The 143537-nt window shown below is 32.2% G+C and overlaps 18 protein-coding genes and 1 non-coding gene across 23 annotated transcripts in view; 5 read left to right on the forward strand and 14 right to left on the reverse strand.

The window, feature by feature from the left end:
* Positions 1 to 34451: 34451 nt before the first annotated feature.
* LOC109804164 (dolichyl-diphosphooligosaccharide--protein glycosyltransferase subunit 4A-like) lies at positions 34452 to 34700 on the reverse strand. Its single transcript, XM_083067525.1, has one exon. The coding sequence runs from the start codon at positions 34698 to 34700 to the stop codon at positions 34587 to 34589; it is 114 nt and encodes a 37-aa protein (XP_082923651.1). The 3' UTR covers positions 34452 to 34586.
* Positions 34452 to 37790, reverse strand: LOC109799123 (uncharacterized). The gene is made up of 2 exons (XM_020359642.3): positions 34858 to 37790; positions 34452 to 34710 (listed from the first exon to the last, which is right to left on the reverse strand). Exon 1 carries the CDS (start codon positions 37289 to 37291, stop codon positions 36128 to 36130), a length of 1164 nt encoding a protein of 387 aa, XP_020215231.2. The 5' UTR covers positions 37292 to 37790; the 3' UTR covers positions 34452 to 34710; positions 34858 to 36127.
* Positions 35030 to 35101, reverse strand: TRNAH-GUG (transfer RNA histidin (anticodon GUG)). The gene has a single exon. It is a non-coding gene; the product is annotated as a tRNA-His (tRNA).
* Positions 37791 to 39169: 1379 nt separating the features above from the next.
* FKBP12 (FK506-binding protein 12) lies at positions 39170 to 40611 on the forward strand. The gene is made up of 5 exons (XM_020365217.3): positions 39170 to 39348; positions 39486 to 39519; positions 39595 to 39656; positions 39732 to 39784; positions 40321 to 40611. The coding sequence occupies exons 1-5, from the start codon at positions 39261 to 39263 to the stop codon at positions 40420 to 40422; spliced, it is 339 nt and encodes a 112-aa protein (XP_020220806.1). The 5' UTR covers positions 39170 to 39260; the 3' UTR covers positions 40423 to 40611.
* A 5069-nt stretch (positions 40612 to 45680) lies between these two features.
* On the forward strand, positions 45681 to 49355 carry LOC109803616 (transcription factor SAC51). The gene is made up of 5 exons (XM_020365266.3): positions 45681 to 45840; positions 46444 to 46748; positions 46823 to 47031; positions 47253 to 47407; positions 47493 to 49355. The coding sequence occupies exon 5, from the start codon at positions 47510 to 47512 to the stop codon at positions 48530 to 48532; it is 1023 nt and encodes a 340-aa protein (XP_020220855.1). The 5' UTR covers positions 45681 to 45840; positions 46444 to 46748; positions 46823 to 47031; positions 47253 to 47407; positions 47493 to 47509; the 3' UTR covers positions 48533 to 49355.
* Positions 49356 to 53381: 4026 nt separating this feature from the next.
* On the reverse strand, positions 53382 to 57330 carry LOC109804414 (root phototropism protein 3). Its single transcript, XM_020366236.3, has 4 exons — positions 56696 to 57330; positions 56438 to 56507; positions 55035 to 56306; positions 53382 to 54080 (listed from the first exon to the last, which is right to left on the reverse strand). Exons 1-4 carry the CDS (start codon positions 56806 to 56808, stop codon positions 53532 to 53534), a joined length of 2004 nt encoding a protein of 667 aa, XP_020221825.1. The 5' UTR covers positions 56809 to 57330; the 3' UTR covers positions 53382 to 53531.
* A 4412-nt stretch (positions 57331 to 61742) lies between these two features.
* Positions 61743 to 64148, reverse strand: LOC109803120 (Tetratricopeptide repeat (TPR)-like superfamily protein). The gene is made up of 3 exons (XM_020364570.3): positions 63994 to 64148; positions 63558 to 63810; positions 61743 to 62788 (listed from the first exon to the last, which is right to left on the reverse strand). Exons 1-3 carry the CDS (start codon positions 64026 to 64028, stop codon positions 61895 to 61897), a joined length of 1182 nt encoding a protein of 393 aa, XP_020220159.1. The 5' UTR covers positions 64029 to 64148; the 3' UTR covers positions 61743 to 61894.
* A 1204-nt stretch (positions 64149 to 65352) lies between these two features.
* Positions 65353 to 70166, reverse strand: LOC109803291 (ubiquinol-cytochrome C chaperone family protein). Of its 2 annotated transcripts, none has more exons than XM_020364800.3 (9): positions 69846 to 70166; positions 69389 to 69481; positions 69101 to 69296; positions 68768 to 68981; positions 67648 to 67814; positions 67291 to 67415; positions 67052 to 67112; positions 66358 to 66406; positions 65353 to 65807 (listed from the first exon to the last, which is right to left on the reverse strand). In XM_020364800.3, the coding sequence occupies exons 3-9, from the start codon at positions 69245 to 69247 to the stop codon at positions 65728 to 65730; spliced, it is 843 nt and encodes a 280-aa protein (XP_020220389.1). In that variant the 5' UTR covers positions 69248 to 69296; positions 69389 to 69481; positions 69846 to 70166; the 3' UTR covers positions 65353 to 65727. The 2 variants fall into 2 exon arrangements, with proteins under 2 accessions (XP_020220389.1, XP_020220390.1); XM_020364801.3 differs by having other exon boundaries at positions 69739 to 70166.
* Positions 70167 to 71866: 1700 nt separating this feature from the next.
* Positions 71867 to 73882, forward strand: NAP57 (NAP57 homolog). The gene has a single exon (XM_020364799.3). The coding sequence runs from the start codon at positions 71926 to 71928 to the stop codon at positions 73660 to 73662; it is 1737 nt and encodes a 578-aa protein (XP_020220388.1). The 5' UTR covers positions 71867 to 71925; the 3' UTR covers positions 73663 to 73882.
* A 1665-nt stretch (positions 73883 to 75547) lies between these two features.
* LOC109803907 (RING-H2 finger protein ATL52) lies at positions 75548 to 77209 on the reverse strand. Its single transcript, XM_020365583.3, has one exon. The coding sequence runs from the start codon at positions 77080 to 77082 to the stop codon at positions 75916 to 75918; it is 1167 nt and encodes a 388-aa protein (XP_020221172.1). The 5' UTR covers positions 77083 to 77209; the 3' UTR covers positions 75548 to 75915.
* A 12209-nt stretch (positions 77210 to 89418) lies between these two features.
* On the reverse strand, positions 89419 to 90063 carry LOC109804389 (uncharacterized). Its single transcript, XM_020366206.3, has one exon. The coding sequence runs from the start codon at positions 89962 to 89964 to the stop codon at positions 89632 to 89634; it is 333 nt and encodes a 110-aa protein (XP_020221795.1). The 5' UTR covers positions 89965 to 90063; the 3' UTR covers positions 89419 to 89631.
* A 5880-nt stretch (positions 90064 to 95943) lies between these two features.
* On the reverse strand, positions 95944 to 96816 carry LOC109804154 (uncharacterized). The gene has a single exon (XM_020365939.3). The coding sequence runs from the start codon at positions 96799 to 96801 to the stop codon at positions 96112 to 96114; it is 690 nt and encodes a 229-aa protein (XP_020221528.2). The 5' UTR covers positions 96802 to 96816; the 3' UTR covers positions 95944 to 96111.
* A 2422-nt stretch (positions 96817 to 99238) lies between these two features.
* LOC109804199 (bifunctional riboflavin biosynthesis protein RIBA 1, chloroplastic) lies at positions 99239 to 103549 on the reverse strand. Its single transcript, XM_020365991.3, has 7 exons — positions 103402 to 103549; positions 102448 to 102787; positions 102088 to 102309; positions 101306 to 101628; positions 100518 to 100647; positions 100043 to 100339; positions 99239 to 99760 (listed from the first exon to the last, which is right to left on the reverse strand). The coding sequence occupies exons 1-7, from the start codon at positions 103452 to 103454 to the stop codon at positions 99530 to 99532; spliced, it is 1596 nt and encodes a 531-aa protein (XP_020221580.1). The 5' UTR covers positions 103455 to 103549; the 3' UTR covers positions 99239 to 99529.
* A 5690-nt stretch (positions 103550 to 109239) lies between these two features.
* On the forward strand, positions 109240 to 112184 carry DIT2.1 (dicarboxylate transport 2.1). The gene is made up of 4 exons (XM_020365192.3): positions 109240 to 110208; positions 110309 to 110622; positions 111203 to 111651; positions 111965 to 112184. Exons 1-4 carry the CDS (start codon positions 109444 to 109446, stop codon positions 112078 to 112080), a joined length of 1644 nt encoding a protein of 547 aa, XP_020220781.2. The 5' UTR covers positions 109240 to 109443; the 3' UTR covers positions 112081 to 112184.
* Positions 112185 to 118103: 5919 nt separating this feature from the next.
* On the reverse strand, positions 118104 to 123807 carry LOC109804221 (dihydropyrimidinase). The gene is made up of 13 exons (XM_020366012.3): positions 123600 to 123807; positions 123383 to 123514; positions 123253 to 123304; positions 122793 to 123062; positions 122461 to 122672; positions 121961 to 122081; positions 120345 to 120432; positions 120172 to 120250; positions 119887 to 119974; positions 119743 to 119783; positions 119585 to 119637; positions 119259 to 119415; positions 118104 to 118547 (listed from the first exon to the last, which is right to left on the reverse strand). The coding sequence occupies exons 1-13, from the start codon at positions 123702 to 123704 to the stop codon at positions 118356 to 118358; spliced, it is 1590 nt and encodes a 529-aa protein (XP_020221601.1). The 5' UTR covers positions 123705 to 123807; the 3' UTR covers positions 118104 to 118355.
* A 1504-nt stretch (positions 123808 to 125311) lies between these two features.
* LOC109803150 (uncharacterized) lies at positions 125312 to 126750 on the forward strand. The gene is made up of 3 exons (XM_020364600.3): positions 125312 to 125448; positions 125757 to 126011; positions 126304 to 126750. Exons 1-3 carry the CDS (start codon positions 125437 to 125439, stop codon positions 126349 to 126351), a joined length of 315 nt encoding a protein of 104 aa, XP_020220189.1. The 5' UTR covers positions 125312 to 125436; the 3' UTR covers positions 126352 to 126750.
* Positions 126751 to 128386: 1636 nt separating this feature from the next.
* LOC109803929 (putative calcium-binding protein CML13) lies at positions 128387 to 136048 on the reverse strand. Of its 2 annotated transcripts, none has more exons than XM_083067572.1 (7): positions 135748 to 136048; positions 135438 to 135561; positions 135303 to 135339; positions 135189 to 135216; positions 134506 to 134658; positions 134335 to 134437; positions 128387 to 128851 (listed from the first exon to the last, which is right to left on the reverse strand). In XM_083067572.1, exons 1-7 carry the CDS (start codon positions 135748 to 135750, stop codon positions 128625 to 128627), a joined length of 675 nt encoding a protein of 224 aa, XP_082923698.1. In that variant the 5' UTR covers positions 135751 to 136048; the 3' UTR covers positions 128387 to 128624. The 2 variants fall into 2 exon arrangements, with proteins under 2 accessions (XP_082923698.1, XP_020221198.1); XM_020365609.3 differs by lacking the exon at positions 128387 to 128851 and adding an exon at positions 133540 to 133786 and having other exon boundaries at positions 135748 to 136032.
* On the reverse strand, positions 129793 to 131301 carry LOC109803118 (putative F-box protein At1g32420). The gene has a single exon (XM_020364568.3). The coding sequence runs from the start codon at positions 131253 to 131255 to the stop codon at positions 130107 to 130109; it is 1149 nt and encodes a 382-aa protein (XP_020220157.1). The 5' UTR covers positions 131256 to 131301; the 3' UTR covers positions 129793 to 130106.
* Positions 136049 to 137340: 1292 nt separating the features above from the next.
* The window catches only part of MCM9 (minichromosome maintenance 9), a 15994-nt gene continuing 9797 nt past the window's right edge, over positions 137341 to 143537 (reverse strand). For 2 of the 3 annotated variants that reach the window (XM_020365449.3, XM_020365450.3), the window contains exons 12-20: positions 141752 to 141824; positions 141087 to 141153; positions 140684 to 140765; positions 140387 to 140508; positions 140242 to 140309; positions 138619 to 138728; positions 138486 to 138533; positions 138251 to 138403; positions 137341 to 137759 (exon numbers count right to left, since the gene is read on the reverse strand). In XM_020365449.3, coding sequence (XP_020221038.2) covers positions 137689 to 137759; positions 138251 to 138403; positions 138486 to 138533; positions 138619 to 138728; positions 140242 to 140309; positions 140387 to 140508; positions 140684 to 140765; positions 141087 to 141153; positions 141752 to 141824 — 794 coding nt within the window. In that variant the 3' untranslated portion in view covers positions 137341 to 137688. The other variant, XM_083067551.1, reaches the window with a different exon arrangement.

Genomic DNA, 143537 nt, shown 5'->3' on the forward strand with positions numbered 1-143537 from the left:
CACAACATGCGCTTAAACCCCGAAAAGTGCGTCTTCGGAGTTCAGGGAGGCAAGTTCCTCGGCTTCATGATCACTCATAAAGGTATTGAAGCCAACCTAGAAAAGTGCAAGGCCATCATACATATGCATAGCCCCACATTGTCAAGGACGTCCAACGCTTGGCAGGAAGATTAGTCTCTCTTTCTCGGTTCATTCCCAGGTTGGCAGGGAAAGCAGGACCTATCTTTACCCTACTTCGCAAGCCAAAAAATTGAGTGGACTGACCAATGTGAAGAAGCTTTCAAAAGCTTCAAAATTTTCCTCGCCACCCCACCAGTCCTACAGAGGCCGGATCATCATTTTGACCTCCTCCTATACTTGGCAGTTGGCGAAAGTGCAATCAGCGCGGTGATGGTGCAAGAGCGCAACAAGAACCAAATTCCTATATACTACATCAGCCGAGTTCTCCAAGACACAAAGAAGAGGTACCAAACGATTGAGAAGATGGCCTTGTCATTGGTCACCTCGGCCCGATGTCTTCGGCCTTATTTCCAAAGCCACCAAATCGTCGTCAAAACGGACTACCCAATCAAGCAAATGCTGAGAAAGCCAGAACTCGCAAGACGCATGATTGCGTGGTCCGTAGAGCTATCCGAGTTCGGCATCCAATATGAAAATCGAGGCCCTTTGAAAGCCCAATACCTGGCAGATTTTGTGGTCGAACTCACCCCAACCTTAGTAAAAGAAAAGTAGGTATGAACTCTATATGTTGATGGATCTTGCAACACTAAAGGTGGTGGTGCATGTATCATTTTAGAAGGACCCAACAATGTCACCATAAAACAATATCTTAAATTCGGGTTTAGAATCACCAACAACCAAGCAGAATACAAAGCACTACTAGCAGGACTGAGGTTGGCTCACGACATCGGAGCACAAATGGTGAGTTGCAACAGTGACTCAAAACTCATGGTAGAACAGTTCAGTGGGACATACCAAACCAAGGACGCTCTACTACAAAGGTACTTTCATGCAGTATCCCAACGGATCTCATCCTTTGAGGAGTTTACCATACATCATGTACCCCGAGAGTATAATGTCAAGGCCGACCTCCTGTCCAAGCTTGCTAACACAAAGCGCCCCGGGCAACATCGGACCATTATCCAAGAGACCCTCAACTCTCCCAGCCTAGACGATAAAGTCGTCAATACTAGCGATACCAAAGACAAGGGATGGATGACAGATATATGGAACTACTTAAAGGAGGGGACACTACCCGAGGACAAAGATGAAGCTCGGAAGGTGAGGGTAAGGTCATCTAAATTTTTCGTCATTAGGGACGAACTCTTCAAATGAGAAATCTCGGCTCCCCTGCTAAAATGCCTAACCAAGTCCCAAGCCACCTACATCATCGAAGAGATCCATCGAGGAAGATGCGGTATGCACTCCGGGGCACGCTTGATGGCAACTTGGGTGCTCCGAGCTGGATACTACTGGCCCAAGCTGAAGTCAGATTGCAAAGATTACGTACAAAGGTGCAACACACATCGGCAATCACCCGAAGTCCTACACAAAATAGCGTTCCCATGGCCCTTTTCCCAGTGAAAAATGGACATCCTCAGACTGTTTTCTCCCGTGAAAGGTCAACTCAAATTCCTCCTTGTGGCAGTCGACTACTTCACCAAGTGAATCAAGGCCTGCCCACTTGCGAAAATCACCCCCGAAAACGTGCAAAAATTCACCTGGAAGAACATCATTTGCAGGTGCGGTATCCCATACTCCCTCATCACCGATAACGACAGGCAGTTCACCGCACAGAGCTTCGAGAGTTTCCTCCAAGAGCTCGGCATCAAACACCTCCCCACCTCGGTGGAACATTCCCAAACCAACGACCAAGCCGAAGCCACAAACAAGGTTATACTCCGAGAACTCAAAAAGCGGCTAGGAAATGTCAAAGGACAGTGGGCTAACGAGCTCTCCAACATTCTCTGGGCATATCATTGCACCTCCCAATCCACGACTCAAGAAACTCCTTACAAGCTGACCTACGGAGCCGACGTCATGATCCCAGTAGAGGTCGGCGAGCGTCCCATCGGCGTCACACCTTTGACACTGAGCAAAACACTCAAGAAACAACAGCCAACCTCGACCTAATAGACGAGCTCAGAGAGGAAGCTCGGATTCAAAAGGAAGCTTGCAAACTCTGAGCCTCCAAAAGATACAACACGCGAGTCTGACCTCGCTCTTTCTGGGTTGGAGACCTAGTGTGGAAACTACAAGGCGAAGCAAGAAGTGACCCATCAGAAGGAAAACTCACCTAATTGGGATGGTCCGTTCCGAGTGACCACGACCTGGGAAGTGGAGCATACCGACTAGAGGAACTCAGCGGCAAAACCATCCCAAGAACTTGGAATGCCACTCACCTCAAGTTTTATTTTAGTTGAAGTATACAAATGGGTTATTGGACTCTTTTCCCTACCCAGTCTTTTTTCCCAAAAAATAGAAAAATGAGTTTTGGTTGAGAGGGTTTTTAACGAGGCACACCACAACATCAATAAAAATGACTCACTTTACTCATATTTCCTCAATATCTCGCTGTCTAGCACGATTTATATTAAGCCAAGGTTGAATTCGGACCTTGGCACGAGTTACATTAAGTCAAGGTCGAATTTGAACCTTCGTACGATTCATATTAAGCCAAGGTCGAATTTGAACCTTGGCACGATTCATATTAAGCCAAGGTCGAATTCGAACCTTGGCACGATTCATATTAAGCCAAGGTCGAATTCGAACCTTCGCATGATTCATATTAAGCCAAGGTCAAACCTTGGCACGATTCATATTAAGTCAAGGTCGAACTCGAACCTTGACACGATTCATGTTAAGCCAAGGTCGAATTCGAACCTTGGCACGAATCATATTAAGCCAAGGTCGAATTCGAACCTTGGCACGAGTCATATTAAATCAAGGTCGAATTCGACCTTTTGCGCAAATTATGTTAATGGACAAGTTTGAACCTTAAGGCCAAACACGGGCCACGACGAAAAAAGGTCAAGTTTGAACCTCAAATACTTAAACTCGTTTTCAAACAACAGTGAGAAAAGCAATATATATAGCAAATTCATTCATTCACAAAGTAATGAGTTCAACACGCTGCTCAACGCAAGCAAAATAAACTGAGTCTATTACAAAAAACGACAAGAAAAATAAAGGCTCAGGCAGCAGTATCCTCGTTGGCGCTCTCGGACAGGTCATCCTAGTTAACCAATTGCCCACCTCGCACATCTTTATCAATGTGCATGGCAGAAAGGTCAACCTCCCCCGCTAGAAGCCTAGCTTGGCGAAACCTCGGCGATACTCCACCACAACGCCCGCTCGGTCTCGACGAGCCTCTTCTCCAAACTCTTCTTCTCTGCGGCCATCACATCGAGATCCGCCTTCAGGGCCTACCAACCAGAAGCACCTCGTCGCAAAGACGCTTCTCGGCAGTCTCCCTCAGATCGGCCCTCAACGTCGCGTTCTCCTCCTCCAAGGCCAGAACCCGGCCCCGCGAAGCTTCCGTCTCGGCCTTGCAAGACTTAGCAACCTCTTGCAAACCACCAACCTCGGTGGCATATGCCTCGTTGGCCTTCAAGGCAATCTCCAAAGACTTATGAGTCTTTGAAAGATCTCTCCTCAGGGCTTGAAGCTCGGCTTCATTTTTCTTCGCCTTCTCTAGCTCGTCCTGAAGCCTCGGCCACTTGCGCCTCCAGTGGTCCACTATGGCAATGGACCTTTGCATGAATACATCCGCAGAATCAAGGCCTTCAATCGGGCCAACCTTTTCTATCATCGCCTTGTCAGTGACAAAGGCCGGATCCTCTTTAAAAATGCCTCAGCAGTTACGCTTGAACTCCACAACGATGTCACGTCTGGTGATACACTTACGTGATACAGCCTTGACATCCGACGACTGACATCGAAGCGCTGCATGATGCACCTCGCTCTCGGAGCACCTGGAGGAGGAGGCGCAGTGGCGAAAGGGGCCGATCTCGGCATCTCAGAACTTAGCCCTTCCCCGCGAGCCTTGACAGAGGAAGGCATCGGACCTCCTTACAAGAAAATCAAAATAAGTTTCTAAGTTACAAGCATAAGAGTAACACACCAAAGCAAGAAGGATAATACTAAGGAGAAGTGAAGCAAGAACCTGTCCCTCCGGGGTAGCCTCCACCACAGGCTCCCTCGATGATGTCTCAGACCGAGGACTCTCGGTCAAGTCTATGGGGGTGGCGTCGGTGGCTTTGGACGTCACCTCCTCAAGGATGGGGGTGCCCGAAGCTTCGCCGACCTCCTTCTGTGCCTTTTCCTCTTATGCCGAGTTTCCAACGGGGCAACCTCCTCACCAGGCTCGGGCACCTCGAGCTCCTCGATGTTGAACTTCACCTTCAACTCGCGCTAATTGCTTTTCCCCATCAAACCTGCAAACGCAAATACCATAACACTTCAGAATGCGAACAAGGGCACACAAAATTTAATAAGCAAAGCAATGCAGTACTCACTCTCCAAACCCCTTTCCTTATTCGCCAGATTAGCTAAGGAGAGGACGAGCTTGCTGTCCAAGGGGCGCGGAAGCTCGGCCAAATTTGCGATGTCGTCTTTGTCGAAATCCGACAATTGGAGGCTACACGACCCGTTAAACATGACCGGGCTTCGCTGCCAAAATAGAGGAAACCTCGGCTCCCCCTCAAGGTGGAAAACTTCATCAATCCTCGGGTCGGCCTCGACAGGTCAGACCCGAAAAAATTCATTTTTAAAATTTTTGTAGGATTGGGAGTAAAGCTGGAACAACCCCCTAGCCTTACTCCCACTGAGGGATACCCAATCCAAGGGAGGCTCGCCCAACTTGAGTTGGTAGAAATGTAAAAAAAGGGGCAAGGACGCCCCAGGGCCGAGCACAAAACTTGGAATGCCCTTAAGAATCCCCAACTGTTGGGGTGCAATTGGTAAGGAGCCACGTTGACAAACTTCAGAAAAGCACATTCGAACTCGGTGAACGGCAAACATACACCAAGATCCCTAAAGAAGCACAGATACATGTAGAAGAAGGGGGTACTCGGAGTACCCGCCATGTACACACGCTCACCGGGTTGGCAGGGCTCAACCCGGATAAGCTTAGAAATAGTCGGCTTGCAGTTTCTCAGCGATTTCCACATCGCATTCACATTAAGAAAAGACCTAAACCCACTTTCAAACTCCCCAACGTCCCCCTAACCCACTCATACCCGGGGACGGAGATGGCGGGGTGCGAGTCTTTGGGGTTATTACCCCCCCTCTTTTTCTGAGGGTCGCCGTCAGTGGTGACCGCTTTCGCCTTGCCTTTCCCCTTGGTCCGCCCAACAGCGGCCTTGGGAGGAACAAAACCCTCACCAGCCATTACTCACAGCCACACTAACAGAAAGGGAAGAGGAAGACAAAGGAGGAGAAGTACCTGGTACTCCTTCAACAACGACAAGACAACGACGAAGAACGGTGACTGTGATTACCGAAAACGGCGACGGTGAGGGAAAACGAAGAAGAGAAATGTGCAGAGGAGGGACTAAGCGTAAAGGGGAAGCTGAATGTGTAAAGGCGCGAATGCGCGAAGGAGAGAGAGACCAACTGTTTTAGAAAAAAAGTGGAAAACGACAAAAGGGACAGGGCATTAATGGGGCTCATAATGACAGGGTGCATCCCATCATTATAAGTCGCCACCCCTTATTACAAGCCGCCCTGACGTTTCGAGAAACGAGGCAACGCCTCATGACACGCGACATTTCACCCAAAAAATAGAAATGAAAGGTCACGACCCCCCACATACTCGGCAATTAACTCTTCGATTCGAGATCTTCAGAGCTCGGGAGACTAGTGTACTATCCACGTCGGACACCGAGCTCAAGCTCGGTGTCCCAGCGCCGCACCATCTCGGATAAGCGCCACATGACATCGATCAAAACAAGGGCCCAATGCCTATTGGGCCACGACCAATCTCAGACCTAAATCTATCTTACCCTCGTCCAAGAGGAAACCCTAATCACATATCAAGGTACGTGCATTATATATAAGAGACTCATACGATCATAAACTAACTTAAGCATTAGAGTCTCTTTTACAGGTACCAACCCCATCTCGGAGTAGCAGACGTACCAAGCAAAGGAGGCTCATCGATCTTACCCAGAGATCGTCTCACTCACCGATCTCAGGCAAGAACAGATACAAATATACAATCTTTTTGACTTGAACCTATAACTAACTTATTATTATTTATTTTATTATATTAATCAATTATCTTGCTGTAACATGTTAGATCCTAAAAAAAATTGTGGGTTTTTAATCTAATCACTCGTAAACGAGGAAAAGACTCCCCATTCTATTGGAATTTTCTCCAAGATTAGAATGCTTGATTATTCTTTGCTTCATACCCAAACAGGAAAATATAAAAGTTCCATAGAGATGGTATTTTCTGCTTCTTACTTTTTCAACAATGGCTGATCACGCAAGGTTTGCAGAGGTACTATCCTAATGCAATCAATTTTGGCCATTTCCAATTGTACAAGCTTTCCCAACTTACCAAGGTTGATCTGTCACTGCCTAAGTTACCTGCTATTCCATTCCCAGAAGTGTAGGTTGAGCTTCCATCACTGAAGAAGTCAGAATTCCCTGCAATACCAAATCTGCTTTAGTACCTAAGATTCCTGCCCCAGAGTTACATGCTATCTGTGACAAAGCCGTAAGTGCCTAAGTTCCTGAAAATCCTAATCACCACCTATTCCTTAAACAATTCTTTTGCTCTAGTAACTTGTATTGTTTAACCTGTTTATTATTTATAACTTGTTGCCATTATAGGGTGACTGTGACTTTATCGAGGTTTCATTTGTACATTATGTATAATATTAATTAAATAATACTATCAATTTTTTAGGTTGTTCGAGTCAGATTTTCTGCAGCATATTCATTGTATTCAATATTATATCATACTTAATACTTTCATATTTCCAGTTCAGTAAAATCTTGAATTTCTGAATACTGTAATTATGAATGCAGAAATTCCTTCCAATATAGCTAAATTAAGCTATGGAAATGGCGTACGATAGTTTCTTCATCTATAGTATTTTCTCAAGAGTTGTAGGATTTGTTCATTATTTATACACCATAGAGGAATTATATGCATACATTGCTATCATAGCTTGAAATTGAATTCCATTTGTGTGCATTATTTAAAACTAAAGAATGGTTGAAGTTCTAGATGCAGGATACTGTATGCATGTATTCCAATTAAAAAAAACTACTAGAATTTCATTCTCCCAAGTACAGGTCACTCGCATGTACAGCAAGATGATGAACACTTCTTGTTCCGGCATTTAAGAACCCGCACTTTGAACAAGTTACCTCTGCTTTTATTAAAATGCACAAGTGTTACTAATACAAGCTAATGTTGCATCTTAGCTACAAAATACAAAAATTGAGTATTGAAATTTATTACTTCTAATAATGACTGGTACATTGAAATATTTGTTTTGGACATAGTCAACATTAGTGATGGAAATCAAATCAATAATATTTATCTCAAAAAGTAAAATTATTTTTGTAATGACAGTCGATAAACTGCAATGGTATAATTAATAGGAATAACATTACATGAACTAATTTTACATGTCTCATAGTTTCATAAAATGTACTAAACTACCAATTATTTTCATGGAAAACATGAAATTCCTTGAAATAATTAAGACTTTTCATCACATATGTCATATATAAGATTATAAGTAATTCAAAAGAAACATATCCGGTTAACGAATCTAGCTGTTTACAGCTAGAGAAGAACCAGACAGGCTGATGTGCATGTGGTTCTGTCCGAGTTTTAAATATTATCATGATAACTTCTTCAAAGCCACAAGTTATCCATAAAGGGACAACCTACTCTAATACTCTACCACGTTCTTTTGGTTTATTACATGTGCCAGCCTCATTACGTGGATTTGACCCTCCAATATGACAAAATGTTGCATTTTATCTTCTGGTAAAACAAACGCTAGAACCATCGAGTTCTTATCTCAATAGCTACTGGTCCAAGTTTGTTGTTGTTCGGTACAGGTTCATCCTCCACAAGTCACTTCTCCTCCTCCACTCAAGTCAAGTGCCCACACTTCCAGTGTAAACATTTTTTTTATATACGTAAAAAATTTAACTAGTTAAGTCTCACTCCACATTATTAGAACAAGAAAAGAAATAAGAATTTATAAAATATGCACATGTAAAAGTTTTTTAGGTAATGATAAAAAACAAAACCACAACAATATATTACCAATACCCATCAACAATACAATATCATACTCTTGAGAAAAATATATGTATCTCCTGAGTGAAAATTAAGAAAAAAGAGTTCTTTTATTTTATAGGAATTGAACTTAGTATTGAAGAGTTACAACAACTCATAAACACAGCTCAAGTAAACCAAACTTATCATTATATGTAAAGTAAGCAAATTAAAAAAAAAAAATGTAGAAAAGAAGAAGAAAGTTTAACAGCATGCTGGGTTCAGGTTTGCACCCTCTAACCTAAGTCTTTACGTGAATTTTGGAAGCTACAATTTGTGTCGGATGTGAATTGACTCTGTTATACGGTAGTTGCTAAATCATCGTAACCAAACACACTGAGTGTGTTTAGTGAAGTTTATTACAAAAAGTAATGTTTTGTTTTTGCTATGTTCTCTTAAAAGAAAAGCTACTATTTCTTTAAATTTTAAAATTATCAAACATGCATCAAGTTTTAAATATTGTAATGTCTGGTATCATTGACATTCGACATGCTACTTTTCATTTTAGTTATTGTGTTGAAATGTTTGTGGATTCACATTGGATCATCTAAACTCGTGCTGAATTACTAGTTAATAGGAATATAAGCAAATGCTCACATGAAACAAGGTTTGAACCTAGAACCTGAGGCATATTTCTCCAATTTCTACCACTATTATTATACTATTAACTTATTTTTAGAGAAAAAACTTACAAACATAAATTACTTGGTGCCAAAATCAATTTCATTCCAAAATAATTTTGCAAACATTCATACACACAAGCCATAACTTGTCCTCAATACCTATCCATCTGTCACAGGATTCCCCATCTAGTCTATAAAAGGCAACGTACAACATCTCAAGGCCACTACCTCAAGCCATTCTGCATATACTATTGATTAAGGAATCTCTTGTCATTTGTTAGCTCCAACAATGGGTTCTAGCAGTTTCACATTCATTTTACCACTTCTGCTTCTAACATTTTCATCCATGATCAGTGACACAAGTGTTGCAGAGGCACGTATCCTGCCAAAATCCGCAAAAGTACACCAAGTTTCCAAAGTTGACTTACCTCCACTACCTACTCTTCCACTGCCACTGCCACTGCCACCATTGCCAAGTTTGCCTGTTCCACTCCCTGCAGTTCCTCTCCCTGACTTACCACTTCCTAGTGTACCACTTCCTAATGTACCACTTCCTAACTTACCAATTCCTAACGTACCAATTCCCAAGCTTAAAGTTAATAACGTGGCAAGAATCCCATAAGTACCTGGAGTTCATGAATTCTATTCAGTCACTGCTACTTATTTTGCTCTAGTAACTTGTACTGCTACTTCCTAAAAATGTATTGTTTATGATTTGTTGTTACCATCCGAGGATGGTTCTGTTGGGGCTTAGTTTGTACTTTATGTGTCATTCAATTACATGTTATGTTCAGTTTGTATGTTATTTCAGTATGTTTCACTACATCATATCATTTATTATGATCTGTAATGTATCAGACTTCTTATCTTCTAGTTTAATGTACAACCTTGAATTTCTTTATGTGATACAAATCTTGAATTTCTGAATACCTTGATAATGGAGGCAGAAGTTTCTTCCAATATGACCCAAATTAAGCAATGGCATATTGTTTTTAGCTTCATCGGTTTTCTCTTTAGACATGTTAGTGTTTTAGGATTCATTCATCATCTACAGATCATGCAGGAATTATTTAATATTGATTGTCATTATGGCTTGTAATTGTTAACATTCTTTCCAAATTCCAACTAAAATATGAATTAAAAAAATTAATAAAAAAATTCCAACTAAAATTCAATGTCTATATCGATCCTCAAAACTAATTAATGCTATCAGTTTTGTCTTTCAAGGAACAATTTGATGCTAATTTTGTGTATTAATAGTAAATGGAAGACTCAGAATCAGATGATGTTACCTGTTTCTTTAGAGGATCAAAAGTAGCATTTACACTTTGAAGTTCAAACTAAAGAGCAGTTCAGGTTCCATACGATGAAAACACATGCATTTTAATTAAAACGTTCAGGCAATTTCAGCATCCTCAGCATAGGCCACTTCTCTGTAAAGCAAGATGATGAATAATTTTAATCCCAGGATTTTATGAATCCGCCATACATGGGACAAGTTATTTCTGATTCATTGTTTTCCGTAGAAAAAACACAGTTTTTACAAATTAACATAACCTTTTTATTTTTATTTTTTAAATCAAGAATTAACCTTCAAAGGTTACATCTCATGCCATGAGTCTTCAGGTTAGATGTTTATTTATTTATTTATTTTTTCTAATGAATTGTATATTGAGAAGATTGCTTTCGATCTTAAGATATTTAAGCCACCAGTAATGAAACTTAAATAATGCTTATCACAAATAAGATTATATAGAAGCTGGTAAACTCCACTGTATAATTCATAATAATGTTATCCTTATAAATATAAAGATTTAAATATATTTTTGTTTCTTAAAAATAGAGTGTTTTTTATATTTTAATTCTTATTTCATTTTTTATTTTTAATCCTTATATTTAACAAAAATAATAATGCAGTTTTTAATTCCTCAAATTCAACTATCTATCCCGAGAGGAAGATTTTTATAATTTATAAGGATTAAATATGAGATCAAATTAAATAAAGATTAAAATTTCAAAAACAAAAAAAAAATATTTAAATCTTATATGAATTAATATTACATGTGAGTTATCAGTTTCATAAAATATGCTAAATCACAGACTATTTTACTTAAAAAAATATTTCTTAGAACTAATTTAACATATATTTTATTCGGATAAACTTTGTGAATACTTATAAGAAAAAAAATGTTTACCCCATGTGTTAAAATTAATTTATACATGTTAAAATATATATATATATATATATATATATATATTAAAAAAATGAATATAGAAATTTGTTTATTGATCGAATATGAGTTGATATATTAATGTCTAAACACATGTTATTTAGTCACATTTATAGGAGTAGATGTTTTTGAACAAAACTTACATGTGTTCTACACTAACAGTATCATCTGATATTCAGTTCATAAACAAATTCTAACATTCTTTTTTTCTAAACGATCAGAATGTTGGACTACCAAACCCACAAGTTGGATGTCCTACTTTTGAATCCCAATGTTTTACAAGCCAACCACCACCACCAACATATTGGGCTGTCTAAGGAAGGTTGGCAAACACAAAGGGTTGCAATCATTTTGTATAAAAAGCCTGACACTACCATATATGGAATATGCACACAAGCTCAAAGCAAAAGTCTCTAATCTATCACTTGTTTATCACAAAGCAAATTAAGTCCTTTGCCATGGCCTCCAACACTTGCTTCATGTTGGCTTTTTTCATTGCTGTTTCCATCTCAAGTATGGATATTGGCCTAGCAGCTCGCCATCTTCTGCAGACAACTCCATCTGCACCAACTCTGCCAAAACCAACATTACCACAAATACCACAAATTCCAACACTTCCTCAGGGAAATGTTCCTCCATTGCCTACAATACCAACACTGCCACAAGGCAATGTTCCACCTTTGCCCTTACCATCTCTTCCTACCATTCCAACTGCCCCACAAGTCACGCTTCCACCACTTCCAGCTGCAACTTCACTTCCAAACTTCCCTTCCATTCCAACCACTATCCCATCTTTTCCTTTCCTATCCCCACCACCTTCAGCCACCACTCCCTAAATATGAAACAACTATGCTCATATGTGTTGGATAATTAAGCACTCATCTTTGGAGTTTGGTTCTGCCTTTCAGTGATCATTTGCTACATTTCCTTTCCTGTTATTTGACATGTTATTACGATGATACTATATACATATATACATTTGCTGGGGTGTTTATTTTAATATTTCATGTGCCTTTGTTACTTGGAGATCTTTTGTTATAGGATATACGTTATAATAAATAAATTTCATGTAACCTTGTATAAATTCTAGTGCGGCGATCCATGCAATGCACGTGTTTGATAGTATTTAAAAGTGAAGTTTAACGTTTTTCTTTCTATATAAGAAATATGCAAAGTGCTATTATTTTTCTTGTTCTTCTCGTCGTAGTAAACAATACAAAAAATATTCAAAAATATTTTTAAAAATCTTAATCAAATATTTTGAACGTTAACAAAAACATTAAAAGAAATAAAAAACAATGTCAAATTTTTAGATTTATAAAAAAAAGTCATTTGTTTTGTACGATTACTATTAAACAAACGTTGATTATATTTTAAAATTACAACACATAAGTTATACACGTGGGCCTTTTCTTCACTCTAACGTTGTTTCTTCAATGTTCTTTCTTGCATATTTTTATTTTATTTTATTGGTGGAAATTGAACTTAATAGTAAAAAATTATAATAATTCGCTCATTTATTTAATCAACTTAAATAGAACCTCCTATTTTCCTTGCACAAACCTATGAATACAGCCTAATTCAATATAATGTATTAAATTATCTAACAAAAACATGCATAATAGAAGTTATTTATAAAACACATTCTAAACCAAAATGTAAATATTAATATAATATTTAATATTATTAGAAGGCGCTTTCTAGCATGCAGCCACCGATCAAATGGTTGACAGCATTGAGGAGTTGCACCGCCGATGGCCACCTGAAATTTTTTGTTATCTGTTGGTTTGGACTTTGGAGGATACAAAAGGAGAGAATAGATAAATGGAAAACGTGTTGTTGTTTTTGCTGAATCTATTTGACACTGTTTATTTTATTTTTAAAGTAATCTTTGGCTATAGTCCCAGGAACAGTTACAGGAGGATGCAGGGAGTCAAAACAGGGCAGGGGATATGTGATAATCCTCTCTAATTTTTTTAATGGAATTTAGGATTTAATAGTAATTTTCAATATTTTTAAAATCAGAAAATTTAACTTAAAAGTTTTAGACTTTAATTATCATTTAATAATAATAATAATTATTATTATTATTATTAAAAAAAAATATTTAAGTTTAAATTTTATAGGTCTTGACATTTAATGTATACTAAAATTTTAAATTATATATAATATTTAAGTTTAAATTTTAATAAAATATAACAATGTTCATTAATAATAATAAATTTACATCTAGAATAAAAAATATCAAGATAATATGATATAAATTATAAAATAAAGATATTAAAAATTATCAATTAACATAAATAATTAAATTATATTTATGAGACAAATATTAAAAAATTTATTTTAATTTATTTTTTTATTAAATATTATTTTTATTAAAATATTTTAAATTAAATTTTAAAAGTAAAAAAGTATTCTTTAATTAGACTTATTCAAATCAATTTGGCTAATTTATTGGTTTTGATCAATTTTATCAATTTTTTTTTATCAATTTGATATAAAACGATTTTTTAGGCTAATCAAATTAATTGATTGTTGATTAAAAAATTAATTTTTAAAGAATATAAAAATTTAATTCCCTCTTATATGTTAACACTCACTTTAAAAAAGATAGAACAAAATATATTTCAAAAGAAAAAATCTTTTCTACTCATGATTTTTAAAATAAAGGTGACAAATGTTCAACTGATTTTTTCATGTGACAACTTAATAAATCTATCTATAAAGTTAATGTAATAAATTTTTTTGAGCAATTGATACACAAGATTAAATCTTGTTATCTAAAAAATGATTGTATGCATGATGAGAAGAAATAAATATTAAAGAAATTTCTTCACAAGATTTTTATCCCACATAATTTTTTCTTACTAAGATTTTAATGAGACACACCATAGAATAATGGACATCAAAGTGAGAATGTTACTAGCAATAATTGATGGATCAATTAGTAGATGTTCAGAATCAATAAACATTATTATCATTTGTAATTTCGTTATATATTATTTCTCTTTTGTAATCGTTTAGTTATTATATATACATATAAATAAGTTAATCATTTCCTAAAATTAATACATCTGTGATCAATTTTATGTTGTCTCTCATATTTTCTTCTTTATTATAACCTTTATTTTCATAACAAAAGGTAATTAATTATAAATATGTAGTTAAATTTAAAATAATTTATAATATTTTATTTTAATTAATAATTATGGATAAATATTAGAAAACATATAGTCGTTGATTCCCAAACTTGAACTTTACAGTAGTCATTGGTTGTATTTAATCAAATTTAATGTATTTAATTATGTTTAATACAAAATTAAACTTTTTACATTAATGTTATTTACTATATAATTTTGAAAATTACATATAGAAATATTAAGTAGAAACATAAAATGTTACTTTTTATTTATTTATTATTTTAAAAATTCAAGACAATATTAATTATTTTTTCAATTATACTTTACTTTTTTGTTGAAACTTTTAATTACTCTACACATATTATAACTACAACTAGCTAGTATGCGAAACTACTTTATGGAAAGCAGAAAATTTTAATACATATAATGATTTCTGTATAAAAAAAGCGCATTTTTTTAAATTATTACTTTAAAAAATAATAATAGTTATAAGTAATTATTTTATAATATAAGTTAAATTGAAAGTAATTCATAACATTTTGTTTTAATTATAAGTTAATAAATAAATTATTTCTTATATATATAAGTAAAGTTTATTTTTTTTAATATAGTTATTAGAATATATGTCACGAACAATAAGACTTAAGAATAATTATTTTATAAATATATAGTTAAATTTAAAATAATTAATAATATTTTATTTTAATTGATAAATAATGATAAAAAAGAATGATACATAAACTATTATATTTATTAGTGTACTTTTTTAAATTTAGTTATTAAAATATATCTTACTAACAATAATAATTAAAAGAAGTTCAATACATATATATATATATATATATATATATATATATATATATATATATATATATATATATATATATTTTGCTAAAACTTAGCGGACCTAATCATATTTAATAAAATAAATTAAATCCTTTACTTCACTACTTATGCTTAATCGTACAATTTTAATAATTGAATATTAATTTATAGAATTTTGATATATTTAAGTAGTGACATTAAATATTAAATATTATTTTTAACTTATGATTTTACCAAAAAAAAAATTGTTACTTGTGCTCATTTAAAATGAATTAGTTCTTTTAAAATATATTTCACAATTAATAATAATTTACTATACATTTTTATTTTTAAATATTAATTTTAATACTAAGCAGTAATATTAAATATTATATTACTATTTAAGCTTAATTCTTTTTAAATTATTTACTATAAAATATATTTTTTGAATAATATTTTATTTTATCCAAAGTATATTTCATGAATCACCTGTATTTTAAAAAAAAAAAAACTATGAAACTTTCTATAGATTTATGTGTTAAAATTTTTGCATATCATTATCATGTAAAGAAAAATGGTGATCAAACATTATAGTGTGAATTTCCTACACTAAGAATATCTTACAAGGGTTGAGAGGGCTAACGAGCTAGATCCTATTCCTTAGCATTTAAAATGCTAAAAGTTTTGGTCGAAGAAGTACCAAAAAGTTTAAATATTATTAGGCATTTAATTAGTATTTAATGATATTAAAAAGTACAAAAACGTAACTTTTAAATAATTTACTTTAAATTTAAATTTAAAGTAAATTATTTTTGCTGAATGGGCTGGGGAAAAATACCTTTCTCAAATGCAAGATCACCCTTTTTATGCTTATATTGCGCTCAGAATATCATCCTTCCTGATATAGATATGAGCCTATGTGATATGGACATTTTTAATGGATATCTGGTTCTTTTCTTCACTAAGAAAGGTCTTCCTCTACTATGCTCATTGAACTTTCCAATGCAAATTGATTTCAAGGTATATTATTAACATTTGTTGTTTACCACTGAATTGAAAAAGGCTTATGAGTTATGTCATCATATTTTCTTCTAGTTTGCATCAGCGGCCTCTAAACCATTGGATCCTAATGAATATGACCCGTGATTTGTGAACTACTGAAAAGACAAATGACACTCCAATATGATAACAAAAGTTTCTAAATCTTTTCTCTACAACTACTCTATATTTTATTTCCCCTCTGGACACTTACACTAGGACTGTATCATCTACAAAAATTCATGCATTGTGACATTGGCTCTTGGATATGCTCTACAAGCACATCTAAAACCAAGATAAAAAGAGGCTCAAAGTTGACACTTGTATAGTATAAAGAAGGGATCAATATGCAAGCCTCAATAGACATTTTCTCTCAACACTATTTCAATGTTGTTGTTTTCTTTGATGATGCTGCTTTTATGTTTTATTTGGACTAGAGAAGTTGGTGGTATATGCTGTGTATAGCAAAACTGGATATCATTATATGGGTGGGTTGGATAGAAATTTTTTTTTTATGTTAAAAGTGAGGAAGGAGATGACGATGATACTCAGGGGGATCAGAAACAGTGACATTTCATTTGTCTCATTTAGTTGTCTTAAGTGTATTTCATTCCACATCGATTTGTACTTTAATTGCTTCCATCTGCCACTGTGCCACAGATCGTTTCTCTTTCAAATTTCAGTTTCCAAGAAGCAAATATCTCCTCTGTGATTTAAACAGTGTAACATTTTATACAAAACCAGAAAGTAGGGATTCCTTGCCATAGAGTTTATGATGGTACCTCAGTTTATTCGTACTGTGTTCTGAAGTGTCAGAAACACTACAATTCTGAACTGAATATGTACAAGTGTGTTAGAAAGTTCATTAGGAAGTTAGTGATTAGTTGGTCAGTTAGAAAATGCATCTCTGTCTGCTTGTAACGACTCCTGTATGTACAAGAACCACAAAAGTTCTTTATCAATCAAAACAACTATTCTCAAATATCATTCTCTCTCTTAATTCTCTGTTTTCTCTTTCTTTTTACTATTTTTCTGCAACCATAGACTCTAATTGGTATCATGTGCTTCTTTTGTCCCTTAGCCATATCTTCATCAAATCTGTCTCAAACCTCAGCTGACTTATGTTCACATTCTTCCTCAATTCCTGTGTCTGAACCAGAAACATTGTTGACACTTATTTTGTAAAGAATGAGCACCAGAAACATGCTGGTATGTTGTATGGATTAGAGGTTTTCTGTTAATTATAAAATCATTATAAAGCTTAAAAATAATGAAAATTCATTTCATTCGTTGGTTAATCTTGTTTGTTCTATTCTCAATTTCTCATCACAAAATTTGGTAGGATATTGCGCTGATCAACTTTGGGTACCTAGAGTTTTCACGTTGGATCATGGATGCCTTATTGTTGTTGGACCTCTAAATTGTGGCTTAAGCTTAAATTAAAACTTGACAATTAAGTAAATTACGGTGTTAAGCAAGGTACTGGAATTGGCAGATATGACTCGTAATCAATCTATGCAAGGAAAACTCAAATTGGTGAATATTATTCTTTGGTAGCTTGATTCTCGTGGATCAGTCAAAGCAGATGCTTGCGTAACAATCATGCACTTAAGGCAGGTGCACAAAAGCATTGTGATTGAAGGTGAGTTTGTACCTAATTTCACCTTTTATTTGTATCTTTACCATGTTTTCTCTTGTCGAATACAAAAAAAAGTTATTAGTTTTTAGTTTCATTGATTAGTTTATTGAAAGATCTTTTGTTGAGGAATTTATATATATATGCACACTCATGGTGTTTGAGGAATTGTTTTGTTGTTGCATACAACCATACCATTCACCAATTGCCTTTTCTTTTTTGTTGCAACACTGTTAACTGTTAAGGCTTTCACTTCGTCACGTTTATTCGTCCCACTAGTTCAGTCTTCTTGATTTTTCATGGCATGGTCTGATTCTTCTAAAGGACTATCACAGTCACACAGCCTAAGGGTCTAACCTTGTATGTTGAAACCCATCCTCTCTCCTCTGGGTTCTGTTCAAATTTAGAAGCTCAAGCTCCTTTCTTCTTCGGGTCCAGATTAAGTTGTGATTTATCAAATGTCTTCTTCTGTCATTGAATACTAATGTTTTTTTGTAAAGTATACATGTCATGCAAAAAGGTGTGACATGTTCAATTATAAGTCAATAAACTATAAGTGCAAAAATTAGTTATGCTAAAAAAGATCATTCGATTTTAAACATCAATTATTATATAGCAGAGAGTAGCTCTGCTGGCTAATTCGTAAGTTTCCCAGATATCAAAATAATGTGAAATTACACTGAAATTAGTTTAAAACACTAGACCATTGAATTTTAAATCATTGGTCAATGCTCTATCTAATTATGAAAGGTCTTTTATTTCAGTTTAGGTTTTCAGAGTCCAGCCATAAAATATAGCAACATATCATGTGCATGAGCAGCAAGACTCCTACGTAACAATCTATATAACAATCTATACAACATTGACTAAGAATATAGCCAAGCTATAGAGGTACTCCCAGAGACTTGGGCAATCCTCCCCCTTGTGCTAGCTTTTGGGGTTGAATTAGGCTTTAGTCCATTTCTAACAAAATCAACTTCATATTCAATAGTTTGATTTAGGCTTCTGTCTGTTTGTGTTTGTGATTGTATAGGTACAAGATCGTAGCCAAAGGGAACTGGACAAAGCATATTTATTAATAATGCTCAATAGTACTCTTTCATGCAAACATCCACAGCCTTTGTTTTGGTGCAACACCTTTGATCCACTGCTCACTGGCATAATAAAGGGCATTGATCTCTATTCTCTGTTCTTTTATCATCTCTACCAGTAATTAATGCACTATAATGATTGATACAGCTGGCCTAAATAAACAATATAATATAGTCATTATTAATTTTTAATGATTAATATGGTTAGTGATAATTTTAAATAATAATTTGATAAATGTCTAAAATATACAGAATATTATTTGTCAATTTATAATAAAAATGCGCTTTTAAAATAATTCCAAATATATAAAAAAAATTACCGTAAAATAAAGTGTATTTTTGACGGTTTAAAATTGTTAGAAAATGCGAGAAATGGCAATCTAAAACCACAAGAAAATGTAAACAACCAAAAATAATAATAATTTTGTGGAGGTTTAAAATCACACATTTTTTTGTAGTGAATGATCGATGGCAAAGTTGTTTTTCTTTGTCTAAATAATTACTATTATTAAAAAAAATTAGTAATCTGTTTGAGATTGAGCACATTACCAAAGATTAGTAAAATACTATTATATCATTATCATACTATAAGTCTACAAGATTAGTTTACGCCTGTGCAGACTATGTTAACATGAAAATTATAATTAATATGACTTATTAATAAATTAAAATAGTATATAATGATATTAAAATTAAATAATATATATTAAAAATAACAACTATATCTATTTTCATTAAATCACGCTACTTAAAATATATTTATACAATTGTATCCCTTTTTCTATCTTTGTTACATACAAAGTATGAGTTAGTCATATAAATTTTATAATTTTCTAATACTATCAATTATAGAAAATTAGAAGGATCTTTGAAATGCATGATACCTATATAATAATGAGGAATGATATATATCTTTCTCCATAATGAAAATCTCTTTTGATCTTTAGAAATCTTTAGTCTTCTTAAGAAGAGAAGAGATTCAAGATTTCACTTCATTTGACTCTTTTTTCTACTCTTTCTATCTTTTGTGATGATTAGAATTTGAGAGAATACTTTCTATTAGGAATTTGGATCTTGTATAGATATTTATAATCCTTTAATGATTGTTATTTCTATCAAATAACAATTATCTTCAAAATTATTCTATTAAACTCATTCATAATTTAGTCTTTAATTATTTAATTATTTACTTATTTACCCTTTTATACTTCACATGTCTTTTACATAAGACATAATTATAAGACATAATTATATCATCTTAGTGTCTTTGTCTCACCTACCACTCTAGCTGAATTATATAAGACCAATCACTGTGCTTCAGTTTCTCACACAATCTCAAAGCAAACACATAGCATTTTCATATACTTTGGGATTTGTCTGCATTCTATTGCAATCAATACATTTAGCGTTATGGCCTCAAGCAAATCATTCATCACAACTTTCCTTCTTGCTCTTACCTTGTCAAGCATGAGCATGAGCCTTGCAACTCGCCCTCTTATGAAAACAATAACCACACCGAGTTTTGGAAGCATTCCCAGTTTGTCTAAACCAACATCGCCACCTTTGCCATCAGTCACAATATTTCCTGAAGTAACATCGCCACCTTTGCCATCAGTCACAATATTTCCTAAAGTAACATTCCCACCTTCGCCATCAGTCACAATATTTCCTAAAGTAACATCGCCACCTTTGCCATCAGTCCCAATAGTTCCTAAAGTAACATTGCCACCTTTGCCTAACCCTTCTCTTCATACCATTCCACCACTTCCATCTGCCACTTCACTCCCCAAAACCCCATCCCTCCCTTTCTTCTCTCCACCACCTCCAACCATGCACTACTCTTTGAATGAATTTCAACTCTTCCCGAATGAATAATATATATGTGTTGAATAAGCAGTTATCTTTGGAGTTCGACTCTGACTTTCAGTGATCGATAATATAGCTGCATGATATATTATAGCAATTTGCTGGGAGTATTTATTTTAATCTTTTATTTTCCTTTGTTCTTCCATCTGAATTATTTATTTTTTCCTCCTCTCATTACTTCATGTACCTTTTTTACAGGAAGACGTTATAATAAATCATTTATTTTACCTTGAATAAATATATGCATATTACTTTCCTAAGTTGTTAAACTATGTCAATTGAGTTATATGTAATCGAACGAAATATAAATTTTATTTGGATATAAGTTAATTTAAAAGTATTTTTAAACCTTTTTTACTAAAAAATTACTCTCTATTTTTGTAGAAAAACTCACAAAAATACTTTTAACTTACATTCAAAAACAAATTCATAATTTTACAAAATATAAGTTGAATGATAGGGATAGTTAGGAAAGTTTTTGGATAAATTCCTTAACTAAAGTATTTATGTGATAAATTAATTGCATTAAGTGGTCGTATAATTTGTTGGTATAATGGTACGTATTCAAGTTATCGTCTATTTAAAGTTTTAATTGCTTGCTTCAAGCAGACTTTTAGGTAAATCTATTAAATAGATCTTAATGTTTAGGGATATTTTGATTTATATATTAAAAAAAGTTTTTTTTTAGGTATTTAATTTATCCTCCGCTTATTTAGGGTAAATTATTTGATGTGATATGTGATATGTGATATTTGTGGATTGAGTTAATGAGTACTAAAATTTGAATTTAATTTTATGAAATTATGTATCACTCTACATTAATATTTTAAAGATTAATTTTAGGACAATAATTACATGATATTGAAATAGTTATTTTACTTCATTACACTTGGATGACATATAAGTATTAAAAATTTTGTCTGCCTTATAATTTATGTAAAATTTGATTTTTGATCATTTTTATATAAATTTAATCCGTCAAAAATAGAGCTAAAGTCTTATATATATATATATATATATATATATATATATATATATATATATATATATATATATATATATATATAGTATAACTTGCTAAAATTAATCTATATTATACTTAAGATACTGTAACTTAGATATTTTAACTATGACTTTTATATATTAAGTTACTGCAGTTTAAAAATAAGACTCTTTTAGAGGTATTAAACTATAAATTATCTTATTTTTATTAATATTATTCTTATTATTATATAATTTAAGATAATATTTTATATGGTTAAGTTATGATTATAAGTATAAAAAACTTTCTCCCAAATTTTGAATATAAGCAAATAAAATTTCATCTTTGTTGGTCTCAAATTAATATAAATTTAAATTAATTTTATTATATTTAATGTTATTATATATCTCTAAAATAATTTTTATTTAATTGCGATTGTAGTTTTAATATTCTTTTTTATTTTTTATATTAAATTTCAAGGAAGGGTAATTTAGAAAAGATTCATATTTTTAATGGGGTTAATAAAAATTAAATGATGTAAACTAACTTTCTTAGTTACCGTGAAACAATTTTTTTTTTTTGCTTATATTTAGAACCAAAGAGTATATTTTATGTGAAAGAAAATTAGACTTAATTGTATTTTTTAATTTTCCAATATTACAATTATGCAATTTTGATCTTTAAGATTTTAATTGAATAATTTTAGTCTTATGTGAGTAGTCCTTTTTAAGATGTTCATCCATTTTTTAGGATCAACAACTGACCCACAAACTAACATAATATTTTTTAGTGTGTTTTGTCCTCACTTATATGCTTTCTAGGAAACTTCCCGAAATGTTACTCATTCATAAATTATTTCAATCCAAGCACGCTTAACTATGTAGTTCTTTTGTAATAAGTTATCGAAAAGTTGATACATCTTGTCGGTATAGGTAATACAAATTAATTCTTTTAAATCATCCTCAATCATGCAATCTCACACAAGTATAGTCTTTAGATTCTTCTCATTTTGGTGTGTCTAGGATGTTACAAGCCCACCAACTTTTGCTTGGTTCATTCTCGAACCACATCATATTAGGAGAAAGAACCTGCTCTCATCATTTGTAACAACCATCAAATTTAACATCTTAGTGACTTCACTCCACGACATTTCACACAACTCCTTATTGGTCAAAACCTTTCACTAGTTAGAACCCTTCGCGGATATGTAGCCTTTTTTGAGATGTTTGTCTGCTTTTTAGAATCAACAACTGACCCCACAAATTAACACAAGATTTTTTAGCGCGTTTTGTCCTCACTCATACACTCTCTAGGAAACTTCTCAAAAGTTAACACATCCCTAAATTGCTCCAAACCAAGTACACTTAACTATGAAATTCTTTTGTGATAAGCTACGTACTGAAAGGTAGATGCATCTTGTTATTATAAGTGGTACAAATTAATTCTTTTAAGTTATAACTCAATCATACAATCTCACACAAGTACAGTCTTTAGATCCCTTTCATTCTAATGTGACTAGGATGTTACACCTCTAACTTTGTTTCTCACTTTGTTCTCTTGTTTAACTGATGGTGATTTTCTCTCTTCTCATCCCTTAAATAGGCCTAGAAAATAAATAGAGTAATTAAGCATGAAAGAGACCAACTTGCTCAGTCCTTTCCAAATGGCGCCTAAGCGAATTTTTGAATTCTTTAGGATGAAGAAAGTTCCATCAACTAAGCCAATTCCAATTCGCTAAGCCTTTGAGGATCAAAATTTTCACCCCTCTCTAAACCAAATTCACTCAACCATTTTCAAACGACTGAGCATATTCTGCTCTGCAACCAACCTTGCTCTCTACCTTTAATTCGCTAAGCCCTTGTAAATCGACTGAGCAAATTTGAGGGGTTTTGAGGTCTTGGAATTTCATTAAATCTACATGAAAAATAAGAGTTCATAAGTCAAAAATTCCATCGACTCTTCATAAACTATCCCATTTATGCATCCTTTTAATTCCTTGAATATTTAAGGGGTTAAAACACATATTTCTTTTAAACCTAACTAGATAAGTGTCAAAATAGTCATGATTTCTAAGTAAAATGGACACTAATCAACTATGAACATAAATAACCAAATAACTAATGTTAGGGTTTGAGTCATTGTGATTGGGCACCATACATAGAGATTACCAAATTACATTGTCTTTCCCGCCACTCAACCAAAGAGTGTCAAACTCTTATTCACATGATTAAGAAATTCAACTATATATCATCTGTACTGGACTTTGTTGTTAGATATTGCATATCACTATTATCACTCGGAAAAAGAAGCATCATATTAAATTTTAATAGGCTAATCTACTTAATAATTTCCAATATTTTAGTATATATATTTATTGTAATACTAATGTGGAGAAGAGAAAGACACTAGAGGGGAAGTTGATAAGTATCCACCAAAAATTTAATACCTTTTCAAAATAGTAAATTAATAATAAAAGCCTTAAAGAGTGCAAACAAAGAACACAATGTTTTTATACTAGTTCATCTCAACCACCGAGACTACATCAGTTCTTGATCAACTTGATCAAGTTTCACTATCTTTTACAAAGATACAAGTATTCTTTCATAAGTCTCTTCTAGCTCAACCTAAGTATTAATTATTTGATTTACCTCTTCAAGCAAACTACCTAAGTATTCTTTAAATAAAAAAGTCTCTACAAGCTTCAATACTAAGTATTCTTTTCAATAATAAAGTCTCTCCAAATTTCAAGCTAAAACATAGTTAAAGTTGGGTAAAAATAACAATTGATTCATCTTACTCTCAAGACATGATACAATTTTTAAGTACAAGAATTTATCTAGAAAGAAAAAACAAATAATAGATGAAGTTGTTCTATCTTATTTTTGAGTTCTTCAAGCTTCTTTATAAAGGTGTTTAATGAAGATGAGTGTTGCAAATTCTAGAGTTTCACTCGTTAACTTGCTTTGTCTTTCTTAGTTTTCCTTCCTTGTAGAGTAAGATGTTTGTTAGTGTATTAAATGTGTTTCACCAAATAATCACTTCTTATCTTATCAAAGAGGTTACTTATTATCACTTTTTTAGTACAAAAAAGGAGAAACTATTTCATGTGTTAGTCATAAATGATTTTTTAGGTGACTTCACACGCTTCAAGATATATCCTTGTTCTTTCTCTAATGAAAAACAAGTCATCATTCCTTTATCAAATCCAAATACTAGAGAAGCTTTTACTAATCTGATATGTTAAGGAATCTCATAGAAATAGATGGCATGGTCATCAGACATAATAAATGAAATATTTAATGTATTCATCTTAAATAAACGAAATATCCCATCTGAAATAACATATCATCATAAAATGTTGTCTTATGCAATTGTCTTAATTGTGTGGTCTTAAAAACAGATCTTTATAAAAAAATATTAGAATTTGTTAGCATTAAAACATATATTCCTAACGGATATATGATTGTTCTTTGATCTAACATCTAAATATTTAAAAAGTTTTAAACATAATTTTCATCCTTATAATTTACTTTTTTTCACTTTTGGTCCTTGTAAAATTTTTTGTAGTTGTTTCATCTCTAACCTTTTATAACGTTTCAAAAGTAGTTTTTACCGTCAATTATCGTTAAAAAAATCCTACGTGAGAACAAAATATATATTATATTCAACATATTTAATTTCATCATTATCACATAAATAAATTGATTTTAATTTTTTAGACAAAATTTCAAAATGCACTTCTCAAACCCTCACCTTCACCCTCGACCTCATGATCGCACTTCCCCACTTTGAACCAAATTTGAAACCGCAAACGCTAAACCTCCCAATCCAAACCTCAACCCCCTCGATGAGGAGCAATTTCTCATAGTCCACAATCTCGATAATGACGCCAAGTTTGTCCTCAACAACAACGACCATATCTACAAGGTTGCCACCTCTTAGCTCGGCTATTGTGTAAGAGCTCATGCAACACAAGAGCATCCACCTTTTTTTCAGTGCCATGCCAAAATCGCCTTTTTCAAGGGCAAGAAAAATTGTGTCGATTGGCTCCAAGCCATTAAGATTTCACCACTTATCGTGATAGTCGCAACAACGACAAGTGAGACACCTCATTAGAGAAGGGAGGTTGGTGATCCAACTCCACTATCAATGACAATCAAGACACAACATTCCACAGTTCGAAGAGAATGCATGCATGAAGAACAATGAAGTGACAAAACTGAAATGTGTTTTAAAATTTTGTCTAAGAAAAATTAAAATCAATTTACTTATATATCAATAGTGAAGTGGAATTATAATGAATATAATATCTATTATATTTGCTACATAATTTTTTTTAACAGAAATTGATGATAGAGCCTATTTTTAAACATTATAAAAAGTTAGGAATAGAACAACAACAAAAATTTACAAGAATTAAAAGTGTAAAGATGATAAATTATAGGGATAAAAATTATATTTAAGTTATCTAAAAATAATATATTTATTTATATACGTACATTAAAAGCTAAATAAAAATATATAATTTAAGTAAACCCGGCCGGTTAATTTGAAATTCTTTAGTGTAATGGACTTCTTTGGTGATCGGTGTGGTCAAAACCTCGAATGGTAGTAAATAGTAATACAATACTGATTTGCCTATAGTGTGAATGTGAAACGCCATTGGCTGTAAAGGGTGACATCTGGCAGGTAGCTGAGGTGAACTCGGTTAGATGAACCAACCCCAATTATCTAAGAATAGATACAAAAGCTAGTAAAAAAAAATTATTATAAACAAAAAAAATGCACTTTATCGTTTTACAATTGTATCCCTTTCTCTCTCTCTCTCTTTGTTACAAAGGTTGGTCACCCTACATTTGAAATATTGGGGGCTATAACTTAATAGTAGCCCACCACCTTATATTATTCCAACATAATAAAATGGTCTGTTCAAATAAAAGAAGGTGAACTAACAACTGCTAATTAAGACTGTATTTGGTTCTCTAAAAAGTTGAACTGTTGCCACCTCTCTAGCCTTATATAAGACGAAGTACTATCCTTAAGTCTCTCACACAATCTCAAAGCAAACACTTACCATTTTCATACTTTGTATTCAGCTATGGCCTCAAGCAAATCATTCATCACAGCTTTTCTTTTTGCTATGATCTTCTCAAGCATAAGCATGAGCCTAGGAGCACGCCATCTTATGCAAACAACCACACCAAATTTGCCTAAACCAACACTGCCACCTTTGCCTTCAGTTCCAACACTGCCTACCACTTTGCCTCCACTTCCCAGCACCATGCCATCAGTTCCACAACTCAGCCTTCCTCCATTGCCAAACATTCCCTCAACAATCCCTCAAATTCCAACCACTATTCCCTCCTTCCCATTCCTCTCCCCACCACCTTCCAATTAATACCATTCATTTCCTTTATCCTCTGACTTGGTATCTCTATGCCAAGTTGCATGCATGCACTAGATATGGCTTTATTCCTTAATGTGAGAGCGTTCTATGGTGTTTTCCTTGTATTTTTGTTGTTTGGTGTGATATACAGTGTATTTTCCTTTTCAATTTATGCTACCGTTTGTACTTTTTCTTACGTTATAGATTGTGACTGATATACACGGTATACAGTTATTATATGTCTTCTCCTTTTAAGCTCTTCCAACACTCTAATTATCTCTAACTAATCATACAGTATGTACATCACTGAGATCACTACTTGAGCCCTTGGGTTCTCAAACATGTAGTCCATAGCAGGTAATGAAAGAAGTCAATATATAGAAAAACGAGGCATTATGAACTGCTGCTAATAACGAAATCTTATGTTTCATCTCTTCAAAAACAGTTGTAACAACAATAATGATACTTCCATACTACTTGAACTTCACTATAGATAGTAAAAGAAGGTTATCAACCAAAAATAACATATTCTTAGCAACTTAAGCATAAGTTACTTCCTGTTGTAGTTAATTAGATATGAACATGAGGTTCAGGTCAAGCAACATACCACGATTAAGTTATAAAGTTCACAATAATTTGGTGCTATTTTTTTTCTTTTTAAAATAATATTTGATCAGTAAAAAATTTATTTCATGAATATAAATTAATTTTTGATTATATATCTTAAGATACTATATGAATTATATTTATTAAAAAATAAAATTATTGATTTTCTGTAATAACGGATTCAAATATTTAGTATAATCTGAAAGTCTTGAACATACAAACGAGCAATAACTTTGTTATAACAAAATTTCATGAGGCACAAGAATGGTGAAGGAAAAAAAATACGTGGTGGCCACAGGAAGCTAAATTCATTCGTGTTGTCATGAGCTGATAACAGAGTTAATTTTTCTCTCTCACATAAACGGTAGACAATTCGGATAATCAGTAGCTAAATCTAAATATGTTTTCCCACTATTGAATTCAATTTCGGTGACCTAGTAACGTACAATGCACTTACTATGAATGTTACGTATAGTAACTATATAGTTCGGTGTCAATTTTGCTGTAAGGGAGTGTTTCCATATGTTTAAAAAATTCTACATCATTTAAGAATTGAAACTAAAAATAATTTATAAACATTATTTTCTCTTAACTTACGAAGATCTCTTTTTAAAGATAAAATTATGATAATCTAATGAAAACTAAAGCCAACAATCTCTCAACTTTAATGTCCTTAACGTCCGCATCTTGTTCTCGTTAGAACAACCTAATTAGCCATCCAATTTTGTGCACATTAATCCCACAATAAGAGCAGTCGATATAAATATGCTTACCCAATCCTTTATTATTAAATGGCAGCCTAATCATGAAACTACCATCATTATAGATGTTTAGATACATGCAATTCTTACTTCCACGAGTAGAGAAGCTAGAAAGAAACTATGGCTAGGTAGTTTAGATTATATATATATATATATATTAGGCTAAAAACTTAATTTGGTCTCTTATAATATTTGTTTGTTTCAATTTGGTCCCTAATAATTTAAATTATTGCAATGTCGGACTTCCGTCCAAATTATTTAGACGGAGTTAACTGTTGGCCATGTAGATGCATAGGTGGATGCAAAAAAAATTTTAATGCATCTGGAACCAGAACGGGCCGTTCTGTGCACTCTTGGTGTATTAATTTTGCATTTGGAATGGACCGTTCTGGTTGCAAAATTAACACACCAAGAGTGCAACCAGAACGGGTCGTTCTGGTTTCAGAACAGATCGTTCTAGTTCCAGAATGCCAAACACAAACGGTCGATGATTATAGTTAGTGACAGATCCAGAAAATTTAGATCGTGGGGGCAATACTTATTCATATATTTGTAATATTAAAAATTTTACATATAATTTTTAAAAGTACAAATATATATTATAGTTATTTTTTACAAGTTTTTATATCTACAATTACGATTAAAGATGAAAATAAACTAGGTCAGATTATGTTATATTATAATTTAACAGATTTAAACCTAATTTTCATTAAAAAATACATGTTATAAATATGATATATTTATCTGTCATAGATATTTTTTAAAATGTTTGGTTAGAACTACAATTTTAAAAACCTACTTAATAATAATTTAATACTAATAAAAACATAAAAATAAATATGTTAAATCTTATAAAAATCAAGTTTAATTTATTTATCATATAAAGATGTTTTTAATATGTGATATAAATTTTTATAATTTTGATTTTTTTTATCAACATATACAATAAGTAGAAAGCCCAAAAGTTTGACAAATATTAGGTAAATGAATAACTCCTCGAAATTTTATTTTATATATACAATAATTTAAATATATATATATATATATATTTATTAGAATATAATTTTTATTCTTTAAAATATATTATTTTTTAGATAAAAAAAAATTGTGTATGTGTAAATGGTTTGTTTTCAATCTTTGAACTACATTATTGCATTGTGTTGAGTGGTTGGTGTTCTGGAACGCCACGTTCTGAATCCAGAACAGCCCGTTCTGGTGCACTCGTCAGTGTTAAATAATGCATCTGGAACGGGCCGTTCCAGATGCAAAATTTACACACCAGGAGTGCAACCAGAACGGGCCGTTCCGATTTCAGAATGGGTCGTTTCGGTTTTAGAACGGATCGTTCTGGTTCCAGATGCATGAAAAAAATTTGTCATCCACCGATGCATCTACGTGACATCCACGTGGCCAACAATTAACTCCATTTAAATAATTTGGACAGAAGTCCGACATTGTAATAATTTAAATTATTAAGGACCAAATTGAAACCAAAAATTAAAGTGGGACTAAATTGAAACAAACAATATTATAAGGGACCAAATTAGATTTTTAGCCTATATTTTAATAGAAGATAAAATAAATCATTTTCTTTATAAATTAAAATAACGTAATTTTTGTTTTAACCACGTGTATACTTAATGAAAAGTAATTATGTTCTCCAGTTAGGTATTGAAAAACAAAAAACATTGCATTAGTGAAGACTTTGAAAATCAAATAAATAAAAAAATGCGTTAAAAATTATAAAAATATATTAATAAATATTTTTAATAAGAAAATTAAAAGAATTTTTTACTATTTCTTTTTTATTTATAGACATAATCTATACAATATTATAAAATTGACAAATTAAATATTAATATGTGTTCATCATATACGACTTTTACATATTAATGTAAATATTATTTTAACATAAATGAGAATTAAATATGAAAATACTAAGTTGATCATGTGTAGAGTTGATCTTATAACTACTAGATGAAAGTATTAAAAAAAAACTGCTGGAAAATGTTTAATTACATTTATTAGTATTTGCCAAAAGAGAAAGTTAATGCATTAATTACTTGAAATGCATTTTTCTGCGCTAATAAAGGATACGCATTAGTTATTGAGGCCGCATATTTAGCTAGTCTACTGTAATAAACCCAATGCTTTCAACCCAACAGATGGGGACCAAGTGAGTGATGAAGTTACTAGTTAGTACAGTTGGTAAATTCTCTGTTTGTTTTAATTCTCGATTTTATTTCAAATGGTTTTATAATTATTTATTTATTTATCGTTTTCTAAGTTCAAAATAATATCAATTTTTTAATTATATTGTAACTTTTTATCAAACTTTTATTTAATTTATATATTTATAACTGGTATGCACTTATTATCAGGACTAAGTCAGACCTGTAATATAGGAAGAGCCAATTATAAAATTACTCTTCATTTAATAAATGTATTAATATCAAATTTTATATAAAAATACTCATAATTACTTGTTTCTAAAAGATGGTTCAACATTTAATTTAGTCCTTACGGATGTGAATTCTATTTAGTCTCTAAGTAAAAAATAAATAAATAAATTGGCCTCTGTATATAAATATTATTTATTTGGTCTCTTCTTGAAATTGTTAGTTAACTCCCATAAATATTCTTTTGGTCCTTATGTATGTAGTGCATTCTTAATTTTGATCCTTATACAAATATATTCTTAATTTGATCTTTTATATGTAGCAACTAAACTAACAATGCATTTCATGTATAATTAAAAGTGTGTTTAATGTATAAAGATTAAATTAATGTGTGATGGAGTTAACGGTGTAAGGAACCGAGTCAATAATTTTTAACAAGTGTAGGAACTAAATTGAAAATTTGACATATGTAAGGACTAAATTATATGTTTAACCTAAAAAGATTTAAAGAATATTTTTAGAAAGCATATTTATATAGACAATAAAAAAAAAATATATATATATATATATAGTTAATCATCCATACATTGCTAGTGTAAAGTTTTTTACACTAACAACCAATCATATTATTTTAATTTTTTTTATTTCATTAAATGAGCAACTGACATGACACTATTAAAATACATGATTGGTTGTCATGTGTAAAAAAACTTTACATTAGCAGTGTATAGGTGATTAACTCATATGTGTATATATATATATATATATATATATATATATATATATATATATATATATATATATATATATATATATATATATATATATATATATATATATATATATAGAGAGAGAGAGAGAGAGAGAGAGAAATTCACTTACTCTAAGAGTAAGTTTATCTAAACTTATTTCACTTAATAAATTATATTCTACATTAAATTTCAATGATTTAACTATTAAATTAAAAGTTTTTAATGCATAACTCAAGTTTACAAAGTTTTAAAGAATTTGAAAATTATTTGATACTTTATTTTATTAATTCAAATCAATGTACAAAACATTTTTATGATTATCCATTAATTTGAATTAATGAAATGATATATCAAATAATTTTTAAATTTTTTAATTTGATGTAAAACATGAATTATTGAGTGAAGTAAATCTATGTAAATTTACTCTCTAAATAAGTATATATATATATATATATATATATATATATATATATATATATATATATATATATATATATATATATATATATATATATATATATATATACACATTTGTCAATCACTAACCAGTTTCATGAACTACTAAAATTAATGAATTTATAATGAAATTTGACATATACATTAATCATTAGTGATAATTTTTTAAACAAATCGTATTTATTGTGTTATAAAAATCTACTTGAATGATCTTATTCACCAAATTATTTTTTATAACAATAATAATCACGAGGAATAATATGTTGTGTTATTTAGTTAAGACAAGACGAAAAACGAATATAAACCATATACAGTGTACAAAAGTTTATCCCGATGACAAAATGAACAAAAAATTATTGATAGTTCTTAAAGTTCAGTATGTCAATATCTTATATAGTGTACAAAAGCTTATCCTGATGACAAATTAATATTAATAATTACCTTTTAATTTTCAAATCAATTTATAATCAAATAATGAAACTAATAAATTTGATTACAAATATAGTTTAGTTTTTAAATTTCAATTAATAATTATAAAAAAAATTAAAGGAAAATCACTTATAGTTAAGTATTTAGTTTAAAAATAAAAATAAAAACAATTATTTCTACAATGAAAACCATAAAAAAGAAAATATAATATTTGCCTAACACGAAAAAAATATTTATAATAAAACTATAAAAAAGAAATAAAATATTTTGTCAAATAAAAAGATAAATAATAGTTAAATGTTATCATTTTGATAAGTAGTGATTATGGTATTGACGATGTTATTATTCACATTATTATTATTATTATTACTACTGTTGTTACCACTATCATTATTATCATGTGATGACAATCCTAAAAAAAATGACAGTTATAATGATAGTAATAATAATGATATAAATACATTTTTCTATCGTAGGAAAGCTAAGAAATAAAGATTAAGAAAGAATAATTTCTTAAAAAGATGTTCAAAAAGTTACCATGAACAAGTAATGACAAAGTAATGAGAAACACGAACCAAATTAATAAGTTATCAACTAAAGATACTTCTTCCTTTACCAACTAGTTAACATATTATTGTCTTATAAGTGTAAGTGAAAATCAAGGTCTAATTATAGTAAGTAAAATTTATAATCTTGTGAATCATAAACATAAAAATGAGGAATCCCAAGCTTAATAAGGGAGAGGACAATATTGGAGTCGGACTCACACTTACTAAATGATAGCCGCGTTCCCAACGTATATTAATTCCATGATGAACCGCAATTACATCGACGTGAAAGACCGTAACGAACCCACAAAAACCTGTTAGCCACCAACCCGCACCATCACTTTTGCATCTATATCTACATACCGTAGTCCCAACATTGATGCCATTTAAAACCGACATCGATGAGGTGTAACTCCACACAATAAACACCGTTCTTTAGGTGAATTCCTCTTCTGAGGTGCACTATAAAAAACTCAAGGATAGGTCCTTGTTCCTTGTCTCATCACCACCAATTCTCTTACTCTTTTAACAGTTCTCAAGGCTTCAGCTTCTAATATCCGCCATTTCAACATATACTCAAATGGCCTCCCTCCGTGAGCTTCTCTTGTCTTTCTTCATTGCTTTGTCACTTTTGTCCATTGGCAATGTCCAAGCCAGTAGAAAACTTCCGGCACCCACATTGCCAAATTCTCCTCGCCAGATTTTTCCTCCATTCCCCCCAATAATGGATTGGCCAGAGTATAGATTGCCTTCTCCTTTTATTCGCACACTTCCACCCTCCTCACCACCTCCCACAACTACCAATCCTTGAGTAGGACTATTTTCAGCAACATATTCATACTTCGCTGTCTGAAAAATTATTAAGTGGTCTTGAACCACATGATTTCCAACAAGTGATTGATTACGGTTACAAACACTTGATCTTCTTGAATTATCTAATAATTTCTAGCCATACATGGAGATGTTGCATTGCATACATGTGCAGCAAAATAAAGGTTCACACACAAGATTTCCCATTATGTCTATTTACCTTGTTTGTTATCCATTGATTGAGTGAAACATGCCATGTTACACCATGTAATGGAGCATCATATGTTCCGCTTTTGCTTTTGAGCAAAAATTGTATGTTGCATTGAAGTATAATTTATTTTTCATCCAAATTACTAGCAATCGTGAGTGTTTCAGCCTTCCAAAAAAACAGCAAGAGGCTATTATAAAATTTTGGCCAATGCAACCAAGGGAAATGAATACGGGTCAATCAACAATTCATATTGTTAGTTTATCTGACCAATTCCATGGACATTGTGAAATTACTTGTTAGTACTTTGCAATTTGCATCCTTAGTTAATCTAAATATACCAAAACACCAACATGGCTAACACACGTCTCTAAAATGTTGAAGATTTAGCATGCATATCAATATTAAGTCATCATACAAAGAAACTGACCTGTGACAGATCAATGAACAAAACTGAATCTATCAAATTTGTGTCTTGAATACATCAGAAAATTCATATATAAATCTTAGGAGGCTTCATATTTGGGGTCCGATGTGACCAAGTGATAAGCTATAACCAAACCAAAAATGAAGATGCCAAGAAAATTGGCAATGGTTCCCAAGGCTTGATCATCAATCATCTCTAACTTTCTGGACGAGACAAGAAAAAATAAAACCAAATAATTAAGGAACGCATCAAATGAATTGCTTTATATTAATCGCTGTAAATGAATTCCTCGTCATATTATACGAAAAGATGCAAAGAAAGAAATTAAAAGTTATGAATCAGAAATTGACCTTTTTTGGAGTCGCTGAATGAAATGGTTTGTTGGATCGGGATTGGGAACACGCAGCGTTAAGCGTAGCCCCAATTCTTTAAAAAGGAAGGGTGCGTTGACCTGGAATTAAGACGACATTTTAAACGCCGTCGTTTCGCTTCCAAGTTTTAAAGCGCAAAAATTATACGTTGTGTGGCTGCTGGGATTCGAGCCCAGGTCTCCACGGCCACAACGTGGAATTCTTACCACTAAACTACAGCCACTAGATATATTGTTTTATAATTTTTTAAGATTATCTTATAGAATAAGTATAATTATAAAATCACGGTTCAACTGTAGTTGGGGAACTTTATCCAAGTTTTTATATTAACAATGTATTTAGATTTCGGTTTAAAATAATTGAACGTTCAACTCAATCCTTTTTCTTGCATACTTTTCCATTTAACTGACATAAAATGTGTACTAACAATGAAACAAACACATCCAAAATCCATTTGAAATGGGTGATTTATGAAGGATAGCTTTTGTATAGAAGAATTAAAGTTCTGTTTTTTCTTCGAAAAACCGCTCAATCATTAACCACCCCTAAAAGAGAAAAGTTTCAAAATTTGGTAGATGTCACTTTGGATGAGGATTCTCTTCAATAAAAGAGAAAAAGGAAACTTAGTCTGAACCCTTAATTTTATTTATCAATCTTCACAAAATTATGAGAATTAAAATTTTGTTCATCATAGCAAAGATATCTTACTGGATCAGTATTGATTCGTTTTCTATCCAGCAAAGTTTTGCCAACGAAGGAACCCAAAGATGTCCTAAAAAGAGGAACATGATTGACTTGATTCTCTTATTAAATAATGAAACATCAGAAGCTAGGACACATAAGTTACAATATATCGCATCCTGAGATTCTCTCTATCTTGTTATTCATCATTGTAGCAGAAGAATATTATAAAAATGTTGCCCCATCATCTATCCGTGGCCACCTTGAGCTATAGCTAGTAGCGATCTATGTCTTCCCATGACCACATTATTCACATCCTACTACACAACACAATTGACCACATAAGGCAAGAACTAGAGATAGCAAGCCTTTTATTTATATGCTAGCTATTAGTCTATGACATCATAACTAATAGCAGCATGGAAAAGGAACACAAGCATGCACGTTCCCTAAGGCGCAAATTCACACGCACACAATGACAGAAACAAACCAACCACTGAAAATCAAACACACCACAATGTGCACATAACAACATGACCAAGCTAATTAAAAGCTTGGATGAATCAAATTAACCCCACCATTGGTGCACTGCAATTCCCTCATCTCTCACTCTTCCATACAAAGCCAAGCACTCCCAATAAGCCCTTTCATTCTTCTTTCTCTTCCCCGTCTGCCACCACTCATTCTTGCACTCTAGGAAGAGTTCATCCACCAACCCTATTGTCCTCTTCTTCATCATATCCTCCACCACCTCTGCTTCTGCCTTCACCACAACGTACTCTTCCTCCTTCACATTCTTCGACAGCCAATCAGAAACGTCGAAATGATCTTCTGGCGCAACCGCGAAGCTGTGAGTCTCGAACTGTGTATTCTTCTTCGGATAGTCCTTCTCGAACCATTGCATCACACCCTTGTTCTCCTCGGGTAACCCTATACCAATGAACACCCTCTTATCATAACCCTCGAGAGAATCACCTAACAAGTCAGGTAGGTACTTGATGTTGTTCAAGTACTTCCTTGACTTAACCAAAGCCTTTCTCGGAGGCTCCAAAAGCACATCCTCAAGACCCTCCAAAGCCACTGTCTTGGCCTCGGCCTCTGTCTCCAAGAGCTTCCTCTTAGGGGAAGAGAAATCAGAATCCACCGACAACCTAATGGCTGGCCCGGTTTTCTTCAATGCAACAATAACAAACCCGTATCGCTTAAGGAAAACAACCCTATAATTAGTTTGTTCTTTAAAAGCAGAATTCAACGGTTTAGCCCCCAACGGGAGAGCCACAATGCCATCAATCTTCAGAATGCGATCAATAAACTCGGCATCAATAGAACCAGAGGTGAACACAAAATCATAAGACTCGTCACTGAACAAGCTCTTTCTCTTAGAATCAGAGTCCATGACAACATCAATCTCCTCCCCAAAGCCATTGGGAATGGGAGAGTTCACAATAAGCGCCTTATCGTTCTCTCCGAGAAGCCCCTCATCGGCGAAATCATGAAAAATCGAATTCAATAGCCCCACATCGAGAGAGCCGGAAGGAAGCAACGAATTGCTGTTATGATAAGCAGAGGAGAATCCTCTGAGAGCGGTTCTCAAGAAAGGCAAGGTGGCGAGAACCATGGCCAAAAACAAAGACCGAGATAGAATGCGCAGAACAAGCGCATCCGGGATCCTGATAACGAGAAAAGTTTCGGGGTTGAGCGAAAAGGCTCCATCGTGAAAATGCTTCTTCATCTTGATACCCTTGCTGAAATCCACCGATGAGGGAGCGAGATCGAGAGAGGTTGTGTGTGAATTTTTCGTAAATTGAAGAGAAAACAAAGCCAGGCGAAGAAAGGAGAAGACCTCAGCGACTGCAAAATCTGGCGGCGGTATGATTTCCACCCACAAGAGCGACACGGTTGCTTCGTATTCTGCACCACATGAGCATCAACTGCCTCATCCTCTCGAACTCCATTGTAGGGTTTTGGTAGGCGGTGGCGTTCGCGTTCTTACCCGGTTGTTGTTGTCATCTGAAAATGAAGGGCGCCACCAGAACTAGCAAGAGGAAATGAGACAGTGATTGATCAAGAGGAGGAACAAAGTGTGTGACTCTGAGAATGGAACGCTGAAGAAAGGTCGAACAGGAACTTTATACATAAGCGGGTAAGGGAGGAGGCTGTGTGAGGCGCAGGTAAATTTTCGGTTTTTCCTAGATACTATGTTTGGCACTTTCATTCATGTCAATGTGCTTTGCTTTGGGTTAAATTTAGGATCTTTGTTAGGCTGGTTGTTTTCTTAAATACTATATTTTTAACCTCTTGTTTTTTGTTTGGTTGAAAGGTTTTCTTTCTTTTCTTATTTTAAGAATTCATTATTACAGACTCTAGAAGTTATTTAGAGTTTGGATACTTTTAGTTTTAGTTATGTTTGATGATGTTGGTATGATTTTTAGTTTTTGGAGATTAATCTCTACAAGTTTCGTGAAAGGGAGGTAGATTTGATGGAGGACACGTCTAGAAAGCATGAGACAGGTGTTTGGCTATGCAGTTTTGATGTGGGCCGTGTCATTCATTTTGAAGATAAAATGTGTCTCTACTTGTACTGTGTCTATATGATAATATGGAAATGATTATATCCTTGTAATTAAATTAAATTTAAAACTAAAAGCAAAAGTAAATTATATCGGTTCAATTTTTAAAAGTAATTATAAATCAATAAATTTACATATATATAAAAAAAATTATATGAAAAAAGAAAATTCTACCAATCTCATCGCTGAATTACACTTTAATACTATTTTGTATATTTATGTTAAATTTATCAAATTTAAAAAATAATATAAAATTAATTAAGTTATTCATATCTTAATATATTTTAAAATATATTATATCAATTTTGATATATAATTAAAATATTAAATAATTTTAGATTAAATTTATTTTTTTATATATAACTTAAGTGAAAAAAAAAACTTTAAAAAAATAGGACAAATATATTATAAAACAAGAGTGAAATTTTGGTAATTTTGATTAATGTCCCTTAAGTACATTAGTCTATTAGTAACTTCTAAAACCGACCTAATATTTTAAAAATTATAACCTAGTTATATTATCTTCTAAAAAATAAATTGAAAACTACTAAAAAAAAGTTTTTAGTTAGTATCAGTGAAAATAAAAACACTTCATACCTTTATTTAAAAAATATGATATTTTTTCGTTGTTATTATTATTATTATTATGATTTTCTTATGAGATAGCGTTAGGGTTTTATATTTAGTAAATTTTTTGTAAAGATTAAAAGATTTATGATATTTGTTAATTGTTATATTATTTTTATTTTTATTTTAAGGGTTAAACTCATAAAAGAAATATTATGCGACCTTTATATAAGTGTAGATGTGATAGAGGATTTTTTTACTATTATTTTGATGTTATAATTTTTTAATATTTACGATATTATTCAATGTTTTTGTAGTTTTATTTTTTATATGTTTTTCTTGGATTTTTATCGATTAGAGTTTAATGTTAATTAGTATTATTGGTCCTCCAAATCAAATAATGAAATAATAATAATAACAATAACTAAAAAATAAATGTAGAGATTCCATGAAGAGGAAGTATAAAAAGAGAGAGCATGGCATTGATCGCTCGCAGCCATTGAAGGAAGTACTCACAGAAGAGGAGAGAAAGAGAATCCGAAGAAGAAGAAGAAGAAGAAGAAGATGGGAGTGGAGAAGCAGTTGGTAAGGCCTGGAACTGGTCCCAAGCCAGTTCCCGGTCAGAACGTCACCGTTCACTGCACCGGTTTCGGTTCGTCACTCTCTCTCTCTCTCTCTTTTCCCTTTCTAAACCCTAAAATTAACCAAATTTTTCTTTCCATTTTCTTTTTTACAGATCTACCTGTTGTTTGATGTGCTAACTATTCTCGATTTTTTTATTGTGAGCAGGGAAGAACGGTGACCTTTCTCAGAAATTTTGGAGGTTAACTATCTTACCCTCACTCCCACCATCTTTTTCGATTATCAATTAACTCACTCGTTTCTCCTTATCTTACAGCACAAAGGATCCTGGCCAGAGCCCTTTTACATTCAAAATCGGCCAAGGTTCTGTTATCAAAGGTAATACCATTTTTACTTTGTTCCTGTTCCTGTTGCTTTTGCATGCCTGCAATCTAAATTCACATTTCTCTCTAGGATGGGATGAAGGTGTGATTGGCATGCAAGTCGGTGAAGTTGCTCGTCTCCGGGTAATTCTTCTTCTTCCTACTTGAAAATTGTTGTATATGTTGTCTCAGTTGTCACACTTGTAGCTATTAAGTGAGTGCTAACTATTCTTTGATTTCGTATTGCTTGTTTCCACCATGATTATTGTGAAGTGAACATTATACGATCAATCTATTTTTTCTCTTGTTGCAAAATCTTGTCGCTGTATGTAAAATAGATGGTCAAAATATCCTAGTACCTTGGAATCTTTGCTATGACTCAGATTGTCACTTGTTGGATATCCTTGGTGACTATTTACTCCGCAATATATACATGCTTTCATGGACACGATTCTTTCTTTTTCTGATATTGCATCCAATCATGTATTGTTGTTGGTGACATTAAAAATTAGCCTTGCCATTTAAGAACCTTCCTGGGAAAGGGATTCAATTTAAGGTTGTTGGTGCTGAATCCGTTTTATTTCCTTAATTCTTAGCTGTTTCTTTGTTACTTTTTGTTTGGGTGGAGGGTTTACTAAATTGAATAAACCCTGTTATTCACATTGTTGATAATCTTGCAGTGCTCCCCTGATTATGCTTATGGTACTGGTGGCTTTCCTGCTTGGGGAATACAGCCCAACTCTGTTTTGGAATTTGAAATCGAAGTCTTGAATGCGCAATGAAAACCTTCTTAGTCTGTCCCTGTCCAGAGAATAAAATCATCCATTTTCATGGATATATGTGTAATGGTATCCCCACATTGTGACTCTGTGAGTGATATCAACAGTGGTTGAGTTGTTTAACTGAAATACTAAATAACTTATTGGATGTTCTCAGACTATCTAATATTATGTTTGGTAGCCTTTACTGTCTCCCTCATTTCTTTGGCAAATTAATATTATCAGGCAATCCACCACCGTAGTGTCTGCATCAAATCCTAAAATAACTTATTGGATATTTTGACTGCCATTGTGATAGTAAGATAAACTTAACAATTAAAAAACCGAGACCTTATCATAAATTGTGCTAAGAAGTGTTATAAAATTTGTTTTTCGCTCTAATAGGAGTTGTTGCTCAGGTGCAAACCTTTTAGAAGACATTATTGTGTAATGGAGCAACAAACAAGTTTCATAAAAAATATTTTGATTAAGATAGGAGTGAGGGTCTCTTGAAGCAAAATTATAGGGAGGATTGAACATTTTTTTCATCCTATAAATATGAAAAGTTTATTTTTAGTCCTCATTTTATAAACATTGACTTTTGATCAATTCTTTTTAAAATGTGTCAAATTTAATCACATTATCACTAACTTCTGTAATTCAATTTATCAGTAATGTTGAGTCAACATTACTAAGTTTAGGCCTTTAAATTAGCATACATGTATGTTGTATCTGGTGACTACTCACCAATTAATTAGATTAACAAAAATTATGACGGGATAAATTTGACAATTTTAAAATAGAGAGGATAGAGAGTTGCTGTATTAAAATTGAAGGACAAAAAATAATTTATTTATATATTTATGAAAATGAAAAAGGATGTTAAACAGTAGTTGTAACAGTAGTTGTAGAATGTGTGGAAGAGTCTATTTTGATATAAGTTAGGGGTTTTTTTTGAAATTATTTTATTAAAAATGAAGAATATTTTTCGATAGAAAAGTTATGAATAATGCCTCTAAATTTTGGATTAAATTTTTTTTAAGCCTAACTATAAAAAAAAAGCATGGAATAAAACAAATTGCAAAAGTCCAATTCTGAAATACATTGCGAGGTGAGTAAGAAAACATAGTTCATACCAAAGCATATAACTTGAAAATAAAATAGCTTTATTATATCCTTTGGTTCAACCGAGATGAAAAAAAAAAAAAAAAAAGGCATTTTAATGGAAGAAAGATGAGAGATTTTAAAAATTAATTTATGTTTGTATCTTAACAATTCTGAATTTTGAAACATAGGTAAAGATATTTAAGACATTATGATGAAATCTTTTTAAAATCCCTTCTTTTCAAATCCTTTCAAAATTAGAGTTAAAATTAGGTAAGTAGAAATTTTGTTTTCTTTCATTCTCTTCCTCTCTCCTTAAAAATTAAACTAAATGATAAAAATTCATAAAAATCAATTTTCTCAGATAATAAAAGTTTACAAAAATCTCTCTTTAAAAATTAAACTAAATAATAATAGTTTATAAAAATCTATTTACTCAAATAATAAAAGTTTACAAAGATCTCTTTCCTTCATTCCTCTTGAACCATACGCAATGTTAAGCAGAACCCTAAACTAATTCAAAGATATTAGTGTATCATTTTTACATCAATTTCTTAGAAAATAACTATTTCTTATTATATCCTTGAATCGGCCTAAATCAATATTACAATATTTCCGAGCAGTCCTGCATTTGAAGACTATTCATCAATCTCTGATATTAAGTTCAGATTGGATTCAACGATCTTCTGCCCATTACGTGCCATCTTGCAGTAACAGCGATGGCAGAATAATCCTACGACCCATGTACGCGATTGTTTCTGAATACGTATACTTCCTCTCCTTTAGGGAGGCTCAATGAGAAAAAGACGAATGCAACCCAGGTAGAAAAAAACTCTTGAATCAATATTTTCAACTTTAACTCTTGTGCTTAGACTCAGCATTGTACACATTCAGGTTGAACAATAATAAAACGAGGAAAAAAACTGTTTTTCTTTTTCTTTTTCAAAATAAGTAATGTTAAAAAATTGATGAAAACTTTGTGTAAATATCTTACCCAAACTAATTTAAGAAATTCCTTACTAATATGATTCTATAAAGGATTTTCAAAATTAGTAAAATAGCACATACTATTATTACCTCTGGTCCTAATTATAAATAATAAATTAAATTTTATCTTAATTATAAGTAATAATTATTAGTTTTTTTAGTTATTTAGGATTAGATTTCTTTTATACCATTATTTTATTGTTAACTCTAATTCTTGTGCATTCGCTCATAATAAATATTTATTCTTTATTATAAGTAAAAATAACTAATTTTACAGATATTAAGAAAGTTATTTATTTGCATTAAGTTTTGTTATTTTCATAAAATTCTTTCTAAATTGTCCTTATTATAAATCTCAAAAGAAATAATGCAACTGAAAAGTCATTCATTAAAGGATGGATATTTTAGAGAAAATATTAAAAATGATGCAAAAGTAGTTAAATTTACTTATATTTAACAAGAAATGTATTTCTTTTTTGTTTATAATAGATAACAGATAGAGTATTAAATATGACTTAAAGTAAAGGATATATTTAGAATAAAATTTGAATTTATAGTAAAATTAATTAAAAATAACTGTATTAATTATTTTTCTTAATGTTAATGATTTGTCATGTTTTTAATTAGGATCAAAGGTAGTATTTTGTAGCATGTTTCTACCGGTATTTGAGAGACAGTTAGTTAGGAGTTTGTAGGAAAAGAAGTTTAAACAATTAGTCTTTTGTATCTCTTTAAGTGTATTTATGACACTAGTTTTAACAGTGATGTTGGGTAAAGTCTTCAAAGTGGTGACTCCAATATTGAAACCTTGACATCACAGATAAAGTTTACTAGAAATCTCAACTTACTTTCAACATGCTTAGCCACTATTTAGTAAAACTTGGATACATATACATTAATGGAAACAGAAGAAAATTTTAAAATACAACAGTTAAAAAAATACAATAAAATGAAACTTTACTTGCTTTGAATGAAGTGAGTTATTTCTAGGTTCGAAATTATGGATCAGACTGTTAACTAAAATAACATTCAAATGAGGAAAAATAGTTCAAATTATCAATGCTGCATTACCTTCACTAGAGCTTCCAGATTTTAATGGTGCAAGGTGTTAGATCTCTATCAATGCAATGATGATTCAACAATCATGAATGTTTTAAACAGTCCAATTTTGCATTGTAAATCATATCCCATCTTCCAATCACCACTACTGCTAAAGTAGTGTTCAAACAGTGCATTTTGCTCCCAAAATCTATTTAGTTCGCTAACTACTATTAGTGCTTATGATAAAGCTCACTGAAAAAACATTTGCAGAGAAAAATGTAGCTGAGCCAAAAGGTATGCATTTTTTTGCCTTTGCCTTTAAAAAGAGATATAATCGGAATGCAATCAATTCCATGTAAGTTCTTTAATGATAAAGGTTTAAATGAATCCCTGAATTCTAGCATCCAGTCTCTGAAATCCAACCGCACTTTGGTGTAGCTGTAACCGAAAGGGAAGACCTCATTATAGATTTTGGTATTTGGTGCTTGTGCCCTCCACTCCAAGCAAAATGGTATAGCACCATGCATATTATTTACAATATTATACATGAATTATTGGCCTTTTATAAATTTCGGGTCTTTTATTCTCCTTCTTTTGGCCCTTCATCAAATGCACGGGTGTAATATATTAGATTGGATGATTGTAGTTAGTGGGCTAAAAATGGGGGTTGCACTTGATGGATCTACCATTTGCATAATTCTCTTATTTTTATGGTCATGCTATTATATCATTCATTCCATGTACCTCGTGCCACTTTGGTGGGGGCGATTGGGCCCTCGAGATTGGTTGCATTTCAATGACTAGCTAACAACAAATTACGATGCTAATGAGTGTATTAGATTATTCATGAGTGAATGGCACATGTTTGTGTCTCTGCCATAGTGAAATGGGACTTTTGTTTTGGCAATGTTATTGTAATCATAATTGTTTTAATTATAAGCATTCAAACAAGTATGCTAATGCTTTTGATAATCGCCAGTTAATTAGGGCCACCACCATCAATTCATTTCTTAAGCAAATTTCACATATGCGTATTCGATTGGGAAGGAATGTGGACTTTGGTCGAAGTTACATCTCACCAAAAGAAAATTATGGTTAAATCTTCGATCATTATACTAACAACCAATTATATCTTTTAAATTATTTTATTTTATTTTTATTTGATTAAATAAGCAAATGACATAGTACTATTAAAAGATATAATTGATTTTAATGTAAAAAAATTTTATATTAATAGTGTAAGGGTGATTAACTCTGTCTCTCCCTATATATATATATATATATTGATGACATGAATTGATAATGTGATACTAACTTAATAACGTGTAATTTGAGGACAAAATGCACATAAATTTAAAAAAATGAAAGTAAAATATGTAATATTTTAAAACTATAGAGACAAAATGTATGATATTTTAAGAGTATAGAGAAATTATAAAAAAAATTGATAAAAATATAATATATATATATCAAATTATGTCATTTGCAACTGTAAACCACCCTTTTATTCCTTCTAACGCAATCTACCATTCAAACCCAAAATCACAACACAAGAAATTACATAAGTTCTTTGGTCGTCAACATTTATTGAATTCCTTCTTAAATCCACTTGCAAAAAATTTCTTCCTAAACCTATTCATTGTCACAAAGTCCGGATACTATGCACATCTTCACAAAGCACATACCTATTTATCATAATGTCTTGAGCGTATACTTCTCATTTTTTATGGATAAAACATAATATCTAACATTTACTCACAGATTCAACCTACCACATGGAGATTGGAGCCTTCAAAATGCACTTTTTCCCTAAGGAAGACATGTTGTGAGAGATGAATATGTGCTACGTGATTGTGTCCATAGTCTTGTGACTATAAATAAATTTAAGAAAGAACTTGGAGAATGTCAAGAATTGAAAAATGTATGCTATTTGTTGTATAATGATGCTTGCGTTCTTAACTTTTGAGTGAAAAATTAGGTTAGATGGAGTGAATGATAATGACATGATTTGGTTTTTGAGAGGATGGTATTTGTAGGTTAAAAGCCAACAAATATTATTATTTATTATTTTTCTTATGTACACGTTGCACATTTTTTCTTGATACTTACAAAAGAAAGAAAGAAAAAAAATAGCATGAGCGTGGAAAAGGTAAAAATGAAAGGGGAAATAAAAGGAAGGGGCAAAAGTGAGATTTGGTTGTCTATATAACGGTGGGCATTCCCATCTCCCTCCACTACCTCTTTCACGCATTTTCTTCTTCACTGTTCACTCTCTTTCCCTTTTCCTCTTCCACTCTCCTCAATTTATCTGTAAGTCCTTTCAACAACTCATTCGCTTTTTTTTTTTTTTTTTTTAGTCGGTAAGATGAAAACATGTTTAAGGTGAAGTCTTGAATCTACTATCTCCGCCATGTAACCTGGGTTTCGAATTTGATCTTTTTTTTTTTTTTTAATTGGAGTCATTTTGCTGTTAAATTAACCTACTTTGATTGCTGACAAATTTGAGGATACACAGTAGTTAATTTTTATTCTTTCTTTTTTAAAAAAAATTCTCAACGCTGAGTAGGCCAAGTGGGCTTCATGGTCTTCTTGCTAGTTGCCAACAAGTCACCAACATGGTGATTGCTTTCTCTGTTATCTTATTATGTCCCTTGATCTCTCCCTCGATTGGATAAGAAAATTAAGACAAGGGTGATGCTCCTACAGCCTTTTTTAAAAATAAATAAATAAAATAAACGAACAGACTGAGTTGTATGTTGCAATGAGTTTTCCCATTGTCACAGTAATTATTGTTGTTTTTTAATTTGAAACATTAGTCTATTGGAGGATTTATTATTATTATTATTATTATAAGCACTATTGTTGTTGTTACTATGTTTGCCAACATGAAATTGTTTTAATATATTGTTTCAGAGTAATTGGTCTCAAGGGCATAATATCTTCCGGAAGCTCTAAGCAATTGTGGAATCTTAAGTCACATAGGAAGAAATCAGCATGTGGTTGGGTCTTTTGGTTGACGTGTGCCGCCAAGTTGTAAGCTTGAACTTGTATTGTAAAGTTATTCTGTAGGTTCTCAGTCCCATAAATCCTTTTACTTTGTTACTTTGGGAGTTTGGTCCCTTATTTTTAACCCATGCCATGGAAGACAACCACTGTTTGATCATTTCTTCAGACGAGTATAGAATTGGCTGAAAGATAGGAAGTGAAGATAGAGCCTGGTATATTTTATCTTTGGTGTTGTCCTCCTCCCATATAGTTCTATAGTTCTAGCTGATTTTGATTTTATAATTAGCTTGGTGCCTTTATTATCACGTTCTATTGGGGCATTTTCTTTGGAGTGTGCATTACATTCTCTTGTGGTAAGGATCAAAAGAAGTTATGGTGTGCCAAGCCGCAAGCCAAACAAGATTCAGGGCTTTGAAACATGAGAGTGGCATTGAAGGTGAACCAACAATTATTGTTAGAGTGATAGCATGCTTTCAACCTTTGCACGATTGTCAGGTTAGTAACCTGTCACTGATTCTTAGTCTTTTGCAATTGCAGTTCTTTTCTATGACTGTAGGCATGATTTTCAAACCAGCTGTTTGAAGAAAATTTTTATATATGTCTATTTTGTTCATACAGTATGTACATCGTGTTCAATGATCACTAAACCTTATGGTGTAAGTCAGCTATCGAGTAATTTTATGTGCTTATGGGTGCCATCTTTTAACTCTTTGCAGGCTGAGTACTTCCGTCATTTGCTTAAGCCTGTCACGTAGATTAGTTTACGTTTATTTCTCTTTAAGTCGGAGTTTGTAGTTTTGTTTTCTGTCATTTGTTCCTAAGAGAAGCAGCAAGTCATTGAAGATCTATCAAGGCACCATAACATCTGCTGGTATGTAATTTCAATTGCTCTTTTTCATCTGAAAATGTCTTGTTTTCATCATCAGCGTTGATTAATCAGTTCTATTGTTATTTAGGTCATTTCTTTTGTTGAATGGTTAAGACTCATAGGTCTTGGCCTTACCCACAGCACGTGGCTTGGCCATCACCTTACTTAAATGGCTCCCACACCTTGGCAGAGCCCAGTTCACAGGTTCATTCAGCATATATGAACCCTAGCACATGCATCTTTCCTGCTGTCAGCATATTTCCAAGGTTCACGTCCCCTGCTATCCCAAACTTGAAGACTGAGCAGACCAATGAAGTGCAAAGATTCCTTCAGTATCCCAATTCAGAACCATGTTTGAAAGAAATACATACTGGGGGGGCTATTCAAAATGCAAATCATGCATCTTTGCAGAAGAAGTTACTTATTTTCGACCATTCTTGTGGTAAGACAAGGTTGCTTTATAGTCCTGTCTACCCTCTTGTCCAGAGTCCAATTGTTACTGCTACACATTTTGCTCAAGTTTATGATGTTAAAGAGGAAGCACAGGCAATTAATATGGGCCAAATGCATTTTCCCGTATACAATTCACCAGAAGAGACTGGTAAGGATCATATAGACAATGAAGAAAGTGAAATGCATGAAGACACAGAAGAAATCAATGCATTGCTTTACTCTGATGATTCTGATGATGATGATGAGGTAACAAGTACAGGCCATTCTCCATTGGTTAGTAAAAGAACTTATGATATGCGAGAACAGTTTGAAGATATGAAGGAGGAGGTTGCTAGCTCTGATTGGCCAAACAAAAGGCAGAAGTTAATTGGTGGTGGATACAATAAATTACCACCACTTGTGGACAGTGCTAGTTCTGAATGGCTAAATGAAACATGTGAGTATGTCAGCGATGCTGAATCGAAGTATTCTAGTAGTGGGGTGTATTCTTCAAGGCATATTAAAGAAGATAATTCAACAGTTGCTGATATTCAATTGAAAAAGGAGAAAATCCGTGAATTTTTTAGAGTTCTTGAGAACTTCATTCCTGGAGCAAAAGGAAAGCATCCCCTGCTAGTCATCGATGGTACTATTGAGTACTTGAAATCTTTGATGTACCAAACTGGTACACTGTGAAAGTATCACTGAGTGCTCCTTGTGGTTATAATATGGTTGGAGGGCACATGGTTGGTGAAAGGGGTTGTAACTATTGAAGCATTACTGCTTCTTTTAACCTCTTTCTCGAGGTGAATTTATAGTTTAGCAATAAAGGAGCGAAAGCAGCAATAGATAGTACTGCAGTTTGCCATTGCAATTGAAGAAACATGGGGTTTGGGATTTCAATTTGATGACCAAGATATTTTAGCTTTTAGGTTTTGAAGGATTAAAGGTGACGGATGGAGATGGTAGTGGATGGCTGTGCTGTAAATGAGGACACTTTTTTCTCCTGGAGTGTTGAATTCTCTTGTTGATTGAATGCATGCGCGTTAGGTGACTGGGGTCCCACTCTCCACCCTCCTTTTCATTCCTGATTTTATGCTTTGTCCTCTCTCTTCCAAGCTTGTACGCATATCATGCTAGCGTAGACTCTAAAGTACCAAGAAAGTTCGATGTTGGGGAGTGCTTGAATGAGGAGCGTGGTGTTTCATCATTACCTTGATGGGGCCCTTTGTTGGATACATAGCATGTTGTGGTAAAGGTTACTTTGTTTTACGTGTTGAGGGTGGAATTATAGGCGATTCTATTTTCTACATTGTAATTGAGAGGTGGGTTGAGTATTCTAGGTCTCCTTTTCACGATGTCATTATGTATTTATCTGTCGGTCGTGTGATTGTATGAATAATTGGAGTGTGAATGTTGTAAGGGAAGTCGTGTATTCTGGCGTTCATATTTTCTATGTTGATTGTCTGATGTGTTTCATGTTTACACATGATCAATAATTAAATATCATTTTTTACTACCATGATTCCTCACTTCCTCTGTTGTCTTGTATATTTTACTACCTGCATTCAAAAAGTAATTAAAAAAAATATGATACTTTAATCTTTTTACCTATGAGACGGAAAGAGTGGAAATTTTCACATGACTGATGGATGACATGTATCAGTTTGGTAAAAGTTAATTTAACCAACAATTATTTTTTGGTCTAAATAATTTAAAATGAAAATGGAAATAAAGTGTTGTTCATGTAATGTAACGTGGTCATGGGCACTTTAAGTTATAGTGGCTGTCAATTTTTTTTAAAGCTGTGTTGTGCGACACATGTAGCTTATATTGGTCTACAATCTACATCATTTAGCAACTGAAATGTATTTTGTATGAACATTATACTTTAATTAAATATGTTTTCTCTAATTTTTTAGTCCCATCACAATTAATTGGCGTAAACAACTCTGGTCTAGGCAGTTCTGGCATTCTTCCTTATCTTTTATGTCCACACTTTGTTGAAACAAAGCAATGGAATGAACACTAATCTTTCAATCATGCCGTCACTTCCAAATTTAAGATATTTAACAATGAAGCGTGTCTAATTAACCACTACTTTTTAATCCGCAATCAGAGTTTGCCTAATCAAGTATCATTGAAAGAGTATCTCAAGATTTTCTAGGATAATTTTATAAATCACGTTAACAAACTATTGAAGTAAGCTCTTGTGAATGTTCAAATGCATAAAAAAAATTAATAAAAAAAAAAGGAACTTTAAGGTACACTTAAATTTCCCTACTTTTCAGTACTGTAGACTTGGCGATTTAACAAAAATTTAAGAGATAGGGAAAATTAAGAACATTTTTTTGATTAATTATTATTATTATTATAAACTGTAGAATTTTCATACTCTTTAGCATAAAGAATAATCCCCACTAATTCTATGAACTACAGTAAGTAGTCTTTTTTTCTTTTTAAAAGAAAATACATGTAATTATTTGGATTTGACGGAAATCAAGGTGATTAAATAAATAATACTGATCTATCAAAATCATTCATATGTTTTCGTATCAGTCTTCTTTGTGTTTCATACAACTTTTGGTGGAACTTGGGAGTTAGAAGAATTTTAAATTACATTTCATATGAAATTAAAATTGGCACAATAAGAATTTCAATTTGACAAAATGGATTTCCAATTTGATGAAAATTAATTATAGTTTTTTAATGATATTTTGGATGCAGGATTTTATTGATTTTCACACTTTTATAGGTGAAGATTAATCCCTATTGAGGCACAATGATCATTGAAGTATTTTCCATATTTAATTATAACTCTTAAAAACTAAACCAAGTTAATTTAAGTATGCAATATACATTTCTATTAATCAATGTTCATGGTTATAGATAAGAAATTTAAAATGAACTTTTTAAAATGAATTTTCAAATACTAGCGAATTTTTTTATTAAAAAAATAGTACAAAATGAGTTTTTCAAAGACAAATTTAATAATGGTGACTTGGTCCAAATTTAATAATGATGACACAAAGACAAATTTAATAATTCTTTTGTATCCTAAAAATTTATTTTGATTATAAAAATATTTGAAATATTACTTAAATAACTAAGTTAATATTTGAGCTCCCAATATAAAACTCGTTCTCAAACTTAAAACAATATACACCAAGTCACTTACTAAAAAGTCGTTGTCAAATTATTTAACATTTATATTTTTTTCATTAAAAATTGTGATTTGATCTCCATCTTAGATATAAAATCGTAACTAGAAGTATTATGTGAAAATATACTTTCCTATAAATAAAATAAAATAACATACACTACACTAAAATATTAAGGAAATTTTAGTTGAGTAAAATATGTGAATCGTAGATCTTATTACCCTAACATGTCATCGAAGATATTGGTCTGAAATTGGTTTTAAGAAATTAAAATATCATATTTATAATTTAAAATTACACTAGTTTGTTATCTGCCATATATTTCATGCCGTGTTGTCCTGTTCAACTTTAATTTAGGCATGATTGATGATTTGATGGCATTGCTCGAGCCAAGAACATTGTTTCATTATTAGAATATTCAACTCTAATGATCAAAACCTTGGCCTTATAAGAGCCTTCGAATCGACAAATGAAAATCTCAAGCAACTTGAAATTTGGATTGTACCGAAACAGAATGGCTTCTTGTTTAAACAGAAATCGCATAAATTGTTATATTCTTCTGATATTCGAATTCAATTTTCATGAATATAAAAGAAGCATGTCAAATTAAAATGATAAATGCCTTGGTATTTTCATTTGCCTCTTTTTTTAAAAAAATATATATATATGATGGTTATGTGCATAAATAAGTGGCACACAGAATAGTCCTACATATAATGGATTGAATGAGTTTTGAGTTATTAGTTATACCCCAGGTTTCACAAATTTTCAACCATTGTCTTGGTTTTTTGAGGAAAAACTGGTTTAGATTCATTAACCCATCCTTTGCCACACAAAGTCCTTGTCTTGTTATTAGCTAGCAAAACATGCAATCATGAAGAATTTGACACTGAGATTGGCTATAATGCGTTGCAATGACATCTTCTGGAATCTGACGACTAATATCTAAAAATCATGTAGCAGAAATGGTTGAGCCTTGAGGGCACCGACTGTTTAAACTGGAGGCTACAATTATGACTTGGTTGGAAAATCAGTGATTACATATTAGTCTTGTCTTTCTCATGCCAAATAGGTTAAACAAGAAGACTAGCACTGAAATATAATAATTAACAATCAATAATCATGATAGTCCTTTGTGTTGTGATGGGTGGTAAACTGTAGCAGATGATGAAATTGAAAGCATCAAATAAATCCATCACTGTAATCTAATCTCATTGAAAGATTTACTTGTTGCCGAATTGGACTCGTGGAAGCCTTTTTGTCTTGTCACATGACAACTATAGTCACTGTTTTGATGCAGGGTGACATGATTTATGTTGGAATATCTAATCATGTTTCTTATTTCGTTGTAGTTCACCGCTTCTGGACAATTTTTATTTTTTAAAAAATGGGTTTGGTGTGCCTTTTTGTCTAAATTATTTAATTTGGTCCTAATGGTTGTAGGATAATCCTATACTGTACATGTCCATTTTCACATGTTACCGTCCGTCATCTTGCTTAACATCATTGGTGTCGATTTATATTGAAAAATAATATTAGGTATTTTTAAAATAAAAGATGAAATTGAATAATTTAAATAAAAAAAAGCAAGTTGAGAGACTTACTTATCTAAACTTAGATAGATTAATCATGTGTGATATCATATTTTATTAAGAAATTAACATATTAATTAACTTTTCAGAAGATATGTTTAATGCTAATAACTTAGTTTAAAGAAAGAAAGTGTTAAATACTCTTTATTAGTATTATGGATAAAAAAATGTTGTCATTTTCTCATTGAAAGTCATAAGAAAATTTGATTCAAAAATAAGGTTACTATCATACCAAATTTTTTGAAATTCATAAAAATGTCTTTTAAACATTTTGATATTATTCTTTCTTTTAACTAGTTGAATTTGTTTATTAAAATTTGGTTAAATTATTAAGTAGGTCAATAAACTATTTTAAAATTTTTAAATAGATTTCCAAACACTTTTTTTAATTAGGTTGTTAATCATGTAATTTTAATTAAATCCCTAAGATTTTTAAAATTGCCACCATAGTCATTTTCTAGTAGTTTTAAATCGCTAAAAACTAATACCAGGACCTGTCAAATTAGTTTAGGCTTTTTTTTTTTAAGTTTAAGAATTTATTTGAAAATTCACATATAGTTCAAGAAATTAGATAGTAATTTATCCTTAAAATTTAGAAAAATAAAATAAAGTAGAGATAATAAAAATAAAATAATCTTCTTTCTGTTAGTCTTCGCTCTGTATAATAATTTAGTGCAGCAGAAACAAAAGGAAACATTGTGAAGCAAGTGTCTGTTTTATCCGAAGTAATTTAACTATAGATTTTTAAATATGCACACAATGCATTTCTAGTCTTGATTGAAGCAGTGCCAGTAGAATTCACACTTGAAAAATATGATTAGCTTTGGTGACAAATTATGACAAATTACAATTTAGCCAGAATCATGTAGAAATTGCTATAAGATATCAAGAGGGAAATAGAATCACTTCCAAAGAAATTAAGAATTCTCATCTTTCAAGGAATCAGGATATTGAGTTTCTCCACCTTCTAGTAGTCTTTTTGTTCAGTTCTGATGAATCTGGAATCTTAGGCGAATTATCTTGATTTTCTACAACATTTGTGGTTCTTCCAAGTTTGCTGAGTTTTTTCCACCCAGTGCTCCATGCAGAAGCGTGCTTCTGTTTCAGCATCTTATCAAATTGTTTCTGCAAACTAGCCATATCATTTTGAAGCTCCATGTACTTGGCTTTCACACTCTGAAGCTCAAACTTGAGTGTGTTGATGTCTTTTTTAGCAGTTGTCCATCCTTCTTGGAATGATAGTGGTGTCCCTTCAAGAAGTGTTTTCCGGTTAGGAACCGTTGCATGGCTCTCAGGCTCAACATCTTTCACAGAACTGCTGGCTAGTGCATTGCTTATCTTAACTTGTTCAGCGAATAGAACTTGCACAACAACCCTTAATGGAAGCCTTTCATTTTGAGCAGCATGAAGGCAGGCATCAATCGAGAGTTTCTGACAATCCATTACACGGCAGAGTCGCTTCCTTTCATGCTCAGAAAGTGTTGGGTGTGCCTGTTTATTTGTTACACGTATAAGGAATTCAGAAGTGGAAATCCATTGGAAAAGTGAATCTCAGCTACTACACATTCCTACTCATCCTTCTACAATGAGTGATTAGTGAAACACAATCAATATAGTTTCTCAGTTCTTTTGTTTTGTTACCCTCCTTGTCAAACCAATGGAAATAAAAATAAAAATATTATCAATCAATGTCTACATCACATGTACAAGTTTTCCAATTTACCAGAGTTAATATCACTTAACTGTATGCTATAGTAGGGGCAATAATCATCTCGGATTACCTAATAATTTCTAATAAGCTCATCTATGTGTGAGCTTACAAAAAATAAAGAACCATTTTCCATGAAATTGATTGATTTTATATTTAGTGGTACTTTCAAAATCTTGTTTAAGGGAAAATCAGAAATAATAATCTTTTTAATGCAATGAAAACAAGAGGCATGCTAAGGTAGCATGAAATCCAATTTTTTTATTTCAAATTTCACCATGCACCTTTTACCAAAATTCCATGTAAATTCAGGTGTAACTTTAGGTAAATTGAAGATCATTAAAAAAAGTATAACATTCAAAACATGACACTAACCTTCTGTATATAAATAACAAAAGTACGTTTCTAGGGGCATTGGTTGTTTTATGTTTAGTGGTCTTATATCTGTGATACAGGCACCACATGACCTAACTCTAGTTTATGGGAGAATCAGGAAACATTATTCTTTAAATCAAACGTGCTGCCACTGAAAGACAAAACCACCAATTTACTTTTCCCTTTATCGTGATGAGAACAACAAGCCTATCTCAGGGTAGCATAAAATCCAATTTTTCATTTCAAATTTGACCACAACGTTTTACCAAAATTTCAAGTATAATAAGGTGCAAGTGTAAAAGTAGGAAATTAAGAGTTTAAATAACATTTTTTTTTTTCATTTTCCCTATGAAATCAATTACCTTGAGATAGGAATCAATTGCTCTGTAAAGTCCATCATCGCAGGTCCTAGCTGCCTCAGGCAAAGCTTCTGCAAGTACCTGAAACTTGGTGAGGGAAAGGTTCCTATCTCTGGACACCTCTGTAAGATAACTGTCAACAAGCCTTGCCACTCTTGCCTTGGCATTAAGGATGCAACCCATATCAGAAAAGGACTTTCTGCTTGGACTTGAACTTTCAGTCTGTTCCTGAACAAGGAAATGCTCTAACAGCCTCTGAACAAGATCCACATCATACATAGCCTCTCCTTTGTTATAAGAAGGAATCAGAAGATCAGCCAATGTAGCCTGCTCAAACTGCATTCCCACCCTTTTCTCTAACTCAGTGACCAGTGCAGGTGCAACCTTCAACATGATTGCCATTCTCAGAAGCCTAAGAAGGAAACTGCATGAGACACTGTCCTTTTGAGGTGGAATAATGCTCACAAGGCTCTCAATAATCATCCTTTGCTCCTTAGCTTGAATACTTGAAGTGTCATCTCTAGTTCCTGTCACAATCATATGAAGTCCACTTTTCCAGCTACCGCCACCGCTACTACTACTATTACTAATACTGCAATTGCTTGCTTCATCACCAGGGATTGCAGTGTCACTAATCAAACCAGGTAGCCACTTAGTTGCATAATGCATTATTGCCGCACCAATCAATTCAAATCTCATGCCCTTTACCTTAATGGCAGTGATGACTCTCACAAAGTGATCAATCCTAAGGATTGAGGCATCCTCAAACCACCAATCAGGAGGAACTTGCTGGTTCCTACTTGGGCTTGAGTCCTTCATATCATTCCATTTTGGGCTAGAAATTTTTGCTGTTCTCCCAGTGTAGGACCACCTTATCCCTTTGGGATTGGCACAAGCTTTCCAAGCTATAGACTCGCTGCATCTGCGAACAATTTGAAGGTTTTCTGCCCATGGTGAGAGCTTCTCACAGCTTTTCAACACTACTATGGAGTCTCTCCATGAAGACAAAACAACATAGCTGAGAAATGCTTCTGCCTTGAATATAAGATTCCCTTCCTCTAGGTCTTCTGTCATTTCAAGATACTCAGCAGCGCATCTTAGTCCTGAGATGTTGCCTGCTGTTAAATCAACAGCAATTCCATAGCAGAACTTGGCTGCAAGCTCAAAAGCCTCTGCCCCACCAGGGATATCATCCATAACTATCTTATTCAAATCTAGGTGGTGTGATTCATATATGATTCTACTCAGCTTTCCACTTCGAGATACCAAAGGATACTTTCACAGCAAAAGGGGAGAAAAAGACACAAAATTCAACAGCACAAATGAATATTTTGTGATCTCTTGATATAAAACAAAGGAAATCATGAAATTCTAACTTTGGGAGAGAAAAACAAGATAGCAGCTACCTTGTGCAAGTGGAAGCTAGCTTCTCCAATTTGAACTAGAAAGTCACTTGGAATATCAGTAGCAACATACCTGCATGGAGAGAGACAAGATTTTAAAGCAGTTTACATGCTCTACAACTCAAGCTTGTTCAACTCAAAAGTGGGTAAATTAATAGTACAAAATTTTGGGTGTCCTAAAATTTTTCTTCTCACTAGAATTAGCAAAGTAAATTGGTGGTTGTGACATCTTGAAAGGGTACGAATTATGCTTTAGCATACCAAGAGCGGCCTCTTTGCACAAATCCTTCTGTCTTGACTCCATGGCTACTTGAAGTGATAAGTCCACCCCCATATGTGTGTCCTGCCGCTGACTCGCTCTCAGATTCCCACATGCTTGAAAACCAGATTCACAGAACACAGTGGTCTAGATTTTTCTTAGGACAGTGCCTCTAACTGAGAGTCACAAAGAGAAAAAGAGCAGAGTGAAAGGGGGAGGGAGCCACATGGGATGGTTGGAAACTTGGAATTATTAGTTATGTTAAAATTGTCGGTTTCTTCACATAAAATCTGAAGGACCTCTTACAGGCTGTGCTGAAATGGGCATAATCAGTTTTATTGTGAAAGTTTCTGTTCATCAAAGTTTCTGTTTCTTCCAGCTTTTGGATTTTTGGGTACTCTCTGAGTCAATGTTTAAAGACAGCCAGTTTGAGTTTCTTTATGCCTCACCAGTGTGACCACTGACCATACATGTCTCTTCCTTTTCAGATCAGATTCTTATTATTTTGGGCTACTGAATTTGATACATCCTAACATCATTCCTTTGACGATGAAAAATGCTCTTCAGTAACAGGATTTGGGCTTTACGATATAGCCAATTGATTACTAATGATCCCACCATTTGGCTTTTCTATGTTTAATCAGAGCCAAGGTAAAAAGAGAAACCACTAAGTTTGCTTAAACAAATAAATATTCTTTTCCCCTATTAAACGAGAATAAATTTTAAAAAGTAAAAGTGAAAGAAAAACATGTGGCGGTGAACATGGAAGCCAAATAACTATGATTTGTGGCTATATGTTTTGTCTTAGTGATACCAACATGGACACTTGGCGTTTTCACAAAGCTTGAGCTATGTAATAGCTGTTTGGTATAGTTTCGAACTGAAAATGAATGATTGGGGTAATATAAGTGCACTGTAGGATGTAGATGATCTTGTGTGAAAAAAATGTAGTTGATGTGTAACTCAATCTGTATATTTGGAACATGAAGTGAAACTAAATATTTGTAAGTGATTTAATAATATACATTTTGTGTTTGATTTAATTTATAAAATTGATTTTTAAGATGAAAATTAATTTATCTCTTTGATCATACAATTAGTTAAAGAGATAATAAGATGCATAATGCAAGAAAATGAGCATACATGTGGATTTTAAGAAATGTGTGAGGATACTGTCAAAAAAAAAATATGAACCGAAGAAGTTACAGCTTTTAATTAACTTTTTATGTTACGTACTCTTGTACGTGTATGAGAGAAAAAGCAAAAGTTGCGGTTACTGAACGAAACTTTAGAAGACCTACATATTGCGGTTAACTTGTTTCATCTCTCTACTTTATTACACTCTTTTAATAAATTAAATTAACATTTAATTTTATTTAAATTTGAAGATAATAATATAACATTAATATTTTAAAGATAGTAGGATTTGTTATGATTTGAAACAAGTTATGACTTAATTTAAATTTAAACATAAATAACATACTTATAACATCAATAATTTAAATTTGAAAAAAATAAAATATTAAAAATCAATCACACTCTCATACATTATATATTGGTATGACTACGTAAAGACAAAAGAGAATGTATAAAAATGAATTAATTGAAAAGTGAAACTCAAATTTATAATATAGGCTATATATTTTCCCTCTTTTTTTTGTTTTTTTTCTTAATTTTATTTTTAAAAAATATATTATATTATGGGACTAGATTTTTTCGTTGCTGAACATAACAAACGGTTGAGATTCATCCCAAGTCCCACATCTGTAAAATGAAGGAACATTGACTAGTTTATAAGGGTGTCCACCATTTCATATAGTATGAGGCCTTTTGGGAAGGAACCCAAAAATAAAACCGTGCGGGCCTAGCCCAAAGCGGACAATATCATACTATGGTGGAACAACAGGTGGACTATCGGGCCTAACAAGTGGTATCAAAGCTCTAGGTTACGTAATTTGTGTGTCGTATTCGTACAAATTTGATTCTCTTGAGTTTGACTGATGAGGTTCTGCGAGAGGTAGGTGAAGATGATTTCACTTTGTGGAAATTGCCTAACAAGTGGTATCAAAGCTCTAGGTTACGTAATTTGTGTGTCGTATTCGTACAAATTTGATTCTCTTGAGTTTGACTGATGAGGTTCTGCGAGAGGTAGGTGAAGATGATTTCACTTTGTGGAAATTGAAGATGAAGGCTGATTCTCTTGAGTTTGACTGATACACACAGTAATTCACTTTCAAAGTCAAAGAAAGTGAGATGTTACACCTGCAAAGAGGTGGGGCACATAAGGAAGAATTGTCCACAACTGAAGAAAGATAGAAATACTACTGGTTTTGCTGATACATGGGTCATGGATACCGGAGCTTCTTATCACATGACTTTTAACAAGAAGTTGTTCAATTCATTTAAAGAATGGAATGGTAGTGTAAAGTTAGGTGATGATGAAGAGCTTGGAGTAAAAGGTAGTGGCGCTGTACAGATAAAAATGTATGATGGCATGGTCAGAACGTTTGATGCTTGGTATGTTCCTGGCTTACGGAAGAACCTGATTTCTATTGGTACCTTAGATAAACAAGGGTACAATTTTTCAGGAAATGATGGACAGATTACAGTTTCTAAAGGTGCTCTGGTTGTTATGAAAGGAAAGTTACAACATGGAATTTATGTTATGCTTGGCAATTCCTTTCGGGGAATGGTGCCTTGTGTCGAAAGTCTTCCTGATATTGTGGTGTTCAGGCGGCGTGTCCCGTAGAGTTAAGGTGGTACAAGATGGTGGCGGATTATCGCTTGAGGGGAGGAGGTCACGAGACATGTGGTCCTTGGTCTGAGGGGAGGTTTGTTGGGATTCATCCCAAGTCCCACATCTGTAAAATGAAGGAACATTGGCTAGTTTATAAGGGTGTCCACCATTCCATATAGTATGAGGCCTTTTGGGAAGGAGCCCAAAAACAAAACCGTGCGGGCCTAGCCCAAAGCGGACAATATCATATTATGGTAGAGTAACAGGTGGACTATCGGGCCTAACACAAACCTTAAATTTGTGAAGTCAAAAAAGGATAATCAAAAATGGGTTTTCGTTGTTATATCAATAGATTCGAATATTGTCTTTCCGGAAAAGAAGCATATGAAATCATTAGGCAGTGCATTGTTTATGGTGTTTGTTGTATGAAAGTAAAATTTTGTGTGTATCGTACTAAATTTTTGGAGTTTCAGCATGAGCAGAGTAGTGTCAGTTTGTCTCTTTAGGGTGTACTTTACCTGTTTGTCACCACGAAATAGATTCCCCAAAATGCATGGTTTCATGTTTTGGATAATATTAATCATGCAATAAACTTTTATAATATACTTGATAATAAAATAAAGAAATAGAGAAACAGAGTTAAAAGTGTATTAAAATGAATGATATGATAAAAATAAATAGAGAAAATTGAATAATGAAAATGCGAAAATTTGAATAAAAATAGCATCACTCCTTTTTTTCCCCATGCAGAAATTAGATCCACTGTGATTAATAATTATCAGAAGGTACTTGTATGCTAGCAAAGTTTTATTACAAGTTTACTAGAAGGTACTTGTATGTTAGCTTAGTTACTAATTAAAAAATACAAGTATTGAACCATTTAAGTTAAAGAATGAATTATCAACCTATAAATTAATTAGCTGATGATTTAACTAATTATGATGTACGTAGTGGTTTGTTTTATATTTGGGTCAGATTTTGAAATAAATGAGGGAAAAAAAACAAAAGCGACCAATTGAGATATGGATGTCATTGTTGAAGTCACATCTGATTTTGTTGGGCCAAGGCATAGTGAAAACTTGCCCACATAATTAGATATGCATTGGTTGAATGATGATGCTGTAGATTGGTGATAATTTATTTATGGTTGGTGTGGTGTGGGTGAAAAATGAAAATCAAAATAGTTGAAAGAGAAAGCGTTTTTGGATTGCATGGTGTGACTTGTGCCGCGTAGCCGCCGTAGCCGTGACTCCAATTAATTCTTATAAAATTATTTTGGTTTTTAAAACATATGTTTATTTGGATTAAAATAACTGAAATAATTTTATGAAAATTAAAAAATAAGAAACCTAAATTATAGAGATTAAAAAGATATTCAAGACTAATAATAAAATAGCTAGTGAAAATATAATGAGAGTTGATATAACTACCTTAATGACCTCACATTAGCACGAATAGTGAAGGCAAAAATCTTCACTTTTAACAACGTAAGAAAAATCCTACGGTACCTATGATGTCCATGCAAGGTTAATAGGTAATAGTAGTCATACCAGGAAAAAATCTTTCCTCTCGGGTTGTAAAGGAAGGAAAGGCATGTTATCTTCATAATTATAGGATCGAATTCTACATTTGAAGTAACTTTAGATTGATATTCCTGTTTGGTGAATCATCATTCCTGTACTTTGCATAATGACTGAATAGAAGTAACTTAGGATTAATATTTTATTTTTTAACACTGAAAGTTCAGTTTGGTGCTTCATCATTCCTGTATGGTGTATAATGACTGAATGGGAGTAACTTATGATTAATATTTTGTTTTTTAATGCTGAAAGTTTACTTTGATTCTTTTGTTATTATACCATCCTAAAGTTTTTTATTTTTTTTTTTACAAAAAGTTTAGATAAAAGTAAAACAATATTTCATGCAAGGCCATAATCAACTGGTTAGTGAAATTACAAATTGTCTACCTTATCTTCAATGCAAGTCTACTTGGAATGATATAAAACACACAAAAAAATTGTATTCCATCTGAAAACTTAACTAATAGAAATAAAAAAAAAGACTTAACCAGTTATGTCAAAGACTATTATACCATCCTAAGTAAAACACTCAAAGCATGTTTCTTTAAAATAAAAATAAAAAAGTTCAGGCGATAAGATGACAGGAAAAGTTGGAAAGGGTTAAATTTAACTACGACTACAATATCCGGGGGGAAAAGGGGGAATAATTGAAGGTTCTACAACATCAACGATGGTGCTAGCCAAGAGCAAGGTAAAAATGAAAAATTAGAAGGAATTTGCAAATCAACAAAGTAGTGGAAAACTTCCATTGTCACAACAGATTTATTATTTCGGGAAGAATTAGCAAATTGCAAATGAAATATATATAATTCCCTTCTGAAGGTTGCAAAATTGATATCAATTCTACATACTCTACATTGGATTCATACTCAGAGAACGACTAGTTAATCATCTCCCGGACTCAGGTTCTTCTCGATGAGAATCATATTCAAGTTGTTGGCTATTTCCACTAAACCAATGTCCCTAAAAGCAACCATAATCTTCTCACATGCAAGCATATCAAAATCTGTGGTAGTTGATTGCTTCCATTGATCAATAACTTCACTCGCTTCTTTCGTATGACCATGCATCAGATAGGAAGAAATGATGCAGATGTAATTCCTACTAATCATTTTCTGTTTGGTCATTCTCAAGGAATTCCATATCTGATCAAGTTTATCCTTACTTCCCAGCCCACCATAAAGAATGATTAAGAAGTCATAAGTTATCCATTGCCTTTGGGTGATCCTTTTCTCAGTCTCAACAAGTGTGTTGGAACTTGCATTATCAAGATGACCTACACTAATATATATATTGGCCAGGTTCAAATATCTTATCCAACTTTCATTAGAACCAGCACCATGACTCATTTCATCAAGAATCCTCCTAACATCATCAATATTAAGAATAGCAGCACAGGAACTTATCCATAGATTGTAAGTAAAGATATCAGGGGAAACCTTTTGTTGTTTCAATTCTTCAACAACTGATGGGACCTTTTCAAACTGCCCCACTGACATGTAAAGAGTCATCATTTCATTGTAAGTAAGGGCATCAAAGGAGAGGTTTGAATCTTTTATCCTTTGATAAAGTTCCTCAGCCTTTTCAGTCAATTTCGCTCCTGCATAAGAATGGAGAAGGGCTGTGTAAGTTTCAATAGTCTTTGTAGCAAGAGGTAGACCTTCAAAGTAGCGCTCTGCGGCATCAATGCCAAAAACTTTGGTCATCAAATCTATGCGGACTGCATAATCAGAGTCTGACAACTCGTATTCCTCATGGCTAACCATCCATTCTGATATCTACAATCACCAATAATCACAAATTGCAAAGCCATAGATCCATCAGAAAAAGAGTTGTATTTGTAATAAAGTATTCCAAGTTGGATACAATCTTGTCACTAAAAGAAAAAATAAATAAAACTGTGATATGACTCTGGAGCCATTGGAAGTGTTTGAAATTGATTGAGACTTGTAGTTTGTTGGAGCAAACACTAATATATGAAACTACACAGACTCAGAAAAAGCAGTCAGAACAAGTAATACCCAAATAATTTTAATTCAAATATATTCACTTCAGAAAACTTCTGTTGTGTTGTTATTGCCTCATTTACCAAAGGCCATAGTACTGAACAACATCAAAGGACCCTCGTTCTAGCAATTATAGGCACCATAGAAATAAGTAAACTCAACTACCTTGAGATGTTTCTTTCTTCTACTGAACCTTGCAAAAACTAATATTAATAGTGCAAAGTTAAAAGGGTGTCAATGTAATGTATTTCCAACAATATAAAAGACACGGATATCGGGTGAATTTCTAAGAAATCACATGGGGTGTCAAATAATTTGTGCTTAATAATAGTTAATAACCACCAGAAGTGGAAATTCAGTAACATGCTCTGATTTGTTAAAACAGAAAAAGATCCAAAAGCTTGCATGATCTGCTAGGTGGCCTTCTACAGATTTTTTCTTCTACTTAATCTTAACCATTTGTGAAATTACCCCAAATTCATCATCACATAACTATAATAATTTTAATGGAAATATAGTATGAGAAAGAAAAAGGTGAAACCTCCAAAGCGTGTTTATAACGCTGAGATCTTCGAAGCTCTTTGGATATATCCCGAAGCTGAGAGAGCGTAATAGGATTCCCTTCGATGACCCATTTGTGAAGAACGTTGGTGGCGCTTCGCTTTGGGAGCCTTAGCCTCAAGATTCTGCTCCTTAGGTCATCACCTTCCGCACTCTCTTCCACAAATTCACTACTCACAGCACCCGAAGACCCAAATCTCGTTCTGTTGAGGAGACAGGGTAAAGCTCTATTTCTGCATGATGACGTTTTGCGAGATCAACTATGGCTACCCAAAAATTCAAATTTGATTGGTAGCAGAGAAAGCATGGAACTTGATTGTGTTGGGGATTAGAAAGGAGAATCATCAAAATTGAAATTTTGCGTTGTATTTTTGTCGGCAATCAAAGGGAGAATATGAATTGAAGAGTGTGCTTACCGTCTGAGAGAGAGGAAGAGTGAGCGATGCGCCATTGGGCATTGGCGGCGTTTCTCACTTGCAGTTGCTCCCTTCACCTTCTCAGTACTGACTCTGTCATTTCATACAGCTTCAACCGTAACAATTGACAAATAACAAGTTAACAATAACTAGTTCTGTATCAGAAATAATATCTTCAATTTGCAGGAATTTATTTATTTATTTATTATTATTATTATTACCATTATTATTATTTTAAAATACTAGAAATTCATATTTGTTTCGTAAAATATACACTGTACTCTTTTTTAATCATGTGACTGTACAAGAATATCCACATGTATTTTGAGTTTTTATTTATAAATGCAAATTAGGAATATGATTTTGATGTAAGTATTCAATCATTAAGTAAGTATTTAGCTAAATATTAATTATGAAAAGAATTGTATTTGTGAAAATTTCAAAAAAAAAATTATTAAAGTTTATTTCTTTAATATAAACTAACCCATATATTAATTTATTATATCTTGAACCCTAATTTTATCTTAACCCAATGCTTAATATAATAGTAAAACATATTATCTATTCATTTGTTTGATTTTTTTTGTTTTAAATATCCCCTTAGCTTAGGTGTCATTTATTTTAAGGTATGTTATTACATTTTTATACACCGAAATATATATATATATATATATATATATATATATATATATATATACTTATATATATACACACATTATATTTTCAAAAATTACATTCCTAAGAATAGCGTAACTATGAATATTCTTCGTGCATAATTTTAAAAATAAAGTTTGTTAGATTTTTAATATTTTTCAAAATTCAAATAGCACAAGCAAAGTTAGAGTGAAATGAAAAGTATAGTTAGATTTGAAAATAACTACTAGAATATTTTTATCGGAATACAACCCTCATCATGGGAGGATTTTTAGGGAAGAAAAATTGGAGAGAAAAAAATACTTGTTCATAAATTAAAATTATTTTATACATAAATTAAAAATAAATAAATAAATAATATAAAAATATAAATTAATTTATGTATAAATTGGTTTTAAATTTGAAAATTTTATTTTATTTTACTTTTTATTTTTTTCTCCTAAAAATACTTCTTATAAAGTTTAATCGGACAGGAGGATGAGAGCATCCAATAATTGTGTAATTTCCCACATATAACGGATATTTTAGTCTTTAATATAAAACAGCAGGTAATTGATAGTCTCAACTCTCAACGGTCGCATAGAAAATGTCCCAAACCTCTGTATTGCTTAACCTAAAACCACCAATAAAACTTAATAATAAATCGAAAATTGCTCAACATTTTTAATCTTTGATGATAATTTGAGCTTATCAGAAACAAAAATATCCATAAGTCGTTAATTTATATCGTAAAATTCTCTGTTTTGAAGGCAAGCGTGAAAAAAGAAATTGGTTAATAACAGTAAGACATTGCATGGAAGCTGAAGCCGCTAAAGCGCAGTAAGAGGAACAGATGACGGAAAGAGAGGAAGAGCAATACCTTTCAATCAATCTGCCCTTTTCTCTTTTCTCGTTTACAGGGCAAGGATATAGAATTCTAGTTTCTAGACTCCAAGCTAATCAAGTATAAAGCCTTACCGATAAGGACACAAGCTTTTTGTCATAATTATTCAACAATTTTTTTTTTGTAAAAAATAAATAAATTAAGAACAGCGTGTATCTTCCATTTACTCAATGGCAAATTTAGAAACCATCACTTTATCATTGAGGCCCCTTTCCGCTTCTGTTCTCATGTTTCATAGGGGTGAACATGAAATTCCCTGAAAATAGTGCTTCTTTATCTGCCAATTCAATAAAACAAGAAATTAAAAAATGAAAACAATATTTCCATTAGATCTGCTAGAACTCAGTCATTAACATATCTTCCAAAGTCATGTATTCTACTTGTAAAACAACTAACATGCATGGAGTATCTGAGTTCAAAATAACTTTTCGTGTTTCTTTGGGAAGTCAGAACATAATGCAAATATTTAATGCTTGGTGGAAATTCTACATGATTTTAAACTAGATAATCAGAGACCCCAGCGAAATAACGGTGCATGTTAAAATGATCCAGTTTTCCAGTTAAAAGAGGGATTCCAGTCCGAAAGATCGTAGTATAGAAGAAAGTTCAGAAACAAACAGATAAGAAGCATATGGCTATCAATTACAGTAAAACTCAAAATATTCAAATGAGACCCTTGCGGTTTGATCGGGTGCTCTTCAGCTCACTTTACCACAAAGTATGAAGCAGCACGCATTGGCTCATCATTTTTCATCCAGTTCATGATCAATGATATAATACATATACAAACAGTTCTTACAGACAAGAATAAAACAAACTGTATTTACCTGTTAAAGTCATGCAACTTACTTCCCGGCGAGCATACCTGGCCATTGCCTATACAAAAATTTAGTTCAGTATGAATGTGCGTGTACTTGATATAAATGAGGAAAATAAAGAAGCATTGTGAAAACAACAGAAAGCATCGAGCATTTAGGTAAGATACGAAAAGCAAAGGAAACAAAGAGAAAAAATAAATAAATAAAAGATGATGACCTGGAGTTCAAAATGCTTAAAAAGTTACTTTCAAAACAATTATAGACAAAGTTGTAAATTGGCAATCAATAAATTCAGGAAAGAAAGCCCCTAACTCAGTCTATCTACTTCATGAAAATTGATCATTACCCTCCCCTGGTTTGGCAAAGAGACTCCAATATAACTGTAATATGTCAAAATATTGATCAATCACAAAAGGGTGAATTCTTGAAAAGTCAAGTCATGCCAAAATATTAAGTTATTAACCCAGAGTGGTGGCAACTGGTGTCTGGTAATGACAGCAGGTTAAGAAGTAACTTCACTGGTGAAGGGTAAATGGTTAGAATTAATAAGTTGTATGACTTAATTTACTAGTTGCCCCTGGGTCCAACATCTTGGCTCAGTTTGAATTATCAGGGAATACCATGCCCAAAAGCCTAAATTAGAGAGGTCAAACAAAATATTTTCCACAGATAATAATAAAAATCTTACATCATATAAACATACCTGCGCTGATTGAAATGCAGCAGCATCTGGTGCTGAAGAACCATCTTCAGAGAATATATTCCTGAAATCCCAAAAAAAGAAAAGAAAAACAGATGAGAAAAAGATAAACTACAAATATAAGGAAGTAGGTGGTAGGACTGAGTCTTCACTGATTAAATATCCAAACTGAGAAAAGCAGAGAAGGAAATGATCTAATGTTTCCTACTTTCAGCAGGAGCTGGATTCAGATTAGTACGTACCTCCATATAACATTAGAGAAATCACCCGGTTTAGCTTCAGGAAGTATAGCAGTATCATAAGCAACAACGTTCCCATAAAAAATTTTCTCAAGCTCTTTCATCCACTTAGTCAGTAGAAGGTTAACCTGCCATTTCAAATTGAATGATCACAATTCACCAATATAGAGGCTAGTCCTGAAACTGCTTTGCAAAATTTGCAAAAATGGAATTTATGGCAAAATATTTTTAAAACTATTAATAGATAGCAATGCCAAAGTATAGATAATCACTTAATTGTTTCAACAAGGAAAGATAATGGAAAATTTTCATGATTTACATTGTTGGTGAAAATATATCTACTAAGAAATGACTACTTACTCCAGCTTTAGACACTCTTAGCTCCACATCATGATTGTAAATCTCATAAAGGTACTGCCCAAATTCAACACCTTCTTTTCCCTCTTGCTTCAAGCGACGCAAACATAACCACATATGAAGTACAAGTAAAGAGAATGTTGTTTTGAATGTTTTCTCCAAGTTAAACACTGCAAGCGGAAAGAAGAAATTTAGAATGTTACAACATCTAACACTAGTTTGACTTGACAAGTACTAACATAAATCAAACTCCTTCCATGCCATGATTACTTTATTCTAAGTGCAAACAGTTAATTTGTGGAAACGTATATCTAATCACTAAGTACACACTGGCATGGACAAAGTGAAACTTTTCCAATCAAGCAAAAAACAGATGCCTTTCCTTAAATGGTAAGAACTTTAAAAGCATAAAAATAAAAATAAAAAATAAAAAAATAAAAAGTGTCAACAGGAGAAAATATCATCTTTATAAATCAATCAAAAAATGGTCACAAAAATATAGTTTTTAGCTCAATTAAATTTTCTTCCATCAGAAAATATACTCTCTAAAGAAAATATAGAACAAAAAGAAAGAAACATTACCGACCAAAGTGCTACAAACATAGACACTCAGACAACATAGCTTTTAAATCTCTATATTTTCCGCAGGGAAACTAAAATAAACATGAGATAAAGAAAGAACATAAGGAAGTGAAGTAAAGAGTTTCATCCCATAAAACACATGGAGGATGAATTTATTTATCTCTAAAATTCCATGCACAAATGACAAATCCACAAAAACCTTGTATTCGTCTTCTACCAAGTACAAGCCAGCAAGAATTTAAAACAGTTGGTGGCGGTGGAACCTAGAGCTTCCAACAAATGGCAAACAAGAACAATATCAGAGAAAATGGCTAGGAGTTTCCAAACGACCAGGGAAGCATAACAAACATATGTCTAATTTTTACATTGTGAGAAAATCATTGGTTGTGTAAATTATACAACCCGAAACCAGTCTAGCAGACTGAATTGGTTGGACATAGGGACATAGGCACGCGTGTAATCCTTTATGTGTGCGCATAGATGCACGAGTCACAATACAACCATAGTTTATAATTTTATATTTGCTATAAGTAGAACGAACCTTCATAAATAGGAGGTTTATCGACTTGTGAAATGATTCTTCGGTAGACAACATTAGCCCCTCGAATTGACTTGCTCTGCTTGCTATAAAACATCATGAGTTTGAGCATGAAACGCTTGATGCCCTGATAATCAGGTTCTTCAACTCTGAGGGGCGAGTCACGGGGCAGGGCAAGCGAACAGGGCTTAGACCAAAACATTTTGTCTAGGTTAACCTACCAAGTAGAGATTTTCAGTTAGCAACACCGAATCAAGACTATTTCCTTTCCATTCTACTTTCGCGTAGTTCAAGCAACGGTTGAAGAGCGTAAATAAAAGGGTGAAGTTTACGTACCACTGGGGGTTGAGGCTTGTCCTCTATCGTTGGCGCGGGTGCAACACCGGCGTAGGTTTGGCGCGTGCCGTTCTTCGCGAAATTCAAATGGCTCTGCGATCCGAATTTGGAGATTGGAGTAATTGCTCTGCTCCATCTTCGCAACATTCTGATTCCGAATCACAATCACTGGTTAATTGATTGTGTTGTGCACAACCTAGAGAACAGCACAGAGTGAAGAAGAACTGAGGAACTGTTAAAAATATATATATACAAATTGGGAAAAGAGCTTTCAAACTCAACACGGACCAACGGCAGCGGCGAAGGAAAACCAAAGTTTGATGGACTTGGTGTTAACCGGATCCCGGACTATGATGGAACATGTGTACTTGACCCACTGGCCTGTTATGAATTATGACATGTAAGGTTAGTTTTTTTAACTATAATTTAGGGAAAATTCTAACATTAAATAGTAAAAAATGTGGTACATGTATGAAACACTAGTTTTTATCATTGAATTTAATAATATAATAATAAATGATTTGGATTTATTATCGACAACTTGGAAGAAATTATTTTTGTATTTTGCATATTAGTCTCAAGTGAAGGCGGGGAAAATGGCGTTCTTAGCGCCGAAAACATGATACCAGGGACTCAACCTAGATTGGGCCTCCATGTCCTTAGCTCTTGATGTTGGAAATATGATAACAAGGACTAAAACCCATATTGACACTAGAATCTTAAAAGACTTGGATCCGATGACGACCTTGCGGAGGGAAATGTAGTAGTACTCTTTATAAGCAGAGTTGTTGGAGGAGGAGTTGTGGTGAAAAGACGTGTAGGTGAGGTTTTCTCTTTTGGTGTCGCCAGTGGAGGTGGTTTATAGAAGGATTTTGGTGCTTTTGCGTTGAGTCGTTGAAGTTGTGGGAGATTAAGCAGTAGGAGAATCTCCTGAGGGTCATTTACAAGGGGAGGGACTAGTTGTCGCAGTCGAAGCCAACGATGTGAGAGGGGTAGCAAACAGAGAAGATGGAACAACCGACGAGGAAATTGGGGCAGGGCTGGTTATCGCGGCCAAAGCTAGCGATATCGAAGGATTGACAAACAAAGAGGGTGGAGCCTGAACCCTATTTAATATAGGGACCATTTTGCAATTACAAACAAGTCACAAAACTCACTATTACCAATTAAAAATCACCCTCACCCATACACCATCAACCTAACTTCTTCACCTTAGAAGCGTTCATAATTTTGTCCCTTAATTTCTTATATTTGTAGTTCTCAATATCACGAAAAATTGTTATGTGCTCCTTAAAAAGCATTTATCTTGTCCAACATTACTCCCAATGTGATATCTAACTAACTATTTTTATATCGATAAAATTTTATGAAAAATTATAAAAGATTCAATAACTAGTAAAAATCACATAATTTTGATAATTTTAACAAATTTTATGTTGATAATAAATAATATATTAAAAAGGGTGTGTTAACATTTATCTTATTAAAAATGTTATGTATCTTTAATTAATTCTTCAATTTTATCTTAGTTTGACTATTCATTACTAAGCTTATGAAAACTTAGATGGATGAAGGATTTTTTAAGATGTCATAGACATGAATGGACAAGGTTTTTTTTTTTATCGTGACATCACTACTATTATTTATTTGAGGACGCACCTGTACAAGTTGCTAGCCCCATAGGAGACCACATGCACAACAATGTAATGGAGGTCATAGATAACGTTGAAAGGGATGGGATGAACCTAGTGGATGTTACTAGTAGAGTGGTAACTAATGACAATGTTTGAGGCGGTGTCGTCATTGTCAAAGTTGAGGAGTAAAGATTTTTTTTTTTATTGTTATCAATGGTGGTTTTTTTGTCACAGAGGACATGAGCCGTTGGATTTAGTTCATCGCTTTGATGTAATAATTCACCTTTTCGCGATAGTCGAAGAATCAAAGATTATCCTTAACTATTGCTCGTAGTCTCACCATGGTGGAGGCACCAATGTAAACTCTATCTAAGAGGTTGAATGTGAAGACAGAGATAGAAAGGATAGATGGGAAGCAGAAGAGTTTATAGTAGAAAATAGAAAGATCATGGTGACAAATTGAGTGACAGATATAATATAGAGAATGTACCATAAGGATGTGAATTTTATATTAATCTAAAGATTAAAATTGACGGACCACGGTAAACTATATGAAAGGGTTGATCACCCTATCCTTGGTCATAAAGTTATATAATTAACCTATTAATTGAATGTCATCGAATTTTGTAAATGAGTTAGCATATTTTTTTAACATTCATGTCTAAAGTCATGATTTTTCTTAATATTTACATAACTACTTATTATAATTCCTAATACTTTATATTTAGTCATTTTTTTTAAACTAAAAAAATAATCATTTCTAAACAAGTACTATTAAAAAAAGTAATTATGCTTCTTAAAAAAAAAATTATTTAAAAAAATAAATTTGGACAAATACATCAAAAAGTTAAAAGAAAAAAAAATATTTTATTTAAAAAAACGCATATTTTTCTTGTATATTTTCTTACTTTAAAGACTAACAAGAGAAAGAGTAATAGTTTCTTTTATTAATTTTGGTCAAAGGCTTGGTCTTTGGGTGGCATAGACACTTGAATTAACGAGGTTCAACCAGAGATAGGTTTTGGGTTGGGCTTATGCGTTTTTTTGTTGTTGGAAGTAATTGGTTAGGGCCATGAGTGGGCAAGGCAGCCCATATTTGGTAATTAAAACCCTGATTCACTTGCATCGCCTCCATTTCAATTCTAAAACCCTACCTCACTGAGTCACTCAGGCAGAGGCAGAGGCAGAGGCATGTCTCACTCAGAAACGAAGAAGAAGAAGCGCGGCGCCAATCCCGACGGCGAGGAGGCAAAGGAGGATGGCCTCATGATAAAGCCGCAGAGCTTCACTCCGCCGATCGACACCTCACAATGGCCGATCCTACTCAAAAACTACGACCGCCTCAACGTCCGCACCGGCCACTACACCCCCATCCCCTCCGGCTTCTCCCCCCTGAAGCGCCCCCTCCCGGAGTATCTCAAATACGGCGTCCTCAACCTCGACAAGCCCGCCAACCCCTCCTCCCACGAGGTCGTCGCCTGGATCAAGCGCCTCCTCCGCGTCGACAAGACCGGCCACAGCGGCACCCTCGACCCCAAAGTCACCGGAAACCTAATCGTCTGCATCGACCGCGCCACCCGCCTCGTCAAGTCCCAGCAAGGCGCCGGCAAAGAATACGTCTGCGTCGCCCGCCTCCACTCCGCCGTCCCCGACGTCTCCAAGGTCGCCCGCGCCCTCGAGACCCTCACCGGCGCCGTCTTCCAGCGCCCCCCCTTGATCTCCGCCGTTAAACGCCAGCTCCGCATTCGCACCATCTACGAGAGTAAGCTCCTTGAGTATGACCCTGATAGACACCTTGTTGTTTTCTGGATTTCGTGTGAGGCTGGTACCTATGTTAGAACCATGTGCGTCCACCTAGGGTTGCTCCTCGGTGTGGGGGGCCACATGCAGGAGCTTAGGAGGGTTCGCTCTGGGATCATGGGTGAGAAGGATAACATGGTGTCCATGCATGATGTCATGGATGCTCAGTGGGTTTATGATAATTATAGAGATGAGACTTATTTGAGGAGGGTTGTTATGCCTCTAGAGGTTCTCTTGACTAGCTACAAGAGGCTTGTTGTTAAGGATTCTGCTGTCAATGCTATTTGTTATGGTGCCAAGTTGATGATTCCTGGCTTGCTTAGGTTTGAGAATGATATTGATGTTGGGGAGGAGGTTGTGTTGATGACTACCAAGGGTGAGGCTATTGCTCTTGGCATTGCTGAGATGACTACTGCTGTTATGGCCACTTGTGATCATGGTGTTGTGGCTAAGATCAAGAGGGTGGTCATGGATAGGGATACTTATCCCAAGAAGTGGGGGTTGGGCCCCCGGGCTTCCATGAAGAAAAAGCTCATTAGTGAGGGGAAGCTTGATAAGCATGGGAAGCCAAACGAGAACACTCCCCAGGAGTGGGTTAGGAATTTGGTTTTGCCGGCTGGTACAGATAGTGTGTTTGCTGGCATGGCTGCTGCTCCTGAACCAGTGGGTGAGAATGTTAAGGAGGGAGATGGGGAGGGGAAGAAGAGAAAGAAGCATGAGAGTGAGGATAGCCCGGTTGTGGTTGCTGCTAAGAAGGTGAAAGTGGCGGAAGTGGAAGAGGTTGAGAAGCAGGAAACTGTGAAGGTGAAGAAGGTGGTGGGTGAAGAGGATGTGGAGGTTGAAGTTGAGAAGAAAGAGAAGAAGAAAAAGAAGAAGGATAAAGAGAACAAGGAAGTGGTGTCTTCGGATGAGGAGAAATCTGAGAAGAAGAAGAAGAAGCACAAGGATAAGACAGAAGATGGTTCACCCAATTTAGATAAGTCTGAGAAGAAAAAGAAGAAGAAGAAAGACAAGGAGGCTGCGGCTGCTGCTGAAATTTCCAACGGAAAGGAGGATGATAGCAATGCTGACAAGAGTGAAAAGAAGAAGCATAAGAAAAAGAAAAACAAAGATGCTGAGGAAGAATAAATGAAGGCATATTTTTGTGTTTTGGTTAAATAGACTCATTATGTAATGCCTATTTCTTGATCATTCAAAATTTATCGCTTTGTTTAGTGTGTTGTTGTCTTTTTAGAATTTTGGTAGTTTTTTCTCTTAATTTTCCCCCCAGCAAGTATGCTCTTCGGAAAACCTGTAGTATGCATAATCTTTTTGGCGTTTAATAGGTCTCTTACAATTGTTCCATTCATGTCTCTGGCCTATGTTATATCATTGCTTCATTGACATGTATCCGGCCTTTGTATTTGCATTGCTTCATTGTTCATCTGCTCAGATGCTTAGCTTTTCCATATACATATCTGGTATTTCAGAATAATCTTGCGGTATCTATTTCTGTTCCCATCTGGAACAGGGAAGTGCGGATGAACAATTTCCGGTTATTTGATAAAAATCGACTGTTCTTTGTGTTTACTTAAAGAGCCTTCAGGAATTGGCTGGTTGCAATTTGTCTACAAATCACTCTGCCCAGATCTGAAGCTCCAAGAGAACGCATCGAGTTGGATTTATCCAAAATAAATTCAGTTGGTTCACTTTTGGCTTTGATCTTGTCAAATTCGTGTGCTATATCTTAAACAATTTACTGATGGAAGGATTAGAATCAGAAGTTACTAGTGTTCGTATGGGTAGAAATGACTTGAATCATTAAATGTAGTTAGAATGTGAGACCATAAATTTGCTTTAGAACGAATGTCATGCGGTATGAAATTAATTTTGGTAGTTTTTCAAACGGACCCTTAATTGTGAGATGTGAAATTCCTATTCAGCACCGTTATTGTAATGAATTGCTTCTGGAACTATGCTTCTAAAATCCTGTAGTATGCATAATCTTTTTGGCGTTTAAATAGATCTCTTGCAATTGCTCCATTCATGTCTCCGGCCGGTGTTATAGTATTGATTCATTAACATGTCTAATAGATCTCATACAGTTGCTCCATTCAAGTTTCCGGCCCCTGTTAGAGCATTGCTTCATTGACAAGTCTCGGGCCCTTCTCTTTTGCATTGTTCACTTGTGTTTGTCTGCTCAGATGCGTAGCTTTTCGGCATACATTCTGAGACGAACGTGTTTAGAATAATTTTGCGGTATCTTTGCCCTGTTTCCAGCTGGAACTTGGCAGTGTGGATGGGCATTTTTGATCATCTATTAAAATCTCCGCTGTTATGTTGTTACTCAAAGCACCTTTAGGAATTGGTTGATTGTAATTTGTCTACAAATCACTCTGCCCAGATCTGATGCAGCAAGTGAATGAATCGAGTTGGATTTATCGCAAAATAAATTCAGTTAGTTCACTTTTGTCCATGTTCTAGTCAATTTCGTTTGCCGAATCAAACAATTTTCTGATGGAAGGATTAGAATCAGAATTCAGAAGTTACTTAATGTCCATATTGGAAACGATTTGAATCATTACATGTATTTAGAATGTGAAACCATAAATTTTGCACTATAACGAATGTCATGCGGTATGAAATTAATTTTGGTAGTTTTTCAAACAGACTCTTAATTGTGAGAAGTGAAGTTCCTATTCAGCACCATTATTGTAATGAACTGGCTGTAATATTCAACCTCCTGCGGATTAGAGGTGTTACGTGTTTTTTGGGTAGACAATTATTGCGCTGATTTCTTGGCTAAAATGCGAGAAAGATTAGAGGATTCTTTGGTCGTTCTTCACCATCCTCCTGCGGATTTGTGCTCGTTATTAGAGGATGCTTTAAGTGTCTCCTTTTTGCGGTTGCACTAGTTTTTCATTGCTGTCTTTTCCCTTTCTTTTCTCTTGTAGAAAAAAGGGCCGAATCTTTTCGTAATGTATTTCCTTATTCCGTAAAACTGTTATCATGTGCAAAACCACTTCACCTATAATTCTATGAATCGTGGTGTATCATTCCCAAACTTTTCATCCTTTTATAACAAATTTGGGGTTGGGTTCCATTGTTTTGCTATATTTTTTTTCCCTATTTATCTGCATACACTGCAATAATCACTTCTAAACAAGGAAAAGACATACTTTATTGGCTCTAGGAAATCACAATTTCATGTGAAGACATCGTATATGGAAATATCTGAGCAAAACTCAACAATATTTATTTGCAACTTATTGTTTTGCTATTATATACTTGAGCATCACATAAGCTGCTTATGCAGAAATTAAATTTTGAAGCTCTCACCTTGTAGAGAGCTACATATACATCTTAGTTGGCAAGTTAGCATAAGGTAGAAGAACAACATTACTAAAAGCTTGACAGAGAAGCGTTTGGCTTCTTCTGACTGCGGCCGTACCAGGACAAAAGGTTTTTCCCGTTGTAGGACTGTGACCTTTTCATTGAACTAGGAACACCCTGCAGATATCTTGTTAACCTAAAAGAAGCGTTACCTTTGGAAGTAGTCGCCAAATCATTTCCAGTAACCCCCTTTGAAGCACTGGGATCATCCATGGCCCTCGGCACTCTATTTGAGTTGCCATTAGATTCTTCTGATAGAACCTTTGCAAGAGCAAAATTGATATTTGCAACAGAATAAGAATCCAGAGAAACAGATCTTCTAGGACGAATGCTTGCCACCCCTTCAACTTGGCTCTCAGTTTCACACACCCTCACTCCATCTTCATCTTCATCTCCTAATTGGCCTTCTTCCTCTGCCCTATTATTCAATAAATCAGAATCCGGAGCACTATTTTCCAAAACTTGGGCATGGGAATTTCCCAAGGAACTTGACTCAACAAAACTAGACTCCATCCTAGCAGCTGCAAGGTCATTAACAATGGGAGCCCGGCACATGGGACAATTGGTATGAGACCTAAGCCAGGTATCAATACAAGGCAAATGAAAAGCATGATGACATTTTGGCAAAAGTCTGAGGTTTTCATCCTCTTGAAACTCACTCAAGCAAACAACACACTCCGTTCCCTCAATCAAGCCCTCGCCTTTCTTATACTTACAAACTGTGATGGCATTGATAATTGATTGCTGAAGGCCAAGGGTGCGAATATACCAGATGGGGTGGTCCACCATAGGACCACCATGCTCTTGATCAACAAAATCATCATCAGGGGTGTCCTGATTTTGGTGCCTTAATGATATCCTCCTCCTTGAGGTAAACCTGGTATAGATGGCACGGCAACAAACAACAAAGAAAGCAGCAGTCAGAAGAGCGAGGGCGAGGAACAAATAGGTGGAGACTCTGTGGTAGGTTCCTTGATCTGAGACATCAACATCTGAGTTGAAAGAAGGAAGTGGTGGTGGTTGCAGCGGAGGGAAATAATTAAAAGGGTATTGGGGCGGTTTGGTTAGGCAGATCTTGAGGCAAAGTGTGCAATCTGGTGAACAAGGCTCAGAAGCCTTCACATGGCAAATTGACGCACAGATTTCGGGAATCAACCTTCTGTGATGCAGCCCCATTTCAGAGAAGCGACCTCAAATCAACGTCGCAATTCAGAGTGTGTAATTGTTGAAGGTAGATGATCATGACGTGAGGTCTCAAACTTTGACTTCAAAGGATACATCAAAATTTTGTTTTTAAAGATGTTCACGTCCTACTGGTAGTGGTTGGATGTATTAAATAATCAATTTTTTTTTTAAAGCTATTATGACTCCATATATAAGTAATTCATTAAAGGGGCAGGCATGATCATATAGCTTAAAAATATAACTATTATAAAAGGAAATATATTTAGTGGATTTTTAGATACTACATTTTAGAAAATAAAGTATAATTAAATTAAATTTATGTATAATATTTTAAATTAATTATAATATTTATCGTTAATTTTTAATCAATAAATATTATTATATTTTATTCAATGAATTTTAAAAAGTCAAATCCATATTCTGTATAAAATTTTATCTTCATAACTATTTTTTCGTAATTTTTCTTTAAAATTTTATACCATAAAATATCTACACTTTCAATTAATTACACTCTAACGTTTTTCATTTTCCTTATTTTCATAAATAAGAGTAGGGGATTCAAACATATTTATTATATATAATTAAAATTTATGATAAATTATATGTATGCATATATAAATAAATGTATATATAAATTATATTTAAAATTTATATAAATAAATATTTTTAAAATATATAAATTATTTTTTAAATTTATAATAAAATAATATTTTAACAGGTACACAAACATGCTTATCATATATAATTAAAATTTATAATAAATTAAATATAAATAAGTATTATATTTGAATATATAAATTATATGTAAAATTTGTATAAACATTAAATAGATACTTTTAAATATATAAATAATATTTTAAATTTATGATAAATAATTTATATTATAATATAAAATTATTTTATTTATTGATAATTTATTTAAAATAATAATATTTTATTAAAAATAATTATAATAAATAATAATCAAATTATATAAGAAATTAAAAAAAATTCTTACAAATCTCCTGATTGGAAAACAAAAATATACTTAAAAACACTCTTATGTATGATAAATATTCATGTTTAATATATAAGAGTTGATAATTTATATTATATTTTATTTATATGTAATTTATTTTAAAATATTAATATTTAATTTAAAATAATTCTGACAAATTAAAGTTAAATTAGATAATAAAAAAAGTTGAAAAAATTATAAATTTTTTATAAAAAAACTTAAAATAACAATTCATATCTAATATATAACAATCATATTTGTAGATTTTTTTCGCTCATTTAATTTTGTGATAGTAATTTATTTAATAAAATTGATTACATTAAATATTAGGGTGACGCGTGGCATATCGTGTTTGAAGGCGCACCACTCGTGGATTGGAAAAATTTAACTTTCAAAAAAATCGATTGCCTTTTTTTTAATCTAAAAAAATCAATTGCTTTATAAATACAACTTATATAGAAACTAAGCCTATATGTGATGGAAATTATTAATAGGAATAAGGGTGAATTAGAGTGAATATCTTTTATAAAAAAAAATATCAATGTTTAGCGGAAGATTTTTAACAAAAATTGTGTAAAATTATAAGTAAGTCTCACATTATTTTTTATACTCTCTTTATTAAGGAAATTCTTGTGAAATTTTAAAACTGTGAAAAATTGCAACATGAAAAAATATAATAATTTAAATTATAATACAAAGCGAAGGTAAAATAATAATTATAAATATCAATTTTATTTTATTTTTCAACTAATTTTATTATACTAAACAACTATAAGTTTTATCCTGTTTCACACTATTTTTTATATTTATTTTCTATCAAATTAATTTTTATCTATTCTCTCTTATTCCCTTCTATTCCTCTCCTCCTAAAACAAAGCACAAAAGTCATATTAATAATACATGTTAATTTATTAAACAATTTTACATTATCATTTAATTATAAAGTTGTTGACTGATTATAAACTTATTAAATTTTAAAATAGATACCTTAAATTGTAAAAAAAATCTTAAAAGTCACATTAATAATACATGTATATATATGTATATATATATTTATATATATATATATATATATATATATGAGGATTGCTAATATACTCTTACCTATTTTTTTAGTTTGAGTATGTTAGCAACTTACACCAAAATTTAGGACAAGAAAATCACTCATTTTTTTATTTAGTTAATTTGTATAAAAGATATTATAATAATTTAATTTAAATAAAATAAAATATTTTCTCTCTCTTATTAACTTTATTCTCTAATTCATTTATCTCTCCTATTAAATTTCTTCTCCAACTCATTTCTCTCTCTTATTAAATTCTTTCTCTAACTCATTTATCTATCTTCTATTAAATTCCTTCTTTAAATTTCTCTCATCTCTCATAATGTTTCCCCTCTCTCTGAATAAATAAAAAATTAATTAATAAAAAAAAGGAAATGAGTTGGAGAATGAAATTAATAAGAGAGAGAAAATATTTTTTTAAATTAAATTAAATTACTATAATATTCTTTATACAAATTAATCTAATCAAAATAAATGAGCGATTTTCTTGTTCTAAAATTTTGATGTAAATTGCTAACATACTCCAACTAAAAAATAGGTGAGAGTATATTAGCAAAACCCATATATATATATAAACGGCCCGTTCTCCATCCAGAACGGTCCGTACTCCTTCCGGAATGGCCCATTCTCCATCCAGAACGGCCCGTGCTCCCAACAGAACTGTCCGTCCTCCCACCAGAACGGCCCGTTCTCCCTCCAGAACGGTCCGTTCTCAACTACGATTTTCAGTTCAATTTAATAGCTTGGAACGGCCCGTTCCAGATTGGGAACGGCCCGTTCTGGGCTACTAAATTAGCCACATTTTTTTTTTCTACGTTAAAATACTATTAAAATGATAGAAATCCTTTTACATTCATGTCTTCATAACAAATAAATGTAATTTTATTAGTTGAATATATAAATGTAGTCCTCTAAAATGATTTTTGTGGGAAAAAATATCATAAACAACAACTGATATAAAGGTTATTTCAATTTAATTAATGATACCGAATTTTAAGCATACATTCAACACTGAATTTGAATTCGAAGTATATAATCAACTCGATTTATATATAATTATATATATTAATTATTCTATACAAAAACATTTTTAAATATTTTTTTGACAGAGAATTTTTTTTTTTAATTTTATATATTTATTTACTTATCAATTAAATTTTAATATTTTTAAAATCAATGATAAATAAATAATAAATAATATTTTATGTCATAATATTAATTATTTATTTTAAATTTAAATACACATATTAAAATATTAGTTTTTTTTAGGTGATTAAAATATTAGTTATTTACTTAAATACTAGGAAAAAAATGATCACTTCACTGGTAATAATTATATTTGGTTGGAAGAAGAAAAAAATATTATGGTGACTCTGTTTTGTGGTTTTTAGTTGACAGTTGGATTTCATTTTCATGCGTGGCAAGTGGTGTGAGTTGAGTTGTGTTGGGCTTTCTTTTTCCATCCAAATTCAAACCTAATTTATATAAATTAGTGACATCTCACATCCTTAGTTGTTGAAAACTATGTTTTGGAGTATAGACAACCAATATGTTAGTATTTGTATCATATACAATTATAAACCACACATTTGGGACTATAAATGAGGCCAAGTGGTTTGTTCATTTTCAAATCAACTTTTAGTGGAAATTACAATCTTATTCCGTAAATCACCATTGACAAGAGTAACTATTTTATTAACTAAATTATTGGTCGGTACAAATTTTATTCAAATCATATATATGAATTTATCCTTAATTAATTAACCATATATTTCCTTTTAATGATTGTTTCTAACTTTCTTTTACTCCTTCTTAATTTCAAGAAGAAATTTAAAATACGTCATACTACTATGAGAAGCAAAAGGGAAATGAGTACATATAGTCAATTTAGTCTGTGAAGTCTCTAAAATTTAAAAATAAAAAAAAAGGTAATAATATTAATTCATTTTTATCATTTCATTTAAAAGCCTAAAATAGAATTTTTTTTTAGTTCGTGTAATTATAGAATATAAACATTAATTATTGATATTATATTAATGCAGATTTTCTCAATTTATGATAAATATGTAATAAAAGATACTTTTATGATTTATTAAAAATAAATTTACTTTTCATTACTATTTATCTTATAAACATAAAAAAAATGATTTTTTTTAAAGTGTTATCTCTATTTTTATTTACAATATTTAATTTAGAATAATTATTTATATTTTATAAAAGACTCAGTCCATATTGGTTCTTGTATTAATCATTTTAAACTAAAATACTCTTAATTAAAATATTTTCTATTAATTTAGTAAAATACATGAATTATATACTCTTTAAACTCTAATTGATTGACAGAGAACAATATCAATTAGGAGAAAATTAGTATAGAACATGTACTCTACTTGATAAATAGAAGAAAAAAAAGTAATTAGGAGAAAAAATAGTATAAAGATAATCTTAAAAAAATATATATGAAAGTAGTGTATGTGACAATTAAATATTTGAATCTTATATATAAGAATAAATATAATATTAAATAAATAAATAAATAAATGAAGATATTGTGCACTTTTCTTTACTAATTATCTTAAAAAATATAAATGAACAATGAGAAATAATTTATTAAAGATGTCATTAATTGTAAATATATACTTTCATTACTAATTACTAATTATCTTATAAATATAAATATATGTGTGTAGTTTTTATTTCTTTGTTTAATTACTATCTTTAAAAGTGTTGTTATTTTATTTGTCTTATCAATGACTGTTATTTTATTTTATTTTATTTTACATCAATAAAAAAATAATAAATATATAATAAAAAAAGTGTATATTTATTTTAGGTACTTCTCCCAAGATGTTTCTTTTTTAATGTTTAATGGATCCACATAAATTAATATACCTAAATAATAAAATAAATATAAAATTATAACATATTTAGTTTGATTTATTGTACAAATTTTTTACATAATAAAGTAGGAAGTTAAAGTAATAGCAGTTCTTTCAATATAATTTGTTGCACAAATAATTTCAAATTACATATAATAAAATAAATCAAATGTATAACATATTTGTTTCATAATAAATCACATATTGTTTACATGATAAAACTTATGTGAGTTGTTTAAATTTATCATTAAAAAAATATAAAATATAAATAAAAGGCATGCCAATGGACCAACCCACCCTAACCTGCCATTTGGCTTGATGAGTTGGGTAAAACAGGTTGACATCTAACTCAACCTACATTTTTTTATGAACCAATAAGATAGTTTTAAGAGTTGAGAACTATTTCATCATTCATAAAATAAAATTATTCTCAGTATTAATTTTTATAAAGAAAGTATAACACAAAAATTTTCCTAAAACATATAATTAGGAGTATAAATGAAAAAAAAAATATTACATTAAAATTTAAAATAATATTGATTTTGATACTTAATTTTCTTCTTATTACATGTCGTTTATTACAAAAAGAAAGGAATAGTAATTAATTAATAAAAAAGTTAAAATATATGTCTAACTAATTAGTAATTACAAATATTTATCTCTTCTAAAATGAGAAATATATTTTAGAAAATCAAATATATTCATAATTATTGATTAGAAAAGATAAAAAAAAAATTATGATAAAATTAAATTTATGTCAACTAAAATTTAAAAATAATTATAAAATTAATCATTATTTTTTTAATAATAATTATTATTACACTTTATTTTTTAAAATAAAATATACTAAACTTAAGGTAAGCCAAATTCTAATTACAAATAGTGTGATGGTCAACCATCGAAGAACTACTGATAGGCTAAAACATGCAGATAATAATAAAAACTAGGAGGCCCGTTAGTAGCAGTTTTTAGCCTAGCTAGAGTATGAGTGTTACGCTTGGGCTTTTGATGGGCCTCACTGGTGGTTGGATTGGGCCTGGGGTATCTGGGCGCCTAACAATTTGCGTACTTGGTTCCGTAAATAATTTGTTCTTAAAGAAATGCTAGCACACTTTCTTCAAAATTTTATCTAATTAATTAAATTTATTTAATGTCATCTATTGTTTACTAATAATTTTTTTTGGTAGGCTGAAACTGAAAATGGAGAACTTCAATGTCAAATTGAAATTTTTCATATATTAATAAAGGATATTGTTCTTAAGTTAGAACAAGTAATTATTTCAATTTAATTATGTTATCATTTTAATTGTTTTCAATTTCATTTTCTGAACCTAAATCAAATAATTACCGTATTATTTTTCATTTTGACACTTAAATTAACAACATAATTTATGTACCAGCTAGTATGGAGAGCTAGTATTTCACCTGACGATACAAGTAATTTTTTAGCTAGTATTCTTTATATAAATTTGATTAATTATTAAGCTTATTTCTTTTCATTATAGAGAAATTATACTATTCTTTTTTTTGAATTAGGATCTACTTAACTATCATGTTAATTAACACATAAAAAACACTACTTGGGTTGAGATTTATTTTGTGTGTGAAAAATATCTTTAATACCATATTATTTTTTAAAAAAATATAGAGTAGTACATCTTTAATTAATAATCTATAAAATAAATAATGTCTGTTTTATTTATCGGTAATAGTTCTGTAGGAAAGAAATGAATGGTCTATTCTGAACTCAATTTTATATTAAACTATTCCAGATTTTGACGCACCAACAAAAGGTTCATATTTACTTGTTTAAATTTAAAATATTTAATGATACTGGCTTGTCCCAAAAAACACTTTTTGCCATGTTTCATGAGATATTCTTGTTTTTTTTTTATATTATATATTTCTATATAAATTTCAGACTATAGGAATACCAGAATAAGTTGAGTGCATTTTGCTTCACGTGTTTTTGTGTATATTATTTTTTAATTAGTATGTATTAATAATTACATTTTTTTAATCATTATGATTAATTTAGTGGTGAGAATTAGAATAATATATAGATAATTTTAGGATAACTTTAGTATCGTATAAGAGTAATGAATAAAAAAAAACTACACTTTTATATTTTAATAATTACTTTTGAAAATAAATATTAAATAAACATGTCTCATATTTCAACGGTTGTAAACTAATATTATACAAATCACTCATGCATCAATGATCTTCCATTGTTAATTCAGAATCATTATTTAGATCATCGTTAATTTATATTTTAATAATTATTTTTGAAAATAATTATTAAATAAACATGTCTCATATTTCTCATGACCACTGGAAAAGGTTGGAATAATGGAAGCACAAGACATAAGTTTGATCTACATTGCATCTTTATAATTTTTTGTATTTTTGTCAAAAAAAAATATTTCAATGATATAAAATAGAATTTCATACATGAAATTATTTTTGTAATTTTTTATATTTTTATATAAAAATATATTTTTTAGTGATATTAAATAAAATTTCATACTTGAGTGTAACTCTCACTCTTAGTCTAGGTAAAATAGAGAAGTTTTGATTTTGACTATTGTAAAACTATTTCTTTATTTTCATCCTAAAAAATTAAAATTATTCTATTATTATATGATATTTGTTAATTGATTACGTGTTTAATGAAAGATAATGACCACCCCAAATGATATTCACTCATACTTGTCGTACTAGAATTTGGATCCTCATGTGATATTTTTGTCGTGAAATTTAAACTCTTAACTATAAATAAATGAAAGAAGATTTAAGAAAAGAAAAAAAAGTATAAGATTTTGTTGGTGGAGATTTCTAGCGGAGAAAATTTAAATAAAAATTCCTCATGAAAAGATTTATTTTCATGTATCATTTTTATATGTGAAATTTCTAAATTTTATAAGGACCAAAATTAAGCCAACTCATTTTATTAGACTTTTAAAAATATTTTTAATTCAATACAATGTATTCCTTCACGGGAAGTCAATAAAATGCTAATATTTATGCAATATTTTAAATATATTTTTATCTTATTAACTAAAATTTATCATAATTAAATATTTTTAATATAAATTATATTGATAATCTATAAAAAAAATAGTGAAATTTAATTTAGAAATAATGAAAATAATAAATTAAAATAGATATAAAGTGAAGATAGACACTATAAATTTTAAGTGTGTTATAATTGATTTTAAATTTGATATATATTTTTTTAAATAAACACATTAATTCTTTATATACTAACTAGTATTTTTGTTTATTATATATAACTAAAACTTAATTCTTTATATATATATTTTTGTTTGTTATATATAATTAAAATTTATAATAAATTATATGTATAAATAAATATTATGTTTGAATATATAAATTATATTTAAATTTTTTATAAATATATATTTTAAACATATAAATTATGTTTTAAGTTGATGATAAATAATTTATATTAGATTATTTTTTATTGATAAATTATATTTAAAATATTAAAATTTAACTAATAAATTATTATAATAAATAAAAATTAAATTAGATGAAAAGTTAAAAAAGTCACTAAAAATTTTCTTGTAAAAAAAAACTCTTAAAAATGATTTCAGACAGGATAATTTATGTTTAATATATAAATATTGATGATAATATATTAGATTTTAAATAAAACGTTTACATTGTCAAATTAAAATTATTAATTTTATTTTATAATTTAAAAAAATAATATTACTAGAAGTTATATCAATGAAGATTATTCTTTAGTTATCAACTTTAAAATATTATGTTGTCATATATATTAAAAAAAAAAAAGAGTAAGCATGTATAATTAACTCAAAGTTCAGTTTTGTTTCGTGATAGTGAAAATAACTTAACGCTAAATGTTTGTGACTTATCGATATCAACTTCATTCAAAATTTAATTATTTTAAAGTATAAAGTATCTTTCGGTAAAAGATAACACAAAGAATTTAACTTTATCTATTTAACGAAAAATTTAAATTCATACCTAAATTAAGACTAATAATAATCAAAAGGTGTAAATATTTTTTTAATTTTCACAAAGTTAGTCAGTTTTAATTTTAGTTTTTATAAAAAAAATTTATTTACTTTTAATCCCTCTAAAATTGAAATTTTTGTTAGAATTTCTATCTTTGTATCCAATCATTTTTAATTATTTTTTGTTTACTAAAAGATCAAGTGATCATTTTAGGTAGTATACCTATAACTGTTAATAATATTATATCAGTATTTGACACTTTTGAATATTTATATAAAATTTTAAAATAAATATTATTTATTTATTTTTAAATGATAGTTAAGGGTAAAAAAATATAGAAATTTTAACTTTAATAAGGATGCAAATAAAAAAATTACAATGATCAAAATTAAAATTTATTTATTTCACAATTGACTAAAACCAATGTTTATAAATTTTAGAAATATTAAAAAAAACTTATAAAAATTAAAATAAAAACTTATTTATTTTATAAAATCTTAAAAATACATTTAATTTGATAAAAAAAAGAATGTTTTGCATGAATGAAGGGGCAAAAGGAAGGTTAATTAGCTACTAAGCAGTTGCGTTGGTCAGTCCAAGTGTCCAACAAACGAAAAGGAGAAAAGGAAAAGGAAGTGTCCCACAGGAATCAGGATGTTTCATTCGTTAGTTGTTTGGGTTCTACCAAAAGACTTCCACTCCTCCAATCCAATCATGTCTGCTCTGTCATTAGCCATAGAGTATAACAAAATTTTCATTTCAACCAAAAGGAAAACTTTCACTATTTAAATAATGATCAAATTACTTGTTGCAGGATAAAAACACACACACACACTGTTTAATAATAAAAAACCTCACGCAAAAATGAAAACTTCAATTTATAATATAAATTTATTTTTGTTGATGAAAATTGTCCCAGTTAAATGCTTTGCAAGTTAAACTAAATTCAATTTTTTTAAACAAAGTTTCAGTTAAAATTATAATTGGTTGAGAGAAGATATCTTACTAAAAATTATCAGTTAATTTTTTAACAAAAACTAATCATAAATAAATAAATAAAAATATTAGGTAGTGTAAGACTTGATTTTTTAATTTATTTTAAATATAGAATATAAGTTTTTGTTTGAATTTTTTATTAAAACATTTATTATATTTTCGATAATATTTTATAAATTATGTTTAACTTATTAATTGTTTTTAAATTGAATTAAACAATACTATAATATATCATGCGTCATCTCATGATTCATTTAAATAAATATTATTATCTTTCAGTTATGGTTGTTGACAAAATCAATCGTATCACCTTATTTCTATTATTCATGGTGATGGTTATTTAAACTCATTTTAAATAAAATTAACTCTAAATCAAATAAATTTTAAAAAATTGTTTGATTTTTTTTGTGATGATATATTTTAAGTTGATCCAATTAAGGTCGGATTTTTTTAGTTTGAATCATTATATTATGATAGAAAAATAAATTGTTATAGTTAAGTTTTTATTTCTAATTATACTTCATTTTATATAAAAATAAAAAAATTATTTTAATACGAGATTAAAATATTCTTCATATGTAATATTGTGCAAAATTGTTAATAATTGTTGGTTTTGTTAATTTAAATATTGTGTTTAGTTACTTCTAGTTGTAAAACTCTAAGAATTCATGAATTATAATGAATTTTGTTATTCAGAAGTTATTCTAAGTATGTAGAGATTAAAATTGATCAGTTAGAAGGTGTATAAGATTTTTTTAAGAAGCAAATTTCTTAAATTCATTTCTTAAGAACTTAGAGATAGTTAAGAGCGAGACACTCTGAAATATGTAAGTTTTCTTTCCTCTTCTACCGACTTCCTTGAGTGTTTAAGACTTTTCCCTTATCATGAATTGTGGAGTGATTTTGTGTATAGTTCTTGAAGAGTCTTACTCTTCTCCTCCTTCCTCTTTTTGGTTGATTTAAAGGCAAGAGAAACTTATTAAGTTGTTGTTCGAAATGTTGTTGTATACTTGAATTAACTTGTTGAATTTATTGAGTAAAATTTTATGTTGACCATATCAAATAACCAAAACTTAGTCACTATTAATAAAATAAAATAAAATAGTTTACTTAAAAAAAAGAATTTTTTAATGAGACATTTAATTTTATTTTTCATCATTTTATTTTTATTTAAGATATATGTTCGACACAAAGTTAAAATGAAACAAGATTAATCAACGCGTAAATTTTTCTTCATTTAATTTGTATTATAAAGTAATTTTAATTGAATTACACATATTAATATAACTAGTTATGTTATTAATTTTATTAGATTTATAAAACAAAATTATGATTTATCAATTTTACCATCCTCACTTGTGAATCTGTGATTAAGTTTTTATGAAACAGATGAATAAATTATTAATATTAATATTAATAAAAATGATAAAAGACAATCAAATAGATTATAAAGTAAGAGAAACAAACTCATATTATTACAATTTTTCTGATAAGAACGTAAAATAAGAATGAAAATTAATGTTTTAAAGAAATTGTAAAGTTTCTTAAAAAAATATCAATTATCTTTTTCCTATTCATAAAAAAATGCCAATTATTTTTAAATTATATTTTATAATAAAAAATAAAAGGAGTATTAATTTAAATCTTAAATACTAACACCGAAGCAACAAATTCAATAACTTTATATGAAATGAAATTTTTATTAATCCAACAAATAAACCACGTAATATTTCAATAATTCTCAAAATTAATAATAAAATTTTGACTTTTAGGTAAATTTATTTTTGATCTTTTACATTTAAAATTATTATTTTTAGTTTTTTTAATTTTTAAAAATCTTATTTTAGTTATTTATATTATTAATAACATATATCAAGTAATATATTAAGACAATTATACAGCATCAACTTGATTAAATATATTATTTTTATTGAAAGAAATATTAGTAGATAATTTTTATATGACGTTATTTGATAATTTTTTTATAAAATTTAAATATAAAAAAAATATTTTTTAAAATTAATGAAAATGAAAAACTTTTTTAATTTAATAGATTAAAAATAAATTAATAATTAAAAATAGATTTAATTATAAAATTTTACTTATATTTTAACGTACTAAATGGAAATATTCAATTCGATCCTCGTCTCGCGTTCTTTCGTATGGTAAAAAATAAATAAATATTTTATTACAAAACAAATTGAAAGCAATGACCACATTGTTGCTACCACTACATTTTGCACTTTTTATTTAATCTTCCATAATAGAGTGAAACTATCTCGTCTCTTTCAACATTCAGTTTTTCATTCTCTAACTTTGTTCGTTAAAATCTTCGATCATAGAACAAAAAGGATTCACAATCATAATCACAAGTCTTCTGAAAATAACAAGAAATGACGAAATCTTATTAATACAAGACATGACTTTCATTTCACAAACAGAAGATAGTAGTAATTTACGAGTACGATTACGAATTCAATGTAAAAATAACAACTGAAGCGTCTTATACTAACTCTATGAAGAAAAAAAAAATAACTATAACAAACTCATAAATAATGAGATAATAAATTTTCTATGTATCAGCCGGTGCGACTACTTCACGCGATCAACACGGCGGCGACAAGTCCAACTACGACGGATCCGGCGGCGGCGAATCCATTCGAGACGGCGGCACTCTTGGTCGGTGCGGGAGCCTCCGACGGAGTTTCAGAGATAGACGACGGAGAGACGGAAGGCGACGGCGAGACTGGAGAAGGAGACGGCGGAGAGCTCACAGCGGAGGCTGGCGACGGAGTGACGGCCGGTGGAGACTTCGACGGAGCAGGAGCAGGAGCAGCAGCAGCCTGAGGTGACGCCGCCGGAGAATCTGCGACGGCGGAGAAGACAAACATCGCCACGAGTATCAGAACGAGCATGTAAGAGCTAGCCATTCTCGGAGGTTGAAACGACGGTGAAAGTGGTTGAAACGCAGCGTGTGATTATGATTTTACGAGTGTGTGAAAAATGAAGGAAGAGACAGTGAGAATTTATAGGAAGAGGAGTGTCATGTTGTGGAAAGATCAGAGGGTGGAGATCGCTCTCATTCTTTGTGACGCTCGCGTGGGGGTAATGATGAGTCGAGTCCATAGAAACGCACTTTTGATTGAATCGAAACCGTACACGTGGAACCACAATTTGAGATAAGAGGGACCACTACCGTTGATGAAATCTGTGCCGTAAATCGTAATTGTGACGGTCAAGAAATAGGAAAGTGTGATATTTGTGGGGATCCACAACAGGAACGAGAAGAAACTCTAAACTTGGCTTTTTTATTTTATTTTTTTGTAAAAAATTTAATTATTTTTAGAATTTTGAGAAATACTTATATAATTTTCTAATTATATTCACGCATATAGTAGAATTATCAAGGAGATAAATTAATAGTTTTGATTCACATGCAGCATTTATCTTCATTTATAGTGAAGTATTAATAATATTTATTTGTAGCATTTGTGTTGAAAAAAAAAAATTATTTCATGAAAAAATCAAATAATTTGACTAAAAAATCTTAGCTATACAATCTCTGATTCATTTTTTAATATTTTCTTTATCATTTATTAAAAAATTATTAAATTTTGTGAATGCTTCATATTTAATGATTTTCACTTATATTTTATTTTTAATTAATTTTTAACAATAATATAATATTAAAAAAATGTGTTCATAATATTTTACCACCTTGATGTCATATGTATAATAATAAAAAATAATATATATTTTATGAAGCAATAAATAAATATATTTTAGTCTGAATATGTATATAAACTAAATATTTATTATTTTGCATATAAAAAGATTAAAAAATTGAAATTTAAGAATGGAGAGAGTATTATTTTGTTGAAAGGGATTGTTGATTGACGCGTTAATTACGGAAAATGTAAAGCCGCGTTTTTTTATTAAGGAAGGAATTGGAGTGTCACAGTTACATACATCTTTCTCTTTTTTACCGTTCTTATTTTTGGGTGTTATGATTATGGAAAATCCAAAAAGGAAGATAGAGATGAGAGTGAGAAGATTGAGGAAGATTTGATTCATCTTCATTGTGACCATTATATTCATTGTTCATCAAATGATCAAAAGATCCTGTCCACCCCGTGACAAATTCTAGTTTCACGATTTCTGTTTATTTGTTGTAGTTCATTGTATTTATGTTCTGCTCTATAATGGTAACTTATTTGTTTTTCTCCCACTCATCCCATCTTTTTTAAGGAAGGAATATCTCCATTTTAATTATAAAATAATTCCAGCATCCGAAAATGTCATTAGATTTATCATAAAGATGCAACATCATTATTTATTTATTTCACCAACCTTGAAAGTGATTAATTTAGTTTTGCAGGAAAATTTGATAATTGAAATTTTTTTTTAGCGAGTTTCTCTTTTTATCACATTATACGGTACTTAAATATGGAATTTGGTTGAGAAGATGAAGTCTATTTTTATTTGGACTAGTGATATATCGGTAGATATACTTTTAATGGGGTGGAATGAGATAGAGATAAGAACAAGAAGAAAAAAAAACAGACATGATAAAAAAAAATTAAAGAAAATTGAGTGAATATATTTCTTCATATTTGTATTTTTATATGTGTTTTTTGACTTCTAACCTTTGTAATATATTGAAATTAAAATTTACTTAGTATTATGACTGTTTTTTTGTTGAACTTTTTTTTTAGAGGATTTGTTGCTGAATTTATGACTGATTCTTTTGATACTATGTTATTTAGCTGGAAAAATGCATATATCGTTAGAAAACATTGCACGATTTTATTATTAAGTGTCACCTTAATAGTTATTTTCAAAAATATTAAATAATTAGTAAAACTTATTTGATAAATCAAAACGCGTTGAATTTTTTTATATTATTTTTTATTAAAAAAATTAGATTAGAGTAAGATACAATGTCATACAAGATCAATAATTAAGAAATTATCTAGAAATATCTCATTAAAGATTAATTTAATTAATAAATATTTAAAATACAAATATATATATATATATATATATATTTTTTTTTTTTGCTTTTAGTGTATTAAATAATGCATTTGAAATCGTTTAAGAAATATTTAGTTGTTGGTATAATATGAAAATAAAAAGGATGTGTGCAAAAAATGACAAGTGTTAATTAAATATTTTTATCAAAGGATATGTTTTCTCTGGTTCTTTATATAAAAATAAATAAACAAATTACCAAAATTAAAAGTCAGATAATTAATTTTTTATTAATTGTTTAATAAAATTAAATTTTATTCTAGGAACACTTGTTAAACTAATTGATTTAAATAATTAACACCGAACCTAATTTAAAAAATATCGAGCCCATGAATTCTCTAATGCCTATCCAGCAACGTATTTTTTCATGCAAAAATCTTAGCCTTTATCACATTCTTTCTCTTTTTTAACTAGAGTTAAATTATTATTCAATGGTCTAAATTTTGCTAAAGAAGTACTTTATCAAAGAGAATTTAAATATGAATAAAGAATGTAATGATTTAGTAAATCTCTACACTTATTATGAATATTGGCAACAAATAAAAATTAAAACATACATAAATTATCAAGATAGATTAGCATACAAAAATAACTAATTATACATGTATGAAGTAGAATGTAGTGAATATAAAGCTTACAAAATATCCTGTACATAAACTATATACATCATAATCTCAAAACGTATACATGTATACCTTATAGATTGTCAATGAAGTCTACACAAGAGGTAACCTCACCTGGAAGAATAGTATGCAACAAGTCACTTTCAATGTATACATGTATACCTTATAGATTGTCAATGAAGTCTACACAAGAGGTAACCTCACCTGGAAGAATAGTATGCAACAGGTCACTTCCAATGTCACACGCACACACACGCACACACACGCACACACATATTTATATTAATAACTAATGTGTTAGCACACAAGTCAATTAAAGAGATCTATTATAATAAAAATAAGCATTTTAAGTGATTTGACCTTACAAAACCATGATATTAGACTTATCTCAGCCAAGTCAAGTGTAGTACAACATTAGATCTCAAAGAGAATTTAGTATAGATAATTTACTTTGATTTCTCAAATTTTGCCACTTAAACTATAAAATATGATACTATGTTAAGATAGAATAATTTAGATATGAGTCTACCACAATATTAGTTTGCAACACTAAACTACCTCATATACCAATTATAGCCATAACAATTTCAACCATCAGAAAAAGAAGGATGAACTTATGAAATAAAATAACATTCCACAATATGAAAAAGTACAACTAAAGAATATATCAGCACACACACACATCAGAAAAAGAAAAATTATTCAATACACCATTTTATTAATTCAATTTGTCAAATATTCATAAAAAAAAATTTTGATATAAAATATAAATTATAAAATGAAGTAATTTACTTATTCTAAAAATAAAATCAAAACAAAATTATATATATATATATATATATATATATATTAGGTTTAAATGTGTTTAAACTACCTCAAATTAGGTCGATTTTCATATTACTATTTTTTAAATTTTATTTGTTGTTTAAATTACCTGACTAATATTTTTTTTTTCAAATTAGTACCTGACGTTAGTTTTCTCTGTTAAATGATGATGTGGCAAACGGACTGCCATGTCATCGCCCAACGTTGTATGCCATGTCAGCACACAATGACCACCTCATTTTCCACGTAAATTGTCACGTCAGATTTGAAATTTTTTTAAAAAATTAGTTTCGCATATATGTTGGAAATTTACGAACTCAGAAACCCATACTCTCATTCATTTTCAACCTCATGTTTGAAAATTGTTCCTTTTTTATTTTAAAAATATTGAAGTTGTAATTCGTTTTGATTTTCGTTTTCATTCTCCTTTTTCGTGAAGCTGCTCCGTTTTTGTGTTCCTTCAATTTGGAAACGCGCATTGTAAGTGGTTGTTTGTTCCTTAGGTTAGAAGTTTGAAGCATCGTTCTTCGATGACCATTTGTGGAGGTGAGATTTTGTAGCCATAAATAGAGGTAATTGTTGTCATTGTTAAAGCACTGTCAAAGTTGTTCTGGACGAAGCCCCTTGCCATTCTCCGTCTGTGTTGAAGGTAAGTGATTGGTTATGTTATTAGGGTTTACAATTTGATAACCTTTAATTATTTTGTTGCTAAGGTTTTTTTGACTTAAAGATTTGGTTTCAATTTAAAACTTTATCACGGGATCGTTTTGAGTTAGACCTCGTGATGTATTATGTTGGAGGCAGCGAGTCAGTGCATGTGAAGAATATGGATATGGATAGGTGGTCCTATTTTGAAGCTGTGGGAATTGCAAAAGAAGACTTGGCATATGGAGAACATTCTGTTAGGCTGTGGTGGAAATTTGGTCATTCTGATTTCAAAGAGATTAATTGTGATAATGTTGCATTAGACATGACAAACTTTGCAATTACTAACAATGTGGAAGTGAAAATATTTGCAGTTTGTGATGGTGGCAATGAAGGTGTTGTTGGGGACAATTTCTGTAACAGTGATGATAACTCTGTGAGGGATGTTCGGTTGGATGATTTAGAGGAAGAGAGGGCTGCTGGATTAGATGATGAATTTGATATAGAAGTTCCTCAATTTGGTCGAGTCAAACGTACTCAGACCCCTCTTTCAGTTTCTTAACCCTTCACCCACGAGAGAGTTCTTCTTCTTTTAGGGTTTTTTCAATTTGTTCTTAGACTTCTCTTTCAGTTTCTTATTAAGTCTCAAACGTGGAGAATGAGGTGGCTATTGTGTGTTGACATGCATACAAGCGATGACGTGATAGTCCGTTTGCCATGTGATCATTTAATAGAGGAAACTATTAATTTGAAAAAAAAATATTAATCAGGTAATTTAAACAATTTAAAAAAAAATAATAATAATCTGAAAATCGACCTAATTCGAGGTAATTTAAACATATTTAAACCTAAAAATGATTATAAACATAAACATCAAATATGAACCTTTTCTTCTTCTAAATAGATAAATATTAGAAAATTAATTACATTTTTATCTCAATAATTTTAAAATTCTACTTTTTAGTTCTTATAATAATTAAAAAAACTTATTTTAATTCTTATAATTACATAAATTTCTCTTTTAATCTTTATAATTGTATAAATTTTATTTTTTAATTTCTATAATTACATAAATTTCGTTTTCTAGTTCTTAAAAATATATAATAAAACTAAATAACAAAAATAGTATATATAAAAATTAAAATGAAATTTTTTTATTTAAAAAAATAGTATATATAATATTAAAATCAATATTATAATATCACACGTAAATTCAATTAATTTATATCTAATTTACTTTTTGGGGGTCTCCTTAATGTGAAGTGACATGTCCATATATATGTACGTTAAAGTTAGGCCGTCAGCCAGCCAGCGAATCAAAAGTGCAAAAATAGTCTGTTGGAATCTTTTGACTGAGAAATGGTATTACTTTTTTTTTCCTGCTCTGGTCATTTCGCATCTCTTTACTAACGGTTCACTTTATTCAACTCTAAAGTCTGCCAGACCAAACGAATAACCCAAATCCACTTCCCAAATCATCGTCTCATTCCAAAGCCCAACACACTATTGTGTTACAAAAATAATCTGTAATGAAAGCTGTAACTTAAATTTTTAAAAATAAAATAAATTGTTTTGTAAAATTATATTATTCAATTAGAATAACAGTTTTACTTAATTTCCTTATTTGAAATTGTTTAAATCAATTACAATTAAATTCCTCGAATAACCAAACGTTTCTATATGAGAATGGATGAATTATTTTAATTAATTTTTTTTATCATTTTGGATTAAATTGAACGATGGAAAAATTAAAATATGTAATAATTGGTGATTGAAACAAGAATATGTAAAGTGTATAACTGCTTCAATAATAAGAATAAGAATATAAATAAAATATACAAAATAATGAAATCAATGAATCCTCAATGACCCTAGAACAACCCCAAAAAATAAATAATGTAGTTCATGACTCGGTATTTATGAAAAAATAAAGATAACTGAATAGAGTCGGATCTAGAAGAGCATGGCCGCAGCGATGACGAGGACCATGGCGGATCCGGTAACTCTGTTCAAAACGGCACCGTTGGAAGCTGGTTCTGGTGCTCCAGCTGGAGGACCAGAGATGGAAGAAGGAGTGACGCTGGGAACATCACCACTTGGGGCCTCAGAAGGAGTGGTTGGTGGAGATGGAGGAGAGGCTCCGGTGGTAGGTGAAACCGCTGGTGACTCAGATGACGGCGACACGGCGGTGGGAGGTGGAGACACGGCGGAGGGAGTCGGAGACAATGCCCTCCTCGGCGGAGTAGCCACCGGCGACAACGCAGGAGACGAAGCTGGAGATTGAGCCATGGTGGAGCTCAATAGCAATGCCGCAACCAACATAAGAACAAAGGTGCGAGCCATTCTTGAAGGAGTGAGGAAAGTTGATAGCGAAAAAGCAAAGAGAGTGTTTGTTTGATCTAGATTTCTGAGATAATAAGAATAGGTTTTGTGTTTGGTTATGTTGTTGGAGAGTGAAAAAGGGTATTTATAGAGTTGAGAGGGTAACCGCGTGAAGAGGGAAGACGCGGTCGGATAATGGGCCTGGGCCGAGTGGTTTCCATGTTGAAAGGGTAAAGTGAATCTGACGCGGTTACCTCGCACAGCTGGAACGTACGCGTGTTGATCAAAATCTATGTTACCGTTGGATATGGGAATCATCATGACAACGGTCGAAAACGGAAACTAATATTTGACTAATTGACTAATTAAACGTCGTGTCGTATTGTTCTGAAAGAACTAGCCGTTGCACGGAACCATCAAGGAATAACAAATTCCGAATTGTTCACCTACTCACTTTGTATTGGCACAGATGACAGGCCCAATAAATTATAAGCGCGTTAATCCCTCTAATTTAGGCAAATTAATTATTAATTAATATATACACATTACAGTCTGGCTTATTATTAAAATTTTATTGCCGCATTTATTAAATAAATAAATAAAATTCCATGCTTCGTCATTTCAATTCACAGCTTACGAACAGCTAGCAGACTCACAAAATACTCGTTTGTTTCAGTTCTCTAAATAAATTTTCTAAAAGTTAAACAACATATTTACAAAATTTTACTGATTATTTAAGTTTTTTGAAAGAAAATTAATTATTTTACTATTTTTCTTTTAAAATGAAATTAATTGTTCTAAACACACACATAGGAAAGATCAAACGAATAAAAAAGGAGATAACATGCACAATGTGATAGGTTTGAATCTTATGGATACCATTATAATCATTTTTATTTATAAAAAAACAAATAGGTTCGAATTTATAATAAATTTGTATTTATTTGTAACTGAATATAAAAAATCAACGTACTAAGAAATTCAATTTGGTGTTCTGCTGATGTACTTAATGCTCAGATTTTTTTATATTTGATATCTCAATACTAATATGTATTATTATAATTTATTTACTGATAAAAAATATTATTTATTTATTTAAATTTTAATTAGATACTATTTTTTTATCTATAGATATGGTCTATTGAGATATAATTAAAATTTTATTAACTTAAAAATTATTTAAAAATTATATTTAGGATGATTTCTATTACTAAACAGTTTAAAATTGCTTAGACTAATATTGTGTCAAAATTAATTAAACCATATTTTAAAGCTAATATTTTTCATTTCAAAGGCCAATTAAAAAAGTTTTGTATATCCACATTTTTTTTTGTCTATTAATATAATTCATGCAATTTTTTAAAGATAACAATAAAAAATTAATCTATATTGGTGAGACGTTTGCTAACGAAACAGTATCCACATACTTAAACTTACATGCTTTTTTTTTTTTTGAGGGGAAAACTTACATGCTTTTTCATTGTAAATTTAATGATTTGAATAGGAGAATATCCCTGTGTTAAAAGCTCTACTATTTTATTGTAGATGCATTCCTATAAATTAGAAGCATTAATATATTTTAATAAAATTAATTTAACAAAAATTAAAAACAATACTATTTATTAATGATTTTTCCTGCAAAAATTAATAACAATACACTATAGAATATTAACTACTAAATATAACTTGTCATATGTAATTAAAAATATTAAAAAAAATTAAATTATTTGATGATAATATTATTTATTTATTATTATTGGTATAGTAGTATCTATGTATTTTTTTTATACCAATCTATTTCTACTTATACAACCAAAAATAAATTTCTTTTACTTTTTATAATACTATATGTTTTAAATGTTTTATTATTTAAATTATGTTACATGCTGTTTAATTATTATTATGTTATATTTATTGTTATTTAAGAATTCTAGGAATCAATGAATCTTTGAGAGTTAAATTGCTTTGGAGTTGCATTTAGTAGAGGTTAAGTTAGCCAAGAAAACTAGAGAGAAATTAGTGAGATAAACTTTAGAGCTAAGAGAGTTTGTTTATTCTTTTGACTTCGTAAATGCCTCTAAATCCTTCCATGTAACAGAATTAGTGTGGTTGAAGACTTGAAAGTTTGTAAGCTAAGAATCAAGATCAAGGTTTTCATATGGCAAACTCAGACAGCTCTTATTTTTTTGTTGTTTTTCCTTCTTTTTTTCATTTTTAAGCAATTTAAAGTAAGGGAAGCTTGTTGTTCGATCTTTTATGTTGTATATGTTGATTCATGCTTTGGTAAGCATTTAAGTTGGAACTAAATAGTATAATTTTGGGTGTTCTTATTCTTGGTGAAAGATGAAAGAATTGATAATCTTGTAATACATGATTGTTGCATGTTACATTTTCTTCAATTTATGAGCTAGTTGTATGATGTTAGTATGTGGTGAATTCTGAACGTGCTCTTGATCATGCATGTTTATATATATATATATATATATTCAAGAAAGAATTTTGTAATTTTATCTCAATATTATCATAGTAAGAAATGACTCATCTACCCACCCATATTTTTCCGCTTTATTTTTTCTTCTAAAGTATTTTTAAGGATCTTTGAATTAAATTATAAAAAACAATATTAATCAGAAATAAAGTCTACTTGACTTAAATCTACACAACTGCAATTTCTTGAATGGAAAACTAATCAAATTTAAATATTTTGATTTGTAACGAAAAGAAAGTCAAGAGTTGAAATTATTATATACAAACAAAGTGCAAGGTATAAAATGTATTTTGGATTTTAAAATAAATTTTATTTTATATCATATTATTGATCTATATTTTAAAATAAAAGATAAAAAGGACCCAGGCACCACCGGGATAGGACACTAGTTTCAAACAAAAACACTCTTTGAAACAACCAATGAGCCTATAACCTTTTGTATTCATCTGCAGCATGGAAATCAACTTCCTCATCTGCTGTGTATGTAGTAAAAAAAAATAGCAGGTTTGAAATCCAGTAACAGCACTAGAATCTTCAACCTTACTGGCAATGACATTTTCATTAATTACCATTAGAATTGTCATGAGTGCTCAATTGCCCGTTAAATTCCATCCCATATATGTGACCCATTTTCACACGTTTGGTCTCTAAATATCTCTTGTTCTCAGAAGTGATGAGAGTTAACAATGGGATCCTACTCGAAACTGTCAAACCATAACCTTTGAGTCCAACATATTTTGCTGGATTGTTTGTCATCAGCTTCATAGATCGAACGCCCAAGTCCCTCAACATCTGCAAGCGAAAGGAGACCATTTCAAATACAAAAAACATTACTATTAAGTCCCACAATTATACCAAGAGTTTGTCTGGATACAAGTTTAAAAGAGTTATCATAGTTTCTTTACTGAAAAAAAACTCGTTATTTTAAAATAGAAAAACTTTCAAAAACTCTCTTACTTTGGCATCCAAACCTACTCTAAATCAGTATCTATGAAAGAAAAGTCAAATACTGAGAGTATAACATATCAAATAATATCCAATATCAAGTACTCCCACTGGTTTTGAATATAATACCTGCGCGCCAATGCCATACTCCCTGGCGTCAACAGGCAATCCCAACTCCTCATTGGCTTCTACGGTATCCCGTCCATCATCTTGTAGGTTGTAAGCACGAAGCTTGTGGCCCAATCCAATGCCCCTTCCTTCGTGTCCACGGAGATATACCAGAACACCCCTACCAGCAGCCTCAATCTGCTGCATTGCCAGTGCAAGCTGATTTCCACAGTCACATCTAGCAGATCCAAATATGTCTCCTGTCAGACATTCTGAGTGTACCCTCACAAGAACATCTTGTCCATCTCCAATGTCGCCCTGTTAAATAATTAAATTAAATGGTTCAAAGTTAACGATTGAACCAACCAATCAAACTAAGAATGTTCACAAGTTTTGTAACATGTATTCTAGATGTAGCATGTGTTAGTTACATATTTCCACTATAAAGAGAATGTTCACAAGTTTTGTGACATGTATAACAACAAGCAATGCTCACCTTAACCATTGCAATATGCTCAATCCCGTCTAAAATTGACCTGTAACAGTAAGCTGTGAATGGTCCCCACATTGTAGGTATCCGTGCAGCAGAAGAGCGATCTACTAATTTATCTCTTTTTCTTCTGTATCTGTCATAACAGTAAATGTTAATCTCCTTGCTAATTGCTATACATGATAAAATAAGCAACAACTTACCCAAGTAGCAAAAACCATGAGAAAAAAATAATGCAGAAGCATAAAACAAGCACTTAGAATTTAACTTGACAAATGGAAGATTTTTCAAAATAAAAAAGGTTTCCATTTTCTTAATAATATAAAAATTTATATTCAGTGAAACGTTCACCAAATACTTCACAAAGCAACATTATGTTTGATTGGTAGTATCCTCAAACGACAAAAGTACCACAAAATCCAAGTTAGTTTAATTGTGTATTCAGGATTCAGGCTTATAAATTACTATATCAAATTCATTTAATATATTTAAGACAACTTAAACAGATACATTATAGTATCTGTAAAGAAGAATCTAAACATAAAAGACAACATATATATAAAAGAGATAATCACCTATACACTGTCAGTGTAAAATTTTTTTACACTGGTAACCAATTATATCTTTTAATTGTGCCATGTCACTATAAACACAATTACTTTTAATAGTGACATGACACAATTAAAAGATATAATTGGTTGTCAGTTACACTGACAGTGTATAGGTGATTAACTCTATATAAAATCTGCATACAATGAATTTTATTACAAAGTCCATGAATTGCAACTACATACCTTATTAAGTCAGCAATAGATACAATTTTCAAATTTTCACGCTCTGCAAACTGGCGAAGCTTTGGCAGTCTAGCCATGGAACCATCATCATCTACAATCTCACACAGAACTGCCGCTGGATCCAAGCCAGCAAGTACAGCAAGATCAACTGAAGCTTCTGTATGCCCAGCTCTCTTCAAGACACCACCTTCCCTGTATTTTAGTGGGAAAATATGGCCTGGCCGGTTGAAATCGCCTGGAGTAGAATCTCTAGATGCAAGGGCCAAGACTGTTGTTGCCCTGTCATGAGCTGATACCCCGGTGGTGGTATCATGTTTAGCATCCTACACGTACAAATTAAATTTATTGAAATGTATCAAACTGTTGGGAAACACAGGTCTATCTGAGTACATCAGACAATAACAAAGTGGAACTAAAAATGTTTTCCTCAGTTGTGTGACTTAAAATGGACAGTAAATGAAGATGAATAAAAGAGATATAACATGGTAGAATTTTAATGTGGAAAACACTCAATGTGAGAAGGAAAAACCACAACACTTAGTCCAAAAAACATAATCTCCACTATATAGTAGGATAACAATACAAAGTTTACAAATGTTTGATCTTTATAAAATTTTGATTTGCACCTTTGTAGGGGACAGTCAATCACCTTTGATTTTAACCAAAAATGGTCTATACCTAGAGACCCCCAATTATATAAGTGCCTTGATAATAACGGGAAACCTTCACAAAGATATTCCACTAACTCCACATGTAAAGATGTATGGAAAAGTAGTACATACCACAGTCACAGTGAATGCCGTACGAAGTTTCTCATCATTGTCCTTACTGTTCACCATCAAAGGAAGATTCAGTTTATCCAGATCTTCCTCCTTCATGCTTACACAAATTATCCCAGTTCCATGCTTTACAATAAAAGCCATTGCCTCAGGTGTTGCCAATTGTGCTGCCATTATCAAATCTCCTTCATTTTCTCGGTCTTCATCATCCACAACCACTACCATCTGCATCATTAATATTAATAACAATAATCTATTATGATACTGAAACCATTAAACAAAAGAACTTCACACCACACACCTCTCATGTTCTAATTAAAGATTAGGGCGAAAAACAATTTCATTGAGAGAAAGAGTAGCTACCTTTCCCTGGCGAATGTCTTCAATGGCCTCATTGATGGAAGCAAAACCTTCTGTGGGACTGTCCAAATCAAATTCATCATTGTCAACAGAGAAAAAATTGCTTGTTAGCCCTGTGTCTGCTGCCAGTGTTGCTTTAGGTTGCACCTCAATTCGAACAGATTCACCTCCAACCAGATTTTTACCTAACACAATTTCATTGCTATTTGGATAGGAAAATAAGTCACCTCCTTCAGAGATCAATGTAGCCTTAATTCCACCGACAACATCGACACGTGAGGGAAATTTAGAATTGATCCGGACAGAGGACACATCATTGAACAATTTGAAGTGTTTGCTTGCCCTGCATTGAATATAAGAACACACCCAAGGTTAACTTAATAATAGTGACATCCAAAGAGGGGGAATCAATAAACTGAATTCCAAAACGATGAGCAGCTCAATGGTCTATGCAGCTAAAATGTTTCAGCTTAAATTTAAAACAAGAATGACATGAAAGATAAAATCTTTGATACAATTAAGCACAGAATTTGGCTGCGAAAGAATAAGAATCAAACATGCAGGACCCAAAAGCGATCCCTAACATATTTTAGACTCAAAATTAAAAGCATGACTTCATAGAAAGAAATATGACACAAAATTGTGCATGACCGGAAAAAGGTTCTTTGAGAAGCGTGGTTTTATAAAGGGCCCAACCCACGTGCCCCATAACGAAATTCAACGCAAAAAGAGGGATCTTGCATCAAATGGTGGATCAAGAAAACATGGTGCAGCCAGAAAGTTTCTGTTGATGGATCCCGGAAATGAAAGTGCATAACAGAAAAAGAAGAAGAAAAAAAAAAGTTTAAAAAAAGGGGTATTGGGTTTAGTGTTTAGAATGGAAGATGAAGAGAAAAAGAAAGAAAATGCGAAAAAAAGGAATGAAGGCGTGAGTTGTTTGAAGAAAGAGAGACGAACCGCAGACATGAGAGGGCGGGCGAGGAGGAAGAAGAGAGATTGAAAGAGGCCATTGTTTGGTTTGGTCAAAGTAGATGCGTTTTCAATTTGATTGAGTTAAGGATATATATATATATATAGATATGATTGGTTGAAGAAGAAAAAGAAATGTAACTGCAACAACTACAAGCACGACGAAGCTGACTCTCATTCTCTGAACATCAACATTCAACACACCCTCATGCCTCCTTCCTGCCTTCTCTTTTTTTAATGCCCTTACTCTCTTCTATATTTTATAACACAACATACATATGGTCGGAGAGACTAATTTCAATCGTTGAAAGTAACTTTTTTTTTATAGAGAAATTTTATTTGCATGATAAACTATACAAAAATATGTATAACCAAGACAGAAATAATATAAGTATGTGTGATGTAATAAATAATACAATAAAAATAAAAATTATATTATTTTAATTATAATATGAATAGTACATCTCTTTCTAATTAATTATGTTTCTAATATTTTTACCGGATGGTAAATTAACAAACTTAATAAAAACTGATTTTAATGAAATAATATGTGAGATTTTTAATTAAAATAGTTTTTATTTACTATTTCATATTTCAATTATTCTATAAATATTTTCTGAGTTTAATAATGTAAACATTGTAAATAAACTTAACAGCTATCTTGAAAACTAAATATTTTTTTTGTTAATGAATAAATTTATATATGATTAATGTGGTATTTTTATAATAAAATAAATAAAATTTTATTGTAAAAATTAAGAAAATTATTAACATGACTTTTTTAGTTACCGCGTCAATATTATAAGATATTTATCTACTTCAACGATAATTTGAACTAAACTTGTATGCTTCACTTTTACTAAGTCGCATTTCTTAATAATTTTTCTAAAAGAAGATTTTAACGTGAAATGTCAATCTGATTCTTGGTAATGAAATAAAAAAAACATAATTTGATTGCATTAATAAGTTAAAAGTTCGTTTATTTGAATTAATTGTAAAATATTAGAACAATATAGAATGGAAAAAATTAAGAAAAATATTTGGTGTGAAAGGTGGTTAATAGTGTGTTTGGATGAAGAATTTTACAAATCTAAGAAATTTTAAATTTTTGGTATTTTAATTACTTTGATTTTAGTCTGTACTATTCTTAAAATATTTTGTTTGAATAAGTCAATTTGAAATTTTTTAAATTTTAAGTTATTTGGTTGAATATAATAATTTGATTCTATCATGATAAAATTAATTTTAAAAATATATTTATATGTTTAGATTTTTAAATTAAATTTTATAAAAAAATAAATATTTGTTAATTTTTAAATATTTAATAATTTTAAAAATTAATATTAGATAATATTTAATAATTTTAAAATTATTTTTGAATATTTAATAATTATAAACATGAAGAAATAAGATATAAGATAAAATATATAAGTGAAATAAGAAGAGAAAAAAGATGAGAAATTTTAAATCCTTACTTCTTTAAAAGAATTTGAAATTCTACTATCTCAAAAAATTTTACAATTACTTAAATTTTAAATTCTTTATAAATTCTTCATCTAAACAAAGTATTTCACTTCAAAAAATTTAAAATTTTTCAAATAAATAAATTATCCTATTTAAATTTTTCATTTTAATACATTATAAGGTTTAAGCGCTTACGTTGGGAAGGGAGAAAATAGTCTGCAACAAGCCAAATAATAAAATAGTAGAATTAAATTAAAATAGAGTCTCGAATTGATTCGGTCTCTATCCGTTGAATAAAGACGGCGGTTATTTATGCGATTCCGATATGTGCTATAACTTTGACCCGTCACTATTACTCTTCAACGCTGTCAAATAGTTTCCCTGCAAAACCTTTGAATCTGGACAATTATTTTCTTAATACTATTTTTATTATAATTATTATGTTATTTGTTTTTATATTATTTTTAATTATTTATTTTAAATAAATAAATACATATAATTGGTTATATATAAATCAAACACTAATTTTATACATTAAACATGCATTCCGTTAACAAATTTATTTTTCGATAATAAAAATGAGTTAATAATTTATATATTGTCAGTGTAAAACTTTTTTACACTGACAATCAATTATATCTTTTAATTGTGTCATGTCACTGTTAAAAGTAATTGTGTTTACAATAATATAACACAATTAAAGAATATAATTGATTGTCAGTATAAAAAAGCTTTACCATGACAATATATAGGTAATTAACTCAATAAAAATTATTGTACAAAGTACAAACTACCTCCGTGACGATTTGTATTTATGATCTATGTGTCTTGTCAGCATGAACTGTATGTATAAGAAAAAAGGTCTTAAGTCATTAAAATTAGGGGTATTCATGAATCGGTTTTTTCAAAAAACCGATCCAAACCGAACCGAACTGTTTTATAAAAGTGGATCGGTTAACCGATCCATTTTATACAAAGTAGATTGGTTTGGTTTTTTTAAAATATGGATCGATTTTTTTGAAATTGGATCGATTCGGTGCGATGCAGTTATCCACTTTTTACTCATATATGGATCGATTTTTTTAAAAAATTAAACCGAACCGAACCGATCCACTTTGTAAAAATGGATCAGATAACTGAACCGGTTTTATAAAGTGGTTCGGTTCGGATTTTTTTCCAAAATGGATCAAATTTTTCAATATGGATCGGATCGGTTATAGATCGGTTCGGATCAATTTGGATTTTTTGCACACCCCTAATTAAAATATTGGGTTGTAGTAAGGTGCTTGATAGTTGGCCTTAACAACATTGGACTAGTGTCTTTGATTTGTTTGTTTACGTGGGGCTAAGCCCACTTAACAAACATCGTGTGTAATACCATGATTTTTATAAATTATATATTTATGATATATATATATATATATATATATATATATATATATATATAAAAGAATGATATTTTACTTTGTTTGATTACTATTAGCCTTTGTAGGATACAAGTTAGAGATGTGATAATTTTATATTTAATTTATAAAGGATATAACTTAAGTGTATAAGAGTTGATTTGAAAAAAGATTGAGGTATATAAGATAGATTTCAATAAATAAATTTCATAAGTTTATAATTCTAGAATTTTAGAAAGAAATAGACTTTGGAGTCAAAGAGATTCCATTCTTCTTCTAATTATGCGAGAGCATTATAGATCATTCCTTTAGACAAGTAGTGGTGTTGGATTGAAGATTCAAGGTTAGGAAACTAAGAATCCAAAGTCAAGGTTATCGTACAACAGACTCAAGGAGCTTCGTTCTTCGCCATTCCTTTTTCCTATTTTTGTTTTCGAGCAATTAGAGGCAAGAAAAGCTTGTAGATTGCTTTATTCGTGTTGCATGTGTTGATTTTAGTGTTGTTTGACCCATTGGTAGCATCTATGTTGAGAATGCATGAAGTTCATGTTGTAGGGTTTTAGGGTCTTTAAAAGTTGAAGATGGTTTGATGATCTTGAGTTTTGTAGTGGTTGCATGTGATGTTTTTGAGGTGTTATGAGTTGTATGGGGTATGAAGAAGAAAAATCATGGATTGCATGTGTTGTATTTGATGTGGGTCACTAGATTTTGTTGAGAGAAAGTGATTTTCATGGAGGAACATTGCATTCTCGCTCAACGAAAAGTGTATGATAGCTCATTGTTCATAAACAAATGAAAAACATCAACTTAGTCTTTATATTTTCGCTCAACGGTCAGTTTTGGTCACTCAGTGAAGAGTTTTAGAGAGCTCAACTCGCTCATTGAAAAATGTTTGCTCAATGAATAGTAAATGACCGAATTAAGCTTTGTGATCTTCATGAAAGTTGTTGTTTTAATTGTTACCTTTCCAATTGTTTTGAAATCGCTTAAAAAAAAGGTCTATAACTCAAGTTATAACCTTTTAATGAGAAAAGGTCGAGTTGTTAGCATTAGTAAAAAATGTTGTGATTTCTTTTTTATAATTTTCAGTATAGTAGGTGATGGAGTATAATTTAAGGTCTTCATAAGCTTGTCGCGATTAATAAAACTCCTTATATGGTGATTTTCATGAAGATCATTGTTGTAAAGTAGTTGAATTTCTTATGGTAAGGCTCTTTTAGTGAGACCTTTGCTTCAAAAGTTGATATTTTGTGTTGTTTCTATTGAAATGTTGTAATGCATATGAGATGTGGGTGATTTATATATGTGGTGGTATTATGATGTGGGATAATGTATATTGATAATTAAATTGTTAATAGTTGAATGTTGTTGTAGATTTTATCCACATTGGTTGTTGATCTAACTGTATAGAAAAGATCCTTGGCTATTGATCTATTTGTATTGAAAAGATCACATGCTTGTTGGTTTAGTGAAGTCAAGTCACTTAGGTTGTTCATCTAATCTGTAGGAGATATTCGTAATTGATATGTGTCATGACACATTTGTTATAGAATGTTGTTTAGTCAGCAATTAAAGTTGTGTATGTTGAGTATGTAGTTGAGAATGCAGTACATGATGCATGTTGTACTAGCGATTGTAAGTTGTGAATGATGAATGAAGTTGATGTTATGTTTTGAGCTAACCTGTTGGTTTTAAGTTGTATGTGCTTGCTTAAGTTATTACCTCAGTACTTGTTGCAATTTTGTTTGAGTTAACCTATTATTTAGTTGAAAGCATTATGTTGCTATGTCGTCGTGTTGTGGTGTTATTGAAATTTGTGTTAAGTGGTAAAATTGTTGATAAGTTGTGAAGTTGTGTTACTGAGTTGGTAAATTCTATGTTGTTAAGTTGTATAATATGTTGATGTATTATTATGTGTTGTTTATTTGAGCTTAGGTTGTTGAAGTTGTTTTATAGTTAACATATATGTTGTTGTTATGTTATGTTGTTTTATTTGATTTCAAGTTGACCCTTACATTTTTCTTATGGTTGGACTGCGATGATTATATCTGGTATGGGAATAAGATACAAATAAGTTGGAGGAGGAGTTTGAGTTAGGAGCCATGCTAGATGACAATGTTGTTTTGTACTACCCCCATGTAGTAGTTTTTTTGTAATTGTTGTTTGATCGATAACTTATGTTCACATTTTCAATATTGGATTACTATCTGTGTGTATATATATATATATATGAGAAGGGATCCTTTTACTCTAAGAATAAGTCTACCTAAATTTATTCCGTTCAATAACTCATATTTTACATTAAATTTCAACGATCTAACCGTTCAATTTAAAATTTTTAATGCATAGATCAAATCTGTAAATTTTTAGAAAATTTGAAAATCATTTGATACTTCATTTCATTAATTTAAATTGACGGATAATCATAAAATTATTTTATACATTGATTCAAATTAATGTATAAACTAATCTAATTCTAAAGATAACAAATTGTTTGAGTCGCCTGCATGGATCACTACATGCATGTATGTGAACTAACCTAAGCAAAAAGTTTTACTAGTCACTTATTCTGTTAGCAGGCTATTCGGCTGTTAGTCTAATAAATCAATAAGTTTGAGGCAAAAAATTTAGTAACCCGATTTGACTTACATGGCCCTCAAGGGGGGCTTAATTGACCTTTTTTTTTTTTTTTTTTTTTTTTTTTTTTTTTTTTTTATAGTTCAGGCTGGCCAGAAAGATGGGCAATTGGTTGTTGTCAGCTCTACCTATTGAGAACAACATATGCATTATGCACATAATTGAGTGTTTGCCCATTTTGAGGGTGGTAAAAGGATGGGCAAAAAATATAAGAAAGTGATCCAAAAGGAGTGTGTAAAATATAATAGCAGGTGAGGAGGAGAAATACAAAGTGGCAGCAGGAATAGGATAGAATAATATTATAAAAGAAAAGAAAGCAGAAGAGGAAGCCAAAAAAGAGGAGATTGAGAAATGAGAAGCATAACCAACTTTTACCAAAAAACAAAGGAAAAAAAAGATACTACGATTTCCGACCTCATATCCAAGTGATTGGTCCCTCTCTCACCCGGCTTTGAGCTTTGTAAATACCGAACTAAAATCTCATAAGTGAGAGAGAAAGCAAACAAGCAAGCATCAGCCTCACACTATGGAGAGCCTCTGCCTCGCACTCCATTGCTCTCTCTCAGCCTCAACCGCAACCTCCTTCTCTCGCTTCTCCCAACTCCACCACCGCCCGAGATCCCAATTCATCCACACCCCATCTCTCCGATCACCCACCGTCATCTCCTTCCCCTCCAACCCCTCCACCTTCAGATTCCACCCCCATTACCCAATTCAAGCCTCCAAATCCACGCCGCCACCACCGCCACTCCAGGGCGCGAAGCCAATCCCTCTGGTGATCTCACTATGCATAGGCCTCATCGTCCGCTTCGTGGTCCCCAAACCCCTCGAAGTCACCCCCGAGGCCTGGCAGCTTCTGTCCATTTTCCTGTCCACCATCGCGGGCCTCGTTCTGAGCCCGCTTCCCGTTGGGGCCTGGGCCTTCCTGGGCCTGACGGCCTCTGTTGTGACGAAAACTCTGTCTTTCTCGGCGGCCTTCAGCGCCTTCACGAACGAGGTGATTTGGTTGATCGTCATTTCCTTCTTCTTTGCTCGAGGCTTTGTGAAGACGGGCCTTGGCGATAGGATTGCCACTTACTTCGTCAAGTGGATGGGAAAGAGCACTCTGGGCCTCTCTTATGGGCTCACCTTCAGCGAAGTGCTGATTGCACCCGCCATGCCCAGCACCACTGCCAGGGCCGGTGGGGTGTTCTTGCCCATTATCAAGTCTCTCTCGCTCTCTGCTGGCAGTCAACCCTCCAGTCCTACCTCTAAGAGGCTTGGGGCTTTCCTCATTCAGAACCAATTTCAGGTTTCATTTTGCATAACATTTTCATCTGTCCCTCATTTTCATGTCTTCTGTTCTGTCTTTCATGTCATAACAAAGTGACTTTGTTTCTGACCTTGGACAGTCTGCTGGTAACTCTAGTGCTCTTTTCCTAACTGCTGCAGCTCAAAATCTGCTCTGTGTCAAATTAGCAGAGGAGCTTGGGGTCGTAGTGTCAAATCCTTGGGTTACTTGGTTCAAAGCAGCTAGTTTACCTGCGCTTGTTTGTCTTCTTCTTACACCATTGATTTTATACAAGCTCTATCCCCCTGAAATCAAAGACACGCCCGAGGCTCCTGCCCTCGCTGCCAAGAAACTCGAGAGTATGGGCCCTATCACTCAAAATGAATGGATTATGGTTGGTACAATGCTTCTAGCAGTGTCTTTGTGGATCTTTGGGTATGTCATATTCCTTCTATTGTATTTACACCTATGTCTATGGATGAATGTTTTTTTGACTGATTTCCATGTTTGTCGAGTTTTTAAGGTGGAGAACTTGGTCCTTGTGGAGATGCTAAAAATATAGATTTTTGAAGGATTTAATTAATATTTTCTAATTTTATCAATGTTTTGGCCACCTAGTTTATGCTCTCTGCCTTTTTGTACATGCTATTGTTGGAATTCTTTCATATGCATATGAACTTATGATAATAATATATGATTAGTAATACTGCGTTTAGTTTGATGTCTGTCAAGTTCCAACAGACCCAATCTATGCTTAATTGCTTTTGCAAGTCACAACACCTTCAGTTGAAACTATCTATGAGCCTATTTGAATATAAACATAATAGAGTTTTTTTTTTGGAAAAAACTTTTTATTTTCAGTAGAAAAGTTCTCAAAAACTCTTTTAAGCTTGTAACCAAACAAGCTTTATGAAAGAGTCCACTAGTTGTACCTGTGTAGCAGTGTACATTGTTGTTTTTCTTACAATTTCTCTTGGTTGAGTTATGTACTATCCATGTTTCTTTGGTCCTGCAGAGACACTATTGGCATAGCAAGTGCTGTAGCTGCAATGATTGGTTTATCAATACTCCTCGTATTAGGAGTCCTCGACTGGGATGACTGTTTGAATGAAAAAGCGGCATGGGATACCTTAGCTTGGTTTGCCATTCTGGTAGGTATGGCAAGCCAGTTGACAAACCTTGGTATTGTGAACTGGATGTCTGATTGTGTGGCCCACAACCTCCGATCATTCTCTTTGAGCTGGCCGGCCTCACTAGCTGTTCTTCAAGGAGCTTATTTCTTCATCCACTACCTTTTTGCAAGTCAGACTGGTCATGTGGGGGCCTTATACTCTGCATTTCTTGCCATGCATAGGGCAGCCGGTGTTCCTGGTATTCTGGCAGCGCTTGCTTTAGGTTATAATACAAATCTTTTTGGTGCAATAACACACTATAGTAGCGGCCAGGCTGCTGTATACTATGGAGGTTTGTCCCTCTCTTTGATTTATGTCATCTAATTTCTGTGTTCTTTATTTTCCTTTCCAGCTATATTATTATTTGCATGTGTTTGCTCTTAAACTACATACATATCAATTGTATTTGGTTCTAACACTTCATTTCTGTCTTACTGCTGTTTTAATTCTTGTTGTGCTGATTCTAGTTGCACTTTGTGACCAAAAGGATTATTTCTGTTTAGGCAACCCTAATCTCTATCCTTCCCCCCTTTTTCTTATGAATTGAAGTTATGTTCAAGCTTAGCATGGTGGCTGATATGATTTCGGTTCTTGTGTTTCAACAGCTGGTTATGTAGACCTACCGGATATCTTCAAATTTGGGTTCATCATGGCTGTTGTTAATGCTATCATCTGGGGAGGTGTCGGCTCTGTCTGGTGGAAATTTTTGGGGTTGTATTGAGTTTTCATTTCCATGTAAGTAAATAGCACATTTCCCGGTTTCAGTAGGCCTTTCTTTTTCCCGGCCGAAAGAAAAGGTCCTTGAATTGAGGACAGTTGAGCTCATCATTTTGACATGAATTTTTCTTTCTGCTTTTGGCTTTGTTAGTTTTAGTATTGTTGCCGTTTCTTTCTTTAGTTTACATACACTCACTAATAATATATATTTATAAAGGCTTTTAAAGAAACCTAAAAGATTTGACACTTGCATGATCTTCTTCGGTGGAGGTTTGGTTTAGCTTCTTTAGCATGGTTTGATGACTTACAAATCTTCTGATCTATCTTTGGAGCGATGGTGTCTGTCTATTGTCTAATGCCACTTCCATTTCCATGTATCTATTATCTGTCACTCCTATTTAAATATTTTATATTAAAAATATCCTTCTTTGTTAATCAAACTAATAATAATATAGGAAAGTATATTAATTAAATAAGAGTGGAAATAGGCACTCCCAAAGGCCACAGGTGTGTGGTTTGTCTTTAACATAACATGCTTCATTGCTTAGCTTAATAATTAATTAATCTCTAATTAGTTAAAGAAGACGTTGAACCTGGATGGTGGTCCACGGCGGTCTTCGTTTCATGGATATCCTCGTACACCACGAACGTCGTATGTTGTACATCTCCTTAGTCCTTACCTCCGGCGGCGCCATCGCTGTTGTTTGTATCAGGATAATTGAATGTAAAATGATACCAATATGATAGGAATACAAATCAATACAAATGAGTGAATGGAGTATCATAAACTTCAAAAATTGAATATTTTATCTTAACGTTGAGTCTTCCTGTCGTAAATTTATTATCTAATTTTTTCACGACTTTATCTTTACTATTTACCCATTCTTCAATCTAATTCATTGTAATGTCTTTAATTAATTAATACTCTATCAAGTTGATTTTTCAGAGTTAGTTTTGGTATCAAAACTAATATTTTAATGATCAAAAATCAAAACTAACATTTTTGTTTTACTATTAAAAAGGAAGCAAACCATTACAGGCTTCATATCTGCAAACCTGTTAATTCCACCGATTCCGCCCTTGAAGCTGAGATATTGAGTACTACGCATAAGAAAATGTCTAGTTTAGTAGCTTTATCCTAGTTTCTGTTGTTAAAATATCCTGTGACTAGAACATCCAGACACCTTCCATTTATATATCGAAAAAGTAGCAGCAATAAACACCTTAATTTGTACAGTAATTGTAACTCCATATTCATACGGTCCCTCGTCTCTGTTAGAAGTGATTAAAACATTATAAATACCACCCTTTTACTGAAATATAATATACAGAATAAGAATTCCTTTTTCTCCCACTTTACGTTTTCCTCTGATACTCTCTCTTTCACGTGTGGGTGTGGCTTTGCTCTAACAAACTGGTATCCAGAGCATAGGTTCCGATTAAGGGATTTTTTGAGACACGATGGGTTCAACTGGTACGAATTTTCCGGCAAACCTTCCCGTTCTCAATGGAAAGAACTGGGATCGGTGGCGTGTGCAGATGAAGGCGATTCTGGGTTATCAAGAGGTTGCAGAAATCGTCGAAGAAGGCTATCCAACGCTCACCAAAGACTCGACAGATGCACAGAAGGCGCTTTACAGAGAAAATAAAAAGAAAGATTGTAAAGCAACCTTCTTGATTCATCAATGTGTTGATGAGGCACACTTTGAGAAGATTGCAGGTGCTGCAACTTCGCAAGAAGCGTGGAAGATTCTGGAGAAATGCAGTGAAGGAGCAGAGCAATTGAAGAAGGTGAGATTGCAGACGATGAGGCGTCAATACGAATTGATGCAAATGGAGAATAATGAAAAGATAGCTGAGTTCTTCAACAGAATCATCACCCACACGAATGCTATGAAGAACTGTGGAGAGAAAATCACAGATCAAACAATCGTAGAAAAGATTCTGAGAACACTCGATCCCAAATTTGACCACATTGTTGTGGCCATTGAAGAATCAAAGAAGCTCGAGGAATTGAAGGTAGAGGAACTTCAAGGTTCTCTTGAGGCACATGAGCAGAGACTCATTGAAAGAGGTTCAGTGAAGTCTGATGATCATCAAGCACTGCAAGCTCAAACCTCAAAGAAAGGACGTTACAACTCCAAAGGAAACTTCAGAGGACGAGGCCGTGGGAGAGGATTCAGAGGTGGCTTTGAAAAAAATAATCGAAGTCAAGACCAAGGAAAGATTGAACAAGATCAACCAGAAAACTCAAATAGAAGAGGGAGTTTCAGTAATTGGCGAGGAGGAAAGAAAAAGGTAATCGATAGGAAAAGAATTAAATGCTTTAATTGTAATCGAATTGGACATTTTTCGGCAGAATGTGAAGCTGCACCAGGTCGCACAGATCAACGGGGGAGTCAATCACATGGTGATTATCAAGCACACATGGCCAAAGAAGATAATGAAGCGAATCTTGAAGAACAACCGTTGATGTTGATGATGATCACCAATCCAGAATCTTATAACAATGAAGAATGGTACATAGATTCTGGATGTTCCAATCATATGACCGGGCATCGAGATTGGTTTGTCAATTTCGATCCAAAGAAAAAGAGTACTGTAAAATTTGCAGACAATAGAGCCACTCAGGTTGAAGGTTCTGGAAATGTATTAGTCAAAAGAGAAGATGGAAGACAAACAGTGATTACAGAAGTACTGTATGTTCCTGGAATGACCACAAATCTGATCAGTCTGGGTCAACTTCTGGAGAAAGGATGCTCAGTAAACTCAGTTAAAGGCTTTCTAGAAATCTATGACAAAACAAAGAGATTGGTGATGAAAGCTCCATTGGCCAAGAACAGAACCTTCAAGGTAAGCCTAAACACCATTGAATCACAATGTCTTTCCGCTGCTATGTTGTCAGATGATTCATGGTTATGGCACCTTAGACTAGGCCACTTAAATTTTAGAGATTTGAGTCTCTTGAAATCCAAGGAAATGTTAACTGGTCTTCCTTCAATTAAAATTCCCAAGAAAATATGTGATAACTGTTTGATCAGCAAACAACCCAGGAATTCTTTCAGCAATTTTACAGCTTCTAAGGCTAATGAAGTACTGCATGTTGTTTACTCAGATGTTTGTGGACCGATTGACACTCCATCATTAGGTGGAAATAGATATTTTGTTTCTTTTGTTGATGACCTGAGCAGGAAGGCATGGCTCTACCTAATCAAAGCCAAGAGTGATGTGTTCAGCATCTTTAAAGATTTCAAGGCTTTGGTGGAGAAGCAATCTGGAAAATGCATTAAAATTCTGAGGACAGATGGTGGAGGAGAATTCACATCTGGAGAATTTGAAGGTTTCTGCAAGGAGCATGGTATAGTTCATGAAGTAACTGCTCCTTACACTCCCCAGCATAATGGCATTGCAGAAAGAAGGAACAGAACAATCTTGAACATGGTCAGAAGTATGCTTAAAGAGAAGAATCTTCCTCATAGTTTTTGGGGTGAAGCAGCCATGACAGCTGTGTATGTTCTGAATAGGTGTCCAACCAAAAGGCTTGGCTCCATGGTTCCAGAAGAAGCCTGGTCGGGAAGCAAACCTTCAGTTAAGCATCTCAGAATTTTTGGATCTCTATGCTACAGACATGTTCCTGATCAAAGGAGAAAGAAGTTGGATGACAAGAGTGAGGCAATGATTCTTGTTGGATACAACTCTACTGGTTCATACAAGCTATTCAATCCCAAGAATCAGCAAGTCCTATTTAGTAGAGATGTCTACTTTGATGAATCAAGTTCATGGGCAGAGTTTCAGTCTACTCCTGATATAATACCAAAGTTTCAGTTTGAATGGAAAGATGAGGATCTAGTTGGAGAGACACATCAAGAAGTGGTCAACAGTGAACTTCAAATGGTGGCTGACAGACCTACAAGAGTCAGGAGTTTTCCATTAAGACTCAGTGATTATCAGATTTATCATGATAGTGCAATTACTGAGGAAGGTGATTTGGTTCAGCATATGGCACTTTTGACAGACATGGAACCCATTACGTTTGAGGAAGCTATCTCTAAGGAAGTGTGGAGATCAGCAATGGAGGAAGAATTGAAGAGCATTGAGAAAAATGATACCTGGGAAATGGTGAATTTACCTCAGAATAAAAAGGCTATTGCTGTTAAATGGGTTTTCAAAACTAAATTCAAATCTGATGGGTCAATTGCCAAACACAAGGCTAGGCTGGTGGCAAAAAAGGCTTCATGCAGAAGGAAGGGATAGATTACTCAGAGGTGTTTGCTCCTGTAGCTAGATTGGAGACTGTGAGGCTGATTGTTGCTTTGGCTAGTTGGAGGAACTGGAAGCTGTGGCAGCTAGATGTTAAGTCAGCATTTTTAAATGGGCCACTTGATGAAGAAGTTTTTGTGGCACAACCTCCTGGTTTTATATGTAAAGGTAAAGAACTGAAAGTCTTGAGATTGAAGAAGGCCTTGTATGGCTTAAAGCAAGCACCAAGGGCGTGGAACAAAAGGATTGACTCTTTTCTCACTGGTTTTGGCTTTCAGAAATGCTCAGTTGAGCATGGTGTGTATATCAAAACAGTAAGTGAAACTGAGATATTGGTATTGTGTTTGTATGTTGATGATTTACTCATCACTGGTAGCAGTTTGACCGCTATTGAGTCACTCAAGCAAGGTTTGAAGAGTGAATTTGAGATGACTGATCTAGGCATCCTGTCCTATTTTCTGGGAATTGAATTTGCCTACACCGAGAAAGGCATCTTTATGCATCAAAGGAAGTATATGTCCGAAGTTCTGAAGAGGTTTAAGATGCTGGGGTGCAAACCAGCAGAAACTCCAGCTGAATTGAATGTGAAGCTTGATAAGAGCGAAGATGAAGGCTCTGTTGATGGAACTATGTTCAGGAAAATTGTTGGTAGCTTGAGATTTATTTGTCACAGCAGACCAGAAATAGCTTTTAGTGTTGGTTTGGTCAGCAGATTTATGAGTGATCCTAGACAATCACATTTGGTTGCAGCTAAAAGAATCATGAGGTATCTAAGAGGAACGCTCAGTTATGGCATTTTGTTTCCTCATCACACTAAAGGAGATGATAGCTTACACCTTGTAGCCTATTCTGATTCTGATTGGTGTGGTGATCTGGTTGACAGAAGGAGCACCATGGGACAAGTTTTCTTGCTGTCAGGATCACCCATATCCTGGAATTCTAAGAAGCAGACAGTAGTAGCACTCTCTACCTGTGAAGCCGAATACATTGCAGCCTGTGCAGCTGCATGTCAAGCCTTGTGGATATCCTCTCTACTTAAAGAATTAAAGGTGTTTACTGGTGAAGCAGTGGATTTGCTGGTGGATAGCAAATCAGCAATTGATTTGGCTAAGAATCCTGTGTCACACGGTAGAAGCAAGCATATAGACACGAAATTCCATTTCCTCAGAGATCAAGTAAGCAAGGGGAGGATCAGACTTCAGCATTGCAGATCTGAGAAACAACTAGCAGACATTATGACTAAATCCATGAAGAGTGAAAGATTTAAAGAGTTGAGAGAGTTTTTGAATGTTGTTAGTTTGTAATTGGTTTGAATCAAGGGGAGGTGTTAGAAGTGATTAAAACATTATAAATACCACCCTTTTACTGAAATATAATATACAGAATAAGAATTCCTTTTTCTCCCACTTTACGTTTTCCTCTGATACTCTCTCTTTCACGTGTGGGTGTGGCTTTGCTCTAACAGTCTCAAAAGGAGGTAATTCTAAGCTTAAAATCTACATGAAAGATATAGCTAGGGAAGAAAATAACTTTTTGACCTATAGAGCTATCAAAATGATTTATTCTACAATAGTCTTCAACCATGGCAGAACCAGGAACGAAATATATGAAATAAGAAAAGGAAATTTATGTTGCTATACATGGTTATAACTGCCATAGCCACTCCTTCATCTTCAAACAATGGCATGCCATTAATGCACGAGGGATCTATGACTTGTAAAGTATGTACGTAGATGAGACGCGTTCAATAGAAACATGACCAAAAACTTCCATAATCTCAGTGTGCAATATCTTATTAACGCTATTGTCTCTTTTTCTCTAACAGCTTTAGACAGTAGTAAATGTACATTACACGAGTGGAAAAATAACACAAAAGCATATCTATATTGTAATATACATGATGCTTTCCAGTGTATATATATATTACTTTATTTGAACAGAAAACTGGATTAACATTAGTCTTTGCCTCGCCTTCCCCTTAAAATGTTGAAATTTGACTAAAAGGATATTAGAAGCTTTTCAAGTGTTGGATTTGGCTCGCTTCACCGGGGCTTGAAGGGAATTTAGATAAAAAGCATCCTTTTTGTCAATTCCATCAAATAGGTAACTAAAGGGTGGCATTTTTATATATCTCCCGGTACCAGGAGCAACCTTCAATTCATTATTTTCCCAAACAATTTTTCCTCCTGCAATAGTCACTTCAATCTTCCCCTGGACAAAAAAATAATAATTGAATATTGATATAAATGACAAGGCTTCAATTATTGAACTATATACAAACAAGAACATGTTGAATGGAGTCACAGGACACTAACAGGACAAAAAGAACACAGCATGAACAGAACATGTAATGAGTGGTGATACTCAAAGCCTAGAGGGTGATGATGGACAGAGAGAGAGAGAGAGAGAATGATATACATAAACTTGAGGGGAAAATGTCACATTTAGTGTACTAGCGAGTTTTAAGAATAATTCATTATTCTCATTGATAGCTCACAGGATAAGGCATCAATTTATAAATTTATAAATATATAATCTCCCTAATGCTGTAATGAATTTTACTGTTGTACCACATGCAAAACCAAAGTGTCTTACGGAATTCAAACTCAATATAACATAAATGAAGTGCCTTCAATTGAGTAGAACTATATCTCCCAAATCCTACTTTATAATATACCGTTTGTACCTTACTATTTATGAACATTCTGGTTTGATACTAGCACAAAATTAATTCCAAAAGAAACTAAAGAACTTAAATGAAAGTCCCTATACTGTGTCAAAAGTCTAAAGAGAAAATGAGAGATATGGGTGAAAAATCCAAATTTAAACCAAAACAAGGAGATTTGCATCGTATGCATGTTCTCACTAGGCAGTTAATCAATTTCAATCCTTAGATGGACCATATTATAGTTAAATTAGTACCTTCCCTTTCCTTCCCTCATAGACATTTGTGTCCAGTTTGGAGTGGTGAGACTTTGCAGTTATCTCAAAGCTAGAATTTGGATTAAGGATGATAATATCTGCATCGGATCCCGGAAGAATAGCTCCTTTCCTTGGATATATATTAAAGATTCTAGCACTAAAATGATTGTAGAAAAAAAACATCAGTAATGCTTTTGGCATCTTCACCAAACAGCTTCATCAAATTAAATAAAAATAAATTATTACTCTAAATTCCCCTTATTTCCAAAAGAATTGAATGCTAGGTTTTTTTTTTTTTTTTTTCCTTTGGTCAACAGAAAATATACCATTCAGTGCTTGTCAACCGGACATAGTCAGTGACAGATATTTGGCCAGATTCCTGAGAGATATATAACAATTAATTCTAGTTAAAAAGTGATCCTCTCCTCCATTTCATCCAATCTAAAAAGAAATGAAAGAACAAGCTAATAATTGATTATCTTACCACCATGATATCCCATACCAAATGCATCCTTTCTTCAATACCTACAGATATCAGGTTGTAATGCACATTAGTAAGGAAACCTTTCAAAATCAACCAGAATGTATTTGGGCTAGAAATATCTAGGTCCATCCATCATGTGATTACCATTGACACCATTAGGAATTTTCCGGAAGTCATCAATTCCAAGAGCTTTTTGGGTGGAATTAAAGGCACAGTGATCAGTTCCTACTAGCTGCAAATTTGTAAAAGGTACTCTTGGTCAAATAATTGATCTTAGTAAAAAGAATAAACCAAGCCCAGGGCACTAGATAATAGAGTTTATAAACAATGAAAATGCTAGGATGCATTTCCTGGTTGAGATTATCCTTACATCCTGAAACTCAAACCCTTAATGATTATTGAACCTAAGCCTAAATCATAATGTGAAACCTGCAAAACTCCTTTTGAAAGGGCAGCTTGAAGGGCCTTATCATGTCCTTGTTTCCTGATAGGGGGACTCATGACATACCTGAAACGTGAGAATGAATACGGCTTATGTTCTTAAAACTGAATTCAATAAAAGAATAGCAATAAAAAACAATGAAACACGTGAAGGCACTTACTTTGCAGCAGTCTCAAAGTCAGGATGCCAGAGCCAAGATTCATCAAGGGCTAACCCAGAGGCAACAGGCTCTCCAATTACTCTTTGTCCTGCAGCATGACCGCAATCAGTGGAACAAAAATATCATGGTGGAAAAAATATAAATTAATCGCACATTCTGTACTATCAAAACAAGCAAGGGAGCTCACTAAAACTAGTCATTTAGTAAATTAAAATGTCACTGCTATGAATCCCATGTTAAGAATAGAAAACTCAACGTGGTATCTAAGTCATGAGGCCCTACCACCTAATGGAGTAGTAGTTTGGGTTGAGCTCTCCTTATATGCTTAATTGCAAGAAGGGCTACTGATAGCCTAGATTAAGGTGCAATGTATCAAATAATAAAGCCACAAAAGGGGGAAGGACTGTCACCATGTCAGAGTTGATTGAGTGAAGCTGCTGTAAGCATCAACTTTTAAAGGAGACAATGTTATGAATCTCACATTAAATAGAATAGAAAGCTCAATGTGATAGTTAGGTTGCGAGGCACTCTTACCAATTAGACTAGGTTTTTGGATTGAACTTTCTTATGTGCTTAAGTAAAAATAGTCACACTTAAAATGAATCATATGCAAACAAAAGGGATCTTCAATCTGATCCACTTTTTTATTGTGTTGCTTTGTCATTCTCCGGTTCAGAACATAATCAAAGATAGAATAAATGTGAAGAAGTTTATAAACTTGAAAGCAAGGATTAAACATGATGTATAAATTTTATTCATCTTCATGGCCACAAAGAATTTAGTTTTTGACAAAAACATGCTTTAATTCATCATGGAGATTGGAGAGGTTGAAAAAGTAAAACACAAGGGGGCACTGGATTTAGAACAAGACAAGAATAATTATAGTACAAGTCCACAGAATACAATTTCAAAGAGACTATAGAGTGTTCCATTTATATTAGTCATCTGGTTGCTGGAGAAAACTTCTTTCTGGTATGGCCTAACAGATTCAAGTTGAAAATCCCATTTCATAGGACACTTGTGTCAATATAATTTCCAATTTTTCATAATTTACAAGTTCAAACTTATATGATTATCACCTACCCACTTTAAGAAGAAAACTAGATGCAGAGATAAGCGTCAAACTTCTGTCCTTAAATCTTATATCCTTATAATTACATAACCAAGGTTCTTATCAGTATGAGATTAGGATCGGGAAACTCTTTTCCTCTTTTTTCAGGATAGAATGGAAAGAGGGAAAGGATGAGTAATCCTTTCTTGGGAAGAGGATAAATAATCCTCTAAATCAAAAAAGTGTAAAACAACGAAACAGTAAAAGAAATTAAAAAAATCAGCAACGCAATCCAGTCTCCCTGCAAATCAGAAATGGAATCTTCCTTGGGAAGCTCATCTCTTGAATACAAAATACAGAGAAAAAGGGTACATTAACAACCCTAAACTAAACGTTATCCCCCTAAAAAATCACATCAAAGACAGCAATCAGAATCAAGTCTCAAACTCTCAATTAAGTGTGTGTTTGGATTAGCTTTCAATTCTACCAAAATTAATTGCAAATGTTACAGTGGAACACATCAGTGAAAATTAAGAATAACACTATAAGGATTAATATTAAGAACCTGATTTCCTGGCCTTTGCAATTTCTTCCATTGCATCGATGCTCATTACATGAACCACATATAAAGGAGTGTTCACAAAATCAGCTAAGCGAATAGCACGAGCAGTTGCCTCTCCTTCCAACTACATAGGTATACCAAAGTCAAATTGGGAAATGTTCTATAAATCAGAGACAGATATTTAGACTTTACAAGAATCACACAGTATAAGAAAACATAACAAGTATTCAATCTAATAACATACCTACTAGTTGTGGTTCACAAAAACAGATGAAAATGAACACAACAAATGTAAAATTAGGGTGGTCACGAGTAAGCAAATTTTGACAAAGGAAGTCTAATAAGATGAAAAAGGAAATTTTAAATATGAGGAGCAAAAATCAATTTCACATATATACAATAGGTTGGTAAGATAATGAGGATGAAAAGAAACCAGAAGTGGCCAACATTTTCATTACACTGTTCTGTAAATTCTTTATAAAAGAACAAATATGAGAATTTACCACTGCAGGCCTTGAAAGAGCATGCCCCTCAGGACCAGTTATTCCAAGTTCTATCATTTTTTTCTGCCCTTCATACACAGCATCTCCATTTTCTGCATGGACCATAGCTAAGGCACCAAGAGACTTGCACTTTTTAAATCCTTCCAGAAGAAGCTCATCGTTGATCATAAGAGCTCCTTTGTATGCCATGAAAAACTTAAAGGAGTTGATACCTGCAATTACAAAACATAGATGCACTACCTGAAATAAATTCCTCACAAACTCAACCAAAGGGTTATTGGCACACAATCAGCCAAATTATCAAAATGAAACAAGGAAATAAATTATGTGACCTTTCTCCTTGACCATGATCTCCATTTCTCTGGACACGGTTTCATCCCATTTGGTAATAGCCATATGAAAACCATAATCCATGCAAGACTTGTTTGCCTTCTTTTCATAAGCTTCAAAACCAGCCGTTAAACTTCCTTTAAGTGGTATAACAAAGTCAATGTGCATCGTAGTCCCACCAGCTAAAGCTGCAGCCTGACCACTGAAGAAGTCATCAACAGTTGCCGTATCCATAAACTCAAAGTCTAGGTGGGTGTGAGGGTCAATGCCCCCTGCCAGTTAACAAAAAGATGCATTATTCTCCAACTTAGTGATGCATGATGAGTCTGTTTCGATACAAACTTAATTTTTTTTTAAGAACTCCTGTACTAGAAATAAACTTCATTTTCAGCAGAAAAATTCTCAAAAACATATTTTTCTAAGCTTGTACCCATGGAGACTATTGAAAGCTTAAGGGCTAACCTGGCATAACAAACTTGCCAGTGGCATCTATGACTGTCACCTCATCTCCAACCTGGCAATGGAACGAATGAGACATTAGGTGGTAGTAAGATAAAAAAGTAGATGAGAAGAGTGAAGAGATAAAAGATACCGGAATAGAAGGATTGACGGCAAGAATGACGCCATCTTGGACGTAAACATCGGCAAGTTGTTGGTGATGAGCATTGACAACGGTGCCTCCCTTGATCAAGAGCTTGGATGAGGTAAGTCCAGCGTCACAAAACTGAATGAGTGAAAAGAGATGATGAGTAATTGAATTTGAAAACCTAGAACTCAGAAGAGTGAAAGTCAACTGAGATTGGGGTGACCTGGTCAGATTGTGAGAGTGAAGAGGGAAAGGTGATGAAGAAGGTGAGAGAGAGGATATGAAGGAGTGTGAATCTCATGGCCATGGTTACACATGTGATATGCATAGCATAAACAATAACATATGCTTCTTTCTTCTTCTTCGTTAGTCACTGAGTCTGCTTAGTGCTTACCCATCTCATCTCAATCAAACCACAGCGTGAGACTGGGTTAACAAAAAATATATATATATATATATTTTTTTATAAACTTTTTTCCTATTCTCAGAAATCTAATGGTTTACAATAACTCACAAACAACCCCAAACTTCCCTTCATCTTTTAGGTGTAACACCAAGTGAATAAATTCTTTTACATGTAAAAAAGAATTATAATATATTTATTATTATTATTATTATTATTATTATTATTAAAAAGTCATAAATAAATTAATACTAATAATATTAATAAACTACTAAGTTGGCCTAGTGATTGAGATTGGAATAATATATGTTAGATTTTAATAGATAAAAAATAATTACCAATATTAATCATATATCAATAGATAATTAATAATTTAATAAATACAAATATATTTAAAAAGTTAGTCAGAAATATAAGATATAAATATTAAGCATCTATTTTTCATATTTTAGCCATTATATTTTTATTTATATCATATACTTTTAATTAATCTTCTTTTAATATATTTATATCATATGTAATATATTTATATTGTTATTTTCACAAAAGTATATTAATATATTCTAACTTATATTTATTAAATTGTTTATTTACCTACAAATATACACTAATATTATTATTAATATATGAATTTATTTATTTAATAATAATAATAATAACATGTTCTTTAATAAATAAATAAAATTTATTATATATTTTAAACAAGTCAATAATTATATAATTTTAAAATATCATAAAATAATAATATATTATAATATATTAATATGTAGTAATAAAGAAAGAATACAAAAAAAAATATTAGTATTAAAAATATAATATAAATGTAATTTTTTTATTTAGTTGTAATAAATATATGCAGAATTTTAATTAAAAAAAATCAAAAGAACTTGTTGAATAGATAGTGTTGTATTATATAAAACGTTAAGTTCATATCTTATTTTAAACTTTAGTCGTCATATTTCTATATCATCACTCATGACTAAAATTGTATAAGTCTTAATTAAAAGATTGAAAAATTAAAAGTAAAATGGTAAGTATGGGACACAATATTTAAAATAAAAATAAATTAATAGTAATTTTTTTTTAAAAAAAACGTATATTTTCAAGTAAATTAAATAAATAAGAATAAATACTAAATAGAACCTTTGCATATATGAACGTCCATTAGGCAACGAGAGGAAAATATATTGACAGACCTAAAATTGGCACATATAGCAGAAATTAGGTGGGCAAGTTAGTTATTATTTTATTTTTGTTAATTTACATTTCTATGGTGAAAAGCTGTGTCTAAAAATCCTTTCTGGTATAGAATAATCATCATATTTTCCCTAAACTTGGATAATATCATGTTCTAATTTGCACAAGCTCATAATAGAAGGAAAGTAGTAATTGAACAACCACATATTTTTTCCCTACTTTTACTCTAATCACAAGAATTCAAATCGACAAACACGTTCATTTCGCTAATTCCTTGAAACTGACATATTTTGAGTACCAAACATAACAAAATGTCTAGTTTTATCCTAGTTTCTCATAGTTAAAATACCCCATGCTAACCTCCTTTTTTATATTTTTAAAAAAGTGGTAGCAATAACTACCTTAATTTCTACAATAGTCGTAGCTCAATTCTCAAGGTCACCAGCCTCTCCATTCAGCCATGGAACAAGAGGTATCAAAATGAATTATTTTATAACAGTCTTCAACCATGGTAACCAGGAACCGGGAATGCATGAAGCCTATGAAACAAGAACAGGAAATCCAATTTATGATGTTATATCTTATGAACTATAACCATACTTCTATGTGTTTAATAAATCAGAGGTTCCTCGTTGTTTAATAAATCACATTTTGAAATGGTTAATGCGCATTAGTTGACCAATATAAGATGAGGATGAAAGTTCCAATTTTCCCTCTAAACAAACTGTGCATTTGAGAATGTGCAACAACAAAGGTAGTAACATTATTATGTTTGTGCAGAACATACATGGCAGGATGTCTGTGCCTCAGTTTGGAGGGTGGGACCAAAACGCACCAGGAGCTACCGACTATTCGGTGGTGTTCACCCAAGCTCGTGCTAACAAAAAGCACCAGAAGACCAGCATGACTGAAATCAAGACTAAAATTCATGAGATTGAAGGGGACTCTGTTAATTCTAATAATAGTCAATCTCATCATCATCATCACCATCATCATCATCATCATGTTCGCAGTCATGCTCCTGAAGATTCTATGGTTAGTTGATTATTTGTCAAAAGAAAAAGTGAGAAGGGTCTTATGTATATGTAGAATATTGTCAAAAGTAACATGCAAATTAGAGAGTGATTGGAGGGAGAGAGATGTGTACAAAATTACTACTAGAACTCTAATTCAGCTTTGTTTCCAAATGTGAAAATTTCAATTTATGCTTGCTGTATCTAGGCTATACTCCCCTTCATGTTTCTATTATAACACACGGGACAAGTAAGAACGAGCATGTAATTAGGGAATACAACTTCTAATTCCATTGTTAATTATTATGATGCAGGGGAAAAAGAGGATCATGGCCTACATCAATTGTTGCATTAAGCCGTGAGGTGCTAAGAACCATACTACCACAGCGACTCCTCAATTTTCAAGTCAATGACATGCTACTAAAGCACGAGGGATCTATGACTTGTAACATGCACGTAACTGAGTCGAGTTCAACGGAAACTTGACCTTAAACTTTAGTAATCTGTGTGAGCTATATATTGTACAGTATCTTATTTAAGTTGTTGTCTCTTTCTTCTCCAAGAGATTTAGTCAATAAGCAATATATTACATGGGTGGAGAAAAGGTAACACCAAGCATATCTATTGTCTCTATATTATTTTACTTTTGTTGAGTAGAAATTTGGTTTAACATATGTCTGTGGTCCCCTCCCTCGGTAAAATGTTACAATTTGACTAAAAGGATATCAGAAACTTTTAAGTGTTGGATTTGGCTCGTTTCATTGGGTGGTTCAAGGGAATTTAGATATAAAAAAATATTTTTTGTTCATTGCATTAAACAGATAATTAAAGGGTGGTCTTTTTATTTATTTTATATATATATATATATATCCCAATATTAGGAGCAACCTTGTGCTCATTATTTTCCTTGACAAATTTTCTCTTGCCATAGTCACTTCAATTTTCCCCTGAAAAAAATACTGTGAATATTGATATTATATGACAAGGCTTCAATTTTTTGAACTATAGAAAATAAGAACATGTTGAATGGAGTGACACTAACAAGGCAAAACAAAACATAAACAGATCAAGTAATGAGTGGCAATACTCAAAACCTTCAGGGATGGTGATGGGCAGAGAAAGAGAAAGATATAGTTAAGGGGAAAGTGTCACAATTAGCGTAGTAGCGAGTTTTTAAGAATAATTCATTATTTTCATTAAATCATTGATAGCCCAAAGAATAAGACAACAATTATAAAATATAAAATAATAATCTTTCTTATGTTATAATGAATTTTGTCTGTCTAATGTTACTCATTAACTGAACAGTTGTACCACTTGCAAAACCAAAAGGCCATACCTAATTCAAAATTTCAAACTCAATATGGCAACATATATGAAGAGCCTTTAATTAAATAGAGGATACTTTATAATATAATACATCACTTGTACCTAATTATCAATGAACATTCAGGCTCGATACCAGCGAAAAATTAATTTAACAGAAAAAAAAAACCTTAGTGAACCTGTGAAAGTCTTATATTGTGCCAAAAGTTTAGAGAAAACTTGCGAGATAATGAGTCAAAAATCCATATTAAACCATAACAAGAGATTTGTGTCGTACTCACGTTGTCCCTATGCAAAAATCAGAAATCTTCAATCCTTAGATGAACCACATTAAAGTTAAATTAGGACCTAACATATCAACTCTTTTTTTTCTTCTATTAATAATACAAATATTTTTTTTTATATTACCATTTTTAATAACCATATGATATAAATGTAATGGACAGGATCACTGCTATAAAAGCAGAACCGCTGCAGCGGATCCAAGTGCGAACAATATGACATAGGAGAGAGTGAAAGTTTGAAAAAGTCAAAAGCCTATGAAATTGCCCTTTCCATTTACTTCTTTTTGAAAAATAAAAATACACGACCATGGCTGAATTTTTCTAATGCTATGGACACTGCTTTACCTAAGTTGTTGTGTTTCCTAGCTAGAAAGAAAACGATGCTTCCTCTCTCTCTGTTTTGTCTTTGAGGTCATATCCACTAAGACATCACTTTTTTACCTTTTATCCCCTCTAAACAACAAATTTCTTCGGAGAATAGAGAAAGGAAAATAATTGGGGCGGTGATTACTGTTTATTGATTATTGCTTCCGACAATTATTTGGTGATATTCAGTTCCTTTCATTTGACTTTTTTTTGGGTAAAATTTATGTCTTTAATTAAAAAGAAGAGAGATGATACAAATTATATATATATATATATATATATATATATATATATATAAGTATAAGATTTCGATGGTGGATGAGCGAATCTAACTGAAAAATTCTACATAAGATTCATTTTAGTTGATATTCTTATAACATAATGACTTTCAAGAAGGAACAGTACTGTAAAGATGTTAATATGAATTCCATCTTTCTTTTCTTATATTACCTTGAACCAATTTCACATCATTTTTACATTAGGAGTGTAACTATGTGCATACAATACAATGTAATTAAAAACAATGAAATGAAAAGAAAGTTAGGCATGATAATGGAGCGAATTCGGGTTGAAAATGTTCAGTCTAGTACAAATTAACCAAAAAAAAAAATATGGACTCATTTCTAACCGCATCAGTACTTGGGATTGTTCATGTCGAGTTAAACGAATTTCATGGAAAGGGAGTTCTCACAGAAGTAATTTCTGACAGCTACGCTTCCTTTATCATCTGTTTCATTTCTTTCTCTTCCTAACGAAGAAGATGATGACGGTGTTAGCGTCATTCCGGTAGCATTTCGCAACTTCCCCCTCCATCGAAATCCTTTTCGTCGACTATTTTCATGCATGCAACAGTGACAGTGGCAACGGAGAAGGAAACTTGGTGAAGCTGAACTTGAGCAACAAGAAAAGGAAGTTCGTGAATAAGAGACAGATTTATCAAACAGGTTTGGAGACCTATAGATAAAGAAATTTAAACTCCAATCCAATCGTAATAACTCATTCAAAACCGATTTTAAAAAACTCGAAAATCCAATCATCCGAGTCAATTCGTCCATCAAACATATTTGATCATGGGTTATCGAATTCGGGCGGGACGGGATTTTTTGATCAGGCCTAAACAAAGTTATGCAAAATTATATAAATCAAAACATGAGACTCTTAATAAAAAAATATATATGAAGAATTATAAACATGTACCCTATTTTATGGCGAACAGGGGTGGACGAAAAGAGATAGAAAGTAACAATGAGAAAGTGATACGTGAGATATGTGTTTATAGTTACTCTGGTGTGAAAGTAACATTGGTGCGATAATTGCATGTGGCGATGCAAAAATCTTATCCAAGTAATAGGAACATTACTTTACACATAAATTGTAGATAGATTAAAGCTTGCTCACACTGCCTTCCATCACAGTTTCTAGTTTCCCTGTTACTTTCGTTGTAGTTGTTTCATTTTATTCTCTTTTTCAAATTCCGTTGCACCTTTATCGACCATTGTATGATCTGTCTTGTATCCAACCTTAGGCTCCTCCTAGTGATTTCTAAAGTTTAAATATGCATAAATTAGTCCCTCGTGTTTACAAATGGTGTAAAACGTTAACTCCAACAGAAATTGCCAATTGACTAGCACATGATCAATTTAATGATTAACAAAATGCAGAAACACAATACCATTTCCACTGCCGAAAACGAAGAGACTTGGCCTTTTCCTCTTGAATTTTTTATAAGATACACAAAACGGATTTGCATAGATTTGATGTGCCTAAATTTCGAACCAAGTTTTTTTTTTCCCCCACTTCTGCGTTATTTCAACATTTGGACGTGAATTTACACAAAAATGGAGATCTTCCACGCATTATATTAGAAACAGAGTTGAACATATATCTGCTACAAAATGCATCGAGACGAAACAACAACAACAAAAAGAGAAAAGATTCCTCAAAACAGCATTGAAAGTAACATATCATGCAGTAGGGATATATGGATTAATAGAGCTAAAACCATATATATATGGATTCAACAGCATCAATAAGTCTATATATATAGTGTCTCTAGTATGAGTCACTTTCCACCCAAACTGCACAAGCAAAACGACCCCAAAATGAAACATGAACAGCACGTTCATGATGAATTAACGCTGTCAAAGTGGAACAAGACTCTCAGCATAAGTAAAGGGCACATAGCAATACTCATCTCTATGCGCTGGCAGATTCTTCAGTTCATTACTCAAAGGATTGAACAGCGACAGAACCGTTTCCACTCCTCTGTACTCGTTCCCATGTCCAGAAACCTCTTCCCTACACACAACTTCATCTCTCCATATACTCAACGGATACAAAACCCTTGAAAAGGGGCCCACACTATACATCTTAACCCATCTCTCCCCAACCCCACAAGCATCATCATTACCAAAATCCTCCAACACCCACAAATCAAAGGAACAAGACTCAAAGTTCCCAACAATGTAGTGCCGAAACATGGCGAGCTTATCGTTACGAACCGCAAGCACGTTGCTATAGGAACGAGTGGGTGAAGAAGGAACCGGAGGACCGTCCAACAGCGTGAAAAACTCCCTAGCGATGTCAAAGGAAACGACAAACTCAGAATCAGTGGCAGAGTCAGAAGCCATGGTGGCAAGCCAGAAGACGTTTCCAGTGATAGCGACGGAGCTAGAGACAAGGCACAAAGGTTGCAACTTTACGGCGTCAATCTCCTTCCAGGAGGCAGAGTTTAAGGAATAAAGTTGGGCGCGGTCAACCCTAACGTGGTCGAGATCGAGAAGGACATGGTCCTGGTGGATGACGTGCATGGAGATTGTGACTATCTTGTAGTCGTTGGATTGAGGGGTGAAGCCGAATCCGATGTAGTGAAAACCGAATAGGGTTTTTCCGGGGAGGTGTTTGATTTGGTTAGTGGCGGGGTTGAGGAGGGAAAGCTTGGTTTTTTCACGGAGGCACAAGAGGCCGTTGCAGGAAGCGAGGATTTTGGCGGTGGGAGATGCGATGGGGAAGTCGGTGATGTGGGGTCCGACTCCGATGAGGCAGGAGGAGAAGGGGAGAGGGCGAGGCTGGCGAGAGATTCGTTGGAGGAGGAGGAAGGGGTTTTGGGAAGAGTGAAGAAGGTGGTGTTGGATGAAGAAAGGGTTGGCTTTGATCATGTTAAGCCATTGCTTGGAGACGCATTGGAATCGGAGGAGGGATTTCACGGGGACTCTTATCAGAATGTTCATTACCACGTCGTACGGTAACAACTCTTGCTTCCTCTTTCTCTTTCTCCTTCTCTTCGCCATTTCTAATGATCAGCTAGATTCTTCTGCTTTTAGAAGGGAATCACTTTTGTGTCATTTTCTTTTATTTATAATTTTTTGTATTTTTTTATTTATAACTTAATTTGGTATAAATATTTTTTTAGTTAATTTTATCTTTTAATTTTTAAATAATAAAAAATAATATTAAAAATTAATTATTTTTATACGAGAGGAATCGACTTATATAAAATATATATATATATATATATATATATATATATATATATATATATAAACTTTTTTATATTGATATAAGGATCTAATAAAAAATAGATACTAAAAAGATAGTTATTAAATATATCTTTTTTATAATAAGTATAAATAAGACTCATAATTTTATATCTTAAAATTTAAAAATTAAACATAATATTAATTAATTTAATAAATATTAATAATTTTAAATAATTTTAAATTATACTTAAAAGAATATTGAAATATAACCATTTTTTAATATATCCAAAAATAAAATTCATACTTATAATATTATTGAAAATCTTGTTCTTGAGAATACAAAATGAACCTTGAAATTAACATTTCTAAATATTTATTTAATATACTAAATTTATATTTTATATTTTATTTACTCTTGAAATATTTATTAAATTTTCTCATCTAATATATTTATATAATCTTATATAGGATAAAATTTTACTTTAATTTTATTTTCCTTCTCATACGGTCTATTTTAATCACTATACTATTTATATTATTTGTCATCGGTACTTTATATCTCTATTTATTTTGTTTTTAATAAAGTAAAATTAAATATATTTTTAATTTTGAATAGTTAGTCTCCATAATTTTTTTTATGTTGACTTTGATCCCTATATAATTTTATTTTATGATTTTAGTTGTGTTACTATTCACCAACAATGTGGCAATTTTCTCATATAAAATCAAAGGACTTAAATCATAAAATAAAATTGTATGAAAACTTATATTAAAACTTTATTATTTTATAAAAACTTAAAAATACTAGGATTAAAATCGTAAAATAAGATTTTATAAGGACTAAAACGGACAATTTTTTATATGGACTAAAACCATAAACCAAATATATTATAAGGTCCACATACATATTCAAATCATAAAATAACATAAGTTAAATAATAATAATAATAATTTACAATTAGAGGATAGATGTAAGTAATTTCAGTAATAATATGGATAAAATAGTGAGGAAAAAATATGTATCCTATATATTCTCTTATATAGTAGATTATATACAGTATAGAAGTATAAATATAAATATTACTTTAACATTATACTTCATTATTTTTAACTATTACACAAATCAACATTATAAAAGTATGACTTCTCCTCACGCATATGTGAGTATGTTAAATCATTTTGTGTAGACCTTAGTTGGGAATATTCTAATATATAATATAACATTAATAATAAAATACATATTGAAATTAAAAAATCGATGATATGAGTATAATTAACTTCAATCCCTTAAGAAAGATTTAGAAGTTGAATCTTGAATGGAAAAAATGTGGTTAAGAAAAGAGATATCAGTGGTAAATCAAATCTTCTAATAAATATTAATCATCAATAAAATTGGTAAATACTTCCATTAATAATATGATTTCTAAAAAATGCAGTCAATAAATAAAAAATAACTGGTTTATTGTTAATTAAAAAAATTATATATATACCAAAATACAATTTTGTCAGTGAATTATAATTAAAATTTATATAAAAATCATATAAACATTTATTTTTGTCATTTTATATTTATCAATCAATCAAAAAATAATTTTACCAGACACTGCTTCAACAAATAATTTTACTAAACACTAATAATTTAATAAACTAGCTTAACATCATCTTTAATTGGGTGAGATTCCAAGACTATTATTTTGCTGAAAACTAAATAGGTCTTCTTGAGTCTCAGCTATCCTAAAGAAGTATCCCTGAGAAGCAATCTTGCAGGTACTTTCATGCCTCCGATGCAGAGTCTATCTAGAGGATGAACTACTATGGATTCTGAAATTGAATGCTGAATGCATGAAAAACCCATGGTGTAATTGAATCTAGGCTTTTATAAGAAATCAGAACTTGAAGGAGGGTCGATGCTGTCATCCATGAACCGGATTTCTTTTTTATTATTTTAAAAACTACAATTTAGGGGCTCTAATTTTCTTATACCGAAATATGTAACTTACTGAAATATTCTTTTAGAATTTAAGCGAATATACATGAGCAAACCCTTTAATTTGTAAAAGCCTACTGCTATCTTGAGTCAGAACAGACCGAAATATGTGCAAACATCATTATTATTCATAGGCAATACGCAATAATAGAATTGAAATCATTCATACAACTTTTAGTCTTGTACAATAACAAGAGTATACAGCTTCGTTTTTTTTAATATATATTTAATGTACTAGTAGTGCGGCCAAACAAAGATAACAACTACCCCACATAGACAAGGTCATAAGACTAGTGATGGAAGTTAGTTCTGTTCATCATCGTGATGAACTCCTCTGCACTAACCTCTCGATCATCTGCACATTTTAAAGCCAAAAAGCTGATATAACATCTCGTAATCATGGGACGCAATCACAGAGACAAATTGGAAAGCAAAAGAGAATAATGGCAAATATCGTGTTCCTAAACCAACAGGTGATAAATACAATGTCTAACAAATAAACAAGTCAGTACTGATCACTAAATCTACAGTTAAAAAATGATGGCAAATATCGTGTTCCTTTACCGTTTATTTAATAAAAATTGTCATCCAACAGACAAGAGAGTACAACAAATCGACCCCCTTTCCCCCCAGAGAATTATGAATTATCATCATGAAGAATACTTTCTTTTTAATCTTTTTTGCCTCTGTATTTTGTGTTTAATCTTTCAAGCGCAGAAAACTTCCATTTAGAAGTTCAAGTAATGATCATAATATTTTATATACACACTACGTTATGTCAGCATAATCTAAATCCCATGCATCCACACCCCGCTAATTATAGAATACAAATCTGCAATATGAGAAGTAAAAGTTTTCTTGTAAAATTAGAAAGTTGACAAGGATAAGTTTGGAATAACTTACTATCTTGATCTGCTTCATCAACCATCTCCTGAATCTCTCTGTCAGTGAAATTTTGACCTAGCTCTTTTGCAATGCGCTTGATGTCTGATGCAGATATCTTTCCCTGAATAGACCACAAACAATGAGAATTATGAAGAAGTATAAATGATGTACAGCAGAGAAGAACTTTACATTTTTATCATGATCAATTATATGGAAAGCTTTCATGAGCTCCTCTTTTGTGTCCCTTTCTCCTATTTTGGCTGTCATCATGTACTCAAATTCGTCATAATCAATTGCTCCACTTCCATCCTTGTCCACATCTGCTATCATTTGATTAATTTGCTGAAATGACAGCACAGGTTATCTATCAGAAATGCAAATAGAACTCTGACAAAAAGCATAGCATCAGGAAATCCCAGATTACATACACAAACCACACTAAATTTAGGATTGGGTCTTGAAAATCAGTGCCCTAAGGGCATTTTATCGAAAAGTAAAACTACATTAAGTTATATGGGAGTGTGTTGTTACACTTTTCAATAATCTTTTTTTTTTACTTTTGATTCCTTAACAGATGCCTATAAAGCACTAGTTAGCATTTTTTTGGATTTCATTTCAAGCAATTGACTCCTTAATGCTGAATAAGTAGAAGAACAACCACAGCCCGACCGGTAAATGTTAAATAAAACAATAAAAGAGGAGGGGCAGGGGAAAGTTAGCTTCAGCTATCATGAACATGGAGAGAGACAGATGGCTCCCTTCCTTGTGACCACGATCGATAATCTTTGGAGGAAATCATTGAAATTTGTAACTTGCAAAATTTAATTCAATCAGAAGAAAATTGAATGCATGTACTGGAATATGAATAATACCTCTTCTGTCATCTCAAATCCAAGGGCCCTGTCGACATAAGATGTCTGTCACAAAAACAACACAGCCAAATAATATGAAAAAAAAAAAATTAAGACTACGAAAATCAACAATACCTCATGGCAACATTCAGCTCCTTGGCATCAATAGTACCTATAAATCAAAGTAACAACGTTAATGAAAAAGAAAGTAAGAAAACTATTCTACCATAGTGTTATTTTGATACTAAAATGACAGTCTATATACAAAACCTGAGCCATCGGTATCAAATAATTCAAAGGCTTCCCTGATCTCCTGCTTCTTCTGCGTTGTCAAATGATGGCGTCCTCTTTGTTTGTTGTTGAACCTCCTGGATTCCCCTCTGTATAAAGATGACTGATATGGGAATTGCACAAGTTAATGGTTGATCCATGATTAAAAATAAAAAAAACTTTTTTGTTTTGAACCCTAGATACGATACATAAAATAAAGGGAAGCTACTAACTAAGGGAAATCGTAAACGATAGTGGCGCTAATGATGAATGATGTATTGGTTTGATTGAGTAAAGAGGGGGATCGTACCATTGTAGTCTGAGATAGGGCACCGAAACGACCACAATTGAAACAAAGTTCCGAAATTTCCCTTTCCTGGCTTGCTGATAGTTCAAAGTCTGCTTTGCTTCTGAGGAATTTAACGAAACACGGTTAGAGGCAGAAATTTCTTTGCTGTTGTTTTCTCTATGAAAATGAAAAGGATTGGGGTTTCAGTTTTTTCAGTGCACCCAATTGCATTCTAACAGTCCGGTTCAGGTTCTTTCAAAAATGGTTTGGTTCACTTGGGTTTTTTTTACTCACATGTGTCTCGTAAATAATAATGACCTTTCCAAAATCATAAGAAAGGTTGAGGGTGCCTACTGCCGTTGAAATCGTAAAACTTAAATATATGAATATTTTTAAATGCATTCGTTTGACGTTGTGATCAAAGACTTGTGTTTAGGCGAGCATTTGCACAATTGTTTTGAAAAAAATTGATTTTTTTAAGATTAATTTCGGTCAAAATTAATTTTGAAATGATGTAATTCATTTTAATGTTTTATTCTAAAAATGAATTAGTAATATAATTTAGTATAAATTATTTTATTCAACATAAATACTCCTAAAATTGTTTAATTATGAATCCATAATTAATTCATCAGCGTGGAATCAAATATGTAATACATTAACTTAAAATCATGTTAGCTGATATTTTATTATGATTTTGAATGACCAAATGTGAATTAAACACATTCATATTATATTACAATTTTTTTTTCAGTATATGAAAGTGATAAATAAAAAATACATTATATTATTGGGTGCATTAATTCCCCGTCCAACCCTGAAGTTACTCCTTATAACTTTCAAAAGTCACGTATTGTTTTACATGCATTATAGGAAATAAATGCAAAATCAAACACTCGGTGAATAAATAATAGAATCTTAATCTTAGTTTAAGTAACAATCCTTTTGTTCCTCAAAATCTTTTGGGAAATTTAATGCACTACACTACTTTGTTCAATTCAACATCAAATTGTGAAAACTCCTCCAGGGATTCAGACAAGATAAATTGCTCAACTTAGTTAGACTAATTGATGAAATTATTAGCTTTATAAAGATTCAAGTCAAATTTTCTATGATCTTATAATTGATTTACAAAGAACATCCCTAATGAATTCACACACACAACCACATCAAAGGGTAGTTCAGGCAATTCAAATTGTAGAGCCCTACCCCATCTAAACCCAACTTGATTGATCCAAAATGAAAGGATGCTTAACTTGTTACCAAAAAAAAGAAAAAACTTACAATACTATCAATACAAGTTAGAATACTTGCAGCACAAGACCAAAGCATAATGGATAATACAGAAAAAGAATCTCATTCCAAACTTTACAAACAGATAAGTCACCAGAGATTAAGATCTCCTTACCAAACTTTTGATATAATAATTTGGTTATGTAATCCGCTCATAAAAAGAAAAAGCTGATTTTTTATAGAGATCTCAAATCCATGACCAAGATTTCTGCAAGACTTCTTACCATACTGAATTTTTGTAGGACTTGAAAGGAAAGGGGATCGGATGTGTTACAAGTTGATACTTGTTAGTCTTAAGTTCGATATTTAACTTCTGGAACCTTTCCATAGAAATAGTTTTTGTGATTAGTAAAGCTTGAAACTGGATCACATATTCACAACTGATTAAAAAAATAACATATTCACATATTCGTATACATCGGAAGGAAACTAGATAATTCGCAACCAGGCAGCTTGTAAACCAAGTATGCATCTCTAGTGCTCAACCAGGTTTGTCTAAAAGTACACAAGAAACAAATGAAAGGCATCTATATCGTTTAGTAACAAAGAAAACTTTTCCCCCTTCAATGCTAAAACAATCTTTTTCATTGTAATAGCAAAACCAACCAAAAGGAACCACTTCACTCTTCCATGTTGTTTTCCTCCTTACTTTGCCTTCACTCCTCCATGCTATTCATTCATATCAGGAAAGTCATCTATTGATTCCAATTTTTCTAGGATCAATCTTTCTTGCTTCGCATCTGTTTTATTGTGTAGTAAGGAAGTTCTTGTTGAAGCAAAATCAAAAAGCTGTAAAGTGAGGACATAACACAACACAATAATATTACTTAGCTTTGCACAAACTAAAGGACATTTACGTACATGCAATACCTGCTCTAATCCTCAATCTCTACTCCCCCCCTAGTTTTCCGCTGCAGATAGATTTCTTTTGACTAAGATGAATGATATTACTGTGTGAAAAGATCACAAAATATTCCATTTAAACTAAAGAACACTACTTATCCGTATCACTTTATTAGGTTCGAGAAAAAAAAGTAAGTCATCAAAATTATTACAACACAAATGGCTAAACTGCAATTTTGGTTTTCCGCAACAGAACCCACCCAATGAAATCAATTGATCCACATGACTGGCTGCATTTAATAGGATAAGGTTTGGTTGTCATAGTTGCATTAAATGTATGTAAAGGGTAATCTAAGCACAAAAAAAAAGGACAGCAAGGAAAGGATACATTCCTGATCAGGGTTGTCAGTAAAATTGGAATGCAGAGCATTCCCTATGCAATCCACAATAGCTGAGGTAGTCATGGAGGATTCTATGCATAGAATAGCCGTGATGGCATCTAGTCGAGTCACCTCATTTCTGAACATCAGCCTTGCATGGGCTATGACATTTAAAGAGTCAAAGCACATAAGATAAGAGGGATAAGTTGACCAGATAAGTTTCATCCAGTACTAGTTACATACCTTGAGCTAGGCGTATCAAACTTTCCAACATGCGGACAGTTGTTCTAGCTACATTGCATATTTGCAATCAGGAAAATGACATAAATTGATTATGTATTATACTCAAATTACATAACAGGTTTCTAGGTCAAACCTGCATTATGAGTTGCAGATTTCCTTTGAAGCTGATAATAGCTGGATATAACTATTTCAGCCTCTCTCGTTAGGACTGGTCTGAAATGTTCTTTCACATACTGTATGTACCTGCAGGATTTTTTTCACTATTGTAAGTAATCAAGAGTTTTTTACAAAGCCATCAATATTGAACTTTGACGAAATTTGGAAATAAACCATATCTATCTAATGTTGCAGCATATTCCTACAGGCCAAAACCAAAAGAACTCAATGGAGATTGAATTTTGCACATAACTAAGGTCACTGCATTCCATTACTTGTCTATGTAAAGAAATGGTTTATCTTATTTAACCTTACTTTATGAAATTAATGAAAGTCTACTTACTAAAAGGGGAAAAAACAAGGTCAACCATTAGTAAATTAAAGCTCAATAACCCTGGGTGTGAGGAAGTGTGTTGGAAAGTCCCCTTAACTGTGATCACCTAAGTAATGCTTATAAAACTAAAACTTCGACAATCTTCACTTTATTTGTTAATTTTGTGTGGTTGAGTTAGGCTTTAAGCCCAAATTCTAAGAAAAAAGTTATCCTAAAATCATATTTATCAATCTCATAGCAGCACATGTGGCCAACTCCGAAAAATGCTATAGCAAGATGATCGTTATTTTTAAAATGTAATAATACAAATTAAATGGTATATGCTTACATATAAATACTCAAAAAAGAAAATAAAATACCCAAAATTAAAGGAATTCAAGATAAATAATAAGCCACAATTTATACACACAATCACAATCAATCTAGGAGCAAAAATAACAAAGTTAAAACATGAAAGATGATAAGGAAATTACTATAAAAAAGAACATAACTAGATAAAAATTAGCGAAATGTGAGCTAGGAAATTTAAAGGAAGAATAAAGAACAGAACACATGAAAAAAAGTCTTATGAAGTGTGATGAAACAAAGGTCAGAAGTAACTTTTTCTGGAGTATTTTAACAAAAAAAAAAAAAAAAAAAAAGGTGTTCCAGGAGTAATGAAAAATGATGGTGAAATTAACATAAAAAGAACATAACAAACTACATAAAAATTAGCGAAATGCGAATTAGGAAATCTAAAGGAAGAAGAAAGAACAGAACACATGAAAAAAAAATGTCTTATTAAGTGTGACGAAACAAAGGTAACTTTTTGTGGAGTATTTAAAAATAAAATAAAATAAAACGGTGCTCTAGGAGTGAAAATGGGTTTTTGAAAGTTGTATCATGGTAGTAGTGCCACTATGACGTGCAAAAAGCCACTACTTTGACTGCTATTGCCGCTGCTAATGAAAATTGCTCCACTATTTCAATCCCACAGCGGTACCAGGCCCAAGCCACTCCGCTACTCCACTATAGTGCGCTACTGACTTCTATACCTAAAATTATGAGCAATTTCAAAATGGCAACACAATCATGAAGCAATGGGGACAAAAATCAAGTTAGAGAGGATAAATTAAATTTAAATTCTAGATTCCTAATTTGCTGAGTTCTGACAGAGCTTAATAATGATTAAGAGAAAGGCACCCAAGACTTTCAAAAATCCTTTCCTTTTCTAAGTTTTATGATCTGCAAACAGTGTTATTCATGGTCATTAGCCTCATATCTTACCTCTTCAGTGTAGGAAGTGGCCAGCTATTTACCAGATCTTCATCATTGGTGGTACTATCCAGTTCTGCCTGGATATTAGTTTTCATACAAGTATTATAATCTTAACCACAGAAAGTTGTATGCATTGTACAGGGATAAAGATTACCTCAGAAAGAATATGAGATGAAACTACAGCATCCCAATCAGGATTTTTTGTATCCAAGAGAACAAGGACAATATCAAACCTGCTTAATAAAGGACCAGAGAGCGTTGTATTGACAGACAGAGCTACCTTGTGTTAAGTCAGACAAGTATTGAACTGAAGCAATAGTAAACAACTTCGGACATAATCTAGAACCAAGATGAAAAAGCTCAATGCCCTCGAAATTGTACATCAAGTAACAGTGTAGTTTGACATCAATCTTAAATAGTATTAAATAATATATATTTACTTAAGTGATACGTTGATCAGGATCATATTGTCCCTTGGGATTTGTGGCGCCAAATACAGTTGTTCTAGAGCTGAGTGTTGTTACAAGACCAGCCTGAATAAAGCAAGAGAGTAGATCAGTTGCCACACTTTTTTACCACAAACCTGCCAGCAGCCATTTTACTTTTTTTAAAGAATAGAAAAAAGGATATGCACTCATAGTGTAATTTTTTTTTTATACTGTCATCCAATCACAAACTACTATTTATAGTAAGTTTGTTGACTTTAATAATAATCATCCTAAAAGTCATACCAAAGCTGATTTTTAATTAGTTGACAATGTAAAATCTTTTACACTAGCAATATATATCCATTGAACTCTTTAAAGAAAGCTGAAGTTCATTCAAATTTTGAGTAATGTATTCAAACATTCTACCTTGGCAACACTTATTGTCTGCTGCTCCATGGCTTCGTGTATCGTTGCTCTGTCATGTTCCCTCATACTGCCAAAATAATGTTTAGTTACATACCCAATGCCAGGATGCTAAATAAAAATAATATATACAGTCCTGCCAGAATTTCCATTCAAGTTTCATGAAAGCATTTAGTGAAACTTCCTCAACCAACTTAAGGTATCGAAGGTGTCAGGTATTAGAAAAGTAGAACCAATTAAATGTAGAACTAGTCCAGGTCTTCCAAGTTAAAAATGGAAGAAACTCGGTGGCTTAGTGTAGTTAAAAGTTAAACTTCAGTTTCCATTAAAACAAAGGATGATGTCTTATTGCAGACTGCAAGCTTTGTTGTGTCATTCATAATTAGAGTCACTGCTGAAATGAAAGCATCTTAGTGCATAGCCATAGACACAAACATCAAATCTTTAAATATAACAAACAAATGCCAAAAGAAAATGTTTTATAATGCTTATCAACACAAGATTTCCTGCGTAAAAATCCAATTTAAACCTCCAAATATGAATATCCTGCTCTTTGTTTTGATTTTCAGCTTCAAAATTGGAATACTACTTGACCACATACAACATTTGGTGAAGAACTAATCTCCAGAAGATAAATTCAAAACCAAAGCAATTATGCTAGAGCTTACCTATCAAATTCATCTATGCAACACAATCCTCCATCTGCCAAAACAAGAGCCCCAGCTTCCAACATCCATTCCCCTAAAGATTCCATAAATTGGCCTTGTAATTACTATAACCATCTATAAAGTATGCAGATCCGTGCATGTTGAATTATGTATTCAAGTAAATGAGTTACGTATGATTAAATTAAAGTATGCTTGAAATGCTAGATTATAACTTTAACTATCATCTTCATCATTATTGTTTGTATACAAAATGCCATGAGAGGCAAGTTCAAAAAACTGAATGCAAAAAAAAAGCATGTTGCTTAAACAAAAAGTCCTTTATAGAACATGTATCAACAACAAAAATCAATTATTAAATAACCAAGACAACCTAGTAATTCTCCAAGGATTCAACAACAATGTTCAACAACAAAAATCAATTATGATCAAGGACTGCCTGTTAGGTTCTTGACAAGGTCCGAAAGAGAAAGGGAATTATTCGTCCTTGAGTTTATTGAATCTTTTGAAAGAAAATGATTACACAAAGGAGGCTACTCCTTTCACACTGGAATCAGTCCAGTTGTTCACTTACAATAGTAATTCCTTACCCCCTCAGCCTAAACAACCAAACTATTTAAAGAAGACTGAAAAACTAACTAACAGTAACCGTGAACCTAACTAATAGGTCAAAGGGTCAAATAGATTTAATTAATTCCTATTTGTACCCTTCTTCCTATAATACACTCTTAACCCTCTATTTATCTCCTGTGGTTCCTGATGTCTAACAACATCTCCCCCCTCGAAAACCACCTTGTCCTCAAGGTGAAAATCCGGAAACTGGGTCTGTAGGGTGGCTGCATCTTCCCACGTCGCGTCTTCTGGCGTTTTCCCCTGCCAACGGATGAGGACTTGAGAGAGACGCGTCCCATCCTGTGTAATCACTCTGCTATCCAGCACCTCACTAGGTTGATAGGAGTCCAGAGGAAGTTGTAACTCTACTGGTACCACTGCTTCCACCGTGTGATTGCCCAAAGCTTTCTTAAGTTGAGAGACATGGAATACCGGATGTATCCGGGCTTCCGTTGGCAACCGCAATTGATATGCCACAGCTCCAATCCTTTTAAGGACTGGGTAAGGCCCGTAATATCGAGCGGAGAGTTTGGGGTGCAGTTTGGTTGGCATGGAAGTCTGTCTATGTGGGCGGATCTTCAAATAGACATAGTCCCCTGGCTGAAACTCCAAAGGTTTTCTATGCGCATTCGCGTAGTGAATCATTTGGTGTTGAGCACGTTGTAAGTGGAACTTCAATTGTGTTAAAGCCTCATCTCTATCCTGAAGGTCTTGTGCGACCGCTTCTACTAGAGTTTCCCCCGGAATAAATCGTGCCAAGGACGGTGGTGGTCGACCGTAAACTACTTCAAACGGGGTGCATTTTGCTGAAGCCTGAAAACTGGTATTATACCAATACTCTGCCCAAGGAATAAAATCAGCCCAAACTCTCAGTTGCTCGGAACTAAAACATCGTAGATACGTCTCAAGTGTCCTATTTAGAACCTCCGTTTGGCCGTCGGTTTCCGGATGATATGCAGTAGACATCTTCAGTTGGGTGCCTTGTAGTCGGAACAGTTCTTGCCAAAAATGGCTCATGAAGGTAGGATCTCTATCACTCACAATGGAAGTGGGAATCCCATGTAGGCGTATGATTTCCTTCACAAAAATCGCAGAAATAGTTCTGGCTGAGTAAGGATGTTTGATCAACACAAAATGCCCATATTTGCTTAAGCGGTCCACCACTACCATTATAGCC

This window comes from Cajanus cajan, chromosome 1 (genome assembly GCF_000230855.2).
Source record: "Cajanus cajan strain Asha chromosome 1, NIPB_CcT2T_4, whole genome shotgun sequence".
NCBI classification, from domain to species: domain Eukaryota; kingdom Viridiplantae; phylum Streptophyta; class Magnoliopsida; order Fabales; family Fabaceae; genus Cajanus; species Cajanus cajan.

Excerpts from the sequence above, each read along its gene's own strand:
- LOC109799123 (XM_020359642.3), bottom strand. The coding sequence starts at position 37,291 with ATGAAGAAGCATTTTCACGATGGAGCCTTTTCGCTCAACCCCGAAACT.
- LOC109803907 (XM_020365583.3), bottom strand. The coding sequence starts at position 77,082 with ATGGGGCTGCATCACAGAAGGTTGATTCCCGAAATCTGTGCGTCAATT.
- LOC109804164 (XM_083067525.1), bottom strand. The coding sequence starts at position 34,700 with ATGATTGATGATCAAGCCTTGGGAACCATTGCCAATTTTCTTGGCATC.
- LOC109803150 (XM_020364600.3), top strand. Across the intron at positions 126,012-126,303 it reads ATGCTCCTGAAGATTCTATG|GGGAAAAAGAGGATCATGGC; the intron begins GTTAGTTGATTA and ends ATTATGATGCAG.
- LOC109804221 (XM_020366012.3), bottom strand. The coding sequence starts at position 123,704 with ATGCATATCACATGTGTAACCATGGCCATGAGATTCACACTCCTTCAT. Across the intron at positions 123,515-123,599 it reads CACTCTCACAATCTGACCAG|TTTTGTGACGCTGGACTTAC; the intron begins GTCACCCCAATC and ends TCACTCATTCAG. Across the intron at positions 123,305-123,382 it reads CCGTCAATCCTTCTATTCCG|GTTGGAGATGAGGTGACAGT; the intron begins GTATCTTTTATC and ends TTCCATTGCCAG.
- FKBP12 (XM_020365217.3), top strand. The coding sequence starts at position 39,261 with ATGGGAGTGGAGAAGCAGTTGGTAAGGCCTGGAACTGGTCCCAAGCCA. Across the intron at positions 39,657-39,731 it reads CCAAGGTTCTGTTATCAAAG|GATGGGATGAAGGTGTGATT; the intron begins GTAATACCATTT and ends ATTTCTCTCTAG. Across the intron at positions 39,785-40,320 it reads GTGAAGTTGCTCGTCTCCGG|TGCTCCCCTGATTATGCTTA; the intron begins GTAATTCTTCTT and ends ATAATCTTGCAG.
- NAP57 (XM_020364799.3), top strand. The coding sequence starts at position 71,926 with ATGTCTCACTCAGAAACGAAGAAGAAGAAGCGCGGCGCCAATCCCGAC.
- LOC109804199 (XM_020365991.3), bottom strand. The coding sequence starts at position 103,454 with ATGGCCTCTTTCAATCTCTCTTCTTCCTCCTCGCCCGCCCTCTCATGT. Across the intron at positions 100,340-100,517 it reads AGCATATTGCAATGGTTAAG|GGCGACATTGGAGATGGACA; the intron begins GTGAGCATTGCT and ends ATTATTTAACAG. Across the intron at positions 99,761-100,042 it reads AGTATGGCATTGGCGCGCAG|ATGTTGAGGGACTTGGGCGT; the intron begins GTATTATATTCA and ends TTTCGCTTGCAG.
- LOC109803120 (XM_020364570.3), bottom strand. The coding sequence starts at position 64,028 with ATGGCGCATCGCTCACTCTTCCTCTCTCTCAGACG. Across the intron at positions 63,811-63,993 it reads CTCTTCCTCTCTCTCAGACG|AAATAGAGCTTTACCCTGTC; the intron begins GTAAGCACACTC and ends GTCATCATGCAG. Across the intron at positions 62,789-63,557 it reads GTTATAAACACGCTTTGGAG|ATATCAGAATGGATGGTTAG; the intron begins GTTTCACCTTTT and ends TGGTGATTGTAG.
- LOC109804154 (XM_020365939.3), bottom strand. The coding sequence starts at position 96,801 with ATGATGATTCCCATATCCAACGGTAACATAGATTTTGATCAACACGCG.
- LOC109804389 (XM_020366206.3), bottom strand. The coding sequence starts at position 89,964 with ATGGCTAGCTCTTACATGCTCGTTCTGATACTCGTGGCGATGTTTGTC.
- LOC109803291 (XM_020364800.3), bottom strand. The coding sequence starts at position 69,247 with ATGTTGCGAAGATGGAGCAGAGCAATTACTCCAATCTCCAAATTCGGA. Across the intron at positions 67,113-67,290 it reads TTCTCTAATGTTATATGGAG|GAATATATTCTCTGAAGATG; the intron begins GTACGTACTAAT and ends TTGGGATTTCAG. Across the intron at positions 66,407-67,051 it reads CTGCATTTCAATCAGCGCAG|GCAATGGCCAGGTATGCTCG; the intron begins GTATGTTTATAT and ends ATTTTTGTATAG.
- LOC109803929 (XM_083067572.1), bottom strand. Across the intron at positions 135,340-135,437 it reads ATTTGATACCGATGGCTCAG|GTACTATTGATGCCAAGGAG; the intron begins GTTTTGTATATA and ends TTTGATTTATAG. Across the intron at positions 135,217-135,302 it reads GAGCTGAATGTTGCCATGAG|GGCCCTTGGATTTGAGATGA; the intron begins GTATTGTTGATT and ends TTATGTCGACAG.
- LOC109804414 (XM_020366236.3), bottom strand. The coding sequence starts at position 56,808 with ATGTGGGAATCTGAGAGCGAGTCAGCGGCAGGACACACATATGGGGGT. Across the intron at positions 56,307-56,437 it reads CTAGCTTCCACTTGCACAAG|TATCCTTTGGTATCTCGAAG; the intron begins GTAGCTGCTATC and ends TTGCTGTGAAAG. Across the intron at positions 54,081-55,034 it reads CAATTGATTCCTATCTCAAG|GCACACCCAACACTTTCTGA; the intron begins GTAATTGATTTC and ends ACAAATAAACAG.
- DIT2.1 (XM_020365192.3), top strand. The coding sequence starts at position 109,444 with ATGGAGAGCCTCTGCCTCGCACTCCATTGCTCTCTCTCAGCCTCAACC. Across the intron at positions 110,623-111,202 it reads GTGTCTTTGTGGATCTTTGG|AGACACTATTGGCATAGCAA; the intron begins GTATGTCATATT and ends TTGGTCCTGCAG. Across the intron at positions 111,652-111,964 it reads GGCTGCTGTATACTATGGAG|CTGGTTATGTAGACCTACCG; the intron begins GTTTGTCCCTCT and ends GTGTTTCAACAG.
- LOC109803616 (XM_020365266.3), top strand. The coding sequence starts at position 47,510 with ATGGTTAAGACTCATAGGTCTTGGCCTTACCCACAGCACGTGGCTTGG.
- LOC109803118 (XM_020364568.3), bottom strand. The coding sequence starts at position 131,255 with ATGGCGAAGAGAAGGAGAAAGAGAAAGAGGAAGCAAGAGTTGTTACCG.